At 39.0% G+C, this 121,896-nt stretch overlaps 1 protein-coding gene across 1 annotated transcript; it reads right to left on the reverse strand.

Annotated features, from left to right (window-relative positions):
• Window positions 1–13,370: 13,370 nt before the first annotated feature.
• COL12A1 (collagen type XII alpha 1 chain) lies at window positions 13,371–120,366 on the reverse strand. The gene is made up of 66 exons (XM_074861888.1): window positions 120,103–120,366; window positions 117,357–117,464; window positions 108,850–108,966; window positions 107,947–108,090; window positions 106,982–107,038; window positions 106,013–106,276; window positions 105,737–105,901; window positions 105,121–105,294; window positions 104,015–104,305; window positions 103,188–103,790; window positions 101,528–101,800; window positions 99,002–99,274; window positions 97,776–98,048; window positions 86,424–86,693; window positions 84,263–84,529; window positions 81,780–81,972; window positions 78,889–79,010; window positions 76,076–76,225; window positions 75,872–75,991; window positions 73,553–73,717; window positions 73,217–73,363; window positions 72,447–72,586; window positions 71,118–71,247; window positions 69,921–70,066; window positions 69,522–69,651; window positions 68,570–68,709; window positions 67,704–67,833; window positions 66,159–66,298; window positions 65,754–65,886; window positions 65,633–65,659; window positions 65,179–65,321; window positions 63,377–63,506; window positions 60,941–61,080; window positions 59,740–59,869; window positions 58,924–59,066; window positions 57,781–57,910; window positions 56,707–56,849; window positions 54,659–54,788; window positions 54,349–54,468; window positions 53,581–53,727; window positions 52,657–52,773; window positions 52,058–52,204; window positions 51,507–51,581; window positions 50,810–50,949; window positions 48,733–48,856; window positions 48,386–48,529; window positions 45,875–46,039; window positions 43,851–43,889; window positions 43,619–43,757; window positions 41,385–41,527; window positions 40,895–41,004; window positions 35,613–35,762; window positions 34,349–34,426; window positions 33,641–33,727; window positions 32,711–32,764; window positions 32,067–32,162; window positions 30,076–30,129; window positions 28,638–28,691; window positions 27,351–27,404; window positions 26,155–26,226; window positions 19,766–19,801; window positions 19,590–19,656; window positions 17,793–17,981; window positions 16,650–16,718; window positions 15,421–15,591; window positions 13,371–14,271 (listed from the first exon to the last, which is right to left on the reverse strand). The coding sequence occupies exons 2-66, from the start codon at window positions 117,427–117,429 to the stop codon at window positions 14,261–14,263; spliced, it is 9,198 nt and encodes a 3,065-aa protein (XP_074717989.1). The 5' UTR covers window positions 117,430–117,464; window positions 120,103–120,366; the 3' UTR covers window positions 13,371–14,260.
• Window positions 120,367–121,896: the final 1,530 nt, after the last annotated feature.

A 121,896-nucleotide genomic window follows, 5' to 3' on the forward strand; every position in this document is an offset into this window, starting at 1 on the left:
ACCTCTTATGAATCACTAAACACTTTTTACCATAATGTACCTCATTCTATTCACTCTTTTACACAGAATACAAAATAAGAAAAAAAAAAAGTCATTCTACATTGGAAATATAATCTATTTTGATCTTTTGGGGTTCTGAAAGCACAGTTGACTGGACTTTCTTATTTGACCATGTAGTATAGTATCTAAGTATCCCAGAAGCATTCTTTCATATTGAAAAATATTTTTATGAAACTTTTGGTGTTGTGACCATAAAACCAGCGTGTTATGGTCTGACTTACATACATTTCTGAAGCATTACAATACATGAAGAAAGTCTGATAAAGACTGTTAAAGGTAATAAAAATAAGGGAGGTCTGCCATACCTTGATCTGAAATGAAACTGTTCTTGCACATGCACAGCCAGATAATTTTTCCTTTCTAGAATCTCTAACTTCAGATTGAACCTTACCACATTTTATAAGACCATCTTAGAAGTACTTCTAAGAAGGGATGGATAATATGTTTTTCTTTGAGACATCATGAACTCTTCATTTACTCTAATATGCAAGATGGATCTATTAAAAATACACAATATTACTATACAGAAAATAGGAAAATCTGTTCTTGATACCTAGTCATATATGGCAGTAATACTACCCATTCAGTTTTGAATAAGACATAGAATGATTCAGAAATGTGAAAAGATAATGTTTTCTTTTAAGACAGGAATTTAGAATTATAAATTGTAAGTCTAACTAATGCAGTGAGACTGAAGTGGAGACTGAGTCAGTCACACAACTGAATTAATTCTCTCATGCAGGATTGTTGAAGAAAACCTTTCTTTCAGGAAATCTGTAATATTGCCTTTGACACAGCCAATGCTTGCTTGGCTGAAAGATTATTGTCTATGTTTCCTTCTAATGTCTTTCCATCTAGTGCTAAATTCCAAAGACAGTTGCCTAAAATATCTATTTATAAATAGCTGGCTGTAGCTCTTATTCATTCTACATTTCTAGTTACTATTTCTATATACTGGTGCATAAAGCAGGATATAGCAATCATTACTCACTGAACTTTCTGAACATAATCCTTTTTGAAAAAAATATCAATCATCTCCTGCTTCAAATTACTGCATTTCTAGAATATGCAAAAATTGTATCTGTGTATCTTCTGCCAGAAAGGGATGATGAGTACATTTATTTAAAAGTGTAGGCCTCTTACTTTCTGTTTTTACATTCCTGCAGATCATCAGCTGCCATCTTCCTAATTTTTTCCCTAGTAGATCTCGATGAATTGCAGTAAATAACATTGCCTCAAATACAAGCATGAAGACCTGTGAGGAAAACTGTGAGTTTTCTGAAATTTTACATCTGTTCCAGTGTCTGTAGTCCAAGTATTATATGAGTAATATCTTGGTCCTTAATTTATTCCACTTCTCTGTTTACAGCAGAGGCCTCATTGTGATCTTTATTTAGTGACAACACTTACTCTCTTCCATCCTTCCAGCAAGACCATGCTGCACTGAGTCATCTTCCAGTGTCAACAGTCATGGTTCTTCACCCCACAGCCCCAGCCTTAGAAGGAACAGTCCATATAGTCCTCATAAGGATGTGTTTTGTACAATTTTACCATCCAGGTTGTTGAAGGAGTAGATCCAGTGATGACCATTTAAGGATTTCCCAAACTAAATATTGTAAAATACTGTATGAGCAGAAAACAGTATTTCCAGAGACCTAAGAGCAGTGCTAGGCCTGACTGTCCCTGTCAAACACCCACTGGGGCCTCCTCACCCTCTTATGTACCAGGATGCTGTTTCAGCCCAACCTGGGGCCATCAGCCCCTGCCCCAGTGACGCCGCATCAGGGCCAGTCTCCAGCTGTTGAGGCAGTTACTTATGCTCTTGCCATTTTCCTCATGATGAGCAACATTATATGCTGATCCTCCAAGCCTAGAGGTGACTCTTGCTTATGCAGATCCCCAAGTTTAGGTTCTCATATTGCACCAACTGAATGCCCTTCTACAGACTTCCTAAGGAACATACGCCTTTCCATGATTTTACACGAATTTCTGATACTTATTGTAGAGTGTGTCACTAAAAACCTAAAATTTTAGTTCACAGACTAAAAGATGAAGCGCTTAATAAAATGAGTTAGGTCCCACTGAGGTTTTTTGTCAGTGTATAAACTACTGGGATGAGCAACAGCGTAACTTGTGCTCTACATGTGGGACAAAGAAGTAGTCAGAAAACAGCGTCTCATAAAACATTCTTTTGGTTAAGAGCAATGATAGTCCTTATGAAAATGAGCAAATTACCTTGATTTCTGGCATTAATACAAGTTTGAATGAGGACACATACAATGCAAGAGCTCCTTATCAAAGGAAGAATGGCAAGTTGTATTTCTCCATTCGCTTTCCTTCCTCTGTAAGGAGTAAGCTTTCTTCCATCCTTGAAGACTAGATTTTCCTCCCAGCCTACAGCAAGAGAAAATGCAGCCACCAAACTACACCAGCTGGTGACTGTAATTGGATGTTTCCCTGTGTATTTTCCTCTTTGCTCCTTCACATTTGATCTTCAGTTTTGTTCCTTATTCTGAAACTTTCAGGTTCACAGATATATGACAGTCTGGCAACCTACACTGACAGAGTGGTTAGAAAGTTTTTGGAGCCGGGCATTCGGAGTCACAGCTTGCAAATTCTTCCACCTCTCTATGATATCATCTACCTGAGCAAGAAGAAGTTAGGAACAAGTCTGTGGGACTGGATGCGTTACAGCCAAGGATGCTGAAAGAGCTGGCAGATGTGCTCGCCAAGCCGCTTTCCATGATTTACCAGAAGTCATGGCTAAGTGGGGAGGTCCCACTGGACTGAAGGCTGGCAAATGTGACACCCATCTACAAGAGAGGCAGAAAGGAGGATCCAGGAAACTATAGACCTGTCAGGCTGACCTCGGTGCCAGGGAAGGTCATGGAGCAGATCATCTTGAGTCATATAATAGACAACCAGATGATCAGGCCCAGTCAACATGGGTTTATGAAAGGCAGGTCCTGCTTGACAAACCTGATCTCCTTCTACAACAGGGCGACCTGCTTATTGGATGAGGGAAAGGCTGTGGATGTTATCTACCTTGACTTTAGTAAGGCCTTTGACACTGTTTCCCACAGCATTCTCCTGGAGAAAATGGCTGCTTGTGGCTTGGATGGGCACACGCTTTGCTGGGTAAAAAACTGTCTGGATGGCTGGGCCCAAAGAGTTGTGGTGAATGGAGTTAAATCTGTTTGGCGGCCGGTCACGAGTGGTGTCCCCCAGGCCTCAGTTTTGGGGCCACTCCTGTTTAACATCTTTATTGATGATCTAGACAAGGGGATCGAGTGCACCCTCAGTAAGTTTGCAGATGACACCAAGTTGGGTGGGAGTATTGATCTGCTCGAGGGTAGGGAGGCTCTGCAGAGAGACCTGGACAGGCTGGAGCGATGGGCTAAGGCCAACTGGATGAGTTTCAATAAGGCCAAATGTCAGGTTCCGCACTTCGGCCACAACAACCCCCAGCAGCGCTACAGGAGCTTGGGGAAGAGTGGCTGGAGAGCTGCCAGTCAGAGAGGGACCTGGGGGTGTTGATTGACAGCCGGCTGAACATGAGCCAGCAGTGTGCCCAGGTGGCCAAGAAGGCCAATGGCGTAGCCAGCAGGGACAGGGAAGTGATCTTATCCCTGTACTCAGCACTGGTGAGGCCGCACCTCGATTCCTGTGTTCAGTTTGGGGCCCCTCACTCCAAAAAGGACATTGAATTACTCGAGCGTGTCCAAAGAAGGGCAACGAAGCTGGTGAAGGGTCTGGAGCACATGTCGTACGAGGAGCGGCTGAGGGAACTGGGGTTGTTTAGTCTGGAGAAGAGGAGGCTGAGGGGAGACCTCATCGCCCTCTACAACTACCTGAAAGGAGGTTGCAGAGAGCTGGGGATGAGTCTCTTTAACCAAGTAATAAGTGATAGGACAAGAGGTAATGGCCTCAAGTTGCACCAGGGAAGGTTTAGACTGGATATTAGGAAGCATTTCTTTCCAGAATGGGTTGTTAGGCATTGGATTGGGCTGCCCAGGGAGGTGGTGGAGTCCCCACCCCTGGAGGTGTTTAAGAGTAGAGTCGACATAGCGCTGAGGGATATGGTGTAGTTGGGAACTGCCAGTGTTAGGTTAATGGTTGGACTGGATGATATTCAAGGTCTTTTCCAACCTAGACGATTCTGTGGTTCTGTGATTCTGTAACTTTCTCACACCTCAACTGAAGAAAGAGGTGGTGTTTTAAAGGAATTAAAGATAACACCCAGGTAAGATGGATATGGTCTTCAGGGAGTCTTTTTCTTGACATTCCTTATCTTCATGGCTCACTGATAAAGCACTCAGTGCACTGATGGTAGCTCAGTGTTTGGGCCCATGCTAATTAGGCTATTGCATTGTGAAAACTGTTGGGAATCTCATTAGTGCTGCTTTCCCTGTCCTGTCTTTTCAATCACCTCTGATATCTCAGATTAAGGAAGAAATGGGAACAACCTGTGACCCAGTGGTTGTACATAGTTATTCTGCAAGATGGTCTCTCTACCTGGTTTTCTTGACCTGTAGGTGGGAACTTACATTGGTCCAGCACTGTTCTGAATCATGGAAATGCATCAATTTCATGCCACTGTCTGAGTAAAGCCTTTAATCTTTATTATACATTTAAAACTTTTTATCTTCAAATTTCTGAACGCTTCACCTACTTCACCAGCAAATTTCTTGGCTTATTTTCAGGGAAGAGAGCACTGTAGAGGGAAAACACATCTTTCAGACATGTCTTTGAGAAATGAAACAGATATATGAAATGTTTGCTGCTGTTTTGACTTCTGTTGCTACTGAAAAGAGATCAGCTGGGGAGATTGAGAAATATAACCTCAGGATATCACCTTGGAGGACGCACTGGCTGGGATTTTACAGTCTACAGGTGTTTTCTGTCACATATACTGTACACAGGGGCATTGCCAAATAACAGCAGACAGTATTCATGGCATTCTGAGGAACTGCCAAAGAAAACAAGGCTGCAGATGACCCTTTATTTGATGTTATGCTGATATTTCTCACCTCAACAGAGTTTCTAGAACTGAAAATTTAAGGATAAACATCTAAGAATGGATACTGGGCCAGGATTCCTTTTCAGCTTTCTATTGGTTTTATATCTTTGGTTATTTACCCATAATGTAAAGTAAAGTTAAAATTAAGAGTCACTGTAGTTAAAAGTATTTTTTCACTGTCTTCCAGTGCATGGAAAAGTACTTGTTTTGTCTCTTGTAATTACATAGAACAAATAGATTTGTCTTAAAAACATCTCTTAGAAGCATAGAATCATAGAATGGTTTGAGTTGGAAAGGACCTTAAAGATCATCTGGCTCCAACCCCCCTGCCATGAACAGAGACACCTTCCACTAGACCAGGTTGCTCAAAGCCCCGTCCAACCTGGCCTTGAACACTTCCAGGGAGGGGGCAGCCACAGCTTCTCTGGACAACCTGTTCCAGGGTCTCACCATCTTCACATTAAAGAATTTATTCCTTACAATTAATCTAACTCTACCCTCTTTCAGTTTGCAACCATTACCCCTTGTCCTATCACTACATGCCCTTGTAAAAAGTCCCTCCCCATCTTTCCTGTAGGCCCCCTTTAAGTACTGTAAGGCCACTATAAGGTCTCCCCAGAGCCTTCTCTTCTCCAGGCTGAACAACCCCAACTCTCTCAGCCTGTCCTCATAGGGGAGGTGCTCCAGCCCCCTGATCATCTTTGTGGCCTTCTCTGGACTCACTCCAACAGGCCCATGTCCTTCTTATGTTGGGGGCCCCAGAGCTGAACACACTATCCAGGTGGGGTCTCACAAGAGTGGAGTAGAGGGGGAGAATCACCTCCCTCGACCTGCTGGCCACACTTCTCTTGATGCAGCCCAGGATACAGTTGGCTTTCTGGCCTGCGAGTGCACATTGCTGGCTCATAGTCCGTTTTCCATCCAGTAGTACCCCTAAGTCCTTCTCCTCAGGGCTGCTCTCAATCCACTCATCCCCCAGCCTGTATTTGTACTTGGGATTGCCCCGACCCATGTGCAGAACCTTGCACTTGGCCTTGTTAACCTTCATGAGGTTTGCACAGGCCCACCTCTCAAGCCAGTCAAGGTTCCTCTAAATAACATCCCTTCCCCTCAGCATGGCATTCTTTCCATCTTCAGGTAATTGACACCTATAGCTACATATAAGGAGAAAATAATAAAATGTACCCAGAAGACTTCCTGCTTGTTAATCTATTACAACAGTAGTATAAAAGCAGGAAGAGGACTAAGAGTTCAAAAAGATACAAGGAGTCTTGGAAAGGCCAATACTTATACAAGTGTGAACAATAAGGAGCCTTAAAACTCTGTTTCTAAAACCCTGATTTACAGTTTTGGATGCAAGACAGGCAATGAAAAAATGAAGGTCACATGGAGTCTATGATCCAGGAATCCTGGGAACTTTGTTAATTTTTCGTTCATATACTGCCATCAAAATGAAAAGAAAACAGGAATAGCAGGAAGCCAAAGGGAGTTGAAGACAGCAAAGGGATCCCTCCTTGTCAGACTTTTCTTTGCCAGGCTAAACAAGCCCAACTCTTGTAATCACCAGGCGCTCCAGCCCTCAGACCACCATGGTATTCCTCAGCTGGACTTGCTCCAACATGTCCTTGTCCCCTTGGAGCCCGGAGCTGCACAGACAGGAGGGCTGAGTAGAGGCAAATAGCACATAAGCTTCAGGAAGGAAAGGGGGCATGGAAGAAGGGAAGGAAGACTGAGCAGGGCATGACATGGTGGCATAACTGATAAAGAGAAAACCATTATTGTGCAGTGTACAGTAATTTTGATTAATTTCCTCTGTTCACTGTCATGAACAGAGCCCAAAGCTGCAAACATTAAATAATGTGTTGCAATTTTCCAGTGGTGGTTGCTATGAGACATAAACAGCAGGCCATTATAACTGATAAATGTCTCACATCTACTTCAGTTTGGCAGCTGTAAAAATAGTATTACTCAAGGTATTTATCAGTTTTATATACTTCTGCTTAACCCAGACAGGAACAGTTTTTTCATGATCAATACTGGAGTTCTGGTTCTTATAAATGTCTATTTTGCTCAAAGACCAATAACTCTGATTAAGTTTATGGCAGAAGCCTCTGGATAGGTGCCCTCTCTAATGGAAAAAGATACAGCTTTTGTTTTCTCCTTTCTGGTATTTCCTGAGCATCTGAAGCTTTTCTTCTTTCATTAGAGCTGAAGGAAGAAAATCCATCTCCTTCAGTATTTTTAACTTAAGAACTTTGCAGGGATAACATGCTATGAAAATGAGAGTCAGAAAGTATCTTATTTCTTCTCTGTCCTATTTTTATTGTTTTGTTCAATAATTAATATTATACAAATAATCTTGGTAGTGACTTGGAAGATAACTTGAGGCTGGCTAAAGAAGTCAAGTTATTAGAAGCATATTGCATTCTGAAACTGAGATCAATGGGTGTCTCAAAGTGAACACCCAGAAATGTCATGTTCCCAAAACTTCAGCAACTCTTGAAAATCCAGTGAGTAGCTTGCATCATTCCAGAGAGGAATAAATATGGGTTGCACAAAGGAAAAGTACAGTCATCATGGACTAAACCTTCAAGACATCCTAGACTGACTATACTGGACACTATTCAGTAAGAACAGTTCCGAAACAAACAGTGGGTTTCAAGGATGAAGGCATTCAGAACAAAGCTGACAGAAATGAAACTGAGAGCAGCATCTGGGTGACAGCTCCAAATGATCTTGCTGTATTGCCTCAAAAAAAGCCCCAATAATTTATTGCTAAGGTCTTTCTACATCTCCAAGATTACAGAACAGATTTGTTGAATGAAGGCAAGACTATAAATTCAACCTGGCTAAATTCAATGGCAAAACACAGCCGATCTTACAGGAGGTAGGATTTCACTTTGCATTTCAGACTCACTCTTTGAGGTGCAGTTTGTCAGTTAGCTCAACAATCTCATGCATGACACAAAAGAACAAAAAGAATAAGATGGAAGCATATTAAACAAACAGCATAGGAAAAGAACTCAATGAAAATGCAACTGAGCACTTCTTTTCAGACGCCAATAGTGTATCAGCACTAAAATCCCTGTCTGAGTCTATTCTTTTTAACTGAAAGTCATCTAAGAAATGATCAGATGTGGAGAAGCCTTCAAGAGTATTTCCTTTCATTCCCATCACTTACTCTATAGGATGAAAGTGATGGTTGTGGATCATTTAACTAGCTGGTGAAGGCAAAGTTTGAGGTCTGCTGCAGAATACTGAAGGAAGAAGTGATCTTACCCCTGTAAGGCCGCACCTCAATGACTGTGTTCAGTTTGGGGCCTCTCACTACAAAAAGGATATTGAATTACTCGAGCATATCCAAAGAAGGGCAGTGAAGCTGGTGAAGGGTCTGGAGCACATGTCATACGAGGAGCGGCTGAGGGAACTGGGGTTGTTTAGTCTGGAGAAGAGAAGGCTGAGGGGAGACCTCATCGCCCTCTACAACTACCTGAAAGGAGGTTGCAGAGAGCTGGGGATGAGCCTCTTTAACCAAGTAATAAGTGATAGGACAAGAGGTAATGGCCTCAAGTTGCACCAGGGAAGGTTTAGACTGGATATTAGGAAGTATTTCTTTCCAGAATGGGTTGTTAGGCGTTGGAATGGGCTGCCCAGGGAGCTGGTGGAGTCCCCACCCCTGGAGGTGTTTAAGAGTAGAGTCGACATAGCGCTGAGGGATATGGTGTAGTTGGGAACTGTCAATGTTAGGTTAATGGTTGGACTGGATGATCTTCAAGGTCTTTTCAACCTAGATGATTCTGTGATTCTGTGAAGAAGAACCTTTATTAGAAGCTGTATGGTCTTGATGGCTATAAGTTGGTCTGATCTTTTTGACTTTGAAGATGAGAAATACAACCACCTTCATAACAGTATGTTCAATGGGGCATCTAAAGTAAAATGACATAAAAGGTATTCATTTCTATATTAAAAAGCTGACATGAAAATAGTGTTTTCACAGTACAACATCTTCCCAAAATGTTTTCCCATTCATAACTTTAGTCTGAGTTGCAGTGAAAAAATATCAAAACATTATTTCACTTCATAAAGGTAGTGGAGAACCTCAAGGACTATGTGACTCCTTTAATGTGTTTTCCACAGTGGAATTTATTTTGGAAACTTGCAAACAAGAGTTATTGCATTGAAGATCTATACAGAACAATCAAGTTATTGTTAATATACCATCTTTTAATACCAAAAAGGGCCTTCATGGGAGCAAAGATCAAGTGTTTATGTTGTTGTTTGAAACTCTTCATGTCAGGCAAGATCATTCACTGTCCATTTATCTTTTTTTATAAGCATCTCCGTGCAGTCAGTGCTAGGGTATGTAAAAGACCATTGCAAAACCACAACAGAATAAAAAATGAAGGGAGGCGCTCTTTCAAATAAGGCTCTTTACATTCTGCCTTTCACTTCATTTTTGCCTATTATTGCACAGAGATATCAGCACTAATGCATTACCATAATATTTAGCCTTCATAAAATTATAACACTGTCTGGGTATTTGTGCAGTTTTCCTATCCATACTATGAGGAATGCAAAGAACTTTCTCTCTGAGCCAATGTTTGCAAGACAGAGAAAGGCTGTCTTCACTGAGATCTTCTGCAATGTTCAGTCCTAATTTCAAACAAGCAGCAGCTCTTTCCCACTTGCTTGTTCGTATCCACATTTTTTGCCAAAATGAGAGAAAAAGCATATACAATACAAATTGAGCTTTTAAACAATTTCCTTCTTTAAAATTGCCAGACTGTGTAAACTGCTCAGTTGTGCATGAGATATTCAGGAACTCAAACTTGTGTTTGCTTTGCATCTGTATTTCTCCAGGATTTGCTTGGTTCAGCTTTGCAACAGCTTTCCCAGAAGTGTCATCAGTACCCCCTAACCCCTGAGAGTCATTCCCCTGAGAATTCCTGGAAATGAGTTGTTCTTCCTTGTTGGCTGCCATCAGTAAACTCATTTATATGCTATCCAAACATTTCAAGTATTTTCTCCATATTTTGGATGAGCCAGTGAAAGTCTTTTTTACTTCAAAATGTACTGTCAGAAGTCCGACTCTGTCAAACACTGACACAGATGAAAGAAGTGTTAACTAGGTTTGGGGATTATGGGGATTTTTTTATGAAATACAAATGCTTATCAGCACTTATCTCAAGTTCAAAGATAATCATGACTCATACTTTGCAATTCTGTGCCTGTAGGAAGTACACATCCTAGAGCTTATATCCATCCTGCAGACCTGTGAGCATTTTGTTGTTAAAATATACTGACTACCAATAAGTTTAGGTTTTATTTATATGGTTAAATATTTCAGGCCACCAGATAATCAAACAGCAGCATCTCTATTAAGATTGATATTAATAAAGAACACAAAGAATACAAGGCATGGTTGCCAGGCATTGGGTGTATTTTGTGAAGAAATAGAAAAATTATTTAAAATAGGGAATTTTAAGGGAAAATAGGGAAGTTTAAGGGAAAACTTTCTGTTTGGAGGACAGAAGGGAATCTTTTTTTATGAAGATATGGGCATCTGGTTAAGCTTGTCATAGGGACATACTTAATGCCAGAAAAAGACAGATGAGAGATCAATGTAAGATGTCGTTATTTTAAATACAATTCAGAGAAACATTTTAATCATTTCTCCGAATTTCTACCAGCATCTTTTTTTCTGTCAGACACACACATTTCTTTATTGCACATGAAACTGTGGACATGTTTTTGATACTTAACTCTCCACAATTAGGAGAAAGCATAAAGAATCAATGGCTTTGATTCTCCTTTAAATGTTCCTCAGTTCAGCCCAGAATTATTCTCTTACGGTCTAAGAGGTATATGGCTGTAATCAGGATCACTCTTTGAAATGCCATTTGTTTGTATTTCATTTCACTAGTAACCAGGCAGGTGGTCTGTGGAGCTGTTGTATAATTTCCATTTGTGGACACTAAAATTTGTCATATAGCTTCCAGTGCAGAGTAAAATTCAGTGATCAGGAAGCCAGCCTGCACATCTAGCTTCACTTTGCTGACAGATGTCTTGCATGATCTTAAGAAATGGCATTCCAGCTTTGCTACAGGTCCTATGGCGAAAGCTATGTCTACTTCTAAGACAGACCTTGAGATACCATGGATAGGAAGGATCACCACCAGTCCATTCTCTACAGGTAGCAAGTAATTCTTCTGGCCCACTGTGGTTTTGTTGTTCTTTTCCAAACCATCCTTGTCACACTCTCTAGGTAAAGCTAAATCGCAGCCATGGCTGTGATCCAAGCTTGTGCAGACACAGATGACCTCCGGAGCAGAGAGCCAGCTCATGTATGGTCCTGGCAGGATGGAGCTCAGCAAACACCAGACACCCACTTCCTCAAGCACACTATTTACTAACACTGGACACAGTGCTGCCACGGCTGCAATGCTCACAGCATATGAGGAATTAAAAATTTATGTAGCTTCAGGTACTCACTACAGTTCAAGTTGTTCCTTGGGTGGAAAGTCTCTCTCCCTGCAACAGCCATCCATCAGAAACCCCGGAAAAAGACAGCAACTGAAGCTCAGAGTCTCTCTTTCATTTTCTTCACCAAATGCCTCACAGACTGAGTTTGTTAAAAGTCTTTTTCATGCCTCAGTCAGAGGAAGACTCTCCTGCTTTCACCCACCCACCTCTAGATACCAGAGCCCAAATACCTATCTTAAGACTATTGCCATTCTAGTTGATTTTTAGTACCTACCATTTCCAAACGATTGAGTAAATAACACTAATTGAATACACACACATCAGTCTCACCGTGCCTTTCAAAAAATTAATAGACACATAGAAATTTTCAGTAGTTTTATTGAAAAATGCCTCTTTCATTTCAGAAATAAATAATATAAGGCAGTGAAATTCACAATTTGCAGTTAAAATATAAAAGCAGCAATTCTATATCCATAGTCTTGCAAACAATTTCCAACTGCTTTTGATAACTAAGAAACATTGTATTCTGAAAAAAAAAATCCATACTAAATATACAACATAAACATGCAATTCCATCTCTGCAGGATTGACTGCAATTTGGCATAAATGTTACTGTGTCTACAAACAAGGAGATTTCAGGCATTATTAAACTGTATCCAGTTGATACAATGATTTCAGCTACTTAATGTTTGTGGTGTTTAAAGGAGATGTATAAGAGCAGTATATGCTCTGCAAATTGTAACTAAAAATAGAAGAAAATGACAATGATATTGAAAGGAGAGGGAATTTTTTGTCTCTTTTTAACTAGATAATGCAGACCTGTGATCTAACTGAACTGAAAGCATGCATTTGAAAAAAGAAGAAAAATGTAGAGCTAAAGCAGACAGTCCTTAGGAAATTTGCAGCAGCTCTGTGGTTATTTTTGTTTTGGTTTTTTGGTTTTCTTTTTTTTATTTATTTGTTTTTACATTATTTTAATGAAAAGGCAGAACTGGGATAACTGAATGCACATATTAACCTGTATGCAGCCACTATAAGCAAAAGTATTTTACAAGCATTTTCAGAGCAACATGAAGTCTCTAAGGTACACACATTGCTATCCCCACATCAGCAAGATACAAAACAGGGGTGTGTCTGATATGAAAAGACCAGAAAGCTATATTGCAAATGAAACTATGCACTCTCCCTGTGTGTATCTGCAAATGCAAGTATAGCAAAAACAAAAACCACCAACCAAAAAAACCAAAACAAGATACAGATCTTTTATGGTTTTGTTTTTGCTTTTCTTGACAGTGATCTTTTCCAGCGCATGTGCTCAGGGTATTCTGGTGAATGCATTTCAACTCCATAGTCCTCATACTCGTCCTCTCTCCTTTCTGACTCCATAGGTACTATAAAGGGTTCACCTTCAGGTTGATAGGGTCCACTTTCAGGCACGTATGGTTCTGGTTGAAAATAGTTGTCCGATTGAACATAATAATTATCGCATGTCTTTGAATCCACAAATACAATGAAAGTTAGTTTGTCTACGTAGTGTTAGTCCAATCTTATTTCCATAAAATAAATATATATAAATTAATAGTTCACTGGGGATATTTTTCAGTTTTGTTCATGAATACTTTTTGGCAGTAAAATAATAAAAAAAATTAATTTTGAAAGGCTTTGTATTTATAACACACAAAACATTGCAGAAAGAGTCTTAAATTATGCAAGGAACCAATTATTGTAAAACTAAAAAAAAAAAAAAGAAAAAAACCCACAAAAACAAAACAAAGCAAATCAAATAAATCTATTATTTTACAACTACTTCAGTAAATCCAATCACTGGACTTTATTTTAAACTGCGCAATTAGTAGAAGACATGGAACAGGTAAAACGAACAGGAGGGTCTGGCATATACTAATTTTCTCTGAGAATGGGAAGGTAAGTGTAGACATAACTATCACCAGCGGCAATATACAGTACATGTCATTTTCTCGTGCTGTTCCTCGTAACAAACCGAGTTACAGCTGGTGCTTCAGGAACACCAAAAACTACAGCAAAACAGAAGAAAAATAATTATAAAACTTTGGTATTTATAACTGCAGATACAGAATCCAACAAGATTACATATAAAAAAAGGCACATGCCCAGATTCAGACATGTGGGTAACAAGCAACAGACAGGTAGGTTTCATAAGTTGTCAAAGATGTTATTTCGGCATATAGCAAGCAGCAGCAGGCTTTTATGCAAAAGCATCTCATAGAGTTGTTAACAGATTTTAGTGGATACGGTCCCATACAAATCATTTACAAGCCACAATTAGTTTACTATTTACATAAGTCATTTCTCATTTACCAGGTTAAATCTGTCTCTTCTAATGGCATTACCTTTGCTGGTTAGTAGTTTTATAAGCCTCCTTCACCAGTGAGGCTTTTGATCGTCTGGGTCTTTTTTAAAAAAAGAAAGACTGTCTATTTTATTATTGAAATGCAACAGGCTTTAATGAATTGACATCACTGTCCTTTGAATCTCATTCACGAATTGTGTTAGTAAAAAGAATCTCCCCATTCTATGAGGCCAACATGGTTCAAAAACCATATCCGTGGTGAAATATCCATACGGACTCATTTTCTAATAAGCACGTGCGCAAACATCTCAGAAACAGGATTTTCATGTATTCAAACTGTAAGCAGCACTGGCGACTTAGAAAATGTGTTAGCCGAAACCTGAAACAGGTCAAAGATGATGTTAGTCTTTTAAAAAGTCCATCTGATGTGCAAAAACATACTTTCATCCAACTAAATACATAACAGTTAAGTCATAGGCATATATTTATATATGTATACATAGCTGCTTACTAGAAAGAAGAACACTGCTGAATCACAGGTACAATTTTATTTATTTTTCATTTAAATAAAATTTTGTGTGAGATCTGCACAACCACGTGGCTCTTTAACCAGCAGCACTGAGTCTGCAAGTGTGTACATATATATATATATATCTTTTCTTTTTTTTTTCTTTTCATGGGTACATGCACATACACTAACAGCAAACCATATCCAATAGTAGTATCACATACACTAATTTTGAGATGTTGCAATGCATACACATTAATTTGTTAACAATACTGTGGTCCTGCAGGATCCCCATGTTAAAATATATTAGAATCTTTCCAGTCAGAAATTGGTGGCCGCTGTGACCCTTTATTTTGATTCCAGAAGCAGACTACTGTTCGAGCTACATCACAGAGTGGAAGGCTGATATGACCCAGGGCTAATCAGAGACTCCATGGTGTTTAACTTGGTAGAAATTGTAGGACAGTGGTGTTTTTCAGTTGTTTGCACTGTATCGCCAAATGGATTTCCTTTGTGGAAAATTTTTATTTCAGGTATCAATTTTTTATAAATAATCCTAACATTGCTCAAAAAGAGACACACGGAAATTGCCAACCACAGCATTCTTTTTATTTTTCAAGAGAAACATGGAGAATTCAACCTTGTTCTGAAGACGATTGGAAGGGGTGGGAATGGAGGGGAAAAAAGAAGAAGAAGAAAACGGTCACTTAAATCCTATGAGCAACATTGTCAACTACTAACCATCTATGTTTAAAAAATAAAAAAAAAAAAAGACTAAAATATTTAGTTACTACTTCCTATTTAAAGCAAACCACACATGACATCAAGTAAATCTGCATCAAAGTCCAAATGACTGCCCATATACCTGCACGTTACAATGAGGCAGGCCTGCTCATTGCAACTATTTCCTCCTGATTCAGTATGTCCAGGCTAGCAGCACTGTCTCATGTAAAGCAGCTCAATATATACAGTCACATCTATGAAGGCTATTTAAGGCAAGTTAAGTTGTTCATAACCTACCTGGGAATCCTTGGCCATTGTAAGGGATGCTAGCACACTGGGATGAATCACAATATCCTGGTGGCCCTGGGGGACCTCGAATACCCGCATTTCCAGGACGACCTGGTGGTCCCGGTGGTCCTCGTGATCCTGTGGAGCCTGGTGGACCAGTTCTAGATTCTCCTTGTGGACCTAATTTTAGAATTGGAAGGTTGGGATGTTGTTTTCTTTAAGAGCTAGCTTGATAAAACAGCTAACATTACTGCTGTCTAGACTACACAGACTAGGCTATGTCTTTGGTGAGAAAACACTTGCACTTTGTTGCTATATGGGGGTCAACAGAAAGAGAAACAAAAGAAAACTAGAAATGTGACTCATCACTAGTGGCTTCCCTCTGTGTGGCTTATTTAAGGATTTATTCACAGAAACTGATTTAGTAAGGCTTGAGCCAAGTAAGAAACATCAATGAATTCTCTGGTTTATTTCCCCTCTGTGTAAGATACGAAGATCTCAAGGGAAACTATTAGATTAGACAAGCACACTGGATTTCAATTAAAATATAGGAGTACATTAATTCTGCTACCCTGTAGCCCCAGGATAGATGAGGTAATGTTTTTTTTGGAACCATTCTTACTATGGTTAGCAGAAAAGTAAAGCTTTGAGTAACTGGGGCTACAATTTGCTGCAAGCATCTTATGTGTCCTGTAATGAAAACCCGTGTTTAGCTTAGTAAACTACAAGCAGAAACAAATGATGTAGCTAATTTCTGCCAAAGCATCAGTGAACAAAATCGCATGATACAAAGACCAAAACCAATGGTCAAATCATCTGACTCTATCATCTGGAAACTCTGCTTGTGGGAGTATTTTGTATTCCAGGGACAATTTGTAGTTCTGTAATCACAAGTGAAAAATGGAACTAGATACTACAAAAGTATCATCTGATAACACTTACTGAAAATATCCATCAAATATTTGGAAAATGTATTTTCATGAAACACATTTTCACTCCAGCAAGCATGTCAGATGAGTAAATTACAAGATAAAGATAAATACCTATTAGCCACATTCAAATATCTTTCTAAATTTCCCTTTTTTGTAGAGGTTTCCAGTAAACTCTAATATAAGTCCAAAAAACGAAGTGGACAGAGTAAAGCATGCTCATTCACCATATGTAGTCTAGTTCCCTATGAAGAAATGTTGTCTTTTTCTCTCACTTTTCTATAATCTGATAAAACAAGAAATATTTACCAGGTGGTCCTGGCAAACCTCGTGGTCCTTGAGATCCAGTCCCTCTTTCACCTTTCTCTCCAGGCATTCCTACAGAATTAAAACAAACAAACAAACAAACAAAAAAAACCCAAACAATAAAAAACAAAGGAAACCACATCAACAAATATTCTTCATGCTCCCTCATTGATATTAATATTTAATTCCCATTATTTAATGTAACAATGCTGGTCAAACCTTATTTGTACAGACATCAAAATGTGCATTTCGGAAAGTAATTTGGATATAAATATACTAACCTAAAAATAAAGTAGGGTGCAGAGGTAATTTAGTGAATAAACTTTCTCAGACATAGAAAAATCTTTGAGATACTTAAAACACCACAGAACCTTATTATTTTAAACTACAAATAGGAAGGTATTTTCAGGCTTGCATACATCTGCTATAAAGGCTGCTTTAAATTTTCTCAGAAACAATTATGATAATATAAGTTTAAGAAACAGCAAAATTCAGAAATTTATTTTTTCTAGCCTTTTTTAAAGACTATACTAAAATATATGCTAGAAAACACAGCACTGCGTCTATGCTAGATTAGAGTAGCTGGAATAAGCAAAGGCCACAAAATAGTACAGAACTGATCCAAGGTGGCCACAAAATAGGTTTACCAATATGCTCAAACTCAGTTCAGAGTTGCTTCCTTCCTTCAAAGTACCACAAAGAACCAAGGATGTAGACCTAATTCTTTCAACTCCTACTTTTTATTCTTGGTCATGACTCATTTTCTCTCTTAATCAGAGCTCTGTTCTGCAAAGAGTTGTGTTACTCCAAACAACCTTTCAAGATGTAGCTGTTTAGTGCCAGAAGAGTTCTGAGAACATTCACTGTCCTAAGATATCCGGTGGAAGCCCAAATGGAAAGCAGTCAAAATGTTAGACCAACTTGTGTTTCATGAAACATGAGCAAGGGAGAGACAAATGAAAGCAATGATGTAATTAATCTTGTCCTCCAGAACATCAGTGTCCCTCAAGCAATCCAACTGACCTAACAGGCTACTGCTAGGTGTGGGCTTCCTAGTCTGACATGGTAAAGGGATCAGACTGCTCCTCTGGCAGCCTCTGCACTATGTCCACTGTGAAATACACAGCTGCCTTGGAATTTACTCACCTCTTTCACCAGGTGGTCCTTGGACCCCAGGAGGTCCTGGGAATCCTGGTCTTCCTCCAGGTCCAGGCTCTCCTCTTGTCCCAGCAGCTCCTGGGGGACCAGGTGGGCCTGGTGGCCCTGGCTGGTTACGGTTTGAATAATAATCATTCGGGATTTGATTCAGCATTTGATTGAACCGGCTCATTTGACCTTCAAAAGGAAAGAAAAATGGTTCAATACACCATGTGAAATGAGTGAAAGTCTTTTATGAGAGTGGGAAGGAATAACAAATTATCTCTCTTCATTAAATCCTATCCTTGTTCCCATTCAATAAAGCAGTGGTGAACTAGTACAGATGAATTACGAAGACTTAAGATGAATGTCTGATAAGAAGGCTGAACATAAATGGAGAAGGAAAGGAGGAAGAAAGGTAAGGGGAATTCTGGAAGCCAATAACATTAATAAAAATAAATTTTAAAGCAATTAAAGTCACAAAATAAGCATTTCTTTACAATACTCTTACTCTCGGAGTTCTAAATAGAGGTTGTTTTTACTCTGAAGAACAGAAAGGACTTGTTATACTTCTAGAAGTGGAGTATCACATTTCTATGCACTTTCAGCTCTGAAGCTACCACAAACAGAGTATAAATTATTCATGTGTAGAGGTAGCAGCACAGTCTATGAAGTCACTTTCTTAAGCCTGTAGGATGTATAGGCGTGTACCTATACACCTTCAGCATATGGGCAAATTTCATTTCCAAAGCAAGTTGTCTGAAAAAAAGCAACAGCACTGTGAAACTATGCAGAAAGGAGCCCTTAATGGGCGGCCACATCTAGCCCTACCTGATTAGTGTAATGTGCCAGTCCTAGCATAACCCTGAAGAGATGAGCTGAACATTAAAAACATAAAGCAGGGATGTTCAAAAAAGAGATGATAAAAGATCTCAGACAACACATCCTTATTCATAAGCCTAATACACTGATGAACATACTTTCTTTCCTCTTCAATGGCTAACTTATAGACACGTTTTAAATAGCAGCCACCACAGACATTTTAAAGGACATACTGTCCTCCTCTCTGTACACAAGCACTCTTAATGATACAAAAGGTATATCTGTTTACCTCAGTCAGTGCTTACCCTTGTTATAGAAAGAATATTAAGAACAATTTCTGGGCATATTTGTTTCTGTCCTCCTTGGCAGGTCTACTGATGGCAAAAGCACTGCCTCAGGGACAGAGAGAAAGCCTCTGCAGAGAACATTTTCATAGGCTGCCAAGCTGCACTCTGTGGCAGCAGAGGATTGAAATTCAATTTGGAGTCCTTCTCCAAATAAATTTCATTTTTACTTGCATAGTACGAATGATTCTGTGCACAGTATTTACCCAACACTCATCTGTCTTTCCCTCCTAGCAAAGTACCTGCATTGAGCATCTTTTTTCTCACCAATTCCCTCCTCCTAAAGATAATACATGTTTAATGAGAAAATGAATACTGATTTTATGACAAAGATGAAGTAATTGTGGACCAGACCGACAAAAGGAAAATCACCTTCCTTGTATAGAGCATTAGATTTGCATGTGTATCTCCAAAGGTCATAGATTAGTTCATGATCAAGCTAGCCAATGATCTGGCAAAGATTTAGTGCAACATATTTTTTCACCAAATCATTGGCATTGAACAGCTATCAGATCACTCAAGCTCTCACTATGCTCTGTGGCTAGTATCCCTCATCTTAAATTTAAACTACTGTTTTCTCTTTTATCAAACAAAGTAGCAAATTATTAGTGTGACAAACAAAGCAAGCAACACTGTTTACCATTTATCAGCTGCTCACAAACTTGTCTTGCAACTGCTCGCATCATGTTCTGAGAAGCAATGTCACCCTAAATGAGCAAAACCAAAACAAGTGTTTTATTAGCAAGTGTCTGTGCTTTTAAAGACATAGTGTTTAATTTAAAAAGCTGAGAAAAACGGACTTCAAAGCAGACTTACTCTGTCACCTTTTTCTCCCTTCATTCCAGGTGCACCCTAAAATAAATACAGTAAAAATAAAACAACTGGAAGGATTATGTTATTCCATCCCACCTATAGGTTTGAGACATACAATTCTAGAAAACATTTTGACTCCTTCAGGAAGACAGACCTGGTCCTCCTTGAACTATGCATTTCAAACATCCTAAAGCGGGTGCCAGAAAAGACTGGACAAGCAACGATCTTTTGTGTATGATCAAACACACTAACAGATGCAGAAGAAAAAGATCTGAAGGAAAAATGCAAACTAGGGCCAAAGAAACTGACATATTCTGACACTGGGACTACACTGACAGTTTGAAAGTTGAATTTCTAGCATCACATTTCTTTAAATGGTGAATGGTCTTGTATAAGTTATATATGACTGTTTAATTTTAAGTCTTAAGCCAACTCATCATTAAAAAAGGTAAGCTAGGAAGAATAAAACATGTCTAGGAAGAGTAGCTGTCTCCTTGAACCCACAAGAAACAGACCCTGTGTTAAGCAAAAAAGCGCTATGCAGAGATGACACATAAGATGGAGAGAGATGCCATTAAGTGCTTATTTTATTTTTAATGACAGCTTCCCCGCTAATTCTCAACCATTTCTAATCTTACAGTAGTCTCATAGAAGTCTTAGGTTGAGCTGCTTTATAACCATTGACATTTGCCAAGAGATAACTTTTGCCTAACCTCAATTTCCATTTGCCTAACCTCAATTTCCATTTGCCTTTGAATACTCCAGTGGTTGTTGTGGGTTTTTTGGTTTTCAAGAATACTATGTAAGAAGGCAACCAGAAGGACTGATTCTAATTTTTATATATGTATGTCTCTATGGCTGGAAGAACATCAGGAATACTGTAAATATATTTTTAGATTCTGAACTGGAGATATGCTCACACAATCTACTCCACAAACAAAATTGTGTGTGTGCACCTCCCGCACAACATTTTAAGATTTTAGCTTTATGTTTGCATTCCACTGTTAGTAAAGAAAAGCATCAAGAGAGCGAACCATACTTTCCAAAGAAAATGTAATTTCAATGCTTAGTATGATGGATTTTTAAAGATTTTCAAAACAGACAGCAATAATCTCAGAAGAATGTTTATAACTTGCTTTGGTCTATTTGACATGATTTTGGCCACAGTAAAACTTGCAGACCCATTTAAAGTAAGTAGAAAATTAGATTCAGTCATTTGGTTTAGTCACTAGGTCACCTTTGAAAAATCTAAAAATCTGTGAAGTGTCTTAAAACTATTCTTTCTATTTTGACATCAAAATACTAAAGAAACCTTCATTTACTGCAATACTTGCTTAGGAAGCCATCATGAATAGCCCTTCCAATGCTCTTGAGTACTCACTATGAAAATGCCACATGTGTGCCAAATTCAATGGCATTACAAACAAAACTTTGACCAAAACTATGGCTCCTGAAGAGGCCACTGTGAGTTTTACAGGTGTAATTAGTGGATGCAGTTAGGCCACACCTGAGTCCTAAATAATCTATTGTAAATTCACCTGCCAGAATGTGTCCAAAGAGCACAGCAGCTTTGTCAGCTAAACAAAAAGGGGCTAGCATGAGTTCAAATAGATTTTCAGTTGTAGCCTAAATTACTATTTGAACATAAGGCATATTTCAAAAGTGAAAACCAGTGTGATCATCTGCTGCTCTGCACGGCTCTCCACGTAGTTACACATACATCCTAAGTATTATTGCTTTTTACATCGTTGTATTTCTTTAAGGAGCCTGTTTATCACCATTAACAAAGCAAGGACTAAGTGTGGGCTGCAGCTGTTTTTCATAACATTCCTACAGTAGCCACAATTAATTTCAACAACACAAGACAACAAACCATTCCACTGAGGTCACAGCAGATACAATTTGAATGCGGTGGCACTGTTTCTTAGACTTCTATCAAGGTTTTGGGCAAACAAATTTCCATGGGATATGTCAGGGTATTAACTTAGTATGGTATCTGAGCTTCTCTGCAGCAGTGTTGCGTACATCAACCCCATGACATGCTGCAGAAAATACGAGGCAGTTCATCCATCATTGAGTTAAGTAGCTGGCATACAGTACATTTGCATCATGCATAACAGATCATTCACGCAAAATTAATTGTACAGACTCAAATGAAAGATTTAGAATGGTAACACCATAAATGTGCCACTGGAATAAATTATGCCACCAATGAGACAGTTATTAATATGTACACAGTATACCCATCAAACTGATAAATATTCTTTCCCTTCTGTCCTTCAGTCTTTCATCTATATCTTTTCTTACTCAGTGAAGTCCTCAGGGAAAAGGTCTGTCTTTTAGTTTTAGCTTAGGACAGCCATATGCTGAAACAGACCATGGACTTGTACATGCCATAAGAACAGAAATAAACTAACAATAAAAATCATCAGGAAAATATGACATTTCTATCTGTCATTCTCTAATAATTAACACTGTGGTAACTGCTGATGTTCTGAAACTCTAAAAGAGATGCAATTTGACTCTCAATTCAACACACATTAACATCTCAGTCATAAACTATCACATGTATCTAAAATATCCATTGAATAGAAATGCAGATTTTTCACTTGCACTAGTCTAACATGAACATCTGGGGAAAAAAAATATTAACAAATTATTTGGTGCTTCTCTTTCTGTTTGAAACTCGGCAAGTTTTGCTATTTCTGAAAGCATATTCATTTGAAATTATCTGCTGAGTACATATTTATAATATTTGCTCATTGTATTATCCTTTCTGTGTTGTTTCAACCAGAAGCAATTCATGCAGTACATCTTGTTTATTCACTAGGTAAGTGCAAGCATTAGAAATCAGACTTCTCGTCTACTATACCAGCAATATTCTAATAATTACTTAAAATGCCATGTTCCAATGAATTCACTTGCTAGAGGATTCACACACCAGAACTATACACAGAAGAGAAAAAAATGCAGAAAACTTAAAATGTTTAAATCCTATATATTGTTTCTTGAAATATTTTTGCTGACTGGTCAGAAAGATTCTTCAGGCTGTCTTCAGCCACAAGCCATGTTGGTAAGACAGGAAAGTGCTCTGGTAACAAAAGCACAACATCTGTCCAAAGTATTGCCAACAAAGGTGCCCAGCTAGAAAAATGCTAAGGCCATTCCTTAATTATAACCAATACACAGTCAATTTTACAATTCATTGAAATCAAATAAGCCTCATTCTTCAATTTGTGACCTTGAGAAGATACACTGATTCAGCCTTATGGTTGGAAATCTACAGGCTATTCTGAACTAATTTTAAAATTTGAAGATTAGAGGCTAACTGGCTATGTTAAGAACAGTTCATTTTCCACCTGGATATTTTAGAAATATGATTTCCAAAAAATAATTACAACTGCAATTACTGAGTTGCTATTTGCATATTCCTCACACTTGGTTATATTCTTCTTAAATTTCAGTTTATTTTCTTTTAATAGACAAAAAAGTGCAATTTAGCCAGCTGCGTGCCAGCATTTTGAGAAGCAGCAGCTGCTGCTGACATTCTGTTTTGTTGGTATCCTGCAATGAGGGAGTCACTTGGGGTCAGTGTGAGGAAAAGCTAGTTTATGCTGCATGTGGGATTTTTCTGAGCTGTGGGATGAAGGCTGGGGCTGCAGCAAAGTTCTACAGCTGAAGGAGGACAAAACAAAGGAAGTTTTGCTATTTTTACTTAAAAAGATAATGCGCTCAATTGTTTTGCCCAAAAGAATGTTTGCTCTCCACAAGAATCACCAGTTCGTTGCTCCCAAAGCAGCATCTTTTAAGACTTCATCTAGGACGTCTGCATAGATGGATGGGAGATCAGTAAATACATGGCAGCAGAGAATGGAAGATGCTCAAAAACTGCATTTAACTCACAACAAACATCTCCCTTATTGTGCTCAGGATTACTCTCTAAAGGTTTTCACACTCTATTTGGTCCTGGAGGCATCAGTCTAATATATTGCACCTTATATATAAAACATAAATGCCTTGCACTATTTCCTGGGGACCTTGTAGATCAACAAAGTCAGACCCTGTTGTCACAGAGTCTGTTTTATAAACAAGACAGCTCTACCTCAAGATGATTAAGTCTGCCTACCCATCCATTACCATTTTCATTCTCATACCTATAAAACAACAGTACTGGAACTTTTCTTATCTGATAGTACAAGATCTTCTACTTCCCATTACATTTATTCACAGAAAACATATCAATTTCTTCTTTAGCCAATATCCTCGTCCAGCTTAATGACTCTTTCTTACCCTTGCTGGTTGTTGCTCTATGATATATGTATGGACTACTACCAAATTCTTGCTCTCTGTTTGACCAGATAGACAGAGGACAGATATTTTAGTCTCCTCTAGGATAGCCAGTGCTCAGTTCTCAATAGATTACTGTCTCATTTGTGTTCTTACTGTTCATCTTTCTGTTGTTTTGCTACTACACTGAAAAAACACCTAAGTTTCTCTTGGAAGTCTTAGAGTAAAAAAGTCAAATTTCCTATTTCCATGAAAGTTCAGTTAACACTTCAAGTATCAACTTGTTGTAGTATAAGTACACACTGAGGTAGAGAAATGTTTACAGACACATTCATGGTGTGGTCTGCCTCAGCTTAGCACATTATTGGTAATACATCAGGAAAGAGCTTCAATGGACTACATTCACTGTGAATGTCTTTGCAACACCAAGGCTCCTCGTAATTTGCATGTAATTGTCTATCTTTTGTCAGGGGTGTAATGTTCCTTGCCTTGTAGGGTTCTTTCACCTGATTTGTGCTGCATAGTACCAGCAATACAGATTGTTCAGGTAGAATTAAAAATGGCAGGATTTGGTCGAAAATTATTTACTCCTTGTATTTACCATAGGCAATGTGAAGCCTCATAATCTTTCTCCATGACAGGAAGTTACAAACTCAGGCAGGCCTGAACTATGATTCATGTCACTGCAAGTTGCATTTGGCCATCAGGCTGCACCTTTGGCAATTCTAATACTGGACACAAAGGAAAGCATTGAAATTCTGTCCACCAGGAGTTTGATAAAACATCTGTGCAAGGTGCAAGCCAGAATTCCCGCTGGGATCTGTTCTAGAAACATAAGAAATGGTAAATATGATGCACAGTGTCCCATTATAAGAAAGTGCAATAACTGGAAAAAAAATTTCTAACTGATAGGAACTCTTAAGATTAGAGTGTAGGAGAACTTACACGTGGTGCTTGGACAGGAGTTGGCTGCCTTGCTTTGCAAAAGCACTGAAACTGGGCTTGTAGCCAGATTTCCTTACATGCATGTTATTTACCTGCAGATCTTTGCTGCTGAACTGGGTCAACTATCCAGTGTCCCTGGTGAAGGAAAACTTGGATATATCTAGTAGTTTGAAGCTCACTTGTGAACAAACCACAGCACTTTGTGCCCTGGCTATGCCTATCAAGCATCTAACCTGGCAGGAATATCACATTAGCAATGTACATCTAAAGGCAAGAAAGCTTCAGTGATTTCCTAAGACACTCAATGTCCTCTACTGCAAGGAGAAATGGGATTTATAGGCTGGCAAATGTAGACTAAATTCAAAGTGTGCATGAGAAAATGACCCAGTTTCCAGGTGCTCCTGGGAACTTCCACTTCATAACCATGAAGCTGCCCAGCCTACTATATATTCTTCCAAATTACCCAACTGTCGTATACACAACGACATTGAAGTGGGATGGAAAATTCTGGCTGATTGTCAGACATTAAGTACAAGTAATGAATGACTTCTCATGTCAATTGCTGTCTCTACTCCTGACTCAAGCATAATTTCTCAGCAATCCTATAAATGAATCAATTCAAATTTCTTCTGAAACTGTTGGTGGCAGGCAGCACCTCCTGCTCTTTCTCCCTATTCAGGATGCACTTTAAAGGTTTGAATAGAACCCACAGAACCCCCAAATAATTTTGAAATCACATCGTAAAAAACACAAAACATTTGCAAAACAGAAGTGATTATGTAATATTATCAAAGATTGTCCACCCTCAGCAGTGTACCACTTTTTTACTACACACGCACATATACAAATATAAAGACTTTCCAGCCATTCTGCTGACCTAGTTCTTCATGCTTATGCAGTGTAGGAATATATGTCTTGGCACATAATAGCCTATGATCTTTCTAGTGGAAACCAGAGACCACAGTTTCCAGCCCCAACTATTAAACTCAGCAAAATGGCATACTGTAAAAATAAAATAGTTTGAAAAAAAGGCTTGCGGTCTTAGGTCAGCTCTACCGTATTAACCACCGTCATAAGTGCAAGACAAGTATTTAAAGCAAGAAGTCTCATATTCATCAACAGACTGCAATTTAGAATTTGATACTGTATCATTATCTTACTGGTGTCCCACGATCTCCTGGCTTCCCTGGTTTTCCACTTGGGCCAGCAACTCCTGGAACTCCTGGGGCACCCTATGGCAGAAGACATGTAAAGTGAGTTGTAGAAATCCACAATGGCCTAAATGCTAATAAGAATAAGAAATGTGTTATTGTATTGAGTGCAAAGCAATACTGAAAATGGCTTCTATAAGTTGTGGTTTTTTCTGTTAGGTACATATCAGGCTTGAAAACTTTCCTCTGGAAAAAATAGTTTATTTCTTCATAGAAATGTGTCTTTTTACATAACATTGCAGTTTAACAGGCATTTCTGAATCTAAGGGTGCAGAGAGTGTCTATATGTTTTTGGTATCAGTATCAATGACAGATTCCTAAAGCAGTACAAGATAGTTGGCCTTCTAACTTCATCTAGCAGTTCTGTGATCCATCTAAAAATCCACAATAAGGAGTCCATAAAAGTAATTCTAGTGATAGTAGATAAATATGAAAAAATAAAAGAACAGTGTTAGGTTATGTGATAAAAGCTCATCTGCACACCGACAAAGGAGCATAAGACAATCATGGGCGTGGCAGGGGGAGCCCAAATAATACCCTGCCCTAGCAACTCCTGTCTGTATAAATAGACGTGGTGTAAATGTGTGCTCTGTGTACGTATGCCTACTGGAAATACATCTTCCACCTGGCTACTGGTTGGACCTGGTAACATGGAGCTGCAGCAACTTGCCTATCTTGGGCTGTCTGATCCAGCATAATATGTTTTCTCTAACAACCAGCACCTTTTCTAACATGGTCCCACAATCACAATGAAGTAGCTTTTTAAGCAAAAACTAGTCCTCATATACTCTTGTCAAGAAAAACTTGTATTAACAACAGGATTTTTCACCAGACTACAAGTAATAAGCTAATTGGTTTCAGTAGGCCTGGCTATGCATTTAAAGATCATGGCTAAAGAACCAGGTAAACTGGTTCTTCCCTTATTTGCACTGGCAGAAATCAGTTTCAAAACCACTCATGAACATTTGTGAATACATACTTTACATAGCTGTCTGCTCACCTTTTACTGAGAATTTCCCAGATCTATTTAGGATATTAACCAAAGGATCCATTTCATATTTGACAGAAACTGAAAATGTCAGTGTGGCTCTCTCTTGGCTCAGGTCTCTTATTTCAGAGTATATCAAAGACAAAATTATATTTACCGCTGGTCCTGGTGGGCCTCTGGGACCTGTGGGACCATCTTTTCCTGTGAAACCCTATTTAAAAACAAAAACATGATTAGAGATTAATTTAAGATTGTAGCCTGATTAAATGGCCTTTAAGATTATGTAATTGCAATACTCCTGATTACTACTAGCATGTATTTTAAAACTCAACCACAATGTAAGTTATAAATATAGCTATCAAGACTAATGCTAGAGAAGGTTATGGAACAATGAGCTTCAGCCAGTTTAGATGTTCAGCTGCTCTTGATTAACTGAAGATGAAATGAGTCTCTCCCAACATTTTTAAGAAAAGGAATCGTCGTTCTATCCCAGAGGAGCAAGATTGCCCTTTTTGCTCTTCTCTCACTCACAGATTAACTGAAAAAAATCTGAGGCTTCTACTTAAATGAAGAACAACCTCCCTCTCAGATACTTCCCCTGCAAGAAGAGATGCTGAGAAATCCCATTTTAATAATCTAACATAGCATTCACAAATTAACATCGAAGGTCCATGGCCCACCAATGACCCACTAATCCAATGGTATGTTCTTTGGCCACTGGCTATCATATGGTGGTCTGTTTTCTTTTCCGGCTATCAACTCCCACTAAAGGATAACAATAAATGCATATATCAGCTATTAATTTTGACTGTAAAGGTAAGTCATTGCTTCAATCATCTCAAAGGTGATATGCCACTGTGAAGACAAAAGAGATTTGCTTAGCTGACCCCAAATTAGAAGGGATTGCAACAACTCCACAATGAAATACCTGTGTGCATGCCTTTCATTATGAAGATATTTCAGACCTCCCCATCCAAAGAAAAGTTCTTAGCTCAATAGTTAAGGAGCAAGTTTGACCTTCAAAGTAAGAATAGCACAGATGGATTCTTTACAGACATGACATCTCTCAGACACTGAGACAAGCAGAGTTTCAGAGGGATCCCCTGCAGCAGCAACAGTGTGTGGAACTCAGCAGGGCTGAGTACCTCAGTAGAGCCCTGCCCAGTGGACAACTGCTCTATGGGTGCAGGCATTTAAGAACCTAGTCATGAGAGTGAGCAGTGCAAGTTTTACACAACCTGTCTAGCTACATTATGGCTATCTGGGGACGTTTTCTCCCCTAGGGTCTTCCAGTCCTACCACTTTTACCTCTCCAGGTTGGATACTGATAAAAGGACTCCTTTTGAAAAAGCATTTGAAAATAAAAAGATATGATAAAGAAGGGAGGGGAAAAAAACCCACATTACTTTTTTTTTTTTCAGAACATAAAAAGAGGAAACCTTACCCTTTCTCCTGGAGGTCCCATTGGGCCAGGTGGACCAGGTAAACCTGGGGTTCCCTAGAGGGGAGAGGAATGATGAACTGTATCTATGACAGAACAAACATCACTGCTATGCTAATCATGACAGTATATATGCACTCATTTAAATATTTGACTGTCTTCAAGGTTGCTTTTTGACATTTACAAAAACAAAACAAACCTTTAGGAGAAACCATTTATTGCATATACATGATACAAGAGTCTTCACCCTCACTACTATTTACTTCCATTTCCTTACCAGCCCATAATTCAACTTTAAAAATAATTTTCAGTACTGTTCCCATAAAATAGATGTCTGGTTTATTGCTTTTACAAGCATGACTTAAAGTTGTCAGCTAATCCTTTATCACCTGGTGCTAAAGCCTAGCTGCAGTCATGAATCAGTGTGGCTAAAGAAACAAAAATTAGACTCTTCCTTTATTATTCTTTTGCCCCTATTGTCCTTTTTTTATAATTCTGCTGCTTTATTGTGCACATGCTAAGTTATCTGTTTCTGTTCCTTGTAGCTTTTGGGTAGAGAATAGACCCTAAAATTAAACAGACAAGCTACATTAGAGGGCACTCAGGAATAATTTCATTCAACACTCTGTAGGATCAGTATCACTGTTGTAGGAACTGGATATTGAACAGTCTTGTATCATGTTGTCATGTCCTTCCCCCATTTCTGTCTAATCTTACTGTACACAAAAATGTAGCATTGCTTTCTACAGGGCATTACTATTGCCTACATGTTTACTATTCAGGGTTATAAGGACTAATAAAACAGATAAAGAATAGAAGGCCCTTGGTCCATGACTGACCTTATCTGATATATGAAACTAAACCCACAACACCATTTAAGCATCTCCCATACAGTCTTTATATCCCCAGTAAATCAAGGACAATATAGTAACCAAGGAATATTAGTTATGTCATCACATGTGCAGATCAATGACCTTAGATTATCCAAATCCAAAAGGTTTCCTCAAAACCTAATCCTAGTTTACAATATAGAAATCTGCAAGTAAGTGAAATTTAATTTAGCTTTCTTCTTTCTGAAAGCATACAAGTAATGTCCCAAGGCCATTTGACTTCCAAAAGTAGAAAGCAATTAGACAACATTCCTGAAGAGGCATTCAGCAAAGATTCTGCAACCTTTATTTTAGGAAGGCATTTAACTGCAGGTGGTCAGAAGTTGAGGGACCTTCCTGGGGAGTTATCAGTGTACTTTTTCTAATCCAATGGTCTGTCCCTGTGCATTCACAACTGTCCAGATGGACCTTTGGCTTGACTCAGTACAGCTGTTCTAGGAAGGTATGAGAAGAACCCACTACTCCTAGCGATGTCAAAGACAGCTGTCCAGCAGCCAACCTGCGTCAGGAATAGTGTAAAATGACATTATCTTGTCTAAGCATGGACTTACCGATCGCCCTGGTAGTCCAGGCTGGCCAGCATCACCTTTCATTCCTTGACGACCCTATAATTTTAATAAATGATTGTTAGAGATTCTGAATTACAAAATATACAAGCAAAATAATTAATTTGTGTAAATGGACACAAAATATTTCCTGCAAGATACCTAAATTTAGGAATCCATAAGCCAACTACGTATTATGGAACGAATCAGGATACATATATTTCTTAACTGAAGCAATACTGATCATCTCACAAACATTTGCAAATGCATGATGACTGGTTGACATTATATTAAAAACATAGGCAAGTAGATATCTGAAGGGGGCACATATTTTGATAAAGAAGTGAAGTGGACTTTTCAGTAAGAGAGACTGATAGCAATGTCTTCACAAGCAGGAAAGCAGGGAAGGATTACATGTTTTCTCCCAGCCTCCCTTATCTTTCTTAACTGGCGAATGGAGCTGTCTACACTCACAAAAGGTAAAAACTCAGTCTTTTTAAAAGTGTCACTGCTTTTCTCTAACCCATGGTCTAAAAGGCATTAGACACTTCCACGACAGAAGGTGTAGGAGCATATAAAGCAGCAACGTATTGTCCTTCACAACTAGTTTGCATTCCACATACACTACAGCACTGTAGTATAAATGCACAGTCTAAACCCACATAAGCTAAATTTGACAATACAATATTTATTTTCCACAGTGGCTTGTGTGATAATCCAGCATTAATAACTGTTGATGACACACAAATTATCAAAAAATTTGCAAACATATTCCACCAATGTGAATTGCAATTGATATGAAAAAGGAAATTACATAACTCAAAAGTGGTGCTCTAACTTATTGTTAAGTAATAAGAAGTTCCACCAGTGTTGGTGGCTTTGTTCTTCAGATATTTTCAAACTGAATGTGACAAATAAATATATTTATTGCATTCCACATGTAAAAAAAATGCGTTTGGCCCTTCTTGCTATTTGACACCTCTAGGACATCTTAATCAAGTTTTTCCCCCTGGTATATAACAAAAAACTGAAAAGCATCTACACTGGTTAATGAAATCTTTCTACTTTGTCCTTACAAAACAGAAGGTGAACATAATGTCTATCTTAAAGCACATTTTGTTTTCCATTTCCTAAATTACATTACAGACTAAGAAGGTAACCTGGTTTCAAATGCAAAATGAGACTGTGCAGACACCATTCTATCTTTTTTCCCATAAACTTTATATATTAATCAAAGACTTAATCAAAAAGCTCCTGATTATATTAAAATTCAAGATAATCCTAAACAGGAAACATCAAAATTGTATTCCTGCTTTTGGGGTGATTACTTATTAAAATATGGCAAAATCAGTCTTAATACATTCAGAATGTAGATAAAGGGTTACCTATGCTATCTATCTGCTATAATAACCAGAATCTGGTGAAACTTCATCAGTGTCAATAATTACTCTGGCTTTGAAGGCATGTACATGAAATCAGAAGTAACCTCTCACTAAAATATGCATGCTGTTGCCAAAAAAGCCCCTAGGAATGAAGAGCTGTTTTGTATGCTTAAATCTAGGCACCCATTGCCTCTCTGAACTTTCAGCTACTGATTTAAGTTCAGAAAATAGAAGTTGGATGTGTAAATCTGTGAGAAAGATCTGTGTCTTCAGAGTAATACTGCATGCTTCCTGCACCAGTTTGATAGTTTTGAGTCCTAGAACTTGAAGGCCTAGCATCTACAGAAAAGCTGTAAGACTAAAAACAGAGGAGCACAATGTACATTGCAATGCTTAGACTCTGCCTTTTCTTTGGCATCCCATAAGCACATGTAACATTTAGGATAGAAAATGTTATTGAATTGAAAGAGACTTGTTTCAGAAGGAGACTTGTTTCATGAGGGAAGGGAAAAAATGAATGTTAGGGCAAAGCTGCCACCCTCTTCCCAAGACCACCATCCCCATGGACAGCTCTGATCACACACATTGCCACCCGCACTCAAAATGTCCACTCACCGGTTCACCTGGGATTGACAGCCCATTGGGACCTTGAGGACCTGGAGGACCTTGAGGGCCAGGAGGACCTGTCTCACCACGAGGACCAGGTGGCCCCTTAAAGCAGAAAATTAAAGCAAGATTGTAAATTACATCCCCTTCTTAGATCTGTAACTGCAAAATCCTTTGGGTTAGACACTTAATGGAAGTCAGAAACCTGGAGACACATTTAATACTTCAGAACAACTGTGGAAACAGTTATCCAAGTGGTATATCCTTTCGTAAGCTAGTCTCTGATTCATGTGGGTAGTGTCAGGACAATACATGCCTTCTGGCAGTGTTAATTAAAAGTATAGCTGTCTCCTCTGTACAGAAGAAAGGACAACAATGCCACAGAGTGTGTATTAACACCCTGATGCGTGTACTCTAGTTTCCTGATGTGCAGTCAATGCTTTTGAGTCTACATATATATATAGGCTGTGTATATATAGTCTCAAATAGGTAAGCTGCACATAAATAACATATAGGCATATTTCCAAGTAAATTTTTAATCTCCATTCGTAGCTCAGCATAGAACTAAGCATACAAACTTTCATACAGGTAAGCATGTAACAACATTATAGAAGCATTGCAACATTATAGATGCATTCCAGAAAGATACTTACAGATGATCCAGTCAAACCCCTTTCACCTCTGGGACCTTTAGCACCCGGGCCACCCTAAATTGAATATTTGGAAAGAAAATATATATTTTAACAAGATGTTATGAATATATAACAAGAGTACATTATACTGGTGTGTGTGATGAATCCTCTTTATCAAACTCTTATGTGATAGCCCAAAGTTTTGAAGTGTATAGACCACACTGCTAAAAAAATATTATAATAAAAGGTGCATCAGAAACTCAGGTAAACCACATCAGCTTCAGCCTTGCCAATTCAGCCCATGAAAAATTATTCTTATTTTTCTCTCTGCACGTATAAACATCTTCAATTTATATTCATCAAAATCTCTGGTTACCTCTCTAGTAGACTGCCAGACAACTTAACTGGACTTCAGATTCTTCAAGCAGCATTTCTGATAGCTTCAAAGTAGAAGCACTACTGGGCTGAGAATAACTCCCTTATATTCAAAGCAATTGGTAGGCACATATCCATTCCATAGATTACTATCTCTTCACATAAAAAAAGAGAGCAACTAATTTATTTCCCTGACACAGTAAAGAATCTTTCCTTGGAGTGAAATCCTGACTCTGTATTTAGGAAAAATATTTGCACAGTCCATGAAAAATATCTTGTACATGAAGTGTGAGACAGCTGAGATTGGGCCAGATTCTTTCAACCTATCAACCAATGAGGAGCAATTCACAGTGATCACAGTGGAAATATGGGAAAAGTATTATTATGTAAACAAGTAGAGGTGGTAGGAGCTGCCTAACTGTTCCCAAAGGGGAACATATTACCATGATGTTATGGACATGTTGATAGAAACTCTCTCTCTGACTGACCTTTGTTTCACAAAACTACAGATCAACAGAAAACTACTTCTATAAATGTAAAAATCATAAAATCTGTCTATTGCGAATAGTTCCTTACAGCTGGTCCAGGGGGTCCTGGAGGTCCCACGCTGTCTTGAGTACAGGTGCAAGCATTTGGAAGAGCTGGACATTTTGCTTCATCTCTCTGAAAATTCAATCACAACTATTACCGTCCTTTTAAAGACAAGTACTTGGTGGCAGCATACTTTTCTAAAACAGTTAACTGCAAGATTCTCTATTACCCTGTCTTAAAGTATAAGTAAAACTCACAACTAAACAGTGGTTTCCAATGTTTCTAGAGGACCTTTCATATTTTTAGCAAATTTCCTCTGTGAGCTATACAAGACACTAACAACAGAAGCACAGGCAAAATTAAATTCATATGCAACTTCTGTTGTTCTAATATTTATATCCATTAGACAATCAGCTTGCACTGACAGAGAATAAACTAGTTACTTTTTGAATGCCAATCTAAGAACAGATTAAATAAAAAAATAATATAGCTATTCCATTCATAATACCTAGGATCTTAAATATCACTGAAATAACTGACATTTTTTTTCCACCATTCCTAAGGGACTCAATTCTAGCACACTACAATATTTCTCCCTCAGACACAAAACTCTGAAATGCTGTGATGTTCACTGGCTGCTCTGACAACTGTGATGTGTTGTCAGTAGAAAGTATAATAGAGGCTAATATTGATATTGTTACATTTGTTATTAACAATGATTTTCTGAATAGCCTCTTCTTCATTTATACTTACCATAGAAGGAAGATCACAGCATCTGTCTCTGCTAGTCCAAACTGGACTGCATACAATGTCAAAATTCTGGATTTCTAACTGTAAAAGAAAGGAGAACTCTTGAAAGATACTAGAGATGTTATATATGAAATCTAGTGGCATTATCATTAAAAATGACTCCTCAAAAAAATTATTTCTAATGTAGTTAACATCATTCAGACTCACTTCTCTTTTTGACACCAACAGAAAAATGATTTTAAAATAATAAAAAATTTAAAACCAAGCCCACATAAGGCTACAAGAACTTCAAGCACTGATGCTTGCTCTTGTTCTGGGGCAAAAAGTTAATTAAATAAAGTGACTCAAGAAGTATTTTGCAATACTTAAAGGATAATACTGATGAACTTCTACGTCAGCTGAGTGCCTGTGCACTGCAACATGAAATCTGGCTGAAAAACTTTTGGACCAGCTCTAAGGACTGCAGTCCTTGGGTCATATATTAATTCAGATTCATGTATGGAACTTTCCACTGACATTAGCAGGGAAAAGTTCTGCAAAGACTGAAGTGGGGACCTTAGGTAGACTGTACTGTAAAAGCAGTTTCCTCTCTTTTTTTTACCCCAAGAGCTCTGATCCTGTAGTTTGATAGGTACAACCAAACATTTAGTGGTGAGCACTGAGAACCTTCGTCAGGTGTTAGGCTTTGCACACATGGCTCAGATTGCAGACTTAAATCTTCTAATATGAAGACCAGGTAATAGCAATGATTACATATTAAGTATAGTTAATCCATCAAGCTAATTGATGTGCCCTTGATAGCAGCAGCCACTTTTTCATTATAGATTTATAACTCATAAACCAGTGGAGATTACTCTGATCACCCAGTACAAGACAGACCATAGGACTTGCCAGAATTAAAACCTGTTCATTAATGTTTTTCAGGAAACAAAACAATCTTCATTTAAAGATTTCCAATGATAAAGAATCCACAGTAAATGGTTCCAATGACTAAATGCTCTCCCTATTAAAAGAAAAACATTTCCACTCTTGTTTGAATTTACCTGACTGCAACTTTCAGCTATTCGATTTTTATTCTTGTAATTCTGCTAAGAATGAGAATCTATGAAGATGAAATTTCTTAGTTAAGTATATTGGCTCTTGCAGTACAGACACTTGAAAGCTTTGGGTGCAATACCGGTTTCTTAGCCATCCTTAATCTCTAATCTCTTTCCCCAGAAAATTTCAAGGGCTTGCATTAATGAATGGATTAATGTTTATTGCTTACTGTTGCTGATCTCCGGTCACCTTTCAGAAGTTTCCCAAGTATTTCATAGCCATCAGTTGTGATGTTCCCAGCCTCTTTAATTGGTTTTTCCAGTATTTCACTGCAGTCAATGTAAATCTTAACATTTGATGAAGTTACAACAATATGGACCTGAAAAAAAGTTTAACATAGTATTTAGAAAAAGCACATAGGCATATTTACTTCAATAATTTAACAGTATTTCACTGTTTAGGTAATACTGTTTTAAATTTTCTTCCTACTAATCCTGCTTTACTTTCAACTGGTGGAAAAATTCAAACTCAAGGAAAGTCTATGACATTAGTAACCTCTTTAAAATGTGTTGAAGGTCAATAAGATGAATACACAAGCATAGCTAAGAAGTACTGTTTAATGTAATAGTTGAACTACAATGATCTATTTAAAAAAGCTTGCCTGAAAATTGCTTTAAGATGGCATAAAAGTAAAAAATAAAAATAATTTTTGAAAGGAAGTGAATATAAACTCTTCTTGTCCTCTTCTGATGGCTGGGACCACACAAGAGGTTTATGAGTCTGTGGCTGCCCACTGGCTAACAGACTCTGTCTGTAGTTCAGAGAGTAGATTGTTTCAGATCCAAAGATCCAGGGTTCAGTTTCCACATGTGACTCAACCAGAGGCATTAGTTGCATGAGATACAGGAAGTGAGCAGAGAAGCCTGCCCAGAAAAAGACAAAATAACGGAAGATGCAAGAGAGACATTTCCATGAGAGAAATTGGGCTACAAAAACATATGCCAAAATAAGGGGAAACGGGGAAGAAGAGGAAGAGATTAATTATTGTAAGTAAGAGAAACTTAGGAAGGAGAAAAGAATGACTGTAACAACGGGAGAGTATGTTTACCAGGAGAAGAGAATGAAGTATTTGGGGAAACACAGTAAATCTGAAACAGAACAAACAAAACTGAAGCAAAGGTTACCATTCCAAAAATTTGTGGTACATATGGCGACTGTTATGCAAGTGAATTTCCTACATTTCTATGAAAACAGAAGATGCTCAGGAGTCTCCAACAAAGAAAGAAGGGTATGACATTTTAGAAATTCTAATACACCATTGCTGGAAGAACATCTTAAGGCAACAGAAAGGTTTCAGTGCCTTTATATACCTCACATACTGCATATATTTTATATACAACATTATAGCATCTATGTAATTGTTAAAATATCAACACAGTAAGATCAGCAGTAAAGAATCCTTGAAGTATGTATTTATGTTTTAAAGCTTCTGTTATCACAGTACACAACCCCTCAGAAACATATTGCTATTTGATGACTGCTTAAAAATTTGGCATAAAGTTGAAACAAAGATTTCCTTAAATGTCCTAAGTCAACAAGTGCCTGAACAATCTCCTGAGAATTTGTTCTTTTTTTCTATATTAAATATTTTCCCATGTGGAGTTGTCTCCAAGGCATCAGCATAGCTTTATCTAAAACTCTTTAAACATCATGTGATTATCCTTTATGTAATTGGAATAAAGACTTTTAAAACTGCCCTTATTTTTTGTCATCTGAAATTGAGTTGGCATCACAGTTTAATTCTCAGTGCTGTGTATACAAGTGCTTTTTAAATAACATTCCCAACATTGTTCATTGGCCAAATAAAAAAATAATGGAAAGATAACTGAGTGTGTCCAAAGTATAGTTTGGTATATAATACCAAACTTTCCACAAAATAAAATAAGCACCATGACAAAGCTTTAAATTCATTAGCATTTTTTCATACATCATATACTCAGTCATTTAATTATATGACTAAATTTTACAAGTTAACTAAAGCATCAAACAGTTTAAGTGTGTCACAGATGTAATTTACTAATTCTGAAAGGTACCTAACATGCAAGTCCTTCTACTGGAATGTTAATTATTTGTCACAATTTAAATAAAGTAAATTACACCTGCATATATTACTGCGTTTTCATTTGCACACAAAACTTGGGAGAGGTGAATCTACATCAGAACGCTGAATAAGACAACCAATTTGAAAATGTTCCAACAGCAATGACTGCTGAGCATCACCTATCCATCCGAAGAAGTGATCCCAGCAATCAAAAATAAGCAGAGTTCCCCCAGGTAATTGACTCAGTCAGCTAACTGCTGATTTAGCACCAGCCTGAATCTCATGGCCCAGGCATAAATCTAACAAAAGTAGACATGTAGTGTTTACAGCAAATAAAACATCTCTGTATTCAATCCTGCTACATTTTGTTTTTAACAGAAACATTCTCTTCAATTTCTAACACATCAACATAAAGCATCACTTCTCATCATTTTCAGTGCCAGAAGGCACTGAAGTTTTAAGAAGGAAAACATGCTTTTATTTTTCTCTCTAAGAGATCTATTCTAAGATAAAGCTTAATGGTGTTCTGATCTGCTGCTAAATGAACCACATCAATAAGCTAAGCAAACTATTATCCCATATGTACCTCGGCAGAAAGACTCATTATCAAATTTCCTGTGGCAAACTACTGCAAAACTGCAATCTAAAAGGAAGTCTAGCATGGTAAGAATAAGAAGTAGAAGTCCTCTGTCTCTCCAAAACGTTCAGTTATAAATTTAATGAGTGTCTCCGTCAGTCAGGATTTTTCCTATGGGACTTGCCAGATTCAACAGCTTCCACCGTAGCTATGCTACGCAAAGTGTTCAAGTATGCCAAAGTAAATTTCCCTGCACAGTTAGGTGTAGTTAACTGTGCCTCACTGAATGAGCCAGTAAATCATCGAATGAAAACCACAAAAATGTTTGATATTTTAGAAAACATCTTCTTGCATTCTGAAGATTTGTCATTTCTTTGAAACTGGATGGTAAGAAAAATTGCAAAAGTAACTTCTGAAATGTTTTAATCTTACTTTCCTTCCTTCATCCAGCTGAAACTACTGCTATCCTTTATTAGGAGCTAATCAACATGGCTGATACATGAGGCTTTCCCAGCACATGAGCTGGGGAATCCGATGATGTTATCATTAACAACCTGACTCATATAGCAATCTCAGTATTGAGAGTCCTGGAGAGAGTCCAGAGGAGGCAGCTCAGTTACATGATGAAAAATCCCAAATACAGCTCTTTAAATAAAGGCTATTCCAGCTACTTTAAATACTATCAAAATCTGAACTTTTGATTGCTTTCTGGGGAAAAAAAGATGGGGAATGACACACTACACTAAATAACTGATACATCTTTGCTTCAGAAATAATCTCACAAGCAAGAATTCATAGCTCCAGAGCTTTAAGATCATTTGCAAATGGTTGTTACTCCTGTACATCGTTTGGTAATTTAGGATTGCTTTCTGTTCATATGTATAAGTGTATTTAACTATTAAAATAACACAAAATTCTGTATTTTTATTTCACCTACAATTGTTTTTCACCAGCAAGTGTAATAAAGTTATATATAACTGCTAGTATTTCTGGGGTTACAGGTTGTTCCCCATTTGCTCTGATAAATGAGCAAAGCTTCACTGTAAATGTTGTCAGATAATTCTGCTCAGCTCTATCACATTTAGAGGAACTACAAGGAAAAATATGACTCTGAACATCAGTGAAATTAGCAGCAGACAGTTAAAACAGACTGCTGGCGGTACAGCGTGTAGAGTTTCACACCAGTGACCTGAAGAAAGGAAGTCTCAACTCTCACACTACCTAAAATGAGGCATGCTACATGTTGTTCTGTATCTTAACAGTACTTCTTGGTGATGACTCAACATTTACACCAAAACAGTATCTGTCCTAGCATTTACTGACAGTTTTTATAACTCCAGTAGATTAATACATTTCCTTAAAATTCAGTTGTCCTACCAAGCTATCAAAAAACAAGAAAGGCAAAAAGCCAAATGCCAAGGACAAAATAGAAGCTGTCTAATGCACGTGTGACCTGAGCCTACTCCTAAGTATCAGTTACAAAGTCAATGACATACATAATTCTTCATATATGCCAAAATAATTAGCCATTAAATAAATTATAAAATAAAAATAATTGAATATAACATACAAGCAGTTTGTGAAATCATCCTCTGTCAAATTCTGAGGAAACCAATAGCTTTTATAGCACTGTCTGATTTTTGTAGTCATCTGTGTTTTAAACAGATGAAGTCACAAAACATTATAATGCTGGCACCAGCTATCTTTCCCTAATTTCACCCTAGCAGATCTAGGTCGACAATGTGGGCCCTAATCAGCAAGCTGACAGAAGAAAATTCTTGTCAGTATCCTCAAAGGAATGCTGGTAATAACCAGTCATGCAGGAGAGGGTATCATAAAGAGAACAACTGTTACACTGCAGCCATACTTAGTCACCAGAAGAAAACTAAACAGAAGGGAGATAAATGAAAACATGGGAATGTGCATTTCAGCTGACCAAAAATGTTGCAACTGCAACTCATGCTCTTTCCCTAAACATATATACTTAACACAGAAAGAAAATATTTTTAAACGTGTTTTAGATATATATGTAGCCTGAGTCAAACACTTCCTGATGACTAGAGGTAAGGAAGTGTGGCAGGACCTAGTTTTCATAATTCGGTGCACAAAATTAGAAAAGCAAGCACAAAACTATCACAGCTGAAGGTAGATGCATTAACATGTAAGGATCTCACTAGCCATTTTGACAATTGAAAAAACGTGAGTATCATTCTAAATCACAAACAGATTATACAATATTTATGGGCTCTCTCTCGTTATCGTTGCTTCTTTAGCTAATGTTACTTTGGAATATTTTAGGCCCAGTGAATTTAAGCCAAAAATATACCAATACACATTCATACATACAAAATATATACATATACATGTATTATGTTTGCTAAACATATGAATCTTATTCAGCTCCCAAAATTGGTTCCCTGCTGTTATCTGTAAGTCAATAGCTACTTACTTTCTGTGGTTATATCTTCATCTGCTCTGAATGATTTCAAATTATTACATTCCCCCCCAGTAGTTTCTCACTACAACTTCTTTTCTCTTTTTTTTCTAGTTTATCTTTTATTCTTCCTCTTTCATGCGCCAGGAATCAGCCTATGATGTCTTGTTCAGATATATCCTTTCATTTACACAATCGTGACAAATCCTTGACAATCTCTTATACCAGTTCAAAGAGCTATAACTTCAGAGATCTTGTTTTACATGATCTGTAAATCCCTGTGTCAACTTATAGTACTATACAAAGACCAGATATAACTGACAGTGACTTCTGTTTGCTTGTCTTTTGTTTCAAAGAACAGCACTTCAGAAAGCAACATTCACCATTTCAATCCTTTACCTTATGGAAGCTTCCATAGAAGATTTTCTTTATTTCATCATTATCAAAAGTTACAGTTTGAACCTCTCCCCTTGTATCCTTGTTAAAGAATGACAGCACTTTACTGGCAGCTGCAACAAATGAAAATAATATATTTCATTTCATATGTACTACTGAAACCACCAACCTAAGATACACTCATAGATAAAATGTAGTATACCACTCAATTGGGTAAGCACAGGTTATAGATGGTCTCACTGACCCATAAGTATATAGATGTATTTTCCTTTGGTTGTAGAGGTAATACCAAAGTTGAAACATATCTTAGATGAATTATTTTTAGTTGAAAAAACTAATTGATGTACAAAGTAAAAAAAAAATATCTCTTAAACTAAAAATATATAATCCTTTTAGAATGTAGGAATGCTTTGGGTTGGAAATATTCAGGAAGAATGCATGCAAAGTAATGTAACAAATAAATTCTCTATGCAATCAGCAGAATCATCCTTACGATCAAGCACAACTCCAACTTGTGGTTTGTAATCTCTGTCTGTAATCTGCCAAACTGCAAAAGGCTCATTGGGTGATTCAGGCAGAAGACGGAATAACAGGATGATAGTGTATGCCTGTGGCAATCCCTCTGGGTGAATCTCCCTGTTAAGACAATATGAAGATATTTTTTCACACGGAAACACATGAGGAAAGTAAGATCTTCATCATTTTCTCTTTTTCAAAGAAAAGACATGAAAGTAACAGGGAAACCACTGAGCATTTTAACTACTCTCTCAAACAGAAAAGAACTTTGTGATAAAAAACAGTATATGATTTGTTAAGATGAACTCACAGCCTGTCTTCAGTTGATCCACACACCATGGTTATGGAGGAAACCAGAATATGACCAAGAACTATTAGAGATGTATTCCTGTGGCAAGATTCCATATAAACTACACATATTTTAAATTCCTTGATGATAAGTACAGAGAAAAGGACCGCAACTTTATTCTTTTTTCATCTGGCCTGCTTTAGGCAACAGAAAACAGCACTTAAGTATTGCTGCCCTTCAGGAACAGATACGGTGAAGGAGTTAGTTAATTAACGTATTCTCTGCAATTGGTGATTTATTTGGGCTCCACCTCATTCATCAGTGGCTGAGGTTTAGATTTGTGATGTTTAGACTGTTCGACATTAAAAAAGCAGAAAGCCAAAAGTAAATAAAAACTTGCATTAAATGGACTCCAGCATTTTCTGAAGGGGAAGGGAAGGAATGCAGGAAGGCAACTGTAAAAAAGGAGGTAACTTCTGCTTCTCCTTAACCATTATAATGGAACTGAGAAGGGGGCGGAGGAGGGGGGGGATTTGGCATCATGAACATAAATATAGAAACTTTAAAATGAAGAGGGGAGCTGCTCTGTATTGTAGGCAAAGCTTATGTACCCATGCAATTATGGGCACTGCAATAATAGCCATATCACTAAGTCAACAACACCACACAGCAAAGCCCAAGAATGAAAATATTCAAGTAGATATGGCAACACTATTTATAACTCAGATACCAAGTTATTTCAAATATGGAAACAACTATGCCACCAGGATCAGGATGCTTTTATCGCTTTGCTGACTCAGTCTAAAATGCGTTTTATTTTCTGGCTTCTCATGAAAAATAAGTGCCCAGAATACTCTGGCAAATCTACTCCACCTCTTACAGAAGACTACGTATCACAACATTCTAAAAAAAAATGAAATAAATAGGAAGGCTGCCTTTCTACTGTCTTTTTATCATCTTATCCTGCTAAATGCAAGGTTTGTCTTAATGTAAGAGAGTTGCAAAACTGGGATTATCTGTACTTCCCTAGATCATAAAAATCCAGGCTGTCAGAGATCCATCACCCCCATAGCTACAATGGCAGGTCAATGAACTCAAAAAGTCCTCAAGTCCTCCACTTTTAAAGTTGTGAACTGAGAAGGCTGACAAAAATAAATTATTTATTCATATACCTCAGCTCCTGTGCCTGTGATCTGATATTTACCCAGTCTGGCAGGATAGCAGATTTCAAAGACTTATATGAAAAGAAGATTAAATTTCCTTAAATTTAATAGGAATAATGGGCTATCTTTAGGCATCTCCTCTAACTCTGAATGACTTTTTTTGAAACTTGCTGTTCCCATCTTAGTAAAACTAACTGCTAAATCTTTTTGGGTTTTGTGAAAAAACATTGGCAAGAATGACCGTATATTGCCCCTCTATAACCAAGCTCTAAGACCACAGACCCTTGAAAATTCCACTCCGTTTGCCAAATATGGCAACTCAAGTAGAGAAGAAACTACCCTAAGCCTATGGTGCCAGTGTGTTGCCTACTGCAGTATGAATGATGCCTTTGCAAAAAGTAGTGCTTATGCCTTCATATTGAAACCATTTCTCTCTGGCAACGTGGAGCTCATTGTACTATGGAGGCTGTTGTTCAAATACCTAAGGACAAACTGTGCATTATAGGCAACTCAAACGGTTAAGAAGCATAATCTCAAAAGAGAATAATAAACAACTGGATTAACAGTGAACAGATCGCAATGGAAGAAATAGATTAGCATTTAATAGAACAATGATAGATGTTCTTTGGAGTATATTTCTTGGAGTTCGGTAAAAAACTCATCAAATAAATGCATCTTCCATAAGATACTAACGCCATCATCTATAAATTCTATTAATCCTTCCTCACCTGCTTGCCCTAAATATGAGTCTTTACCTACCGTATTGGCTGGCTGACAAAGGCATTTTTGTGGAGTCTATATGCTACATAGCTTGGGAAAGAGCCTGATTCCAGTGATACGCCTTGTACAGACGCAAAATGTTTCTCTGTTAGATTATATGATTCCAGCATCTTGAAACCTTTAAATCCAGAGAGAAAATAAAAAATAAAAACTCTGTAGAGCTGTACAAGATACAAATGAACCTACGCCAAAATATTAGACAGTTACTTACCAGGTGAAGTGTATCCCTCCAAGTAAATAAGAGGACAAGCTAAAAGACATGAAACAACATATAATTCAAAACTATAAAATCTAACAGGATATGAACATATATATACTTCAGAAAGTTTTATTACCAGAAAGTCTGTGCTATTATTAATTATCAGCCAACTTTTGCTACATTTGTCATACAGTGTTCTGCTCTGTGGTAGATGTACTGTTAAAATCTTTACTGTTAGTAGGATATTTCTACCATGATAAATTGTATGGAATAACAAATAAACCCCCAAATATTTTAAGAGTCTAATTCATAAGGAAAAAAGGAGCACAATGACACAGTCTTTCCATGAATATTTAAGGCATGAGTCAGGCTTCATAATAGCTGTCAGATTCACAAGGAAAAACTGCAGATTTATATGGCTCCTCAGCAGCCAGCGGAGGAGGCAGTTAGGGAGTACACAGTTGCACATGACAGGCCTGAGAATTTCTCATTTTTGCCATACAAGGATTTCACTTGAGTAAACAACTGAACTTTACTTAGATAATTTTAAACCAGGATCACACACTATAGCTACACCTCTTTAGCATCCCTAGAACAGTGGTAAACAAGAGACCTGTGTGCCCCCCAGTTCACATTAGGCATTATTCTACTTCATAAAAAGCAGTAATTCTCACTGACTGTTACTCTCTTTTTGTTATACCGGTATTTTTGAAATATGAGACAAGATTACATAAAATATAATACCTACTTCAAAATTTTTAAAAAGCAACTTGCTCCCTTACAGTATGCCCACTTATTATGAAACCTAACTTTTATATATTAACATTTCTTTTTATGTACCTTAAATGTCAGGTGTGACAACTGATGGCAACTTGTATTGGGTTTGTGTGGCAAGGTTTTGGTAGCCAGAGGCTACAGGGGTGGCTTCCATGAGAAGCTGCTAGAAGCTTTCCCTGTGTCTGATGGAGCCAATGTCAGTCAGCTCCAAGACGGACCTGCCACTGGCCAAGGGCAAGCCCATCAGTGACGGTGGTAGCGCCTCTGTGATAACATATTTAAGAAGGGGAGAAAAACTGCTGTGCAACTGGGCAACTGTAGCTGAAGAGAGGAGTGAGAATACATGAGAGAAACAGTCCTGCAGACACCAAGGTCAGTGAAGAAGGAAGAAGAAGAGGTGTTCCAGGTGCTGGAGCAGAGATTCCCCTGCAGCCCGTGGTGCAGACCATGGCGAGGCAGGCTGTGCCCCTGCACCCATGGAGGTTAACAGTGGAGCAGACCTCCACCTGCAGCCCATGGAGGACCCCACGCTGGAGCAGGTGGATGTGCCCAAAGGAGGCTGTGACCCCATGGAAAGCCCACACTGCAGCAGGCTCTGGGCAGGACCAGTGGACCCATGGAGAGAGGAGCCCACACTGGAGCAGGTTTGCTGACAGGACTTGTGACCCCGCAGGGCACCTATGCTGAAGCAGTCTGTTTCTGAATTACTTCACCCCATGGGAAGGACTCATGCTGGAGAAGTTTGTGAAGGACTGTGTCCCATGGGAGGAGCCCCATGCTGGATCAGGGGAAGTGTGAGAAGTCCTTCCCCTGAGGAGGAAGGAGCAGCAGAGACAACATGTGATGAACTGACCACAACCCCCATTCCCCCTGAGCCACTGTGGGAGAGAAGGCAGAGAAAACTCGCAGCAAAGCTAAGGCTGGGAAGAAAGGAGGGGTGGGGGGAAGTTGTTTTAAGATTTTTGTTTTATTTCTCATTACCTTACTCTAATTTTGATTGGTAATAAATTAAATTAATTTTTTCTGCAAGGTAAGTCTGTTTTGTCCATGATGGCAATTGACGAGTGATCTGTCCCTGTCCTTATCTCAACACATGAGCTTTTTGTTATATCTCCCCTTTCCAGTTGAGGAGGGGAGTGATAGAGCAGCTTTGGTGGGCACCTGGTGTCCACCAAGGGCCAACCCACTACACAACTGTAGCAGTGTATAAGCAAATATATTACTTTGGGAAAAGTGAAAAAAAAATGTCTTCTACTCACTTGAGGTAGCTGTCTCACACACAAAGGTGACAAGGTTATCTTGAATCTTTTCAAAGGCATCGAAGTCATCAACAATAAATACATGACGCTCACTGGGCTTGCTGGCAATTTTGGCCAGCTCATTGTAATCTACATCAGCCACACCAACCACAAAGACACTGAAGCCTGTAAAAATAACACTTGTTACTTGAAATGTAGTAAACATACAATACCATTTTTCAGGTCAATATTTCACAAACCATCTCTACTATTGATTTCTCAGGCTCTACCTAATCTTTTATCTGGCCTTCATTATAAGCATACATTCTGGATATCCTTTCACCCTATCAAAGCTCAGGAGGGATTAAACTGATTTTTGCATCTTTCAGAATGTTCTCCTCCTTCCTTCATTGATTTTTGTTTCTCATTATCCAATCTCACACAGCCTTTTCTATATTGTCCCCTCACTCTTTCATACAAAATGTACAATCCTCTCAACTCTACAGTATCTTAAATCTGTTCTGTGTCCAAAATTTTTGTGCAGACTATTAGTTATCCAGTTCTCTATCTGTTGCCATCTCCGGCATTTCATGCTTCTCAATTTCTCTTTCACTTTCTTAGGGTGGCATTCATCTCACCAATTTTTACTTTCCAAGTTAGCAACAAGTCTAAGCTAGTTGTCTATAGTCTTCCTCTACAATCAACAGACATGGGCAGATTCAAAACACAATTCATCTCACCTCCCTAAGATGCTAACTTCAGGACAGAAGCAGCCGTGGTCTGTAAATGCCTATCTGTTGCTCTCTTCACTAGCCATAAAAGGACCCTACATGATGACCTTAGACTAGACATTTAGTTGTTAGATGACTTAAGTCACATGAGAAGAACCCAGACCCTAGAATTGAACCATATGACCAGGTGTAACAGCATAATCTCCTGTCTGTCAGGGTGATTTTCCTCTTCAGATCCTTAAATTAGCATCTCCTTGCCTTCTATGTCAAGTTTTTGTTTCTAGACTTTACAGAATTCTGCCTCTGACTTATTTCTTCCTTTCCCTTCTCCCACCTCCATGTGATAATTTGACCTCTCTTTGCCATACCAGAACACAAGGAAGAAAAAAAAAAGTCACTGCACAATTAACAGAATCACAGAATCATCTAGGTTGGAAAAGACCTTGTAGATCACCTAGTCCAACCCTTAACCTAACATTGACAGTTCTCAACTACACCATATCCCTAAGCGCCATGTCAACCCGAAAATTCAGCACTATATAGAAAAAAATCACCCACAAAATATCATTGACAAGAAACTGCACAGACATTGGAAATGCTGGTGGGAGACTGAAAGCAGAATTCCCATTTATTGGAAATTATAAAGCTATCTATTTACATTTTAAGTTTTCAAAAAGAAGCTAATTATTCCTCTGTAGCCAATTCTGGTGAAGCTTTGGCTGAAATACTCTGTTCAGCTTTGAGCATGACATTTAAGATGCAAAGAAATCAAAGCAAGAGAGAGGAGAGTGAAAATTATAAGAGCTTTGGAAAACACAATCAACAGGAGGTTAAAGGAAACGGGTTTGTCGAGTTTAAAAAAGAGAAGACAGAAAGAGGAAATGACAGGCTTCAAATATGAACGCCCATTACAATGGACAGTGATCAACTGCTTTCCTGGTTAACTAGGTAAATTAAATGAAAACAATAGTTTCATTAGCCTGAAGAAACTCTTCGGTGAAATGTGAGGCAAAGCTTTCCAGCTATTAGGGTAGTTAAGCACTGAAGCAGGTTATCCAGGGAGACCGTAGAGATTTTTATGAATAGGATAGCCAAACATCTTTAGAAACAATCTAGACAGAGCTGATTCCTTCAGATCACAAAGGCAAAGATGACCACTTGCGGTTTACATGCCAGTGATTTCTGTAAGGAAGTACAACATCTCCTTGCTCAGGGAACAGAACTTCAGGTGGTTCATGCACTGAAACGCAAAACTGCTGGATGCAGGGACAGCAACAGGTCATTAGACTCACATAAGCCACATTCAGCAAACCTGAAGAGGAAGTGCAATGCTTCTCAGTTCAAAAGGTAATGAATCAGTCAGTTCAGACACAGCTCCACCAAAAGCAGTTACTTTAACTGGAGATCCACTGGTTTACACCAGGTAAAACATAAAGCTCAAAAAGCCAGGCCCATTACATAAAAAGCACTAGAAAGGAGTACACCTCACAATGATCCCTGGGGTCCACACAGCAAGGAGAGAAAGAAATAACCAAAAGTCACGTCTATGAAACAATACGCATGAGGAATTTCTTGAAAGCCTTGGGAAGCCACAGCCTTCCCCAGAGAAAAGGCTAGAGGAAGAAGTCTGGCCTAGAGAGTCTAAATCGTTTAAATGGTTTTTGAGTTTTTCACAAAAACTCAGAATACGTTTCTGAGTCCGTAAATGATGAAGGGATTCCCAGATAATTGAAGCACCACTTACAATTGCATTGCTTAACACATAAGGAAATGAAACAGCCCGGTACTGTGAATTGCTTACCAGAGTGCTGGATGATGGTTGCTGCTTTCCTCACCTCATCCTGAGACCGACCATCTGTGACAACAACAAGTACCTTGGGAACACCTCGCCTCATGCCACTTTCCCAGGTCAAAACCTTTTCTTTGATAAATGTTAGGGCTTTGCCTGCAAAGTGCACAGTGAACAAGGAGTCAGTCGTATTATCCACAAAAGAATAAATCTCATCATTTACTTTGAAAGGGCAACAGCCACACAGCTGAAACAGAAGAACATAAAAACCTAATTCTTCAGCCATGCAATATTAGGATAATGAGGCAGTTTCTGAAGATATTTCACCTTAAAGAAATATAATTACTGCTCAGAATTACCTGTCCTTGTGTTTCCTCCTCTGTACTGAATATTTTGAAGAGCTCCCAGGGCCTGAGCCTTGTCATCAAACGTATTAAGTTTAAATTCAGATTTTGCCTCATCACTGTACTGCACAAATGAAACCTGAAATGGAATATATCACAGTGGTCAGTCTCATACCTCCACACTCAGACCAACTCTCTCAATTGAAATATGTATTGTAGTGTATTAGTAAGGATTAAATAATTGAAAAATCTTTTTCATATATACATGATTATGCACACACATACATGTTTACATACAGAGATATCATCACAGCAATGTGCACACAACACTTTTTTCTTTCTTTCTCTTTCATGTATGAAATGTGATATGAAGTTAAACACGTATGATTAAATTATTTCTATTAGTATGGTGCAGTATATATAGTACCAATTTTCTGCTTCTGAGCAGATGTACAGTATCTACAAAACCTCTTCCAGTTTTCTTCAGAAAAAACAAAAAGAATTTGGCAACAAAATGTCAATAAAGTTAGATATATACAAAATTGTGTACTCTCAAATACTGGAATACAATCACTGAATGTTTATTCTGAAATAATCTTTAAATATTATAGATATATATTTCTTTTTGCTCCTTTTAATATTCTGTAAAATTGCAGTATTATAGTACATTAATCTGATGCTGAATAGACAACTCTCTGTATGTATATATTCACATTTACTGAAGTAAATTCCCCTTTTTACATGATTAATATCCAATTCAAAACCTGAGATTGTTAAAACTATCTCAAGAGGGATGTGACTTAAATATTTTACTAAACATTAGCATTTACATGTCTCTGTCACCTATATTAAGCCTTCTCTATCTCTAGGCCAGGGACCCATATATATCTGCAGGAAAAAAAATATTATAAAACAAACAAATGGAAAGGAAAACTACTCAGTATACATTAGAGCTAAGAAGTATAAAGAATGTCTGAGACAAAGCAAAGTATAAGGGATATCTTTTCCTTAAAAATGTCTAGAGAGTTAAAGATAAGGAATCAAAGACCTAAAAATATGCCTAGAAGATGAAAGGCAAAAGCAATGTAGATAGTTTTTATAGTACAACCTCCCACAAAAAACCAAACAAACAAACAAACAAACACCTTAAGCCTTCTAACCAAGGAAAATGTATTGCACCTGCAGATCATTGCTCCAGAAAGACATTATTTGAAACCCTCTCACATTTCATGTCATTCACTTCATCTAGTGAAAGAGAAATGGTTATGGGAACCTACGCAGTGATTTCATCCAGTAGAAGAAAACCAGTAATGGTAGAAGGCTTACAGTAAGAAGCCTGACAGGAAATGTCTTTGATCAGCCCAGAAATCCTGAAAGTCTATCCCTCATTAGCTATTACTGTTTACTCTTTCAAGATAATGAATTCATTAAGAAGACTAACATTTCTCCTTTTCATACTTTGACTATGCCCACTGTGGAGTGGACCCATGTTATCTGTCTTTAGGATGGGACGAAGAGACTTCTAAAAGTGTCCCTCTCAAAGGGATTCTGGCTGTTTACTGCAGTGGGATTCTAGGCAGCTCGACAAGACAAGGCTAATGGCAAGCCAGCTGGACTCTACGTGCACAACACTCCTTTCTTGCACTGAGAAATTAAAATGTAACCCTCACTCAACAGTCAGACCATCCCCAAAACAGATTTCTGACATGACACAAACAAAACCTAGCATATAACAACTAGGTGGTGGCCAGTTCTTGATGCCCTATACAAAGAAACACAAATATAAAATTAACCGTAAATTGACCATACATCACCCCAGTTTATCTGCCTGAAGGATTCCCACACACTACAACTTTTGTCTTTCAGAATAGTAACCTCTCAGGATAGACTGGATTCCCTTTGTATTTACAAAAAGACCAATGTATTTCATAAATAATTATACATACACACATGTACACATGCGTTGTACAACAATCTAATACAAAAAAATGACAGCATTCTGAAAGAAAAGAAAAATCAGATGTCACTTCAGTAATCCAGCTTCATCTTCAGTTTCCCTTCAAAATGTACCTAATGGAAATAGCAAACCTACCTGGATTCCAGCAGGATTAATCAAGTCAAAGGCTCCTACTGTATTAAAAACAAATTTCACTACTTTGTTGAAGTTATCATCACCAATACTCCAGGAAGCATCAGTTAAGAATACTATGTCTGCTTTGGCACCTCTGCATACTGAAAGACCAAGAAAAGGAATATTTAAAACACATCAATCATATCACTGTGAAATAAAGACCATTGCTTCAAAATTTGAAAATTCAAGAATGACAAATTTTCAGCAAAATTCTATTAACACACACTCAACCTGGTGGATAGCTAATGCTCAACACAAAAACATTTATTAAAAATTTTCAAATAAAAGTTCAAGAAATGAGAAAGAGCTCAAGAATCAAATGTAAATGTTTTAAATGACTTTTTTTTAATCTGAACAGCTACTGTAAAACATAATTTGTCTGCTGAGAGCAGACAGACTCACAGACTTGCTGAAGAGCTATAGAATATCATGATTTTTTTTCCCCAAATGTGGCACCTTGTTGTTCTAAACCAGGAAATGTTGAAGTCCAGTAAAGCTCAAGATCAAATGGACAGCTTTAGGAAACTAGATCAAACTTCATTTCCCTAAAATGCTGTGCTAGTTTTAAATCTATTTAAGTTTATGAAGAATAGAATTAAACTCTGAAGCAGTGCAGCAACTACATAAAAATTCTGAATAATTCTACAAATAAACATACCATCCCGAGCTGGAGGGATCGTGGGAGGTGGAGGAGGTGTAGGTGGTGGAGTTGGTGCCTCCGTAGGTTTGAGGACTGAAATGAAATAATAATTTTTTGATTCCATATAAATTATTTCATTCAAGGTAAAACTCTAGATTATGTATTATATTACCACATAGAAAGATTCTAATATTTTCTCACTAACCTAAACAATGTATAATTGGCAAGGAAAAATTTCTTGTGTTACAAGAGTAATGAGATTATAGCTATTGTTAAAAAAAAAGGTACATGATTTCATTATAACAGGAACACTTTTACATAAGTTGAGTAGCACTGCACTCTGATAATGCATCCATTTTCCATCCATGTGTTAGGAATACTTGGTTTGAAGAAGAGCTTAAGAATTTCTCTTTCCCTTCTAAACTCCAGTTGACATTACACTGAGAGAAAGAGGCCAGAAGATCACTTTTAAAAGGTACTGAAAGACATTTAGGAGAAAGACAAGTTCTAAGCCGAAACAAGACAAGTTCTATAGCCAAAACTGAAGGTTCACACTATCTGTTACCCACCTGTATGCTCCCTCATAGAGACTGGAGGTCCCTCAAGGTTAGGGGTCTGAACAAAGACGGTAGCATTATATTCTGTGTCTGGTGAGAGGCCAGTAAAACAATGGCTCGTTTCTGATCCACGTACTGTGATTTCCTGTCCTCTGGAACCTGTCAAAAAAAAAACAATGAAAAGAAAGTTAGAAACCACTATTTTCCTTTTAATATGTGAACAAATATGTGTAGAAATAGAGACCTCCTGAGAGAAGGTTGGAGTGGATGGGACAGCAGTCTTATTCTTGTCCCATAAAAGCCTTTCTAGAACAAGATTATGTGGTGATTATGCTCCCTGGAGTATACTGAAGAGTAACATTGCAGTGTACATGTGAAACCCAGGTAACTAGCAGATTCCCACTAATGAAAGTTAACTTGACAAAAAGCATCACTCCATCTTCGCAGCTTTTTCACCACTCTAGAAAAACAGGTTATGTTCAGAGCTTTAAAGCTCAACCAGATGTATCATGGCTACTGGTGGGTGTTTGCCACCAGCCCAGTTAAGCGGTGCTGTCACTGAAATAAGACAATTATGTTTCCAGAAAATGCAAAAAATAAAATGCACTTACCATCAGCTGGGTTTAGCTTCAGTCTGTAGGAAGTTGCTGATCGATGAGGTGACCATCGGATACAGAAAGTATCCCAACCCACTTTGTAACTTGTTAGGTCAGTGACATTCAAATATACTGTGAACAGAGAGAGACAAATTGTTCTCTAGAAAATAGTATGTAATCGATGAAGCACATCAAAATGAAAATCATATTAGCAGTGCTGGTCCAGAACTTGATTTTTTACAGTGTTCACAGAAGGAAAGAGCAGTTCTAGTCAAATTCCTTCATTTTCTGTTATGCCTTAGGGATCCCAGCCTAGCTATTTAGAAAGGGCCAAAGTCTGGTACCCTTCCCATATTGGGTAACAGCCCATTTTATGAGTTTTTACATGAAGTGAGGTCTTTATAAAGTAAGAAGGTTCCAAAAATTGGAATCTGACTCATATGTATGTCAGTATGAAAAGAATGTACTGAGTCAACAAAACTCAGGATGCTTGATTCATCTTAACTGAAGACATTTTGAGAAGTTTATTAGCTGAGACCATCAACAAAATCATCTGCTTCTGAAAAGCTGAAGTTTCAATCACCGGGCATCCCTGTGAGATAAAAGCAGAGCAGCGAAAAGCCTAGACCTGTTTAGCATGGCTAGATTCTGTAGTACCCTGGGAACAGTTAAAGATTGACGCCCACAATAGCTGAATAAAATTTTAGGAAGCACACTAGAAGATTTTATATCATCAAATCATTACTTAAAACTATATTTCTATTACTGTTCCCAAGCTTAGTGTTTTTGAGATCTACATCATGGACAGATGATAAGTATTCTCCATGAGAGGATATTCAGACTTTCTAACAACCAGCCTTAAAAAACCTCTCTTTATCAATGTTATCTAAGATCAGCATACATATCTAGCATGACTACAACAAAACTATTTTGACTTACGTGTAGTGCCTTGATCTGTCAAAGGTATGCTCATTCCAGAATCATACTGGGCATAAACATTCACATCATAAGTAGTACTGGGAGACAGATTATGCAAGGTGTAGGAAGTCACTTCTCCCACAAAAACCTCCATGGGCTCATTTGAACCTTGAATTAAAGGAAGCATTAAGGAAGCACAGACAGAGAGAAAGATTCATGCTTAGGTGAGCTACAAAACTATCCACCATCTTTTACATGTCATTAAGTGTTAATCTCATTTTTTCTAAAACAAACATCATAATTTCTTAAATTTTAGTAGATTAGACTGTTGCAAACAGAACATACACATAGCTTTACAAGCTATTGTGCAATGCTTGTGTTTATTTTAACTTATAGAACGGTATGTATATTATTTCACTGTCACATAAAACAAAATTCTGCAGGACATTAGTACCTAAATACCTGTCCAATATTCATCTCACATACACCAGTTCATATCATCAGAAGGACAAAAGGTATACATAGAGGAAAACCAAGTCTAGTCCAGGACTTTATCTAGTCATTGTATTCAATTTTAACTATACAATTCAATCTCCATAATTGAATGTATGAAACACTGTTTTCGATAGTTTGTGCTTCTTATAAAATACTGATAATAAGACTTAAGCTTCCATCAAAATCAGTAAACAAAGGAAATAAACAAATCCTTTAACACAAACATTTCATGATCTCTCATTAGCCACTCACTATTCTGAAAGTGGTATACTCAGAATGAACAGGTTTTCTTACCCACAGGTTTGTATACAATTTTATAGCCAAGAACAGGGGATGGTGAAGGATCCCAGGAAACTCTGAATCGTGTATACCACTCATCAGTTATATACATATTTTGAGGAGGAAGCAGGCCAACTAAAAAGAAAGAAAAAACACTAATTAGACTAGTGACTGTTTTTCGACCTCTAGAAACTTGCATTGCAACTCTGTCAGGTAAGTCATGTCAAAGACATAATTAACACAATGAAACCTTAACAATGTTGGAGTGCTCAAGGAATATGTGTCTGAAATTTAAAAAAGAATATACAATATTAAAACTAATTACCAGTTCTGCCATTTCCAGTCAGTTGTCCACCATCTCCATCTTCGTACACAGCCACAACAGTAATTTTATATGGCGTATCTGATTGCAGTGGTTGTAGTATCACATTATTTCTTATGCCAGGAACTGTTGTCTACAACACAAAAGAAACAGGTAGATAAACTCACAGTCCTGTCACTGGTCAATAATAACAGTAACTAGAACTAAAAATTTGGTTTGACGCTTGGTGCACTTTTTTTAAGTCTACTGTAGATAAAGTAATTCAGGATATCTTAAGGGTTATAGCCTATAAACAATTATTAGCATTTGCTATTTTAAGTTATGAAACACTGTGGTCAGCACAAAAAGATAAATCAAATAGACTCTTCAGTCCCTACCCTCACATCAGACTGAAATGCTGCAGTTCCTCACCAAGATTTCAGTACTGTTCCCTCATAGAAAACAAAAAGTCATGATGATATGTTTGGAGACAGAAGAAGAGAGGACAAAGCTCCTAAAATGGGGACAGAAGTCAGTTATTCATGCTACTCATCAGTTTCATTTCTACCTTTTCATTATCCTCATCTTAGGATATCATTTTCTCAGCAGAAACAACAGTTAGTCTGAGAAAGAAGTTCTAAATATTTTGATACATAAAAACATGGCTGTTTATGCATCCCTCAACCTTCTCTACTTTCTGGTGCAGCCATGCACTATTGCTCCCTTCTAATGAAAAGGTAGGTATAATCCAAAAAGTGACACTGCTCTGTAAAATGGCCATAAAGCACTGAAACTATGGAAAGTAACTTGAGGTATCTATCTCAAAAACATGTCCCAGTCAACATTTCCCATTATTACTTGATAAAAATTTTCAGTTGTTTGAGACTTGTTATTTTTATGAAATGTCCAATATTTTCTACAAAGATGTGTGTCCTGATTAACAGGCCCAGTAGGGAATCTTCAACCACTGAATTTTCAGCATGCCCTATACAATAATATATGAGCAGTAATAGCACTTAAACAGTGCTTTATACATGTTACATTTTGGCTGGTGGCAGTCAGCAGGAATTCTTCCATTGACCTCTATAGGATCTGAGTTTGGCTTTGCTATAAAAACTCAGAGAATTTTATAAGTTTCAGATTAACTTGTGCTATCATTAGACTGCAGGAAATTAAACACAAACACTTACAATTCATACTGAACCTTACAAAAGCAAGTTAGATGCTGAATCAAAGTTACCATTGCTTTCTTATTAAACTTTGCCAACTCTCTTCAATTTATAAAATGCAGACTTATGTTTATTCTGTATCTTAGCACACTGACTTCATAATGAATAGAGTATGAAGTAACAAATGGCTATTCACTGTAGCACAATGTTTGACATAAATGTCAGTGTCATGGTTTAACCCCAGCCAGCAACTAAGCATCATGCAGCTACTCACTCACTCCTCCCCCCTCCCGGTGGGGTGGGGAGGAAAATTTAAAAAAAAGTAAAACTCACGGGTTGAGATAAAACCAGTTTAATAACTAAAATAAAATATAAATATAAAACATAAAATATAATAATGGCATTAATAATAATCACAATTTTAATGAAAATTAATACAACAAAAATATATAAATAAAACCAAAGAAAAAACAGGTGACGCACATCAGTGTGTTATCAACGTTATTCTCACACTGAGTCCAAAACACAGCACTGTACCAGCTACTAAGAAGAAAATTAACTTTATCCCAGCTGAAACCACGACAGTCAGAAAGCAGGTTCTGCTCAGAATCTGATTAATGTGTGACTCACATATTTAACATTATTTTACACACAAGTTGGTTCATTAAACTTTATATCTTCTGTAACTTTGGGGAAAAAAAAAAAAAAACAAACCAAACAAAAAAACGCAAAAAACTACCCTGTTTCATACAAACCATGGCTTCTCAGCATTGACAACAATGACCAAAGAACCCATACAGCATGCAAAGTGTACTGCATGTAGAACAGGCATCTTTGTTTTTCTGTAGCCTAAAGAATCAACTGAGAACATCTCAATGCTTACTAAGGAATTACAGAACTTACATATTCATCAATAGGGTCTCCCACAGTGGGTGAATAAATGATTCTGTATTGCTGGACTGGCCCATCAGCATGGTCCCATTGTACAGAAAGGCTGTTTGTGGTCTCATCGAACACTCTCACATTCCTCGGACCGCTGCGAGGCACTAAAGAAAGAAAATACAGAAGGTTGCACGGTGCATGATTCTTCCAGTTTGGTGGTGCTCTCACTGATTTAAATGCTGCCCTGAAGCCAAAGCTAAGGGCCCTCCCTGAAACCCTGAATAAACATATACAGGTAGATTTAGTCAATGGTAATATAGCAGTGCCTGAGGTCTGAAATAGAAATAGGGCCTTAAATGGAGGAACCAGAGCAGTATGGAAGGGAGAAAACATCAGGGGGATGGGCAGAGTGAGCACCTACATACATTCTGCTTGTCAGACTCTTGCAGACAAGTATAACTATAGCCTGTCATGTCTGCAAGTTTTAGATGAATATGTGGATTTAACAGAGAAAGCATAGAAGCAGCAAAAGAGAGGTGACCTTTTATTGCCACAGACAGTTTCTTTACATGTTATTTCTAGAATGAATTTTAAAGAAACCAAACATAAGCCAATGAAGATGCCACAAACTAAGTTGTAACAAGGAGGTTTTGGTGTTTAGGCATCTCCAGCAAAAAACAAACACACCTGGGGAGGCTGACATATACAATTATCACGTAAGACACAGAACACGAAGCACATTTTTTTCTGTTGACAGCAAATTCTACCTATCTTATCTTTTCCCCAAAAGACAAATTGCTATTCATCTGTAATCACATTCTAAAGAACAGCTTTTAAACTCTTAAATATTCAAACTGAGCTTATTTCACAAGTGAAAATTACATTGATGGTCATGCATGTACCACAACTGCCAGACAACATAAGAAAAGCTCCCTTCCATGGAGGCCTATAATTGCTTCAGCCATAACTCAGATTCATTTATATGAGAATTGCATTGAATAGCTTACACTATTTGTGACTGTAACCAATTGTATAAATTCCTCATACACCAATTTTGACACAGATTTCACAAAGCAAGTACTGACTGCCTCTTACATGTTCTTCCCTGTGCTTGGCTTGGATTTCCTTCTCCATCTGCGTACAGAGCTATAACATTTATTGAGTAAGCAGTGTCAGGAGTCAAGCGCTCCAGCATCACATCACGAGTGTTGCCTGGTACCACAATCTAAAACCAAACAAAAGACACCTATATAAAAAAAGCTTTAGTTTATACCATGCCTTGTTAGAATGAACAATTTGAATGAAATACAGAAAACTTGGGAACATGACCATGCTGCACATTTTCCAGTAAAATAAGTTTAAAATAACAAAATAATATTAATTAAAAAATCAAAAGAAGGTGCAAAAAAAATGACAAATATATAAGGAGCTCTCATTCTGCAGATGGAATTGTTATTTTTTACATTGTACATTAAAATAGTTCAGAAAAAAAGAACATTCAGGAACAGAAACCAAAAGAGTAAATTCTGTCATGGTTTACTGACATATAAAGGACATTTTCTAACAGGTACTAATAGACAGGTCCCCACTTATGTGTGAAGTAATACGCAGTTTCACTAAGCAGATGCAAATGATTCATTAACAATTCTTACACTTCCTTACATAAAACCATATTCATTTGTAGATGTACATTTTGTGTGAGTACATTCACAGTCTTCACTCTAAAACTGCACCTATTTCTACACAAATCCAATAACTCTTACTTCGCATCTGGAGGGAAAATTCTTACTCATATCCAGACTTCACTGCTCACCAAGACCTACTTAAACATTAATGATTTGGGGTAAACAGACAGCTTGGTGGTAAAAATCACATAAACTGGGCATCCGGTTTCATAATTAAACATTTCCTAATAACAATTTGTAGATTCCTTTTCTCTTCTTAAAAAAAAAAAAAGAAAAAAAGGTTTTATTCTAACTCACCTTTACCTGAAATATGATAAAGGATAATCCTCAATACTCAGTTTTAAATGAAAAAGACTTATTTCTTATTTCTTTTATTTCACCAAATGAAGCATTTATTTACAATGGACTAAACTCCTGTAGTCACAGTGTTTTCAGCAGGGACACTCCTGGGCAGACAGTTGGCGTGAGTTTATTATTAGTGTTCTACACTCATTGAAGGAAGCAATATCCTCCACACACTTTTAAGTAATAGTATAAAAACTAAATTACTTACAGATTCTGATGGCCTTGGGCCGGACAGTGGAGAGTAATTAATTCTATATTGCTGTACTGGACCTGGAGCAGGTTCCCATCGGACGTTCATGCTGTTTGGCGTGGGATTGTAAACCTGAATGTTTCTTGGCGTTCCTCTCTCCACTAGATCAAGGATAATTTAAATTTAGTTTTATAAAGTTGCTTACGTAAGTTCTAGTTCTAGTTGAATTTACAACTGTGCTCAAAGGAAGCTGAAAAGCGCATCAGCCCAAGATAATCACATTACCTTTGTTACCCCAAAATCTACAAATTTAAGAATCTTGATGATTAGTCTTTACAAACATCCCTGCCAGACAGCAGTACATATGTTATACTGCAAAATGAAGGTATCACCATAACACTTTGTTACCCTATTGTTGATCAGACAGGTATGGAAAGTAGCCACAAACTACACATTTTAGTTCATGCTGACATTAGGAGCTCAAACTCCCAGGAAAATTTTAAGTACATGGTATGGACATTAGCATGGCTTAACCAATATTTGACATTTGTTCGCCAGTATTGCTACTGGCACTACAACTAAAATTTTACTATTGTGTGGAAGTAAACAGTAGGTTTGCTGTACAACATAAGAGCTGAGCTTGCCTGACATAAGTGGACTGAAAACCTCCACCCAAATAAGCAAAGAAAATGGACTGTTACAGAGCAGGGAAGCAGAGTTTCTTACACTTATGTTTTAGCTTTCGGGAAAATAAAATTCCACATTTGATGTAAAATCAGTTTCTAATGGTGTGAGCTACTCACACATTTTCTTGAAAAGGACTATTTTACTCACAAGTTCTTCCAGTGTCAGAAACACGTCCACCATCCCCCTCTGGGAAAACTGGAACCACAGTAACAGTGTAAGGTGTGTTGGGTTCAAGAGTCCTCAGGATGACATAGTTTGTGTTTCCTGGTACTGTGGTCTACAAATTTAAAAAGTAGGGTCATGACATATACATAAATATGCAAAAAGTTTAAGCTTTTTTGGGTCTCACTCCTTTAAAACTTTACAAAAAACGTTACAAAAGGTGAAGCTCAAAGTAACAGGGTTCATGGTATCTTCTGGAATTTTCTTTCAAGAAGGTTCTGTCTTGGACTTAAAAAAAATGGTTGTTAAGTCCTATGCTCTCCTATACTATCCCTTACATCTATATTCATTTTTGGGTCCAGATCCTGTTCTACTAATAACATTAACAGAATCTGCAGTGATCTCTTTAATGAATACTATTTAGCAGCTCAGAGGCATTAAAAGGACACTTTCTAAATCAAAAAAATAAACATTACATAACCCTACAACATGCTAATGACAAGAAGTAATGAGCAGCTCATGTTAGAAGGTAAAACTCCACAGCATTTAAGAATATTTATCATCAGTAGCTCTCTAGATTCTATTGAAATAGTGGCAATTCATGTACTCCTCATTTCACAGGCACATCAAATTGCACAGATGTGGAAAAAGAAACACAAGTAGGAAAGAATATTTTTCCAGTCTGCAACAAGGGTTCCCATTTGCAAGATTGTTTTAGCTCTTTAGCAATTAAATATTTTAGGAGATTAGAATAAAACACCTACGTAAATTTTTCTGCTTTCACAAATATCATCCCGGCTGACTGCATACAGTCACATTTCTTAGCAGTAAAAATGGGTAGAAATGAGGTCTGCTGACTTTATAGGCTTTTGTACACCCTGAAGTCAGCTTTACATTCACACACACTTCCCTAAGAATAAACAAGCAAAAAACTGTGTGTGGTATTAAATCCCTGTGCTAAGAACTAATCACTGAAGGTCTACTACATAAAATAAAACATCTGTAATACATATGGGAGTAACTGACTTTCATGAAGGGGCTCTGCATTTTCTCCAGGGTAGCTATGAACAGAAAAAAAGCCAGTGACTAGTCAAACAACTCACTTCACTCAGCAGTACTTCTCTCACTAGCACCATGAGCTGCAATTTATCTGATACAGTTAGTGAGATCCACACACAAGATTTACCATTTCTTCTGCACCTCCAGCTGTAGGTCCATAAAACACTTTATACTGGCGAGGACTTCCTTCTGCATGATCCCATCGAATATTCAGAGTACTAGTGGTTGGGTCATAAACTAGCAAGTTCTTCACAGTAGTGAGAGGTTCTGAAACAGATCAACGAGCTGTCAGAAATCCAGAATCACATTCTCTCACCTGTGCTGTCGATCAGGCCTATGTAATGTATCATTAGGAAATTTAAAAAACAACAGGTTTAATAGTTCATGTTAAATGTTATTTGTCTTCATTAACCAGAATATATCAGCCTCATCCAACAGCTTAAGGAATGCTAAATATATCACAAAATCACAGAATCATCAAGGTTGGAAAAGACCTTGAAGATCATCTAGTCCAACCATTAACCTAACACTGACAGTTCCCAACTACACCATATCCCTAAGTGCTATGTTGACTCTACTCTTAAACACCTCCAGGAATGGGGACTCCACCACCTCCCTGGGCAGCCCATTCCAACACCTAACAACCCGTTCTGTAAAGAAATGCTTCCTAATATCCAGTCAAAACCTTCCCTGGTGAAACTTGAGGCCATTACCTCTTGTCTTATCGCTTATTACTTGGTTAAAGAGACTCATCCCCAGCTCTCTGCAACCTCCTTTCAGGTAGCTGTAGAGGGCGATGAGGTCTCCCCTCAGCCTCCTCTTCTCCAGACTAAACAACCCCAGTTCCCTCAGCCGCTCCTCGTACGACATGTGCTCCAGACCCTTCACCAGCTTCGTTGCCCTTCTCTGGACACGCTTGAGTAATTCAATGTCCTTTTTGTACTGAGGGGCCCAAAACTGAACACAGGAATCGAGGTGCGGCCTCACCAGTGCCGAGTACAGGGGTAAGATCACTTCCCTGTCCCTGCTGGCCACGCTATTTCTGATACAAGCCAGGATGCCATTGGCCTTCTTGGCCACCTGGGCACACTGCTGGCTCATGTTCAGCCGGCTGTCAATCAACACCCCCCAGGTCCCTCTCTGACTGGCAGCTCTCCAGCCACTCCTCCCCAAGCCTGTAGCGCTGCTGGGGGTTGTTGTGGCCAAAGTGCAGAACCCAGCATTTGGCCTTATTGAAACTCATCCAGTTGGCCTTAGCCCATCGCTCCAGCCTGTCCAGATCTCTCTGCAGAGCCTCCCTACCCTCGAGTAGATCAACACTCCCACCCAACCTGGTGTTATCTGCAAACTTACTGAGGGTGCACTCGATCCCCTTGTCAAGATCATCAATAAAGATGTTAAACAGGAGTGGCCCCAAAACTGAGCCCTGGGGGACACCATTCATGATCGGCTGCCAACTGGATTTAACTCCATTCACCACAACTCTTTGGGCCCGGCCATCCAGACAGTTTTTTACCCAGCAAAGCATGTGCCCATCCAAGCCACGAGCAGCCAGTTTTGCCAGGAGAATGCTGTGGGAAACGGTGTCAAAGGCCTTACTAAAGTCAAGGTAGACAACATCTACAGCCTTTCCCTCATCCAATAAGCAGGTCACCCTGTTGTAGAAGGAGATCAGGTTTGTCAAGCAGGACCTGCCTTTCATAAACCCATGCTGACTGGGCCTGATCATCTGGTTGTTCCACACGTGTTGTATGATGGTACTCAGGATGAGCTGCTCCATCAGCTTCCCGGGCTCCAAGTCAAGCTGACAGGCCTGTAATTTCCCAGATCATCCTTCCGACCCTTCTTATATATGGGTGTCATATAGAAAGAAAAATTTCTTTCTGGACACTATTTTAGAATTATATGGTGAGTTCATTAGGATTGTTTACTTCATTCCTCACCAAACACATTGCTATGTCTGACTTTCCACTGCAGGCTCAAAAGAAAACTAAATACAAATAAATTAATAAATTTCTAGTCAAATAATTAATTAATTTAAAATAGCTATTTGTTTTTTATGCCTGAAGTGCCTCTGGTAGCATATCACTCAGCTCTTTCTATAGCAGGATCAAAACAATACTATCAACATAAAATGGTAGAGTCTCAAAGTGCACAATGCAAAGGTCAGCCTCTGAACTGAAGGTGCTGACAGGAAAATAATAAACTTATACTTAACAGCACACATACAAGAGTCACATGCCTTCAGATGCTTTAAGGTGTTTACTAAATTGTGTCATAAGACAATTAAACAGATTAAAATGAGGAAGAAGTTCCATAGTAGCATTAGGCTTTCTCTCAGACTTAAAAGCTGGGCATCCAGTCTAAGGTAGTGGTCCAGGCTTTCTCTACAGCCAGTAGACTGACAGGCCTTCTTACTTTAGATACTTGAAACCCATCAAAGGATAAATGGCAAATACACATGGGATGATTTTCACCACAATAAATTTTTCTCAGCTGATTTGAAAAGTAATACAACAATATTGTTTCGCACCTAATAAGAGGATCTCAAGAAGTTACTTACTGGTTCTGCCTCGTCCTGTCATTCGTCCCCCTTCACCATCTGCATACATTGATGACACAGTAATAGCATATGGTGTGTCAGGCTGCAGCTTCTGTATCACCACACTGTTCTGCCTCCCTCCAACCATAGCCTGCAGTAAAACAAAAGAAAAAGATTAAAATCCATTTTATGCTGCCCTTTTTATGCTTACTGTTACAGTGAAGAATGTAAGCATTTGATGCAGAGTGCAGAGTGAAAACGCTATGCTATATCATATGCTGCAATGCTCTTGTGACTGACACTGACAGTAGATGGTGAGCAATAATAATATTTAGCATATATTCATCTTAACAAGTTTAAACAGAGTCCAGTGACACAAAGCCAGTATTCTGTAAGACCTCCAAACTTGCATATATCTATACAACTATATATCAACTGCCAGTTCTGTGCCAGCACAGAGCTGTTTCTCTATATTGCCTCTGACTATATCATATTTAAATCAATGAGAGTCTTTTATTCATTTTGACAGACTTCAAATTGCGGTCTTTATGCTCCACTCTCAGGTAGAATGCAAGCATGGAATAAATTACAACACTGTAGATCTCTCATGTACATTTGATACAATATCAACATTGTCTCTCCTTGATTTCAAAAATTTTACAGCGTGATACTTCAGCTTCTAAAACATCTTTGTTAAGAGTCTAAAATTATTATACATATTTCATTTCAACTTTTCTTTTATATCTAATCCCATGATCATAGTTTCCAATCCAAAAGATTTACAGTGCACTGAGAATAGTTAGATCCTTGTAAAAAGATTAATTTCTGAATCGTGAGCTTTCAATTACCTCAATAATTTATTACCTTAACAATTCAATTACCTCAACTCAAATGCATGTTGTTCAGAAGAGAGTAAAAATGGGTGCACAAGTATCCAACTGATTCTAAAGTAAGCATTCCTAGACAGGCTTCTGAATATGTACGATCTCTGATTACAGGAACAAGCTAAATGAGTGTGGTTCTCAGATGAGACTGTTCCTCTGAGTCACTTGTCAGTAACCACAACAGCCTCCCATTGCAGAATAGGGCATTTTTAAGTAGCACACATTTCTGATAAACAGGCTGACTGAATCACCATTCCCAGGCTGTGTGGCGTAGTCAACACAGTAGTCAACACAGCTCTTGTGTACGCAGGGAAAGCTGCCTGATCATATGGTACTGGCCCTACTTATCGTTACAGCTGCTCAGTCATATTAAAAGACACTAAAATACCTTAAACACTTCTCTAGCATATGTTTTGCATGGATTTGTTTTTGCAGCTGCCGCTTCTGGGCGGTTATTCTGTCCTTAGTGTGGTAAGAGACAGTCTTAACTGTCCACGGTATGTTCCACAGCAAAGTCCTCCTGCTAGCACATGAACCACATCATGAAAACAATGGAAAACTCTGGACTATGGAAGTAGTCGTAGTAGTTCATATTACTGATTGCTGTGATAACTATATATCTGTGACTTGTAGTCTCACATGCTGATTGAATTGTTCCTCAACACATTTTAAATTTATTCTAGTTAAATCTATAGATTATGTGATTTTCAAGAAAACAGGTTGTATCCAAACTTATTTTTGCTCCATAAAGGGCATTCTATCTTGGATTTGAAAGGGAAGAAAAAAAAAGCTGGGAATATATATACTTATTCACTATAAATATAAATCTTCACCTAAAAGGTGATTCAAATATATGCTGCTATGAGTTGAATTCTAATAGATTATGTTGCAGAGCTATCACTTAGGGTTGAATAACTATAACACTTCAAAATTAGTTACCGACTGTTCAGGGCCATCCCCACTGATAGGCTGGTAAATGATCCTGTATCTCTGCACTCGACCACTGGCAGGATCCCACTTCACAGTCAAACTGTGTGAAGTTGCATTGTACACCTGAAGGTTTCGTGGGCCACTCTTGGGGGCTGAGAAATGTAATAAAGGAAAGAATAAGTATGTAATTCAATCAAAAAGCAGGGACAAACACTTCATTCATACTTTTAGGGCTGTAGAAATGCCTGACTAAGAGCAGAATATATTAAGTACAAGATAACATAAACTGTAATGTTTGTAAAATAATAAACATGTTGTAATCTAGTGTTTAGTATTCTACCAAATACAGAATAATATTTATTAAATGATCTCAACTTTTTAATGTCAACATTCCTCACAGTTTAGAATAAGATAGCTCTGAGTTTTCCTTAATAATACCATACCTGGAAATTCAGATTCTTACCTTGTGTGGTGATAGGTACCAAGGGTACTAGAAAAAAGTAGAAAAAGTTTTCAGAATTCTTGTATGTGTATGCCTCCTGGTTTACTAACTATGAATAACAACACACAGATTATTTACTTACATGTTCGTTCACTGCCAATGAGGTCATCACTTTCTGATTCATCAGGATAGATGGCAGTAACTGAGATATCATATAATGTATCTGGATTCAAATTTTCAAAGACCACGCTATTCTCATCCCCATTTAAGATAGTCTTGTGGAGAAATTTAAAAAAAAAAAAAAAAAGTAAATAAATAAAAACAAAACAAACAAACAGAGAGTGGGGTATAACTGAGTAACTTTTTACACAGTAACATCACTACAAGTGGCTGTAACTATGTGTTCTGCACCTTCTCACTGAATTTCCATTGACCACAACAGGAGGGCTTGCAAGTTATACGTCATTTATTAATGACATTTCTGATTTTAAAAATACGCCCTCTGAGAAACTGCCCACAAAATCTTATGGTGACTATTTATTCTTACCTCCTGTTTTTCTGATCTTCCGTAGGGTCCCCAGGTTATTCTATATAGAGATACATCTGGAGCCCCATGATCCCAAGTTCCTCTAAAACTATTCGTGGTTACATCTGTGATTCTGAGATTGGCTGGTGCTGGCACAGGCTCTATTATGAGAAAAGGAAAAGTATTCCACAGAATGTAACTACAAAATAAATACAGTTAAACCAAGGAATTACTCAGACAAAGAATTTAGATTATGTAGAAGATTCATCTCTCAGTTACCATGCTTCTAACAACTACAGTAAAATGCTGTAGTATAACCCAGTCCACCTACACTAAGCAAATTGTCCTTCACAAGGTCACATCACCAGGTAAAACAGATATAGCTCTATTGACCTCAGAAGATGTCACAACTGACATGCTTACTCATAACAGCTTAAGTCCTAGCTCTTACATTTTGGAATTAGGACTGATTATCAGCTCCCACACACAAAGGTCAAGCTCCTGCATGAGTTTCTCCCAGATCTTAAAATTCATTACATAAGCCAAATAAATCATGACTGAATTACACCACTTATTTAGAAAGAATTCACAGAGGTTAACTGTAGGTTAAGGAGGCAAAATATTACAGCCACTGGGGAGAAATGAGTAACTAGGTAAAACCAGAGAATTAAACTAAAAATAACTTATTTGGAAGAGCTTTTCCCTTTTTTGTTACACACACATTCACACAAAACCACAGCTATAGAAGAAAGGCTAGCACAAAAGCAAGCAAAAAATCTCACAAACATTTTTAAATACATAAGGCTACAAAATTAAAAATTCAGAAGAAAACATGAGAGAGAGCATGTGCATGTTTGTTCTCTTTTTTTTCACAGAGGGTGAGGGGCAGTGATAAGGTAACATTGCTCATTTCTATTCTAGCTCTTCTGGTTAGCTGTTTTCTTAAATCATAAGCCTATATCAGGATGAGGGCTTCCCTGATACCAGACTTCTTCTTTCAGTCTGTCACCTCTCTTGTATGGAGATTGGCTCTTACTGTTTGTGCAACACCATTTCCTTGCCTCTATTTGTTGAGATTACCCAAATGCTGCCTTTATGATTCTCTGAAAGTACAGACTGGTTTAGCATTCCATGGTACAAAAACTCTCTTGGATCAGAAGCAAGATCATGTCTCTCTAATCCTCTAGCATATGCCCCAGCTTCCTACTCACTTTCCTAGATTCTTGCATAGACTTGCTAAACCTTTCCTCTGCCCTCATAAGTTCTTACTAATTCTACCCCTACGCTCCTCCTTCAGCCTCTAAACACAAATAACTTTGCTTCAGCTGCTGGTCTGTCAACTCTCTGCAAACTTCAGGCTCAGTGTTTATTGCAGTAAGACACCAAACTCATCTAAGATTCCCAGGGATTATTATATTGCCAATAATGCTAAAAATGCAAGTAAAATATTTCTCAGATAAATTAAATTACAGTTCCACCTAACCTCAGTAATATGTTGCAACACACACAACTTAAACAGAATATAAGGCAAAAATAACCACAAGAAGGGTTATTAGGAAAACTTACGAGTGACAGCTTCTGCATTTATCGGTAGGGATTCCCCTTCATCATATACAGCAACAACTTTTATATTATACAGTGTTTGGGAGGAAAGGTCAGAGAGAGTAGTGCTGGTTTTGAGTCTATCGATTTCCACCTAAGAATAAAAATAGTGACTTAATAACTGTAAATTGCTCTATTTCTGACTGCATTTGATTAAATCACAGAAATTCCTGTACTAAAAACCAGAAAAGTATTCCACGCTAAATTTTGTCATTTACCCCTAAATTTACACCTGAATATCTACTAACTCCCTTGCAAAGCATATTGTCTCAGATACTAGTACTACTTGTGGATCTTTCACTGCTTCATTCTTTTGGAAATGAGCATGCAGACCACATCTCCAGAAAATTATCATTCCCTTACAAAAACTCATTTAATCCTCCAAGAGCTGATTCACGCCTAGCAGTGCAATTATGGAAAGCTTGCACATAACTCAGACATCTCTAACAATGCTCACACATGTTCTGACAGTGGGTAAAGGGGCTAACATACACAATCCTTTCTTCCTCATTGCAAACTGTTCTTAGAGCTTGGCAAGATAACATTTAGGCAGAAAGTAGAAATGGCTATTTATCAAAGCACAGGAAAATTCTCTGCTCAGTTTAAGGATTTCTCCTCTCTGGAGGAGCAGGAAGAGAGGAGTACACAAAGAAATCTCATCCTTATTTGGTTTCCAAGAAATCAGTACCCTTTCCTGACTGCAATCACCATGAACTGTTGTTCTTTATTCTCATGGTGGATTATAATGTTACTTTTACTATTATTCTAGTAACCTAACTCCTCAAAATAAAACTGTCTTCTCATACTTTCAAAATGTTCCTGTCATTTACCTCCTTTACATCAGCTTCATCAGCTATTTTGTATCTTAGGATGTATTTTCGAACTTTCCCTGGGGCAGGATCCCAAAGGACATTCATGCTGCTGTGAGTAACATCCTGAATTGTTAAGCCTCTAGGTCCAGGCAAAGGCACTGTAAAAACAACAGTAGTAAGTGAAAATGCTATTCATGGCAGAGGTATAGGTCTCTCACAGAAGGAAATAAATTCTTTTCATGCATTTAATTGAAACAAAGGTAATAACTTTCTGGGAAGTTCATTGCTCTGGCCATTAGATGAGACAGCTTAAGAGCTTACTGTCCCAGCAATGAGCAAAATAGCTATAAACTACAGTAGCTTCACTTTGTAAATCATGAGCACAATGCTTTTAGAAGTATCAGTGCTTAAGATCATAACTTCTGGTGACAACAGTCATTTTTCATGTACAGTTAAGGGTTTAACATTTTTTAAGAACATAAAAATAACCCTACTGCATGCATCTAGCCCATGCCTCTGTCAGTAGGAAATGTTTAAGCAAAGATGTTTAACAAACGGTTTAAGAAAGGAAGACATGTTTAGATCTTTTTTTTTTTTTTTGGTATGGCATGTTTCCTTGGCATTTGTTATACTTAAGAGAATGTCTGAATTCAGAAACAAGGTTTCTAAGTTAATGCAAGCAAAATTGAGACCTTTTAAAAACACTATAACCTCGACACTATAACACTATAAGCCAACTCCACTAATTCAAGGAAAAAACCCTTTTGCTCCTCTTTTAATAGTTGGTCCCTTTTCATTGAAATTGCCTTTAAGATTTTTTGGAAATGTATGAGTGTTAGAAAATGCATAAAACATGGAAAAAATGGTCTTCCAAACAAAACTAAATATATAAAAACTGTTGTATGAAATAAAAAGAAAGTTAAGTGTTGCTGAAGCAGTAACGACAAAGCAAAAATCAAGATGTCCATACATGTCACTTCCTGAGTGGTGAGTGGGTCACTAGTGATATCGCCAAACAATACGTAAGCTGTTAAAGTGTACTCAGTATTGGGGATGAGATCTACCAGCTGAACCTCATTCACTGATGGTCCAACACGCATCTGCACATGAAAAATAACACACCATGTTTAAAAACTGAAGAAAGCAATGGCAGAAAAGCAAGCAATGATTTAACTTCAAGGGAATTTTGTTTGTGATTCAGTGTATTTACAGCTTCCTGACTGATGTCATTGTATACAATATCCCAGTAAGTTCACTGCACTTTGGGAAGTACATGCCAGTCTCTCTTGACTATTATATCAAGAAAATCTGTCCTGTTTTCTTAATTTATTTTTGGTAGAGGATAGGAAATGAAGTCAGATTCTCTTACCTCTTTCTCTGTGGTTGGGACTGTGGCATTCACAGGTTCATATGTTAACAAATAACCAGTAGCTCCATTGAGAGGTTCCCATCTCACTCTCATGGAAGTTGATCCAATGTCATACACATTCAGGTTTCTAACTGAAGAGACTGGCACTGCCAAATAAAAGGGATATATATTAAATTATTTCCTTCACCTTCTTCACCTTTCATATTCCACATCACAGATAGTACCACTGACAATATTGCACATGGGTATTGGGGTACATTGTAGGAAGTAGAAAGGTGATCTGCAAGTAGTGGTATTTTAAGTGGCGCTTAGTTTAAGAATGAGGTAATGGTTGTCACATTTTGAATGTGCTACAGATTTGCTACACAGCTAAAGCTATCTTACAAGTCTGCACTGGAACACTTGAATATTCTAAAAAGCAACATTAACTCACACAAATGCTCTAATATGAAGCAGAACATGACTGGATTGGAATATGTACTTATAAAGGGAATTTTTTTACTTTCTTTTTTTCTGTATCTCTTAAATTATTAAATAAACTTAAAAAATTACCACAGACTTCATAAAAATCATGTACATACTTTAAGCGTTTACACTAGCCTAATTCAAAACAATCAAAGAAGGGAAAGGAATACCTAACATCCAATATATTTAAAGAGGCAGGAAAGTCACCCTATGTTGCATTCAGCATAAATATACCTAAAATCAATCATGTAGATAGCTAATAGTAGGAACATAATGGCTAAGTTATGTCTCACAGGAGTGATGTAATTGTGTTGAACTGGCTTTTTGTTAATCTTATAAAATTAGAATTAATTTCTATAGTATTCTGGCTGCTAGTAGCAGGAATTAATTATCTAGCATAAAAAATAAAGGAGTACACATTTGTATATGATCAGATTTAAGGAATTTACAAACTCTGTCTTGTAATTCATGTCAGTTGCTCTAGTCTTTACAGCCATGCTTTATGAGCCTGAAAAGAAGCTGGGACAAACATTTTTTACCACAATGAAATTTCATGTTGCTAAAGTTTTTCAGCCAAGATCTGAATAACCAGTGCAACACAACAGAATTTGGTCATTCAAATTAAAAATTTTGTTTCCTCTAAGAAGAAAGCCCATAGTGCTGTAAGTTCTACTGGACAGTTCCCCATATAACAGGCTGTTAACATGTTATTCAAGTTTCATTCTAACTTACAAGTTGTTTCCCTGCCGATTAGAGGTTCACTGCTTTCATCTTCCACCACAGAAAACACATTAACAACATATTCTGTTTCAGGTTTCAGATCTTTCAGAACTGTCGTTGTTTCCATCCTACTTACATAAAACTACATAAAAGAGAACCAATGTTAACCACTGTACAACAAATGCATTTATAATTTTATCTCTAAGAAAAAAATAATTCCTTGTGAAACTCTTCAGAAATCCATGGTATGGAACTAAAAATAAGTCTTAATCTTCTATGTATTTTGTCTGACAGTATACCATTATTTTTGCAAAGCACGCTGTATGGAAACTTCAGACAGACACTTGTTTTCAATAGAGCTGGATATATATAGCAGCACTCACTGTGCATCCTGCTTTCACCCATGGTTTACACTTTTATATTACTCAGCAAGATAAAGGAAGTGCCAGAGATATATGTTACTACTTTGGAAGTTTTAAACACACAGGATAATCTAGATGGTTACAGCATATGGCATTCGCAACATCTTGTGGAACAGAAATGCCAGCAAGCAGTCAAGCTGCAAAGTCAGTGTGCCCTGGAATGGCTGCTCCAACACTAATCAAAGGTCAAATCCTGATGTCATGATTTATTAAGATTAAATTCTCCATGAGTCAAATCTGAGTTAAGATTTAAAAACCACATTCAGAGATGGGAAGTTCAGCATTAGGTACACAGAGGTGCTTAACTTCATTCTCCTAAATACTATTCTGTCTGTTTGAAGAGAGTGATGAGCAATTCAGATTGCTTAGAATCAAGGATTGCCAGTTACTGGCTCTCTGTCTAGAGAATAACCACAACATGAGTTTGACCCTGTGAATTAAAGTTTCAAGGATATACTTAGGCACAGGTTGAAAGTACCATCATACAATGTTAATCTAAGCACTACCTAGTAACCTGCATCACCCACTGTCTTTTTTTTCTATTAACAAGAAAATGTACTAAAAGGACAGTGAGCCTACCCATGAGTATGCTCAGAAAATTTCTGCTACAGATTTGTTTAAACCAATAGATTACATTGGAATATGAACAGAAAGGAATTACTAGAAATACCAGTCAATTGTTTTTAAGAAATATATTTTACTCCTGGATTCATGATTTTAAAACAACCAAAGTCATCTTTATGCTCCCACTTTTTGTAATTTCATCTATCATTTACTGAGGCATGATATTCCTGACTTTGGGAACCTTTTTTCATTTATTGTTATACCATACACAGCACAAACTTCAGAATCACATTACTGTGATGTGAAAGTCCAAGATTATTACGGACAACGTCAGAGATGAACATACAGTACTAACCTGTTGAGGGCTACCTCCAGAGGTAGGGTAATATTCAACTCTGTATCTATCAACACTCTCAGGAGGTGGACTCCATCTCAGTCTGAAAGAACGAGGTGTCACTTCCGAAATAACTAGGTTAGAGGGAGGTGGTAAATCACCTACAAGTGGAAGCAAATTAAAAAATTATTAATTTATCTTATAAGGAATAAAAATATGAGAGAAAAAAATTGCTTAGGAAAGAAAAAGTTTAGGTATTTCTGTTTCCTCAGCAATTCTTAAAACAACTGTGTGAAGAGATAGATAACCATCACACTCTCACGACCAAACAAGCTCTTCACAATTTCTACTCTACCTTCAGCACCAGTGTTTCACCGGAGAACCATCAGCTAACATTATTGGGTTTCCATGCACAGCTTTGCTTTTGTGCTGTCAGACATTAATACTTGAAAAGAGCAGGGCTGGTGAAATTTTCCTTATTGGATGAGTATCATCAAAGAACCTGCCACAGTGAGCAAAGAGGTGACACACTGAGCAATATACTTCCTGACTCTGGGAGAAAAGAAGGCATGTCCAGTCATGTCATGCTGTGTCAGGTATAACACAGTCATTGTTGAAAGGAAAGGAAAAACCCCTGCAGGGCAGTCCAGGTGGTCTGCACAACTTCCTCACTCCAGCAGCTGAAAAAACAGCCCAGGGCTACACAGTATTCCAAATAAGTAATAAAAAGGGACTAGCAGCCCAAGCACGTAAATGGAAAAAGGATGAATTAGACTGAAAATGTGATGTACCTGGACCTTTCACACTGTTACACAGATTTGTGGTTACATCATCAACAATATTAGCCAGGAAGGAGAAATCTGCAACATTGTAAGCATGGATGTCATCTGGATCCGTTGCAATCTGCTTCAATTCATTTTCATCTGCATTTTTAATACCTTACATAGAAGATATGAAAACAAGATTTGTTAGAAATGATGGCCATGAAACATAATGCCATGAAGTTAAGTCCCTAAACACATTCTTTGAATACCCATTTAGGTACTTATGTATGTGGCCACTTCTCTGTGCATTTAGCAGATGGGCAGGAGGGTTTGGGGCAGGACACCTCTTCATATAATACTTACCAATTGCATAAAGTTCCACTCCCTCATCTCTGAGTCGTCTTGAAGGGGTGACAACATCATCCTGTGATTTGCCATCAGTGATGAGAACACCAATTTTGCGAGCTCTGGGCCTTAAGCCTGCATCTTGTTTGAAATTGTTTTTTAAGATGAAATCCAATGCCATTCCTAGCATGATACAAAGAAGGTAATCATCACTATAAACTATTTCCATATAGTAGTCATTGTAAAGAAGAGTATTTTTCATCCTAGTGATTTCACTCTGACATCATTCCACAACTTACTTCCTTCTAGAAGCACTCGGAATCTAGTTATAGCATATCATGGAGATTTATCAGCAACTAATACTATTTCAGCCCTCTCAGTCTCTAATCTCTTACCTTTTATGCATCACAGAATCACAGAATCATTCAGGTTGGAAAAGACCCTTGGGATCATCGAGTCCAACCATCAGCCCTACTCTACAAAGTTCTCCCCTACACCATATCCCCCAACATCTCATCTAAATGACCCTTAAACACATCCAGGGATGGTGACTCCACCACCTCCCTGGGCAGCCTATTCCACTGTCTGACCACTCTTTCTGTGAAAAATTTTTTCCTAATGCCCAGTCTAAACCTCCCCTGTTGGAGTTTAAAGCCATTCCCTCTTGTTCTATCACTGATCACCTGTGAGAAGAGACCAGCACCAACCTCTCTACAATGTCCTTTCAGGTAGGTGTAGAGAGTGATGAGGTCTCCCCTCAGCCTTCTCTTCCTCAAACTGAACAATCCCAGCTCCCTCAATCGCTCCTCATAGGATTTGTTCTCCAGGCCCTTCACCAGCTTTGTTGCCCTCCTCTGCACTCGCTCCAGCACCTCGATATCTCTCTCGTACTGAGGTGCCCAAAACTGGACACAATACTGAAGGTGTGGCCTCACCAGTGCAGAGTACAGGGGGACTATCACCTCCCTACTTCTGCTGGTCACACTATTTCTAATACAAGTCAGGATGCCATTGGCTTTCTTGGCCACCTGGGCACACTGCCTGCTCATGTTCAGCTGCTTGTCAATTAGAACCCCCAGATCCTTCTCTTCCAGACAGCTCTCCAGCCACACCTCCCCAAGCCTGTAGCAATGCATGGGGTTGTTGTGGCCCGAGTGCAGGACCTGACACTTGGCCTTGTTGAAGCTCATCGTGTTAACGTTGGCCCATCGATCCAACCAAACCAAGTCTCTCTGTAGTGCCTCCCTATCTTCATGCAGATCGACACTCCCGCTTAACTTGGTGTCATCTACAAACTTACTGATGATACACTCTATGTCCTTATCAAGATCATCAATAAAGATGTTGAACAGAAATGGTCCCAACACCGAGCCCTGAGGAACACCACTTGTGACCGGCCGCCAGCTGGATTTAGCTCCATTGACCGCCACTCTTTGGGACCGTCCATCCAGCCAGTGCTTGATCCATCAGACCGTTCGCTCATCCAGGCCATGGGCAGCCACTTTTTCTATGAGAATTCTATGCGGAACTGTGTCGAATGCTTTTCAAAAATCCAGGTATACAATATCCACAGCTTTTCCCTCATCCAAGAGTCGGGTCATCTTGTCATAGAAGGAGATCAGGTTTGTCAGGCAGGACCTGCCTTTCATAAACCCATGCTGACTAGGCCTGATTCCCCGGTTGTCCATTATATGACTTGCAATGGCACTCAGGATGATCTGCTCCATGACCTTCACTGATACCGAGGTCAGACTGACAGGTCTATAGTTTCCTGAATTCTCCTTTCTGCCTCTTTTGTAGATGAGTGTTACATTTGCTACCCTCCAGTCCAGTGGGACCTCCCCAGTTAGCCATGACTTCAGGTAAATCATGGAAAGCGGCTTGGCGAGCACATCTGCCAACTCTTTCAGCACCCTTGGGTGTAACCCATCTAGTCTCACAGACTTGTGTGCATCTAAGTGGTGTAGCAGGTCTCTGACCACTTCCTCTTTAATTGTGATGACCTTTAATTGTGATCACCCTCATATCTGATCTCCTCTAGCCTTCCTTCTGGGTTCTCACCCTGTCTTCATCCCAACCCTGACATGGAACTGCCTTTTCTTCTCCTCATATGTTCAACAGCAACCCAAGCTCTTCATCACCCAAGCTCTCCTCCATCACATTTCTCCAGACTTCCACTGAGTTTATATGTCTATAAGATGCCTGTTCTCTTCCAAACATAATGAACTGTAAGGCCCTTTCATCGTGGACAAATTTGAGCTCACTGAACAACACTGGGGTCAACTGCTAGAATTATTTTTACTGGAGCTTAAGGAAAACCCTGGCAGTGTGACATACCTGTTAGAGTATTGCCTCCTTTGTATGGTAAGTTGGCTACAGCCTCTAACAAAGCCTGTTTGGTTCGGTAAGCATTGAGATTCCATTCTGTCCTGGGATCTCCACTATACTGTGCAAGTCCTGGAAAAAAGCCATCATTACTCAGTTATTATGTGGCTGTGTAGCAGTTATGCCTCATTTTCCCTCCTGCATATGAGGACTTACCAATCTGTACTTTGTCAGGACCAATATCAAAAACTTCAACAATACGGGCAATGAAGTTCCTGATAGTTTTAAAATTTGGCCGCCCGATACTCCATGAGCCGTCCACCAGCAGCACAATATCAGCTTCTGCTCTGGTTCTACACTCTAAACCTGCCGTATCAACCAGAAAAATGTAACTTTAGCATGATAGCTTTCAACCAGAAAAATATAGCCTTAGCATGATAGCTTTCTTTCATCATCCTTCTATATGACATATGTCATGAGTTAGCTTCCAAAATAGCTCTAGTTTTATTCACTGGCACTCTGTCAAGTATGACCTATTTGTGAATGTTATTCACACTAGTCACTGGTTCCATGGCAAAAGCTGTATAAATTTCTTCATGTATGTTTCCTTTTATAAGTAAGCCTTTGTGAATGTCAAGGCCAGTGCTCTTCTCTATTGTCATGTCATTATCTGTTTTGGTCTTTAAAGATGGTTGATAACTTGATTTCAGAGGTTCTGTAAAAGACTAGTAAACTAACCACTGACATGGTGGTGAGCATTATCAGATTATCCAAATGTACAGTATTTTAGTCTGTCATGGATACCTAAACTACTGCTTAATTTTCAACTATGTAACAGTGGTATTAATACCCTATATTACAATCACTTTCAAATAAATAGCATTTCTAAATTTTCAGGGGAAAAAGACATAGTAATACAGGTGGCATAGAAGTTTGCATATACAGGAAAGAAAGAACACAATTTAGAGAAGATACACAAACATAAACACAGGTCAAGAGATAGGGGACAAGAACAAACATTTATATAAAGCTGCAATGTTCTAAAAAGGTAGGAAGTTATTTCAGATATCTTCAGTTTACAAATTACAGAATAAAATATGCATATTATTTTTTTCACCGCAAGGAAAATCACAAAATATTTATACAAAACAGAAAGACACAATGATTTTATCCACAGCCATTTGAAAAAAAAAAAAATTAAAAATCCTTGCTCTCTCTCTTTTCCTGTAGATTGTGTTACCAGCTGCAAATTTTCTGGCTTCCTGCCATCAGAGCTTCTGGTCTTTATATGGAAGAAATCCCATTGAGAAAAATCAGCCACACTCATCACAGTTGAAAGATATTGTGATTTCATATATGTTCCACATAATTGATCCAACACTGTAGACTCATGAATATAACTATTCCATGTACCTGGGGGTTAAAAGCATGATCCTCTTCTGCATGGAAAATATAGATCTAGTCTTTAGTCAGGACAATAAAATCAGTTGGGAATAGGGTTTAAGTAAAACCATGTTAGTTCAAAAAATCGCATGCATAACTTTAATATGGAAGTTAAAGTCAGCTTCATGTACAATACAAAAGTGAAATTATTTTGAGTTTTATTTTTCTTCCAACCACCATATTTCCCCACACGGAAAATTCTAGCAAAGGCACCAGACTTAGGGTGACTTTTTTTCCCTATTAATAAATAATGTACTATTACATTTACAGTCCCAGATATAAAATTCATTTTTCACATTAACCATGACTCAAATCCATGCATTAGTAAAACTAATTAGCTCAAAGAATATAACACTGAAGACAGAAATGACAGCTGTCGTAATAAAAAACAACAAACCACTCTGTGCAATTATTTTTCTGCCAGACTTATTACAGCTTTACTCTAATGTCACTGATGACCTGTTACGTAGTTTTTCTCAGTTTTACCCTCTTGTATTAGACAGAGTGGGACAGCAATTAATTAAGAAGTTTCTAAAAATGTTGTCAATAAAGTTACACAGGATGAGTATTTTTTACACAGCCCAGTGTGGAAACAAGGCATCAAAGAGGGTAAGTGAAAAGAATATAGAGTCACCTGTCAGAAACTTTATTTTCTCTATTTAACTCTGAAAGGCCTTTGCAGCTAGGTTCTTTCTCCTTACCAAATTCTCTCTGATGGTTATGCAAGCCTTGAAATGGCAGAGGAGAAAAGTCTTTACTTCTACATGTATACTTGGCTATTGAGAAACAAAGACCTGCTTCTTTATGCTTACATGAAGGAGGACTGAGGCCTGAAACTCTCTTCAGCCAATATTAATTGTGAGTATGGTGGGTACAACTACTATCATGCAGAGGCCCATTAACCACACCAAGGGAGCTGCTATCATAACATTCATAGAAACTTCGACTGGAAGGTTTAGCTACACAGGGAGAAACTCCCAAACAGATGCTGGAGAGTACTCAGCAATTGCATTTCTGAACTAATCGCCTCCTTTTACAGTAAAAAAAGATTAATAAATAATGGTTATGTTGAATATAAACTTAAATAATGCACAATAACACTGGGACATTCCCAGCTATCAGACCTTTTTTCATTATATCATCTTAGTCTTAAAAGGAAAAGTCACCATATAAGGAAAAGCAAAGGGCTAAAGATCTGCTTAAAATTCCTTGTTCTACTCCTGTGAACACCCCTGTAGATGAGCTATGATCTCTGTTCAAGAATTTGATCTTATGTGATTTAACACAGATGTGGATGGCTTGAAAATGCAATGCAGATGGCTTTGAGTAATCAGCAAAACATGGGTTGCTGAAGTTATCATCTCTGTAAGATCATCTAAAGGGTGCAGAGGACTAGAATCATGAACTGGGGCATACTTAGTGGTTATTTCATACTAGAGGTTATGTCATCAGGGTAAGGAGTATACTGAATCCTGTAAATAAATATTTATGTATATTAGAAAAACAATAAGGAAACGCTGGTAAACTTTTGGTCTTTTTTTATCCAAAAGCCAAGACTGCCTTTTCTTCAATTCAATCATGTTTACCTCTAGATAAAAATGGCTCCGAAGTAGTATCTGAAAGGGTGGTCATCTCTTGTCCAACCAGGGGGTTGCTCTCTCCTCCTTCAAACATTCCAAAAACATTTACCTTATAGGTAGTTCCTGCCCTGCAATAGTTAAACAAATGAACTGTAACTAAAGTCACTTGGCTAGCTAAATGCTGACACTTCACTTATGAAATTCTCACAGAACAAAATCCCCCATGGAAAAGAAGGTGCTAAAATATGAAACCCAAAGACTAGCTCTTCCACGAGACAGTGAAATTTCAGCAATTTAAAAGGTGATTCTAGATTCTACACTTAAAATTATAGCCGTCTTCATTCAGGTAATTTCAGACTTGCAGCTCAGGAGCAACACTTCCCAACAAAGAGGAAGTCAGGCAAAAACACCAGGAGGCCTGAATGAATGAACAAGAAGCCCCTGGACAAACTCAAACACAAGAAGGAAGCCTACAGAGGGTGGATGCAAGGACAATTAGCCTGGGAGGAATACAGAGAAATTGTCCAAGCAGACAGGGATCAGGTTAGGAAAGCCAAAGCCCTGATAAAATTAAATCTGGCCAGGGACACCAAGGACAACAAGAAAAGCTTCTATAGGTACTTCAGTGATAAAAGGAAGACAAGGGAAAATGTGGACCCTCTTTGGAAGGAAACAGGAGACCTGGTTACCTGGGACATGGAGAAGGCTGAGGTACTCAGCGACTTTTTTGCCTCAGTCTTCACTGGCAAGTGCTCCAGCCACACTACCCAAGTCACAGAAGGAGACTGGGAGAATGAAGAACCACTCACTGTAGGAGAAGATCAGGTTTGAGACCTTCTAAGGAACCTGAAGGTGCACAAGTCCATGAGATCTGATGAGATGCAGCTGTGGGTCCTGAGGGAACTGGTGGATGGAGTGTCTAAACCACTATCCATAGTATTTGAGAAGTTGTGGCAGTACAGTGAAGTTCCTGCTGACTGGAAAAGGGGAAACATAACCCCCATTTTTAGAAATGGAAAAAAAGGAAGGCCTGAGGAACTACAGGCCAGTCAGTCTCACTGCTGTGCCTGGCAACATCATGGAGTAGATCCTCCTGGAACCTATGCTAGGGCACGTGCAAAATAAGGAGGTTGGACAGCCAACATGGCTTCACTAAGGGCAAATAATGCCTGACAAATTTGTTGGCCTTCTACAACGGGGTTACAGTGTTGGTGGATAAGGGAAGAGCAACTCATGTCATCTACCTGGACTTGTGCCAAGCATCTGATGCTGTCCTGCACGACATCCTTGTCTCTAAACTGGAGCCATATGGATTTGATGGATGGACCACTTGGTAGATAAGGAATTGGACGGATGGTCACACTCAAAGAGTTGTGGTCAATGGCTCGATTTTCAAGTGGAGAGCAGTGGCAAGCGGCGTTCCTCGGGGGTCAGTACTGGGACCAGCACTCTTTAATGTCTTTGATGGCAACATGGACAGTGGGATTGAGTGCACCCTCAGCAAGTTTGCCAATGACACCAAGCTGTGTGGTGCAGTCAACACTCTGGAGGGAAGGGATGTCATTCAGAGAGACCTGGACAGGCTTGAGAGGTGGACCCGTGCAAAACCTCATCAAGTTCAACAAGGCCAAGTGTAAGGTCCTGCACATGGGTCAGGGCAATCCAAAGCACAAATACAGGCTGGGGGATGAGTGGATTGAGAGCAGTCCTGCAGAGTAGGACTTGAAGGTATTAGTGGATGGAAAACTGAATATGAGTCATCAATGTGCATTCGCAACCCAGAAAGCCAACCGTATCCCAGGCTGCATCAAGAGAATTGTGGCCAGCAGGTCGAGGGAGATGACTCTCCCCATTTACTCCACTCTTGTGAGACCCCACCTGGAGTACTGCGTCCAGGTCTGGGGCCCCCAACATAAAAAGGACATGGACCTGTTGCAGAGATCCAGAGGAGGCCACAATGATGATCAGGGGGCTGGAGCACCTCCCTTATGAGGACAGGCTGAGAGAGTTGGGGTTGTTCAGCCTGGAGAAGAGAAGGCTCCGAAGAGACCTTATAGCAGCCTTTCAATACTTAAAGGGGACCTACAGGAAAGATGGGGAGGGACTCTATCAGGGAGTGCAGTGACAGGATGAGGGGTAAGAGTTTTAAACTGAAAAAGGGAAGATTTAGATTAGATATAAGGAAGAAATTCTTCACTGTGAGGGTGGTGAGGCACTGGAACAGGTTGCCCAGAGAAGTGGTGGATGCCTCCTACCCTGGCAGTGTTCAAGGCCAGGTTGGACGGGGCTTTGAGCAACCTGATCTAGTGGAAGGTGACCCTGCCCATGGCAGGGGGGTTGGAACTAGATGATCTTTAAGGTCTCTTCCAACCCAAACCATTCTATGATTCTATGACTGTTAATGATTCAATTTTTAATATATTTAGTATATTTGTGTAACAGATTTTGACCTGGACTGAAGCCTACTTTCTAAATCCAGGCCTCTGAGAAAATGAATCAAGAACTAAACTAAGCTTTTTTTAACAAACATGAGGTAAGGAACTTTTGGGAGGAATCTTCAGAAAACCCAGCTTTCTCCAGTATCTCATCAGCTTTCTCATATGCAAAGTGCAGAACACAGCCTCTGCCCACATCTTTGCCTCCTTCAGTTCCTCTGAGAACACCACAAATGATGTGAATGAATAATCTCAGAAAGAGCCCTGCCATGTGCCTTTCAGAGACTGCATAACAAGATCGTCATATCTTATCAACAAAATTACTTTCTTACTTACAGTTGATTTTGTCAGGTGTTTCAATCCCAGATCATGATTAAACAAAACTGTCACTTTAGCTCTAAGCTAAAGTTATTTAAGGAAAAAAAAAAAAAAAAAAAACAAGGCATGAATTTTTATCCATACCTAAGCTCCTCCAATACCACTGTGCTGTCATATGGCCCCACTATCAATTCTCCAAGACTCCCATCATCTTCGGTAGGGTGAAAAGTTACTTTGTACCCCTTCACTCGCCCTGGGGCTGGCTCCCATGTTACTCGGAAACTTGACATAGTTGAATCAGAAGTTCTCAGATTTCGAGGTGGCTTAAAGGGAGAGGCTGCAAGGATAGAAAAAAAGAGTTTAAATCAGGACTGCTTACGTAAAAAAAAAAAATCAACAGGTATGCTTTTATGTAAAAATCTATATACAAATCCAGTATTAGTGGCAGTCCTAAACTCTTTGTGCCTTTCCTTTGACATAAAGACAAGTATCAAGAGGTGAAAGGTGAGATCACTTAATTTGAGTGATCCCAAACAGGTATGTGGGCTAAGTTTGTTATCAAGGCTCCCTCTATAGTCAGCTGACTGTGATAAATAGCAATTCATCTCACCTATCTTAAACATCCATCTCATCTTACAATAAATGTTGACAATAGGTGGACTAACCACCGTCAGTCTTTCTCTCTATTAATTATGCAGAAAGACTGGATGGCCAACTTAGACTATCCATCTTTTTTTTAAATGGCAACAAGTAGGTGAGCCATATAGACCAAAAGAGAAATGGAACCAGCTTCCTCTCAAGCCAACACTGGAAAAAAAATCAGAATCTACTGCAGGCAAAAGTTACACCCAGACAGTGCTCAGCCACCAATACCACTTCTCAAACTGCTCACTTCTCAGAGCTCTGGGTCCCAGAGGTCAGAGTATGGAGAGGGTGGAAGCAAGGACCCTTTCACAGAAAAGATCCTACCAACACTCCTTTCCCTTTACAGGCTCAGGACCTGGCAGCTCAAGCAACTTAACCAACCACAGGTGTGGCAGTCTGTCAAAAAATAATTTTTCAGAGGAGTGCCGGACAAAGAGCTTGAGGTTTTTAGGTCAAGAGCAACTTCCTCTGAAGACTAACGGCTACCCAGCGCAGGTCAGCACTCAGAGCTACTAGCTTCAGCATCACTTTTGCTTTTGTGTAAATCTGAAGTGCAGTCATAGAAAATACTGCAGCTGTGTAATCTCAAAGTTGCAAAAATGGGAATTAGAGTAAAGAGAAAGTTTTGGAGTGAAAAGGTGGCGGGGAAAAAAATTAGTTTGTCTTATCCCTGTGTCTATGCAATTGCCTAACTATAGCTGAAAGATCATAAATGTCCTCAGATTGTGAATTCTGCTGAGAAACAATAAATACACTCCCACTCACATGGAAAAATACAGCCTCTCTGTCTCATCTCCCATGACACTCCTCCCTGAATTATCGTGACAGCTTCAACTAACAAGATCACTCAGGCTCCACTTGCTTCCAAAGAGTGATTACCACCACAACTATTCACACTGAAAGCACGGAGACATGATGAACAGGTCAAAAATCAAAAGCAGCTGGTTGATTTTTCAATCAGTATAATTTTCAATATTGAAAAACTAGGTGTTGCTCAAAAGCTGATCAAGTTTTTATGACTCCTCCACATCAATCACATTTTAATTTAAAAGGAAATCTTCCTTCAGTAACTGAGGTGCCAATATCTCCACTGTTAGGAGACTTGTTTCTTACTTCCTGTATTCAATATGACATATGCTCAGAGAACAAAGAATGGCATGAAGTATTTACAGTGTACCTCAGTGAATGGCACTAGTCCCACATGGGCAGAAACATCTATAAAAAAATTCTTTTAGTAATGGCTCTTTATCTATGGAAGCAGAAAACTAACTCTAAATCTGTTTGATTTGATCTGGATATCAAGAGAACTTTTCCCTACAAATGGAAAGATAAGCATCAGATACATACTAAAGACAGAGTAGAAAATGAGTTCTGCTTTTACTGCAAAAATCCCCTCACCAGGACTTAATAAATGTTTTAGAGTTTCAGCTTCTGAGATGACTGCTTGCCCAAAAGACCATGGTCTCTAAGGTCAGGCTTCCACTGATGACTCTTCAACTATTCCCCTTTTTTATTATCTCAGGTTTTCCACAGAAAATGTGTTGACCAAAGAAGACAAATCTTTGGATCTTTGACAGAAGACAGGATGCTGGGAAGCTGTTCAATCAATACCCACAACCAAAATGCAAATTATGAAACAACTGACAACACTTGATTAAGTAGTCTGTTGATACACTGTCTTCCTCACAAAACACCTTGTTTTGGCTACTGATGACAGTGTTTCAAAACAAGCCCAGTATTTTCAGCCAGATTTTACACCTTATTTACACCCTCAATATCAACAGCAAAATGCTGTGCTCAGGTTATGCCACAGTGAAGTTTCCAACAAATCAAACTCTCTTCTTAATCTCTAACATTTTCTTCAATTTAACTGTTAATTCATGACCTTGGCAGACTCCACCATAATTTTCTACATATCATGATTATTAATTTTAAGCACAAAACTTTAAATATCAAATCCTGTACAAGCTTGTGATACATACCTGTTGTTCCTTCTGCTTTTCTTGATTTTCCTTGTCCAAAATCATAAATTGGAACAACACTGAGGTCATATGTAGTTCGTGGCTTAAGTCGCTTTAACACTATGCTTGTAGTAGGAGCATTTACTCTTCCAAACATCTGTCTTCCTCCACTGCGTGGTCGGTAGTACACACGATAAGACAAGACTTTCCCAGGTGAAGGCTGCCATGTAACTCGCATTGTATTTTCTGTCTCATTGTCTACTGTCACAGTCCTGGCATTTGGTGACACTTTTCAGTAAAAATATGGATAAATGTTTACTTGGTCACATAAAGGTATATTCAAATACATGCCTACAAAATTCATTCTGCTGTATTTTAAAAAATTTGACCTTTTTAAAATTACAGTATTTGATTGTGGAGAAGACACAGGGGAATATCACAGGCCATTCTTACATTCCTTTTTAATTGTAATGGACTAAACAAATATAAGCGTGCTTTCCACTATGCAGGGAAAAAGAAGGAACTATAAATTACACTATGACACAGCATAATTGGGAATTTTATTTAGTCACACTTTTCAGTAATCTGTTAAATGATGGATTCAGCACTCTCAAACGAAAGTGATAAATTATGAAGCCATCATTTTTTTATGAACACAATGCCCTATAGAGTTAAGATTTTCAGAGTTTCAAGTTTACACATCTGATAAGGTACCGCTAAATACCTAAACTGCCGGATGTTGGACTCCATACAAACTATCCTGCAAATAGTGGTGAGTGACTTTCCATGTGATTGGAAAATTACTCACCACTATTTGCAGGATAGTATATGTGCTGAAAGAAGCACATGGACTAATAAAGCATTTTCTCTACAGATTACAGCATTCAGCTTCTAAGAGATATTTTCCAGACTGTACAAATGTTACAAATGATCTGAAGTGAACTGAAAGGTATGTAATGCTGGCTGTCAGCTGGAATAAGCCATCTAGGTTTTGGCAAAATGGAAACTTCTTGGAATGCCAGAATCAGCCAGTATTTCATCACATGGTAAGTTAGGCTTTCCAGGCTACAGTATCCTCTCCCAGTACTAGCAACTGATAATTTCTAATTGTGTTTGTACCAGAAAGATGCAACAGTAGTTAGTCTCAGGTCTGGGTCTATTGATAGTCCTGACAGCAAGTTCCCTCAGGCAGCACATTGAGAGAAGCAACAAATGGTATGGCTAAGCTTCCTACTTAACCTGGAAAAGGCAGGGCAGCTAATGATGCTGTTCTTAAAGAAAGAAGGAAGATGTGGGACAGCAGTCTGCTTTGACTCTGGGGAGTCAGCTCGTACCAACTGCAGCAATCACTACTCTTGCAAGACCTTAAGAGTGACTATACCGGGTCAAGGACAAAGGTTAACGTAGTTCAGCAGTCTGTCTCCAACAGCAGGCAAAACAGATGCTTAGGAAAGAGTACAAGAACATGTAAACACACATGATGCTTCCCCAGAGCACTCCCTCGGGCTTCATCTTCACATGACCCCTTTAGGCAAACAACAGAAACATCAAGGCTGATCCAGGGCATCCATTCATTCATTCTGGCTCCTCTACTTGCCAGTTCTTGCTATAAAGCAACAAGCTATCCTTGGCCTCTCAGTGGTTTTTACTTTGCCTACACTGCAGGAGAGGCTTGAGTCTGCTTTGACTAATACTGCATAATGTTTAGCAAATAAGAAAAAAGAAGAGCCTCAGGAAAGGTAAATAACAAACATCAAAATCACCCAGTGAGCCTCAGTTTGACTGTGAAGACTGGAAAGGGCAATAGCTTGGAAAGGAAATTCATTGATTTTTTACCCCACCTTTCCTCCTGACTCTATCCTTAACATTTCTTCCACCTGATTTCCAGCAGTCACACCAAACCTATGAAAGGCTGGCTTCAGAGTAATTTGCAGACAAAATCTCATCTTAAGTTGGAAGTAATTCTTGCTGAATCCAAACCTACATGACATAGAAGATGTTTTCCTTTTTTTCAATAGTCAAATAAAAGATCAGAATTGACTGATCTGAGGTGGCATTTTGGTTTGGGGGGACGTTTCAGGAAAAAAGAAGTGAAGAAAAATAAGGTCCATTTTCTTTAAAATATGATAATTTAATCAAGGCGAGAATGTTACAAATGGTGGTAATGTTGTACTACACTCACCGTCAGTAAAAGCCTCTCCTTCTACCGGGTCTCCTTCTCCACTGCTGTAGGTTGCATATACTGAAATCCTGTATTTAGTCTCTGGCTCCAAGCCTTCTAGCACAGAATCCACTGTATTTCCAGGGACTCTCTTCTCTCCCATCGTATCATCATAAAGTGATTTCCATACTATCCTATAATCATTAACTGCTCCTGGAGCTGGTGTCCATGATAATCCAACTGTAGTGTCAGTTATATCTGTGGTAACCAAATTACGTGGTGAACCACGTTCTGCAAGAAAGAAAACAACAAATTGTCTCCAAAATAAAAATAGCAAAAGTTACCAAATTACAAATGGAAAAGTGAAATGATCATATGTGCAAAATCCAACTTCTTCCATCAATTAGTTTCCGTCACATATTTGTAGTTCCAAGAGAAAATTGATGGATTTTTCAACAAAATACTTAAACCTTACTTTAGACTATGAATGATCCTATCCCCTACTATGCAAGATACTTAACAGTTATGCTGTAGAATATGTAAAATAAAAATGGCATTAATCAAAGAATTGGAATGAAGCCAGTGCTTAAATGTGCTGCAGCTCATTTAGGTAGGTTTTAACTCTCAAGTAAATAATTCTCAATCATTCATTCACCTTTATCCTCACATGTATAACTGGGGGGGGGGCAAATAAAGGAGACTTTTACCTGAGTCAGTTTTTTCTCTTACAACCTTATCTTCTTATTTAATAGTACTATTCTTATCTCCCAGACTACCGCTTACCAGATATATCAGCTATTTCATTTTATGTTTACAACAAATTTGCAGTGTGTTTACTCCATGCCACAGTTGCAGTAGAAAACAGTCTCCCATCTTTCCACTCATAAGACTTGTACCTCCCTGTAGTTTGTTCCAACCAGCTTGGAACAAAGGAAACAGCTCGTCAGTCTGTGAAATCCAGTTGTCAGCTGGATGCATGAGTCTCACCTAACACACCAGAGTAATTCCACTGTTTAAAAATGGAGCTCATTGGTCTAAAGAGGTTCAGTGAAAGGAGTGCCTCTGTTTAATGTTTAACATACGTTTATAATATATGTTCAATTTTCCTATTTCAGTGGCTGGCTTTTGATGGCAGGAGCACTGACTGGTGGGTTTAATGCAATGGCCTCACTGTAGCAAAATCTGCAAAAGGGATCTACGAAACCAGATCCACAGACACACAGAAGCACTCGATTCTTTGGTGTGTAGCTCTGTGGCCTTTCTCACTGTACAGGACATTCCTGAGAGACTTTTTAGCAAGAGGACTTAAACACTTGAGGTGGCCTCATGGCATCACAGTTAAGTTTTACCTGCACTGATAAAAATATACCCCTATATTATACCACAGCAGCCACAGGACCAGATTCAAAGTTCTTTGAACACAGAGAAATTCAGTACCTATCCAATTTCCACTGCTTAGGTTCATCACAAGAACAGACCTCACTGTTTTCAGAAGCCTGAAGCAGTTTCAGTCCAAGACTGAGCAACAAGTTGCTCAAAGTCATATACTGTGTATTCACTTTTCATGTTCATTTGTCTTTCACTTCCACTGCAAATCTGCAACATTTCCAAACATAATCCCACTGGAGCAAACAGGACTACCTGTAGAAAACTTCATTTTGGAAGTACCTTGTTGCCAGCACAACTTCATTAAAACTGAGCCAATGAATCCCATTTAGCTTAATGATGAAAGGAAATTAATATCAACCTGTCTGAAAACAATGCTTACAGTACAATAAAGATTCATCAACTACACAGATTACAGAATCCGAGGGTACCACTCCAATCACAAAGCTGACTCTCAAATATAGTAGTAGAGCATGCAATAGAATTCCTTTGTGTTGTTGGGGTTTTTCTGATTTTAATTCTAATTTTAATGTCTTGGGACATCCCATCATCTTCTTCTGGAGACAATTCTTTTTCCATCTTAACTCTGCACCAGTTCTTACAATTTTACTCTTCATACCAACTTTACCCTCATAATATAAATCACCAAACAATTTATGGCATGTTCTCTTCAAAAAAAGGTTACGATACAGAGGTTTTGGTAAAGTTCACTTCTTTATCATTTCACAACAATAGGAGTTGCATATAGTGAAAAAGTTATAGTGAAAAGGCCCAATTCAGCTTATGCTTCCTTAAGTCTCACCGAACTCAGTGACTGCATTAAATGAAAGCCAGGGCAGAATCTAAACTCCAAAGACCAATTTTCCTGGAAGCCTGAAGAAAAGATTTGCCTTCAAAAGTAAATTACACCAATTTTTCTGTCTGCTCTTAAGCTTCTACTCCCAAATCTTGGCTTTTTCATACAATAAAAAAAATATTAAGGCAATCCAAATGGAAAAAATATGGAAAACCTAACTTGATAGAATGCACAGATGTCTCACAATAAAAACCTTTCTTTCCATATTTTAATGTAATATAAATATACAAGTCACTTTATTTTGGCTACTTTAAAACATGGCTCTGCCACAACATGATTTCAGTATTAAAGTATCTGCTACCACAGCACAATTTTTTGCAAGTCTACTCTTGGACGCCACAGCTAATGATATATGTTGGAAACACTGCAAAAATAACTGCATATTTAAAACCGTTATTGATTAAGTCATTATTGAGGTCATTAAATAACAGAGGAAAATAATTTGTTTGGAATGGACTGTAATGAACACCAGTTACTGTAATATGTTGGTTCTGAAATAAATATTCTTTGGAACTAAATGTCTTTTTTATAAGGCAAGGTAAGAGAGGGAAAAGGGACTGGGATTTCTACCAAACCACTAGAACTAAATGGAAAATCTTTACTTCAAATAGTTGGAAACTGCTGACAAGACAACTTACCTACTAAGGGAAATTAAGACTTTTTATATGTTACACTGCAACCGAGAACATTTCTTTAACATAATACACTAACTTGATTTGCACCTCATGTGTGAGGTGGAAGTTCACTGACAACTTTTTTCTGCTCCACTGAATCTCCCACAAGTGTTTTTGTATTAGGGGAACAGCTGTGTTTAAGATGCAGTCCAAGTGTAAGTGTTAAATTATTAGGATTCCATCAAATATTATCTAAGCTGCTACACTCAGAGTCAAGAAACAAATTTACGCTCCACAATAACACTGGTACAATGTAGTCACTAGCAAACATACAATTAGACCTATGAGATATTTTTCCCTTGGATTAAAACAAAGTATCTAGTTACCTTGCTTATGTTTCACACACACAAAAAAATAATTTACAACTGTAACACCTAAGCAGTCATTCTGTTCTTTGGTCCACATGTTCAGAAATGCTTGTTGTATGCCTGCTTCCTGTCTGCTTGCTTAAACAGGATGGGTAAGGAGCATGGAAAGGCAATGCACACTGTAAGAAAGAAAAGTGCCAGCCGGCTGGCTCGCAAGTGGTTGTCAAAAGACTCCTGCTTTTTCCTGACTTGAAATGGAAGCTAAAGTATGCTCATCACTTCATACAGCTCCCAAGCCATCAGCAAGTGAGGAAGCAGTTGTTTTTTGAAAATTATCCCCTAACAGGCATTAGGTCCTATGATGCTCTGGAGCACCAACCAGCTGGTGTAAGAAGAGCTATAAGCCATGGTGAATACATACACAGTAAAATAAAGTGCTTGCACAGGCAGGTCAAACCCCTGCCTGGGCGAGCAGGCCCAGTTTCAGGCTATCAGATTCTCTTCAGCAGTCTTTAGGTCAGAGCCAGTCTGCCTACAGTCCCTTGTACATCTCTACCATCACTCAGTGCAGACACACTCTCAAAAATAGAACTTGGTAACTTTCAGACAGGTGCTTTTACACCCAGTTCTGGACTTCTGCAATGTCCAGTTTTCATAGTAAATTTTGCCACTATAGTGTGCCAGAGACACAATATAATATTAAAGCAGTTTCCCTGTGTCCACTTGGCTTACTTCCCATAGCTTATTGTTGTTATTGACTGTGAATCAGCTAAAATTAAAATGTTGACATTCATAAAAATCAAATGGCCTTATTCAAATGGCCTTTCCCCTCAGAAGCATTTACACAACTCCAGCTCATTTCAGTGGGAGTTGTACATGTAGTTTGGGCCCAAAGTTTAAACAGTTTTCTATATGTGCTCAACACTGGCTTTCAAAATCAACCTGTAGCGGTAAATTTCATGCAGAGCCATGTTTCATTTAATTTAAATATAAAATTGATCAAAGCCAACATCCTAAAAGGTCAGAATCAACTAAATAAATGAGCCTTCTCCTGCAGAGGCATATAACAAAATTTTATGGCCTGAGTCCTGCTTTGTTTACAATGGGATACATCGCGAGTATCCCATTAAATCATCAGGCTAGGTTGACGCAGCCAAGGATCCAAGTCCACGTATCAGATGAGATGGTAGCAGAATCACTTTAAGGTTTTACTCTAATGGTCAAACTCTCCTCAGCAACGGAGGAGGCAGTCACTTTGGTTGGCTGATATCTTTCCCTCCAAGTCACAAATTAGTTGATTATTCCTGGAGTACCTGACCTCAGGCATGTAGAGAGTGGATATGGACATGGTGCAGGGGAGAGTCAAGGATTGCTATGCAAAGGGAATGCTCACTTGACCCTGTTAGAGCAGGTTTCTTGTTTTTCTGCTACTGGAAATGCAGAAAGGTGAGAAGATGCAAACCAAGAGAGTTCTACTCCAAAACAGAGGGAATTGGGTCAGAGCGCTTCTGAGTCCCTGATCTAGGATAAAGCCAACAGGAATTCAAACTCAGTCCCTTTAATATTTTAGCTGTCTTTTCCAACAGTTAATCAGTAAACACTACTCTCAACTGTCTAGAAATATCTTTTTATTGTTCATTCAACCTTCCCCTGTGATAATTTTTTTTCTGATATATATTTAATTTCCTATATAAAACAAAGATAATTTTCCACAGATTATCAAAAGTCAGTTTCAAATGTCAGACTCAAAAATCTTGGAATGCATAATTTTAAAAATGCATGAAACAGCATTAAATCTCCTGAGGACACTGAGTCCTTGTTTCGGTCAGGACGGAAGCAGCACTACACAGTCTGAACATTACGTAAAGTCCCTGTGATATGCTAAAAACCTCATTGTAAGAAAATGTCACTTGAATTTCTACTATTCTGCCTGTAGGAGGTCATTCATTTGTAAAGCATTCTTATGTTACTATAGAAACAGCAAAAAGAAATAATTTATTTACCAAAGTTCTACCCATTTTCTGACCAAAAAAAAGAGCTCACCCCCAAAATCCCCAAACCTAAGCTCTAGGAAATGTATACAACAGAAAATAACTTAAAACTGAAAAGTGACTCAGACATGACAACTTTTTTTAATATATTGTTTTAGTACAGCCCAATTCTTACAGCACAAATAGCTATCTCTCAAATGGGATGATAGGATTGAGCCCTATATCACTGAAACATAAAGATTCTCTTTCTAAAGGGGAAGAGACTATGACATAATTATCTCTCAAATTTATTTCCTGAATATAATACACTACACTTCTTGTTGTTTATTCTAAATTGTACAAAGGTAAGAAATAAAATGGTTTGACATCTCTGCTAATGTAGACTAGCAGTCTTACTGATTTCAAAAGAGCTACACCCACAGTGTTTCTAGACTAGGAACCTCACTGATATAAGTGGAAATACTTTGAAATTTCTCAGTGCAAGCAAGATGGGAATCTGACCACTGAATGTTTTTCAGAAAAAAGAGGGTTTTTTTCTAAATTTCTCTGGAATTCGTATTTAAAAGTATAATGACTCCCCTGCTTAGTCAGTAACTGAAATATTTTTAAAGCTGTTCAAAAGAATATATAACTGCCAGCAAAAGGACACTCATAAAAGAGATCTGCAGCTTTCAAACTTTTCAGACATTCATTAGGATTATACATTTCTGTGTAGATTGCTTAATCTAGCAATGAATATGTTTCTCTTTAAAACAACTGCAAATTATGAAAGTTAATCTATTTAGCAGCTAATGTACAGTATGTTCTTTTCATCTGACAGCACGCCTTTGGGCAGAAAACCAAATTCTTGCCAGACTTACAACCACCTCTCTTATTAAAAAACAGATTAGAAAAACAGTAGCTCTCGCAAACTGCTCACTGTCTGTTGCATTTACACTCACCACCCTCACTATGTTTATCACTGTATTTTATTTCTGGTGTATGATAACTTGGGTAAAATCATATGATCCCCCCTCAAAAATGAAAGCCAAATGGTTTGTTTGGGGATAAGAGGGAGACTTTTCCCTAAGGCATTCCTGTGGGTGTTTCTTTCTTGTTCTTCAATCTGTATTATGTATCATCAAATATAACTATCAGTGCTAATTTGTTTAGTTCCCCCAGTTGTCACAAGCCTTGTTCCACCACACAGCAAATGGCAGCTTGCACTGATTTCATTTACTTTAGCAGTTTCAATGACTTTGTGTGAGTTGATGGGAATCACAGCCAACAAAATATGTCTGAGGAAAATTTTTCCATGGCACCTTTATAGAAGGGCTCCAACCAAAGCTGCCTAGTGATGGATAGCCATATACTTTTGAAAGTGAGAGGATAAAAGTGGAGAGTTTTCTACAGCAAATATTTTGCACGTGCGGGTATGTTTAATGCAGTATGAAACATAAAGCTCCAGAACTTTCAACTCTGGATGGTACTTCACAACTGCAGACAAAATCAGCCAGTGACTGAAAGAGGCTGTATAAAAGATCAGGGCACTATAAATGTCCTAAAATCTGGAGTACTGAAGCAGGAAAGCACACTCCTTCAACACAGGGGAAAAAACATTGTTTCCTTTTTCCCACTCCACAAACACAAAAAAGAAATAAACCTTTTCTCCCTGAATAACAATTACCTGTATTGTATGGAACAGCACCCTCAGAACTGAATGATTTTCTGATTACTCATTTTCTAAACTCTCTATACTGTGTTCTCTGTGAACATTTCATAAAATTATGATCCTCTGGCATGTGTTTATCTTTGGGCTGGACCAGATAGCTATGCAAACAGTTTATAGAAGAGATTATCTACAGTTATTTGGGGGAATATTTGCCCTCTCCGTTTTATGCTGAGAAACAATGAGGGCAAGCATATATTTAGCAAAGAGTAAAGCAAAAGAAGCAGAGATTACCCAGCTGGTAAATGTTATCAAGTACACAGAATGATTACTGGTTTTGTGTGGATTGATTTTCCCCAAGTATCTTGAAACAAACAAGCCACTTCAAAACACTGAAAAATTGCCATGCAGAACAAAGTAGAGGAAGAGGAAGAACTTCCAAGAGCAATTTGTAACTGCTCCAAAATGCTTTGGAGATAACATACATAACTGAAGGACCTTCAGTGAATGCCTGGGCAGACAGGTTCTTGCAAATCATGTTAGAGCAATCTAAAAAATCTAAAAAATTATCAATTTTTCTCTCTCTACTGAAGGCTACCCTTGCAACCAAGATACAGTAACTGCCCATGTGAGTTCTACTACATGCAGAGCAAAATAAATCATTACTGAAGGCAGTAAGAATGTTTGTCTACACCCTTAGTCACAGGGGACCATTTAGTGACTCAGTAAAATTCCATAAACATCTGAGAGCTTGTTTTTTTCATTTCCTGCCACTTGACTATACAATAGCTAGAGAAGCTACCGTATCTAGCTCCTCTTTTCAGCACTAATAGTGTTCACTACACCCAAAATGATTTCTCTTAGACTACACATCAATACCATAAACTAACAACTGTCCCAGTTCAAAAGGCAATCTCAAGCCTAGTTCTTGATATGATGATGAACTAAGTGGCCAGCAACTATGGCATCACAGACTGAATAGGTTTGGTGAGAATTCATATGGTGAAGACATCAAGTAAGCCCCACTGGGATTCCTGATACAGGAAAATACTTAAGTGCTCAGTACTTCAGTGCGGTTGGCAATGAAAAACACACACCACGCTATTTTGCTTCTCAGACACTATGGCTCACGGAAAAACTAACTGAAATACTAAACACTTTTTTATGCTTCCTTTCACAGCTTTTTTGTCATTACTGTTGATAAGTTTATTTCTCCAGGAGTTAAGATCTGTCCCATTCCTAGCTTCAGTCAGACGAGTTATTTCAGCTAACAGTTAGTCAAGTATTCACTTCACTGACCTGTGTAACTTTTCAGCCAAGTCCAACCATATTTATTTTAGCTTCTCAGGCAGCATGACTTCTTTTTTCAAGTAAACTTCTATACTAAGCTTTGAAGTTTGAATGTTACCTTTCTGTTCCAAAATTGCAACCCTTTTATTCTTAATTGTCTGCTTTTCCTCAAAGGTTTTGTCTTTTTATCCTTCAATGAAGTAAGACAGTACCATACAGTGAAATACTGTCTTACACATACTTCAACAGATATTCTGAGAACCTTTCATACCATTAGTCAGAGAGCCTTTTAAAATATCTATGGACCATGTCCAAAGAATTTTGGCCTAATTCAAGTATTTTTATTACCCCATGAAACAGCAGATACGCTGATTACTGAAATACACGGTGGATGTTCCATGAGGAAACATCATGATTTAGGCCTCTACTGTCATGCAAACAGACGTTTGTGTTCTATTCTTTACCTCTAATCACCCAGTAATGACTGACATCTGTATATGCTCTTACCAACATTTTATCTAAACAAGAAAAACTTAATAGACAGCTTTGGTACAAAGAGTAATGTTTTCTGGAATGCACCCTGATAAGATTTTCAAATCCAGCTGAATCTTCAAAGGATATGCATTCGAGTCACAAAGCTATACCTTGTCAAAATGGTAAACATAATTTGGTTTTCTCCCATCCGAGGAACTGAGTAAAAAGTAATAAGTTAAATGACAGGATGCTCATTTATTGCTATTTATCCCAAGACAAAATCTGCCACAGAATTTTTTACGTAAGGTTTTAATTCAGTTGCTTAGAGTAAAACCTCTTAGAGGAATGCTTCTGTGTCCTTTTAAGTGCAACATCCATTTAAAACGCCATCTGGTTGCATATAAACCCACTTCTGAGCTATAGTCAACTATCCTTTTAAATTCTTTGACTCTTTAACCAATTTTCAGAATGTTTTTCTTCTTATTGATAATTTATCACCACAGAAATTCCAAATCAGAATCAGAGCCCTCCTGTGGTGGGGGAGCACTGAAAGGACAAGGCAGTCTCTATCTGAGACTGAATTCTGGTTTTCTGATGACTCTGTCTTTTCAATTCTGCTGTATTTCATTCACTGCTCTCTCTGTTCAGAATGTGTTTTAGCTGAAGCTCTAGGAAATGCCTTAAAATACTTTCTATTGCTCAAGTTTTATGATAGGGTAAAAAGCTAAGATTATTTTTTGGATTTGAAACACACCTGATCTCTCCAGAGCTCCATGTTAAATAGAAGGTCTCTCAGGCGTTTACTACAAAGACACTCAATGAAAACCTTTCCACCAAATGAAAACAGTTAACTTGGTCAACCCTTCACTAAAACTTGAGGCATCTCCCCAAGGAAGTGTACAATTCAGTCTGTTTAAGAGAGACACAGAGACCTCTCAAGATTTGCAAAGGAAGACCAAGGTGTTCCTCTCTCTACTGACAGCAAAGAGAAAAAAGCAGGGCTGTCAGGCTCCTCTGTCCATTTGGCATCCAGCCTGCTCTTGTTCTGAGAGTGAAATTTTCATTCCTGGATGTACAGTGGCTCAGGTTCAATGGAAAGAGTAAAGGACTTTGCCCAGCATATACCACAGACTTGTGAATCTGCTGGGACGTGGAGATGTGAATTCAAACTCTCCCAGACTAAGGCCTACATCTCCACTCCTTCTCTCCCCTCCAAAAAAAAAGTGTTAGAGCTAGTAGAATACCATACAAAAGGAAGTGGCAGCACCACCACCAATGGGGAAGTTCATTAAGACCTGACCATCTCTGGCTTTTCTGGAGGATATGGGCAGAATCCAGCTACCTATTCTCCTTTACCTGGATCTCAGCAGTGTTCTGTGCAGGAGACAGATTCTTCTCTCTGACAAAAGGAGCATTTTGGATCTTGCATGGGTAGTGAAAGCGAGGGAGTTAGGGAACTTTCAGCATGAATTGCAAGGTGCCCGATTCTCTGAGAGCTGCACACTGTCTCAGTGTAAGTAGGTGGATTGGATCGTTATCTGAGACTTAGGTAGTGGGGCAGGCAGGGGGTTGGTGCTGAGTCCTCAGATGCTCCTTCTGTAGTCAGTGGACAGAGAAATGTTCCTTTGAAGTAAAAATGAGATCTCAGATGGACTACCTGCCTTCTGAAAGTATCTGTCTTTCTTCATCAATCACAGAAGAATCCTAGAGAGCCCATGCTGCAAACTGTAGTGTTCAAATAAGTGCCTAAATTTTAGTGGGATGTATTCAGCACATTGGTGAATCATTGGAACTGATTTTTTTTTTTTTACAGTTTCTTATTGAAAATAGGTTTTCTGATTTGTTTCCTAACCTATATCTTAAACAAAAAGTTAAACTGATAGAGAAACTGAGAGCCAAGTATACCCTTACTATAACTCCACTAGCATCAATGGCCAAGTTTCAATTCCACATAATTCATCTGTGTGATGTTCTCAAGTGCTGTGCCTACACAGCTGCAGTGCCAGACTTTAACAATACATACCTGGCCAGCACAGAGCACAGTCACATTTCCTTTCATGGCCTAGGAGGCAGCTTTCCCTATCCTTTGACAATTAACAGATGACACTGAGAATGCTCACAGAGAAGAAGTCTGGGAAATTCTCTGCTCGAAGGCAGAGTGAGAGCAGCCCCCCCTCCTTATAAGAAAGTCTCTGGCTCTGACTTACGCTTTTGCCAGTGTTCTGTTAATGCTCAGCTCCAGGTTCTTACTTCTATTAGTTAAAAGCAGGATATGATTCATTATTCCTATGCCTACACTAGATGTTGCTTCTCTAATGCAAAAATGGTCCCTGAACAATCTTTCAGTCCCAGTACAGTAGAAAACCTGAAAATTTTCAAATGAATGAGATACTTTAACCCCATTAATTAATCCTGTTACAAGAACAATCGGCCACTAAAACTGCTTGGAAGTTGAGAGTTAAGACAAAATATTTCACCAAGGCTGGTGTGGAAGTACAGTCAGTATTGGTTGGTGCTTCTGACGATACTTTTTTCAAGAGACCCAGAGTCCCATCCACAACCAGGGATTTGACCCCACTGTTTTCTCTGATGGACAGTATGTTTTGAAAATCACTGTAAAGTAGGAGAATGTCGTTTTGCCTATTTTTCGTTCACATATTTACTTCTCAGGAAGACAGTACACTTTAAAACACCTTAAACATCAATCAAATGAATGAATGACTGTACAGAAACAATAAATAATTACCTTCAAGTGTTTCTCCCTCTCCAGAAAGGGCCTCTCCTGCTCCAGAGGCATACAAGGCAGACACAGTCAATGCATACCTAGTGGCTTGGTCTAAGCCTTTCAGCACTTTAGAGGTAGTGTCACCTTTCACAGTCACTTCCTTAGTTTCACCTCCTGTGACTGGAGTGTATGTGATAAAGTACTGCTGCACTTTACCAGGAGCAGCACCCCAAGACAGCTTCATTGTTGATGTTGTAGCATCAGAAACTCTCAAATTTCTTGGAGTTCCTCGGACTGCACATGTCAAAAGATGTTGAAAACAAGTTGAAGCAAGCTTCATTTCTTGGTTTATTTTTTAGGTTACCACAACATAGGACTTAATGGTGAAAAAATAATTCCTGAATAGCCTGCACTAACATTGCCACAGTATAACTTTACTGTAACCAGGATTGCACAATTCCATCCCCACCCTCCTTAGGCAAAATTTCCCAACAAAGTCTTTTTGATCCTATTTTTTTCTGTTAAAACAGACTCAATCCTGGAACACTTATACATACTAGCACCTGAATATATACTCAACTTCAGCACAACAAGATCCATGTTGAAGTCACTGTCTGCAGAATCAAGTCAAAGATCACCAATGAAATGTGAAATTAACACATTATGGTTTCCTACAGAGTTCTTTTTGATGGCAGTTTTTCTGGTTTCTAATATTTAAAATCTCAGTGAAGTTTCACCAGTGATCAGGACATTCATACTGTCTCTGTACTTTTTGGATTTTGTTTAATAAGGCATGATACCTGTTAAGGAATCATAGATTTTCATACAAGTTAAGGCTACAGTGATAACTTTAGGAAATTAAATGTTTCATTCATTCCTTGCTAGACATTCAGAACCAAGTGCAAACAGGGAATGAATTTGCTGAAAAGAAATATAATTTATATCATTGACAATATGAAGAATCATGAGGGCAATTAATTAAACATACAGGTAGATTCTTCACCCAAGTTACCTTGCCATATTAGGTGTTGCAGGTTCAATAGACAATATTTTAAAATAAAATATTACAATTTTGATAAATTGTGTTGTCTTAAATTACCTCTCAACTAGGCTTGAGTAATTTTATAATTTCGTCTTCCTCTGGGATAATACTTATGGCCTATAGGGGTTACTCCCTTTTCAGTACGAATATGTCAGCATGCAGAGTTCTTCTCAAGCTTACTACATTCACAGCATTGATCATGTACCTTCATCAGTTTTTGCATATCCATTCAGCGAATTCCCAGGCCCAGACTGATACTCAGGAATAACAGACACTTCATATCTTGTATCTTGAATCAAGTTCTGCAGGGTAGTTGATCTTTCATTTGCTGAGACAGTCACTTGTCTCCTTTCTCCTCCAGTAAGTGGTCTATATACAAGCCTGTACCGTAGGACATTGCCTGGAGCTGGAGTCCAACCAACTACAAAGCTATCAGTAGTTTCATCTGTTATCCTTAAGTTTCGAGGAGCACCTTTAACTACAAAAAATATAAACATACAATTTGTAAATACTTGCTTTTAATCATGTAGTATCTGAAGTGAAACCCTTCCAACTATTCTGTTATCTCATCCAGTTTACCAAAACATCTTATATTGCCCTCGCATCATTTTAAAGTACACAAACCATTAGTAATTTCTGAAAATTTAGGGCCAGAGTTACAATTAGCAGTGTAACAAAGTTGTCCCCAAAAGTACATTAATTCCACTTTATACAACCACTTCTGAAACTTAACGACAGTCTGATTGGTTTTAGTGGTAACAGTAGAATTGAACTGCATAAGGGATATTTGGGCATAGTGGGGAAATTTCTTAACACAACTAATCATATTGGTTTCTTTGCTGTGGCCATTTGGTTCTGCACCACCTCCATTTACAGATAGTTGTCAGATACACTTGACTACACACTCTCCTATTTTAAAGAAACAACCAAGGTAAATGCAACAGGAAAAAAACACCAAAACGATTCTATTTATTTAAGTTAAATTTTCACAACAAAAAAATATATTCATTGCAATATGAGTTGCATCTAATGTTTAAAAAATGGCTTCTAAATTAAGTCTCAAACTCAAAGATAAGAAATAGCTTGTTATCTCAGAAATTAAGAAAAAAACGTGGTAAACCATTTAACCTAGCCTGCTCCTTGACAAAAGATATGACAGCTCAGACATTTCATATGAATTCAGTAGGCACACCAAAGAAGGACTTGGCTCTTCCAACATACATTAAGATCTGCTGTACTGAAAGTTGCCTAGCAGTATGTGGCATTGTCATTTAGCAAAAAAAGTTTTGTTTTTTGTTGTTTACTGTCTAAAGTATAATTCAATTGGAACATTATATGCCAAAAGCACTGTTCTTCAGTGTTAAATTACAAACCTGTTAAGAGTGGAGCAATCAATAACCTAGCTTTAAAGAAACAAACTTGGTTTCTACTAATCAGAAACACAATACTCAATTTCAAATTCTTTAAAATCCTGAAACCAAAGTTCGTTGCCAAGAAAGCTGTCTGGCCCAAGTTGTTAGCTAGATCTGCATGGAGAGATGCTGATGTTTACATGATTGCAGAAGAGCTCTGTCTTCTCAGACTTGTTGGATTTCATCAGATCAAGATGCTGACAATTATTTAAACTGATATCAGTTACAACATGGGAACACTGATTATTTTTGTTAAAGCTATTCCTTCTCCTGTTCCTGACACTCACAAGCTACATATTCTATCAGCCAAGAATTTGTCCGCTAAGGAAAAGTTATGTGTGGCCAAAACATTCTGACTGGTACAGTCATGGAAATATGCACACCAACAGTGAAACCTGTATCTTCCAAACTTAACATCCAAACTAAGCTATTTTATAAGTGTGTATTTCTACCAGTCCTAATAGGAAAGAGCAATTAACAAATTTCCGTGCTGTTTCTTTTGCTCCCTTGGAACCATTTACATCACCAAAGGTCACAAATGACAGCATGGAATAATGAAAAAGAGTGGATCAATATTTTAAAAAGCATGATTTAGACTATACTGAGTATGCAACTACTGGAATAGAAAATCAAATTCACTGTCTTCCTTCTATTTTAAATCAGTGGAAATGCATCATGGCAACTCTATCAAGAAAAAGTACAGCTACCATGCTTAAATTTACAGCCATTGATCACAAACTCATACTGACATCAGTGGAAGTTTTGAATCATTAAGAGTTATTGGATCAGAACCATGAAGTTCGGGTGAAAAACACCAGAAACTCACCCCCCTTTAAGTCTATGGTATATGAAACAGAATTTCTATTAATGTAAGTTAGATGTAGACACAGCAAATTACATAGGTACATGCTTGACTTTAAAGTCAACATGCATTCCTGCATCAGAGTCATAATGATTAAATAGAATAGAACAGTTCAGTTGGATCATCTAGTCCAACTTAATTGTATATTGATACATGCCAATAAATTTATTGTTGACAACACACCACTTCATTTGAAAATAGGCCACTGCAGAGAAACACAGCACTCATCCAACCTTCAGGAAAAGTAAAATCCAATCTTAATAATTTAATGTTGGCCTATTATTGAAATTTTATATCTTTACTCAATGCATTGAGAGACAATAATATTTATTCTCATCCTATGTACCAGTTCAGTTTCTCAGCCTTAGCTGACTGTTCCAGATACAATCATTCTGTCAAAGCAAATTCTTATTTGAACATATGACTCTTTTGTGTCTGAGAATAATGGGAAGCCTACCTTCTAGGGTGGTTTCCTCTCCATCCAAGGGAGGGCCATCACCATCTTCATATTCAGAAATCACACTGACTGCGTAAGTAGTTTCAGGTAGCAAGCTGGTGAGAACTGAGCTAGTACTTGAAGCTGGTACTGAAACAATGAATTCATCTCCACCGATTGCTACTTTATATTTAATGAGATAGGACAAAACCTCAGATCCAGCTGGAGACCAGCTCACTTTGAAACTGTCAGATGTTACATCAGAAAAGACCATATTCTTTGCAGGTACATAAGCTGTATGGAAATAAAAATGCACGGATGATGCATACATGTTTGAATATTTTTAACACAAAATCTCTAAAGTAAATAAAAAATGACCCTCAATAATTTGATTTATTCTAATTGAACAGATATTTTGTTGCACATGCAATGGTATTTGTTTTCTATATTTGCTTATATACATCAAATTTCATTAAGATCATGTCTAGGTTGTCTCAAATCATACAACAATGAGTAGAAGCACCAACTCAGTGATTTCGAGATCAAATGAGAACAATCCATCTACAAAAGTGTACTTATGAAAACTTGTTAGAATCTGATGATCAAGTTGGCTTCCCTCTTTCATATATCCCATGAACAGCAATAACATTATGCCCTCAATGGGAACTAAGAATCCTTGAGGTTTTTTCAGATCTAGATTACAAATAGGACAAAATAAATCCCAGTATTTTTTCAGGAATGGAGTCAAAGGGGAAATAAGGAACTCGACATGAGGCACAAACACAAACCTGACATCCTGGGCTTGTTTTGGTTGGCCTAGTCAGCCTAACAGTGGGGATGTTAAGACTGCTTGAGCCCTCTAAAACAAAGGCTGCTTTGCTGGTTTGTTCCTCAAAGCTATCCTGAAACAAAAGGCTTATTTTTAAAGAGAGTGGGGTTTTCAATACTGGGGCCTATTCAATGTTAGTGTTCTAGTAAACATAGGTAGGGACACTGAGGGTGCAACTAATCATAAGTAACTTTAGCTGACCAGAAGTTGGTCACTTAGAAATCTTTTAAATATTAAACATTATCCAAGCTCACCGAATTTGGATGCATGTGAAGACTTTCATGTGCTACTTCATTTCAATCTTTACAGTTAGATTGAGATTAATATCACCTAGCATCTGCTGTCTCAAATTGTCTTGTCTAGGCCCATTCCAGAGGGCTATTCATTTTACTCTAAAAAATAATCAGATGACTCTCTGGAGGTGTCAGCACTGCTCCACTGCCTTTGAAATTCTAAAGTATGTGATTAGACTAGCTACCTCATTTTGGACAGCTAAAGAAGAATGGCCCTAGTAAGTAACTTTTAATCAAGACATTGCATGTAAAAGCAGAGCACATCCACTAAGGTCATTCCACATAGACACACACTTTAAAGGCTTTCTAGGTACCTAGGAGGGGAAGGAAAAAACGTGTTTCTCCAACAACTTTTTCATCTCCATTTCTCCATTAATTTCTCCCATTGCTTTTAACATGTTTGGAAATTAGACCCAAATCCTCAGTTATTAAAATTATCATCTGTATGTGGACAATTTCATCAATATCAATTCTTTAGGTAACTACAAGCACAAAACATTGCTTCAGATCTGTTTTCATCGCATTTTCTACATTTCTTTAAGTAATAGTAGTTACTTACATTTTTTCCTTATAGCAGCCAGTTCCTGCTCAATCCGTAGGCAGACAGACTGCGTAAGTTCAAATGATATTCTCTGAAAAGCATCAAAATCTTCCACTGTGTAAACATGGGTTTCAGCAGGAGGTGATGCAATTGCTTCTAGCTCTGTACGCACTGCATCCTTCACACCAACTGCAAATATTTCTACATCTGCATCCCTCAGCTTTATTGCAGGTTCTTTAAAAGCATCTGATGATTTTCCATCAGTAATAAGAATCATGACTCTTGGCACATTTGGTCTTGATCCTTTGCTGGTAACAAATACTTTCTCCCTCACATATGTCATCGCTTTGCCTGTGTTGGTAGATCCACCTCTGTAGGGAAAGGTGTTAATAGCCTGAATTATGTCTTCCACTCTGTTGTATCTGTTCAAAGAAAACTCCATATGGGGATCTCTGCTGTACTGGACAAGACTTATCTGTACTTTTCGAGGCGATATCTCAAAGCTTTTAACTAACACTTCCAAAAAAGCCCTTACTTTAACAAAATTGGCGATACCAATGCTGTAGGAACCATCCACTAAAAACACAACATCAGCTTTTACATCCACGCCACGTGAGCATTCTGTAAAGAAAAAGAATCACCACTATAAACAGATATTCAATAGCCATAGCATTACAATAGCATCTGCAGTTCATGTATCATAGCCGGTTGCTTATAAAGAAAATAAGCCACGCTAAGTAAAGCTGTTTTTCATAACTAATAAAGGTATGATATTAAAACAAGCATCAGAGGTTTAAACAATAAAAAGCTACCATGTGAAAATAACACAGTAGCTCCAAACTCACCCACTTGAACTTTTACTTGTTGTGTTTTTTCCATTATCGTTATTGGCTCACTGGGGGTCAGTCCTTTCATTGCATAAACATTAATTTGATACTCTGTGTCTGGAGAGAGATCTTTAACATTCAGAGCAGTAGTCTGAGGACCCACACTCAGTACATGTTGTTTTCCACCAGCTATCATTGGAATGAACTGCAGCCGATAGCCAGTTATTGGGCTTGTGGATGGATCCCAAGTGATCCTAACAGATTTTGAGGAGATCTGAGTGGCCACCAGATTTGAAGGAGGTTCCACCACTGAAAGAAATCAAAAGCAAACCCGAAATATTAATTACAATTATAAACAGATTTTCTTCCACATTTTTATTTCTGGAATAAATTTAGTCATCTTTGCTTAATCTTTACTAAAAATCACTTTTTTTTTTTTAGCATGTATTACAGGACGGACCAAATGAGGCATCAGTGAGAGGGCAGAAATATGAACAATGCATTTGTGGTCCCCCAAGTGTAGTAGAAGTTCCAGGAGAAATGCTGCCTTGCTTTAATACTGTTTCAACCAGAAGTGAAAGCTACACCCACAGAAACACTGTAGAAAGTGTGAACAAATACAGACCTGAACAGAAGCACTATGACAGTGCAGTCATCTCTGCTGCCATTTTGGTCAAAGAATAACTAGTTACTTAGAAACTTACAGGGACAGAAAGCTGCAATGATACAGCTTGACATCTGTGTTTTCTCAGCATTCTCCAGTTTTCATTCCTTGGTTCTTAACCTACTACATATTCCGCCCCTTCACCAAGCAGGTTTTTTCCCTTTAGTACATTTTTCCATAGAAGTGATGCCTGTTTCCAAATTGACTGTATGAGACTCTGATAACTGCACATCATTGCATTGCCCTTGAAACTACAGAATAACGGAGCTATTCCAAATCTACTACATCATGTTCTGTTCTCCTGCATTTAAATGCACAAAGATAAGACCTGTTTTCCACACTTGCTAAATGAGGCAATGGATCAAACTCCAGAAATAAAGCACAGGAAGTAGGGATAGCCCCTTAAATATGCACCAGAATAAACTTAAGTCAATAAATACATTTATATAAAGTATCTCACCTTCTTCTCCACTAACCAGTTCACCTAGCTGTTCATCAACACCAGAGCACACTTGCAAGATAATTTCATTCTGTATATCCACAATTCCATCAAAATTAGCCACATTGAACACATGTTTCAGTGAAGGCTGAGATGCAATTAGCTTGAGTTCCTTTGCATCTGCTGCTTTGATTCCTAGAAGTTGCAATAGACAGGACTGTGTTAAGTGACCATAAAATACGTACCTGTGAATGTATTCATAAGGTATCAGAACATCCTGGGGTAAAGCTGAGTTTAATTCAGTTCTGCCTTCTGTCATTATCAATAACCAAACTACAAAATAATGATTAATACAATGAAATGACATACTCCATTTTCAACCTGAGAAAATAATGTGGCAACTTCAGTAAGGCCGGGGTTGAAACTCTGCTAGTCAGTCACCTTAATCTCCATGTGGGAGCTACAGAATTACTATCATATTAACACTAGTGTTCCACTCTAGAGGGCACAAATGACCAATTTCAAGGCACACACATGGAAAGAGTGGCATAGCAAAATTCTTGAAACACAGAATCTGTGACACATATAACTTCTTTAGGAATGTTAATCTCTCAGTCATTAGAAAAACTCAACGTACCCAAAGAAAAAACTTCAACTCCTATGTTGCGAAGCTCTCTTGCAGGAATTTCAACTTCATCTTGAGCTTTTCCATCCGTAATGACAATTGCTACTTTGGGAAAGCCTTTTCTTGCTCCAGCAGACTCAGTGAAGGTGTTTTGAACCAGGTAATCAATAGCCTCACCTAAAAACAACACCACAAGCTGTGTTTCATTAGGCTTGAATAAACTGATTTAAAGCAAATTTGAATTAGAAAATGAAATGCTGAATAAACACGTATGTGGGAAATCTGTACCTGTCATTGTGTTGCCACCTTTGTAAGGTATCCTTTTAATTGCATCAATAAGATCACTTCTTCTGAAATATTGATTTAAATTGAACTCTGTTCTTGTATCTGAACTGTACTGAACAACTCCAACTCTCGTCTTTTCTTCCCCAATATCAAAAGCTGATACAAGGGCAACCATGAAGTCCAGAATATATCTGAAGTTATTTCTCCCTACACTCCATGAACCATCTACCAGGAAAACTAAATCTGTCATTGCACTTATGGAGCATCCTGGAACACACACACACAAAAAAATCTCTGTTAGCAAATGAGCAATTGCATTCTTACAAATCAGTGAGAAATATCTGGCAGAAACTTAGTAGATAAAAGCCAAAACAAACAGATATTTAACAGATTGATATTCTTATCTGGAATATCTTACTTGGGAAAGCATTATTCACATAAGTGAACACCCATACAAGCTGTCTACCTGCCATTACCAAAAGGGAACTGTCACCTAGATACTCAGTTTTAAGACACCTCTCATGATATTCCACAATATCTGTTATGCCACAGCAGATGAAAACTCACATACAAAAGTTTTTGCAACAGTTTGATGTTATAGGAACATTTCATTTCACTACTGCTTCTGCTTTGCATCTTTATCTCCCCATAATAGCTGCACAGGTTCTTCTGCAATGCCTTTTATCCACAGCACAATGTCTTTTGTTAATAGGACGAAGTCACTCATGGACACGCTCAGGTTAGTTGCATGAAATTCCTAGTTTCAGTACCAAATTAGCACCTTATTCTTTCAATGCGGCTATAAATTCCTTCCAACCCAGTCCCTTCCCAAGTTTACCTAACTCTGGACAATTTTACATGTTAACTTCATTGCTAGGTAACACAGGAATGCAGCTTAACTTTATGGGGCCCTAGTGCTAGACCTCACTTATCTCTAAAATGTCAGGTACATTGAAAGACAAAACACCTTACTTTGTAATTGAGCCTCAACCTTCTTTTCCTCTGGTATGCCTGGACCACCTGTCTGAACTGTACAAAGCACAACATAGAGAGAATTAATGGAGGAAATCAGGTTAAGTTTGTGAACATCAAAGAAAAGAGTGTGGGGAATTAGAGACACAAATCTGACAAGCCTCAGAACATGAAAACATAAATGCAAGTTATGAATACATCACCTGTACTTACAGATTTGACAACATAGCATTCAGGGTAACACAAAATACAGAAAATGCAAATAACTAAGAATCCTCTGTATTTGTACCTCTTGCAGAGTAATTTCTTGAAAATTAACTGCAACATCCCTGGGTAAAATACCAGTATTACCCTCCTCTAACACATAGGTGAGCTCATCATAAGTAATTTTTCCATGGTTGTTTGGGAAGTCTGAGACATGAGACAAAATGCATCATAGAAGACAGTCCACTGTGCTTAACATTTTTATTTAATTAAATTTATTTTATGCTTTATTTGTTAAATATAAATTATAAAAATGTATATTCCATATTTTATTATGCGTATAGATATGTGGTGTCACATTTTATCGTTTGATGAAGGTAGTTAGCTTGCTTTTTTTTCCCCCTGACACGAAGTCAGCTGGATTCATTTGTTACTGAGGTCAGTGAGAGTCTTCCCCTTGACTTCAGCAGATGCAGTTTATAGAAAGTAGGTTTAGCTCAAAAGAACCAGTGGCCTCCTGCAAAGAATTCTACAGGGATTTTCAGACACGATATATCCATGTTAGTCTCCTCTTAACTCTTGCAAATTACCTCTGCTCCTACTGGTAATTCTGCTTAATGGAAAAAGGCTGTTCAGACACCTACATCTGATGAGAGTTTAGGTATGTGGCAATTTTGTGGTGGAACTGGAACAAAGATGAGTTTTGTGAATGACCACTCAGCTATCTTATGTGGTTTTCTAACTCTGTTACAGGTACTTACTTGTCAGTTGGCCAAAAACAGGTAGACTCTCCTCTCTTTCATCATATGAAGCTATTGATACAACATACTCTATGTCAGGTATAAGATCTGATAAGACAGTTTGGGTAGTGCTAGGTGAAAGAGTAAATTCTTTAGTAGGCCCATCTGCAATAAATATATAAAACAGTTAATGCAGGCTTTAAATCCAATAATATCAATGACAAGTTGCTCATAAAAAAACTGCAACAGAGAATAATCTATCTAAAATCCAATTATAATTTTAGGATGATACACTTTCTTTTTTCCTGAAGTATGAATTTTGAAACATGAAACTTCAAACTAGCTTGTTTTCAATAGTGAACAAAATTACTGAAGTGTTTAATAAATTCCAGGAAATGTGAAACTTAAAATACACATACAAAATGTACTATCATCTAACAAACCATCTAACAAATTCTGATTCAATATCACTTTTACACTTATTTCTCAAAGTGAAATAGAATAATGGGTGTCTTACACATCCATTATCAGCAAGTTATATGACATTACTGCATCATTAACTGACACACGCAATGTTTCCCCCAGGGGAAGTACTTGAATGAAGTACAATACAATTCTCTAGCTTTAAAGTAAAAGCATAGAAGAGGGGCAGAATGAAGATTCCACCTTCTTTTTGCTCCTTGCAAAGGAAAGGCGTCCAAAACTTATCACTTGCAGTTCCCAAAGGGTAAATGCTATGGTGAGAAAAACTCTAACTTGGAACAATCACTGCTCCTTCCTGTATGCCCTTTGCTGCTACCCAGTCTTGATTGCGAACTTCAGAAAGATGTTAACAACTACTCTCATACCTAAGTCATATATAAGTGAAAATAAACCCAAGTTTTCAAGAAATGTAATGACATAACAAAATTTTACAGAACTCACCATTTGTTGGAACCACAGTTATCCTGTAACCCACTATTGCATCTGGTGGCCTTTTCCATGACATTTGAACATTATGTTCATCTATAATTGTAAAATTCAAGTCTGACGGTGGATTAACTGCAAAAGATTTATACCAGGTGGACATTTAAAAGTTTGAACAAGCTTTGGCAAATGAATAAATAAAATAATGTTGAGCAAAGCTTACTAAAATTGTCTTTGCATAAATTTGTTTCCAACAAATATAAAGATATGTTGTTGGAAAAAGAGTAAAATAAAAGCTGACAAAATATGACAAAACATCAAAGAGTATACGCATTACAGAGGAGAGCACAGAACATATGTTTCTTGAGTTGCCAAGACATTCAAGAATGGCCAGCAAAATCAAGCACAATAGAAAACACATTTGGATACATGTACAATGAGTTCACAGATAATCACCACATATGCAAACATTTCACATAACAATTAAAGGAAATTTTTTTACATGCTGGGTGCAATCCGTACAAGCATGCCAAATCACAACCTGCTTACAATACCATGAGAGTATTTAGGACATTGAGAACACAGCACTCTTCATAATTAGACATCAAAGAATTGATCAGCTTTTTAATATAGTCTCTGCATAGTCATATTTCTTATCAATTTCACTGAATCTAGAAACTTGGCAGAGAAAAAAAATATTTTAAAGAATACAGGAAAATATTGGGCATTTAATGTTCAGTAAAACAATTTCTGATAGGGTCTAGATACAAATTTACATGTAAAATGTATATCAGTAATAATGATATACTGCTGTATCATTTTATTTCAAAATATGGAGAGGTCCACCCCTTTGTTCCTAGAAGCCACTAAAGTGACATACTTCACATATGGCTGCAAAGGATTCAGGAACTAAGGGGATAATAAATGGGGTTAGTAATGGTTGCAAATTGCTGGAATATTTGAGCTGATGCAAAACTTCACAAATATAAGATTCTACCTGTTTACACCAAATTGCTACACAATTTCAAAGGTGTAAACTATTGTTTTCATGTTCCCTTTGCAGCAGGTGTACCCATACTAGTAGTGGCATTTTATCATAAAATGCCAGTATGGTTCCAAACAACACAATGGTTAATTATGAAAAGACAACATCAAAGTATATTTAAGGACATTTATTTTACAGAATTTATAGAAAACAGCGAAGAGGGCACCAGTGATCTGAACAAATGATTGCAAATAAAACTTGTAGGAGCTGACAGAAGTAACTGAACAGTACAGAAAGAAATAGTTTATATATGCTATTTTGCAGCATCATGCATATGTAAATGAAATGTTGATTATTATTTTTTTAGCGTCCCACAATGGACAAAAGCCTCCATGTACAAGGTTCATTACACAAAGACGTTTCATAAATATTTTATAATGATATTCTCTTTGTAAAATTGTCATGCATATTCATGCAGTATTTTACTGACTCACTGTCAGTGCATGGTAGGTGTATTATATATTATTGTTTAAATAGGTCTACAAAGTAAGATCAGATTCAGCCATACTTTCCTTAACTACTTGTGAGACCATTTTGCAGGCATTTTTAATAGACAGATCTTCTCTGTTTCATGGAAGATCTCTATCATATATCAGATTTTGTTTCAGTTTGGAACATAATTTAAAGAGCAGATAAAGAAATAAATGCTAGAATGTACACTTAGGAAAAGACACTGTCCAATTGCAATAAGTAATACTGAGCTCAAAAAAACTGGCAACCAATTGTGTAGGCATTTTTTTTCCTTCTAATTTGCTGTCATTTCTAACCATAGGATAATATGGCTTTGTAATACTGATACAATAGATACACTAGTACTGAGTAAATGTTATTTTTCCTATCGTCCATACACAGGCAGTGAGATTAGACCATTAACCTGCATGCATAGTTTATTCATCATTCAGTTTATGAGTATCACAATGCTAGAGACAGCAGGGTAGTTACTTAGTATCAAAGTCATGCAACACATGTTAATAGTAAAATACATTTAGGTGATAAGAATATCATTATAAAATATTGTTTCAGTAGCAATGGCTCAGGACAAATTTAATGCAAAGGCAGAGACAACTGACCTGAGCATGCTTTTTAAAAAAAATTCAGTACATGGAAAAAATAGCACCACCAACCTTGCAAGTAAATTGGCATGTTGCAGCAGAGACTTTAGGCTTTAACTGCTGAAGGACAGCAGCAGCCCAACTTGTTGATATCCAAATGACCGGATTCCAGATAAACTGAAAAAACTGACTGTGAGGAAAAGTCTTCAACATTGTAAAGGATTTTAATCCATTTTATGAAAATTCAGATGTGGATCTTGGCAGGTAACAAGAATAGTACATTGATACATAAGTGAGATAGCCGTTCATCCAGGTGTTCACAGCCTTTCAGAACAATGGCATTGCAGGGGACCTCAGAAAGTCCCCTTGTCCATCCCACAGCCAAGACATGATCAGCCACCCCATGTCACTCCTGACATGTTTGCTCAGATCATTCTTAAAGACCTCCACTGTTGGCAGGACTGACAGCTTCCCACAGAAATTACTCCAAATGCCTCGTTCCCTTTATCATTGTAAACTTATTCCCAATACCTAATCCCAGTCTTCGTTGTTGCACTTTAAATCCATTCATTCTCAACCTGTGGCTGGCTTATCAAACTCAAGCACTGAATACTTCTCCCATTGAAATCCAAAAAGGAACCTCGCCTGAGTGAAAAAAAGCCAGTTTGGATCCAATGTGATTCAAATGTCTTCCAGATGGTCTGTAAGCTTTTGATACTCAAACAGAACCTCCAAAACATCCATGGACCTTCACATGGGTCAGATTTCACCCATGTGAAACTAGCTGTGGAGTGAAGACCAAACCATGGTCATATGACTGAGAGCAGTAAGTCGATATGAAGTACAGCAAAACGTTTAGATGATGAAAACATTACGATAATCAAACAGGGCAACTGTTACTCCACCTTATTAAAATTCTTCTTCCAGAAGGGAATCCACCAGTGGAAAAATAATACACCTGTAATACAGAATCAGACCAGATTTCTAGGAACAAAATGCCCCTGGTTGTGGTGGGAGTTTGTCCCATTAAAGGGACAAACCTTAAAACTCCACTCTATAAAGGCTTATGTGTGAGTGCAGCTTTACTCAAGCAAGCAGTCCTGATGTCGGGCTACTTGCACCTATGCTTACTGTGCAGGGACACTGCTGATCAGTCTGATCCTGTGTCCAGCAAACTCTATGCCAAACCTCCCACTCACTTGTCAAGGTACAGGATCATGATCGTAATGCGATGGTATTATAGTATTGCCTTAATACAGTGATTTCACTGTTGATGCACAGAAATGCATGGCTCCCCTACAGGTTTCCAGCGTACTAAAAAAATATCTTGCTGTATGACAATAATGTTTACACAGTGTTAATTTCCACCACTCTTAGATAGATGACATGATAACTTCCTCAATCAGATATCCTATCTTATGCACCACAAAAAAAAAAAAAAAAAATCAGACATACTATAGTTAATTCATTGCTACTCCTTATGTTATATGCATGTATAATAACAGCATATTTTCTGAAACAAAAAATAAAGAGCAAGGCATCTTTCTCATGTTATGTATGTCTTATACTAGCTTGTATTACTTAACTGGTAATACAAATCTAACGTACAAAAGTCTACAGCTTTTTACAGATAACACAATGTGGCTGCTAGAGGATCCCAATGAATATCTTAACAAGACAGAAGTAAAACATAATCAGAAGATGAAGCAATTTAAAACTAGAACCAGACTTAAAAGTGATATAACTTGGAAGTAGCGGCCATCCACAAAATCTGTAATCACTGGAAAAGACTCATTTAGTGCATGAAATAACATGTTAGCCCATGTTAAAATAACATATAGGCCATGGAAGCTGAAGAATAAGCCCAGCCTTGCTCCCACTGAGATAAGCCCTGCTGAGGCTGGAAGAGGCCAAAACTCCTCTTTTACTATTTTCTTCATAAATGGCGTGGATTTGACACAACTAAGTAGATCACAACCACAGTCAAGCTCCTTTGAAGTCAGTGTTGCCAATGTGAATGGGAGAAAGAATGAGCTATAGGCGAGAAACACAGTAAAGAGCAGCTTCTCAGTCTTGTTAGGTATTCATTGCCAATCACAGTGCAGAAACATTGCCACCTGTATATCTGTGCTTTTTTATTTTATACATGTCTACGAAATTTCTTCAAAATACAAGATATAATTCATAATTGTATTTTGAAAAAAATAATTTAAATATATATACCTATACATATGAAGATGTATGTAACTAAACATAATTGTATATATATACACACACTGCATGCATGAGTATTTACCAAATTTTACACGTGTTTGTGCATATATGCATATGTGCGTGTGTGTGTATATGCATACACACATGTACACTTTGCTTCTAATTAGCAGTAGGAAAACCAAGGAGTTATAGTCACCTTCATGTATATACAAATTTCAATTTCACACATCAGTCTACATGGTTCTCTCTTTAGGAACTTGGAAATCAACAGCTAGTTTCTCTAAGGATAGAAATCAGACATCAAAAGGTAATAAAATAATGGTCCCACCAACCAGTTCCAAAGCTGAATAGATGGTTAACTTGAAAAGTTTCAGCTATCCTGGATCATCTCTAAGCCATTCAATCAATGAAAATTAATGTACTCAACACAAGGTTTATTACATGAGAAACCTTCTAATCCTCTGTAACTCTTGTGGTGCATTTATTTGTCACTTACTGTATTGCATGTCCCAGAGACAGATTTTTCACCTGACACACCTTTTTCTGCACTACACAAGGATCCCACACTGGCTCAGTGATGCCCTCCTTCCCTACCTCCAGCCTCGAAAACAGACTTTTCTAGGTCTGAACCAGTTCCTGAAACATTGAAAAATCAGCACCTTCACATGCTCAGTGAGGTCACGCAGAACCAATGATTTCCTCATTCTTTTCTTGTGCCTTTGAAAATCCCTCTGTATCACAAAAGACACACTACACAACCCATGACATCATCACAGCATTACCTTGAGATTTTAACTAACAAGTTATTCGCATACTAGTCTACTTGGCTTAACAATGACTAAAATAATGAAAAAAATCCTTATCCAGCAAAAGAACATAGATTTCCCCCTGGCTGTTTGTGATTACAGATGGAAAAAATACTGTGACAGAAAGAACTCTTGACATGAGGACACACAGGGAATGCACTGGATTATTGCAGTGCTGGACTAAAAAGGCAAAAACCAACTTAAACAGAGCATAAAATATAGCATCACGCACAAGAAGTTTAAGATAAGAGAGAGACATCAGAAGGATTGCAAAATAAGAAGAATTTCACTGTAAAAGAAAAGAGCAAAAATGCTGAGCATGAAAACAGATTGGTTTCCTTGTTCAGGGTAAACAAACAACTTCCCCAGTGAAATGCCATGAATGCATTTAGACTCTATGTTGGTTTTACCCCCTCTGTTGCTACAGTGATCTTCCAACTAGAAACCCCTGTGTTGCTGTATCTCTGTAGAAAAGCTCTAACACCATTACTGTAGCTCACTGCCTTGCCAACAGCAACAGAGCACAGCTCTCACAAAGGACTCGCAGAGCAGCTGTGATGCTGATGAAGAACCAGTTTCATTCTGGAAGATTTAGGAATCTATGAACAGCGGTATCGGATAAACACCAGATCTACTCCCAGGGGAGACTGAAAAATGAAAGCTGAAGGAAGGCAGAAAAATAGAACTAAGCTTTTCCTTCCCTCTGTTTTCACTCCATCTTCCCACCCCATATCAACAATCTTTACCACATCAGATAACCTTCTCCCTTATTCTCCTCTCACTTTTTCATCCCACCAAGTGTCTACCCACACCTCAGGGAAAGAACATTCAAACTGCATCTCTTGTGAACACCACAGAGAGAGCCAAAGAGACAAGAAAAAAAAAAAAACAAAAAAAAAAACACCAAACCAAAAAGAGAGAAACAGGACCGACTGGTGGGGGGAGAGCTTTGTCACAATACGATCTGAAAGTTGGAAAATTAGACTAAGGGGCAAATGTCCACAGAAGAAAGTCAGTTCCGCAGACAGGATTTAAGTTGTAACAATACCAGAACTAAAGTAAATAAGATCCAACATGCAATTTACAAGATGATGCAAAATGAAGCACAAAATTAAACCAGTGCAGAAGGATGGTGAGTATAGTGCAAATAAAAAACACACTGCAAAAAGCTCTATGAAAGCAGTTCCCACCAGAGCAAATCCTAAGGTACTCCTAGCTTTGAACTTCCTTTTTCAGCACCACTATTTCTCACTGCACTTCCTACTCAAGACACTTTCCTGCTCTTACTTCAAAACTCTGTAGCTAGAAGTTTCTTGTAGAATTCTGATCATTGTAAACTAGGTATTTTATTTAATACACATTTCTGAATGCAGAGTAATGTAAGTCCTGTCCAGGAGCACTCTACAACTCGAAAGATCAGGCTTTGTCCACTCTTTTGCTTAGCAATGGCACACACTTCAACATGAAATCTAAACAAGCTTCGCCAGCTTGTCTGGCAGTGCGTCTAGTTTTGCTCTTATAAAATAACTGTGTACTTGTCCAAATAAATTTTTTAGCTTTCATTAACAGTACTCAAGCTATGACTGGTTTAGTGCACACTATAGCTAAATAAAACACCTTCACTTACATTTTGAAACAACCTACTCCATATATGTAACCAGTGGTTCAGGACAACAGCAACATTACTCCAGCTCTGAATGAGCTCCTTCCTAAGATGGCGAAGAACGCACAAATGCGCCCACTCCCTTCCTCCATCAAAACGGTACATTTTCTCTGCTTTCTCTGGCACGGCAGTCCTGCATTTCAAATGCAACTCTGAAATGACTTCAAATGACCTTTTTCGGTTCCTCAGCCAACAACAACGCAGCACAAGAGGGAGGCAGCAGGCTGATTCTCTCCTAGGGTGACCAGATGTTGCACTACTGGCAGAAATGTCATCTTTGTCCAGAAAGCCAGTGTACTTTACATCTGTGTGCCCCAAGCAAGCACTGCTGCTGGGGAAGCAAATGCCCCAGAGGCATCTCTGACACACTGTGCTTTTAGTAGCCATCAGCCAAAGTGACCAGATCCAGACACGGGAGCTTGCGGCAGGCCATGATCAGAGAATTTGTTTCAGTTCAATACAGAAAGAGAAGGAAGGGGAAAAATAATGAATTATCAGATGCTGGCTTCTGTTTTCTTCCAGTAAATCCAGGGGAGTTCACACCCAGCTGTTCGGTTCACCCTACAATGGAGGCAGGTCCCAGAGGTCAGATCAAGTCATTTCAGCACAGGACGTTCAGCATCTGTTTCCCCTGGCAGCCACTGCTGGCAGAAATGTCGTTACCATGACCAAAGCTGTGCAGCTCTCACAGAGGGTGACAGAGGAGGTTGCCCCCACACTTGCTGTTAATCCGCCAGGGAGGCAAATGCACCAGGGCCAGGCCATTTTGAGCCACGCTGTGGTGAGTGTGGTGGCCATGACGGGTCTCCCCCAGGTCTTCATCCCTGCAGCTGGGATGAAGACCTGGGGACACTGCCACAGGCTGACAGGGACCTCAACCTTCAGAAAGACTGGGCCAGGGCCCTGCAAGGAGGAGGAGGAGGAGGAGAAGAAAGGCCTCTTTGGGGGTGATGGCGCCACATGCATGCCAGGGCCTTGGGGCCCCTGCCGCCACAGCAAGGCCTGGCCCAGGCCCAGACACCCTTCAGCAGTGCCCAGGACATATGTCATGGCAGTGGCAGCATCTCCCCGGAGGTGTCCCCCAGGTCAGACCTGCCACGAAGGTCGAAGCATCCCCAGGGGAGGGTCTGGCCACCCCAGGGCTCAGCCGGGGGTCGCCCCGCCGAGCAGGGGAGGCCGGTGTGCCGTCAGGCCAGCGGGGCGGAGGCGAGGGGTCCGGCCCAGACAAAACACACAGGCGCAGAGAGCCAGACTCTGTTGGAGCATTTTATTTCAAAGCTGCGGGTTGTTGGGTGGTGGACTTTTCGTTTGCTCTCTCAACATAACTAAACGAGACTCTACAGCACGGAGCCCAGCCGTTCTCGGTCCGTCAGCGGGGCAGCGCCGCAGACCCCGGCCACGCCGGGCTGCCCGCCGGCGGCGGCAGTGGCAGTGGCAGCGGGCTCCTCGGGGCGCTGCGCCCGGCGACCCGCCGGCTGGCCCACGTCCTGTCTGCGGGGCGGTGTGGACAGCACACCAGAGAGACAGAGAGAGGGAGCTACGGCCCGGCTGACTAGCCGGGAGAAACAGAGCACAGAAGGAGCTGGGCAAGGAAGGAGAGGCGTTTCTCTGAAGGAGAGAAAGAGAGAAGGTGAAGTAATTACACTCAAAAACGGAGAGGGAGAGAGCTGGTAGCTCAAGGCTGGTTGGGAGGTTTGCTGGTCAGCAGGGCACCGGCGGCAAGGGGGCAGGGAGGGGAAGGTTACCTTCAGCCTCGATGGAGGAGAGGAGGGCGGCTGCACACAGAGCAGCGACTGCCGAGCACAGCGCTGTCTTCATTTCTGCCCTTTCAGATCACAACAACATGAATGAATCTGCAGTGATGGGGGGGGGGGGGGGGGGAACGGAGAAAGGAGAAGGAAATGATACGCGTGGATTAGAGGACTGCGTGGGTGTATTCATGAAACATAAAAAAGATGAACTGTGGATTTCACTTTGTTCCCTTATCCCCAGCCCCCACCCACGGGACCAGGTTGAAACCTCTAGACTTGAAAGTCATCCAACACGATGACAGATCTGCCTGACTAACTGGAGAGTCTCGTCTCGCAATAATGTGCCTTTTGTTGCTGAACCCTTTCCAATCACAGTAAGCACACGCGGCTTTAACCTAGTTGGGGTTAATTTGATCAGGGAAGCACAGTGAAGATCTGTGCCTCCGCACAGGCAGGAGCCAGGAGGGAGCTCCATGACTTCATCGCCGAGCGTGATGATAGCTAATTCAGAGGTCATTCCTGCCTTGGATCAACTAAATGTCTCTTTCAGCTGGGGATTTTATTCGGCTCCTTTTTCATTACTGTTGAAGCACTTAGTTAGCTGTGTTTTAGTGGTCTCAAGGCAGTTTGGAAACTGTAATAAAACTTTTTTGAGGGGTTCTGCCTATGAAAGTGCTATTTTTCATTTCTTGAAGGTCTGAAATAGATTATACAGAAGTGTGTGCAACACACAACTGAAACCTGACACGTCTGTCTAGCCATCATGTTTCAACATCTGATAATTCATTTACACGTCCTGAGAGAAAATAGATTTAAAATACACTATAAAAAGCAGGCAAGTGAAAGAGTCTCGCAATCACTGCAGGTTGTCTAGCAAAATAGGTGGGATTAGGCCAAGTTAGTTTTTCCTAACTGCAGGCAGCTATACCTTCATAATTATATGCTCTAGGTCATGTCAAATTACTCCCAGTCACTCCAGCAAAACTTCCAAATTATTTCCTTGTCTAAGTAAAGGCTAATGTGAAGTCCTCATCACATATGCATATAAGTGTTTCTAAAGTTTGGGGTTTTTAGGAAGTAAGGGAGGGGTAATTTGTTTGAATAAAGTCATAAATGCATCATATGTCATAATCAGGCTGGAGGAAAGAGAATTCCAAAAGCAATTAGGCAACAGATTTTATCGGGAAGGTGCCAAGAGCAAAACAAAAGAAAAATACATAATTCATTAGTCTGCAGAAAGAGCTGAAGGGGTAAATAATATTCTTCTGCCATCTAGAGAACTAACCAGCAAGACACATTTAGTGGGTAGACACAATGGAGATCCAGGAATTTCCCAGTTACTAACACTGAACTTAACAGGCTTCTGCCGGGCACCTGTATACACTTTCCTTAGCCAAATCCCTTTACTGCACATAAAAATACCAAGAGCCCGAAGAAAAATGAAGCAATGATTTCAGTCCAATGGTACCTCCAGCTGGTAAAGAGAAGAGTAATATTGACTGTAACAACTCCCTGACACTAACACAAGAAAGACCAAGGTTAGCATTAAATTGTCCTGAAAGCTCCGAAATCATATCTGTGCTCTGCGTGGGAAACAGCAGTCTCTAAGCACATCTACTGCCTTCAGCAGCGAGGTTAAGGATCGCCCAAACTCAACGTAAATGGAGTTTTGTCTCGGAAATCTTATGTGGGCTTGGAGTGCCATCTTTTGATCCTTTTGAAGAGCAACAGAAATTAATCACCTCACAAAGGCATCCAGGAGTTTTCCTGGTAGATCTGTTGCAGGTCTACCATTCCTGATACATATTTTTATTTCATGCAATAAAACGTCTCAGCCAAAGCATTCATTTGCACACCTAGAAACACTTTGCTTCCCTCTCGCAGACTTAGGTGTGTGAAAGAAGGCCTGGAGGTGGCGGAGGAGAGATCCTCTCGCTGGCTCAGCAGGGCCACAAGCAGACTTTGTGTAAGCACTAAAGTTTTTCTCATCAATCTTTTGAGAACACTTTAAAAGACAAAAAAAAACGGGTTTTCACCAGTGGCAGTCCAATCTCACACTAATTCAACCTACAAAAGCTTAGCCAAAGCATTTCCAAACTGCGCAGTGCAAAACATTTACCACTTTCAAGAAGAAAAAATAACTTAAACGGGAAAAAAAAAAAAAAAAAAAAAAAAAAGAAAACCCCACTACCTCTCGAAGGCATTAAAAAAAATGGATACAGGAGAAAGCATCACCGCAGCTGCACAGGCAAGGGCGAGAAGCGAGCGCTCCGGCCGCAGCCGCCGCCGCCGTACCGTGCCTGCAGGCGCGCTGGGCGCCGACACCGGGCCCTGCCTGGAGCCTCCGGCCGGGACACCGGCACCCCCACCTCCCCCGCCATTTCTGCCCGGGGCGCCGCCAGCCGGCAGCGCCCGGGGCCGGCAGCCCGCGGGCTCCCCCCTGCCCGCCCCGGGGCCTGCCAGCCGGCAGCCCCCCGGCTCTGCTCCGCGCCTCTCCCCGCTCTCGGCCTCACGCCGGCCAGCCGGCACCGACGTGCCCGACACGCACACGCGGAGACACGCGGCGACACACGCGCACACACGCTCCTTCCCCTGCCTAGATCAGCCTGCAGCCCCGCGCCGCTAATCTCAGCCTAGCGTGCCTCAGAACCGAGGGCTAGCGTGCGTGGTGCGTACGGAGAGGCAGCGGGGGGCGGCCGAGGGGCGGGCAGGGGGTCCCCGCTCCTCCGCGGGCACAGACCTTCAGGAGCGGCCGCAGGGTGCCGGGGTCGGTGCCGGGGCAGCTCCTCCGGCGGTGGCTCCGGCGGTGCCGGCAACAGCAGCCGCAGCCGTCGGACCTGGATAAAGGGAGGAGGAGAAAGGATGAAGCTCCGGGGGCACCTTGTGGAGGGAGCAGCAAGTAGCAGCGACGGCGAAGGAGCAGCAGAAGCAGCGGCAATAGCTGAGCGCAGAGGAGGCGCCTCGGTTACTGTAGCTCCCGATGCGAGGGGTCCGTCTGGGAAGACTTGCCTTCTCCAAGTGGGAAGAGCCTCTTCTCAATCTGCTACTTAATAGAGGGCTGTTCCCAACTCTCAATTTACCCTCGTAAGCGGTTACGAAACTGCAGGGAAGGTGGACTGCTGCCACCGGGTGATATATGCTCTGCTCTGCTCCAGCAAGGAAGGGGATCCACTTCTGGAAACTGGCGCATACCTCCGCGCATTCCTGCGGCATGAGGCGGGCGGCCGCCGCGGCAGCGCGCCCGGGGGCAGGGGCCCGGCCCGCGGCCCCCTCCCTTCCCCTCGGCTTCCCAAACGGGGGGGACGCGGGAGAGCAGCGGAAAAACTGAGTCCCTGGGCACGGCTTCGAGGGACGGCGGCGCGGAGGGTGTCCCCGCGAGGGGGGTTCCACGCAGTCGTGTCTCCCCCCTCTCGTCCTCCCGGGGGCCGGGGCTGATTCCGGGGACAGCCTTGAGGGGAAGCCGGGAGCCTCGGGGGCAAAGAGAATATAGTCATTTTGACACAATTCAGGTGTGCCTGGCCTCCACCCTATGTAGCCTACATCCATTAAACCACCCCCCCCTCGCCACACAGGCGTTTTGCTTCGAGCACAAAGCGCCGCCGGCGCCGGGTGCCGCCAGCTCCCCGGGCGGCGGGACGGGGCGCACGGTCCCCACAGCCTCCTCCCTCAAACCCTGCGGGCAAACCCGCGCCCGTGGCCCCTGTCTGAAACCACAGAATGATCTAGGTTGGAAAAGACCTTGAAGATCATCTAGTCCAACCATTAACCTAACACTGGCTCTCCTTCAAAAGAAATCGCGCCTTCCAAAATCGGGCAGCCCGCTGGGCGAGAGGCTGCGCGAGGGTCTCCCGTCGCTCGCTCCCGGGAGCCTGCCAATGGCACCCGGCGTGCCCCGGCCTCTGCCGTGCGCCGTGCCAGAGAGTGACACGGCGGGGACACACGGTCCCTTCCCTGCTCGGGAGAGGCAGGGTGCCCAGCCGGGCTTCCAGGGGCCCCGCGCCTCCCCCAGGGCCGCCGCCGGCTCAGCGGGGTCTGCTCCCGCACCCCTGGGGAACGGCACCCCCGGTAACGCTGTCGGGAGAGGCTCCTCCGGGACCCCTTCGGGATAAAATACGGGATGTCGCCGCGGAGCGCGCCGCTTCCCGCTCCCTCGAAACGGGTCCGCACGCTCGGGGCGCGGAAAAGAGACCGACGAGGAGCGGGGGCGAACATGGAAACAGAGGAAAGCTGCGGGTGTCTCGCAACCGCAGCGGCCCCGCTCGTCTCGGTCGCCCAGCGCCGCCCCCTCCGCGCTGCGCCGCGTCGGGGCCATTCGCGGTGCGGGGGCGCCCCCCGGCGGCGGCGGCGGGCGCGGAGCGGGGCAGGAGCGGCAGACACCCCCCCACACCCCCTCACCCCCGGGGGAGGCCGCGGGGCCTCCGCTACCGGCAAGAGGCTCACCCCGAGCGGGGAGGAGGTGGCGGGGCAGGCAGGGAAGGCTGGGGAGAGGGAGAGGCAGGGGCAAACCCCCAGTGCGGGGCTCAGGACCCCCTGC

Source organism: Strix uralensis, chromosome 3, assembly GCF_047716275.1.
Source record: "Strix uralensis isolate ZFMK-TIS-50842 chromosome 3, bStrUra1, whole genome shotgun sequence".
Taxonomy (NCBI): domain Eukaryota; kingdom Metazoa; phylum Chordata; class Aves; order Strigiformes; family Strigidae; genus Strix; species Strix uralensis.

Bases quoted from the DNA above. Each gene is read 5' to 3' on its own strand.
- COL12A1 (XM_074861888.1), bottom strand. From the start codon at position 117,429: ATGAAGACAGCGCTGTGCTCGGCAGTCGCTGCTCTGTGTGCAGCCGCC. The intron at 101,801-103,187 runs GTAAGTAACTAC...ATTTCCATACAG, and splicing joins GGCTGCTATAAGGAAAAAAT to CTTATGTACCTGCAAAGAAT. The intron at 98,049-99,001 runs GTACATGATCAA...TGACATGTGCAG, and splicing joins ATATGCAAAAACTGATGAAG to TCCGAGGAACTCCAAGAAAT.